Source organism: Miniopterus natalensis, chromosome 19 (genome assembly GCF_054644295.1).
Source record: "Miniopterus natalensis isolate mMinNat1 chromosome 19, mMinNat1.hap1, whole genome shotgun sequence".
Lineage (NCBI taxonomy): Eukaryota > Metazoa > Chordata > Mammalia > Chiroptera > Miniopteridae > Miniopterus > Miniopterus natalensis.
Window position 1 is genome coordinate 2,427,353 of NC_142099.1, and position 124,871 is coordinate 2,552,223.

The window sequence follows — 124,871 nt, forward strand, 5'->3', positions numbered from 1 at the left end:
CCCTGGGGACTCTTCCCAGGCTCAGGGGTGACCTGAAGGATTGCAGAGCACAGTGAGTAAGAAGTGAAAGAACAGAAGGGGGGTGGAGGACCGGAACTTTCTCCCAGGAGACCGATTGGATATTTGTTTCTGACTTTTCTCAGCCAGGCCTTGCTCCTATGACTCCCAATGGTTCTAAAAGTGGCAAACTGTTTTATGAAAAACCGAAGTCACTTTCCAGATAGACAATACAATATTTCATGAACTTCACTTTTAAGGGCACACACTTAAAACATCTTCCCAGTGTTACAGATCTCAGCCTGAATTCAGGTACACTTTCCTGCGCTGCTCTTTTCCTGTTAAGGGGCAAGTTAAAGCAGTCATTAACTGTAGCCATTTGATCAGAGAAGTAATATGCTGAGTTATAATTTCTACCCAAATTCTGCTTTTGGAGGGACGTTTCTCAATAGTTTAGCTGTGCACAGACCAGAAACCTGAAGGGTAAAATCAGAACTGTAGATTCTTCTTGAATGCTTTCCAGTACTCCTGGACTTTCACCTGCTTTTGATTCCGCGGCTATAACCTGCAAAAATGTCACCCGATTCACCGCCACGAAGGCTGTGCAGGTGGTAGCTAGGTAAGCTGCGCTTTCACTGTCCCTCGCAATCCGTGCTAAGGCACTTTGCGCCGTGTCCTGTCGTTTCATACTCACAACCCACTATGTAGGTGCTGGTGTCTCCCCCATTGAACACATGATAAAACTGAGCCGGAGAGAGGCTTGGAAAGTAGCTCAGATCTCACAGAGCTTAAACTCAATCGTAAGTCTAATTTCCAAGGCCGTCACTTCAGTTTTGCCTCAACAGCGTCAGGGCTTCAGACCAATGAAGGTGAAGCCTGAGAGTAAGGGCACTGGTCCTTTTTCTTCTCTGCTAACAATCCTATCGCTCCGTTTTTCAACCCCAACCCAGACTTACGGCTTTACAAACACACACACAGGATAAGCCTTATTTACCATAAATGGAAGGCGAAGGGATCGGGGCGCCCAGGTTGTGTCGCAACATTCCCAAGGCCGCAGCCGGGTGCTAGAAACTCCCAATTATTCTCTAGTTTTATATCCCGAGCTTCCTCTCAGGCTCCCTTTGCTCCAGCCACTTGAGATCACTGATCATATCCCGGACGGGCGTCACCTTCCTATGTGAGGAACCTGTCCAGGATTTAATACGGGCAAGGCACCGCTTACGTTTGGGGAAATCGAGAGCATAGTCATTCCACAGTCTATGGGGACGGCAGTCAAGGTCCGAGACGGCTTTACGGCAGATCTTAGCATGATAAACACCCCCAAAGAGAGGGACAGGAAAATCTCTGTGGGAGCGCAGGAGAGGGAATGACTGAGTCAGACAAAAGATACCATTTGAGGAAAGATTGTTGGTATTAGAGCAGATAATGAATGCTAGTCTTGTTTCTACCACCCGTCAGCTATGTGACTTTGGAAAACCAATTTCCCACTATGGACCTCAGTTTCTTCTCTTTTCTTCCCTCCATTTTATCACATAATCTGTTACAAATGAAATACATTAAATAGGCAAAACCTGGTCAGGTGGGGCCTCTGCTACGTTGGGCTCCATGGAGTCTGATTGAAAACTGGAACGAGCTGACCTCCCAGGTCCCTCCTGGTTCCTGTCTTTGATGCTGGTTTGGAATTCTTAAACCCGTCGGTGATTGGTGAGATGCTTCTGGAAGATGGGTGGGGTAGGCCAAGGTCTTAGCAGCTGTGGGCAGCTGTATCGCGAGCCACAGTGTCTACATATTTTTGGTATTTTTCTTGTAACCGTAATAAGTTTTTATACATATATTTTACTAAAAACTGCTTTAAATTCGTGGCATCGGGCAGGGAATTAATGATCAAACATTCAAACAATTCAAATGACTTTGAATTTCAAATTACTCCGCAGTGCAGGCTTCTGCTGTTCTTGTTTCATCGTTAAACTGAAAATTAATTTAAAAAAGAATTCGAAGTATGTAGTCTATTTTCTTTTATTTGTCTGGATAACATCATGATGACATGAACCGAAAGTGCATATTCTAATGACACATTCTAAGAAATGATAATTTTTTTAAAAAGGCAGTGTATCACAGCTGCCAGGCCTCTGACCATCCTGGGCAACTTTTTCTCGCCCTCTTTGGACAAGAAGATCTTTTCTTGTTTTCTTGCAGCTAAACGATAAAATTAGTTCTCTTATGTTTTTTATTGCTTCTGTTCCCATCTGAATCTCCCATCGGTGCTGTCTTCTGTTATCAGAGCCGGCCACACCAGGCCACCACGGGCCTACATTCAGGTCTGGGACACACTTAGAGAGAGATCTAGACAAATTCGAGAGGAGAATTACCAGGCAGCAAGGGGGCTTGAAGCCACGGAATTGCAGAAAAGACTGAAAAAAAAGTGTGTGTGGGGGTTAATCTGGGAAAGACTGAGGGGAAGAGGTGGCCCGAGGGAGCTGGCTTTGCATTTTTGAGGGGTGGTTACGTTCAGGAGTGACTAAGGGTGTTCAGTACCCTCGAGGGGCAGAATTAGAACCTGGGGTGGAGACACGGTTTGCAGCTCTGCGGGACACACGCAAAGGTGAGGGACTGTCTCTGGGCATCGGAGGCAGGATCCAAAGGCTGTTTGCGGAGTCAGGCCGAATGCTGTCGTTTTCAAGTCTGAGTCACTTCTCCACTGTTAAATTTCTATGTAGAACACTGCCTCCTTTTCGGCAGTTGAGTGACATCTTAAATTCTCTCACCTTTACTTTTGTTTAAAAGTGAATCCCTAACATTTCGTTAAGTTGGGAGATGGGAAAGGAGCTCCTTCCATTGTCTTCCTCCGTAGACTGTGACCTCACGACTTCATTATGAAACTACAACCACTAAGAACTTGGACTTCACGACGATTGAGAGTGAAGTGTTTTGTGATCTCATTGGAACCTTGACGTGTTTGGGGGCTGATTTTTCTTGTAGAATTTTCTGTACCGCTTAGATTCCACAGATTTTGCCTGAGAACTTTGATTATACTGACACATATTTCTCTTTCACGCAAACTTTTAAAACTTACTTCGAGCCTTCGACATAAAGATTGTAACTTCAAAAATTTGATAATATTTATATTGTGAATGTACCAAGGGAAAAATAAACCGTTTCATCTTGAGGGCTTAATCTTAAGGACTTCTGTTTGTTCAGGTCATAATTCACTTCTCATGACCCAAATTTCTAAGCAGGAGAGTTACAGGAATAAAAATATTTTCTGTAAATTCAGTTCAAAAAAATAACAAAAGGGTGTTGGACAAGGAAGCCCGCGGCCTCCGAAAGTGTAGCTTTCAGAGTTCTTTTCATCGTTAGACCATCTCCTTTGAGAAATTTGAAGCTCATGCATTGAATGAGAACTCTGACTTTTCTAACGCGATGTTTCTATTACAAAACTGGGGTGAAAAATTGTCAAGAAATTTGGTTAAGTGAATTTAGAGTCTACGCGAATTTTAAATGAGCAAATTTGGATAAGGATCTCCATCACTGAATTAATGTAGCCTTTTAACCAAAGGGGTGAGTTTCTGGAGGCACTGGGATACCTGGCCCTCCCACCTAACCTCTCAATCAGAATTGCTCCAATAACATGAACTGGCCAACACGGCTGTTGGCATCCCGACGCGGGGAAATAACCTCCAGGCGACGTTTAACCAGCGGCGTGAGCGTGGGCCGCGTGTCTGAGGAACGCGCCCCGGCCCGTGGCCCGCGAGCCCGGGACGCAGCGCAGAGGGGACCCGGCCCCGCGCCTCCTCCTCTCAGGACTTGCACAGTTTACAAAACTCTCTGGGAGACAGTTTCTCCTCCCGCGAGGACCGGGGGGCGGGGGGCGGAGCCCTGCAGCGAGTCTTCCAGCTTTTAGATGGACAGGAGCCGGCCTTGGAGCGCAGGGACTGGCTGCTGGGGAGGTTTCCGTCTCCACCCTCCAGCGCGCATCGATCGCGGGCCGCCCGACTCCCCCGGGCGCTTGGGGGGACGCGCCCACCCTCCCCGAGCCCTTGCCCTCGCCCTCCGTGCGGCCCGCAGAGCTCCCCGGGGCCCGAGTCCGACTCGCCGCCCCCGCGCTCCCTCCGCGCCCGGGGGCCGGCTCCGGCCGCGCGCGCCCCCTGTCGCCCCGGGGGAGGGGACGGCGCCACCTCGCACCCCCAGGCGGGTGCCAATCTCCTTCCTTTCCTGGAGACACCACTCAGAGCGCATGCTCTCCTGATGGCGCGCCCGGAGCGCCATTTTCATATCCAAGACTGTCCTCCCATTACGCACGCCCGCGGGACACCCGGCGCTCAAGTGGCGCAGAACCACTGCGCCTCCGGGGCAGCGCCCGCTCCCCGCGCGCCTCTGCGGAGACGACGGAAGGAGATGCTTCCGAGGGTTTCCCCCGAGGACCCGCGGCCCCCGCCTGTCCCCCCGCTTGTCCCGTCCGGTCCCCTCCCCCCCGGGGGCCTCGCCCCGCCCCCGCCGCCCCGCCCCCCGCGGGACGGGAGCGAGAGGAAGGTGGGCGTTTGTGATGATTTTTGCGCCCGCAGTGGCGGCCTAAATCCGAGTACGCGGGGACCCGGATGGGAACGTTTTCCCCCGTGAGAACAAAGCACGCGCTCGCTCCGGGTGCAGCCTGTGCGCAGGGCGCCGGGACGCCGCCTCCCGAGCTGGGAGGTAGCGCTTCTGTTTTCATGTTGGATCCGGACGGCGAGGCGCCCGCGGGGGGCGGGGGTGGAGGGCGGAGGGGCCAGGGGCGCGGCGCGGCGCGGAGGGCCAGGCCCGGCTGCGGGGGTGCGCGGCCGTGGGTGCGAGCCGAGGAGAACGGGGGTGCGGGGCGCCAGGGGCGCTGCGCCTCCCGCCGCCCGCGCCGCCGCTTCATTCACAAGTTTCAGGTCTGGAGGCAGCACCCGGCCGCTGCGGGCCGAGGGCCCCGCTCCCGCCCCGCAATTGGCGGACGGCAACAAAGCCCTAGCAACCGGCTCCAGGTGACCCGGGGCCGCCTGGCGACGGGCGCGCGCCGCTGTCCCTTTAAGGGGTGGCCGCGGGGCCCGAGGGCGGAGGGCCGAGGGCGGGCGGGAGGACGGTCTGGGGCGGGCCCGGGGCGGGGCGCAGGCGGAGGAAGAGTTGCCGCTGGAAGGAGGCGGCGCGGGAGGAGCCGGGCGGCGCTGCCAGCCCGGGCCCCGGAGTCCTGCCCGCGGCCGCGCGAGGACCACGGGCGCGATCGGGGCCGGACGGCGGCTCCTCCATGACCCCTCTGGGAGCCGGGAGGAGACTCTGCCCGGCTCTGCGCTTCCCAGGCGCGGCGGCGGGGCGGCGGCGGCGGCAGCCGGGTCCCGGTCGGCGCGGCCCCAGCCGGCGGCGTGTGCGCCCCGCGCGGAGCGGGCTCGGCTCCCCCGCGGAATGTCCCCGGGGCGCCCGGCGCGCTGACCCCCGAGCCGCCTCCGCCCTCGGCGCCCGCCGCCTGTCGCGGTCGGACTCGGTGTTCGGGACCGCGCGCCCCCCGGCTCCGGGGCAGGGGGCCAGCCCCCGGGGGCGGGTGTCCTCGGCCGCCCGCGACCCAGCCCTGCCCCGCGCGCATCTCGCCTAAGATGGCAGCGGAGTCCGGGGAACTCCTCGGGGCTTGCGAGTTCATGAAAGGTGAGCGGCAGCCGCCCCGCCCCCCGGCCCCCCCGGCCCCTAACTCCTCGCTGTCGCCCCTGCGCCCCGAGCGCTGCCCCCGCGGCCCCCGCGTTCCGCCGCCGGCGCGCGCGCGCTCGGCCCCCCTCGCCGCGCCGCCTCCCCCAGGACCCCCTGCTTCCGGCTTCTCCGTCTGTCTGGCGTCCCTCGTTCCCTCCATGGCCTCCCCGCCGGTCCTGGGACTTCCCCGGCTCCTGCCCGGCGCCCGGGGGCCCGGGTCCTGCCGCGCGGGGTCCTCTAGGTCGCCTTGATCTTGCTCAGCGGCCTCGGTGCCCAGGACGCCCCGGCCCCGCGGTCACACCCGCCGGCTCCCCCCCTTCCTCCTCTCGAGGTCCCCGCGCCGTAGGGGAAGGCTCGCCTCTCTTCCCCTTCCGCAGCCGCTGCAGATCTCTGAACCCCACTTGCATCTCCAGCCCCACGGGCACCCCAGCTCCCAGGCGCTCCCCCGGCTGCTGTGCGCTCCCGCTGCCTCGGAGCGAGGGCGACGCGGCTCTCTGCCCCCCCCCCCCCCAGCCCCTCGCCCAGGTCCGCCTGGTGCTCGCGGACCGCTGTGCCCCTGGGTCCCTGTCGCTTTCTGGGCGGGATCAGGTTTCCGCCAGAACCCCACGTGCTGAAGGTCTTTAAATAATGGGTAGCGCTTGTTATTCTGATCTTCCGAGTGTGGTCACCCCCTCCACCTCCGCTTCCCCGCTTCTCACACGTTTTCTCCCATCCTTTGGACTTGTCTTTCAGATCGGTTATATTTTGCTACTTTAAGGAACAGACCAAAAAGCACAGTTCATATCCACTATTTCTCCATCGACGAGGAGCTGGTCTATGAAAAGTAAGTTTCTGTTTTGTTTTGTTTTTTTTTTTTTTCAACTATTTAGCCTGCTTGGCTCTTTGATGAAGAAGCGCTGCCTACCTTTAGGGCAGTTTTACTCACTTTTCCCCAGTGGTGCAAGTAACGGTACCAGTTTTTTAAGGCTCGGGTTGCTTGGGGAGAGCGATCCTAACTTATTGATTGATTGATTGATTGATTTTAGAGAGGGAGAGGGAGAGAAACTTGGATTTGTTGTTCCACTTTTTTAAGCAGTGGGTCCTGACTGGGTTTCGAACCTTCAACCTTGACATATCGGGAGGATGCTCTAACCAGCCGAGCTACCAGGCCAGGGCTGAAAGTGAACGTAGCTTGAACCTGTCAACACCGGGGTCCTTTGGCCCTCTCTCTATCCACATGAGTTCTTCTTACCACCACGGCAGACTGCAGTTGCGGAGCAGGACCGAGGAGACAGACGGCCTGTCCTTGTCCTCGCTGGACTCTGTAACGGCTTGTGAGTCTGTCCCTGGTGTTCGCGGATCGGCCAGAGTCCAGGGCAGTGTGTGTGTCCCAGGTGCTCCAGCCGCCCAGGTCGCAAGGCCGCTGTCGGCTCTCAGGATGTTTCTGTTTGTGCAGCTTGCTGTCTGGGAAGGGGACGCGTTGAGCTGGATTCACTTTTTTTTTTTTTTCTGAGAGTAAGAAGATTTTACCTGTATGACAAGTTAGGGAGTTATTTTCCTTGGGTGCTCCAAGCCTCCCAGTATTCTTTTCCTTGCCTCTGAGGAGTGGTACAGGAGTGTGGTTTACTGTCTTTGGTTACTTTGCTTCTCTGGAATTTGGACTTGAGAGTGTAAGGTAAAGAGTGTGGACCTGTTTTCTGCGAAGGACCATAAGTCTGCAGGAAAGAGATATCTTAATCCTCAATAATAAGTGGAGTAAAAACTGAATTAGAGATAAATCTCTACTTAATAAAAGCAACAGATAATAAGGCTGAATTGACTGATCATGTTCTTTTATTGAAAGAACTGGTTGAGCCCCGGCCGGGTAGCTCAGTTGGTTAGAGCATCACCCCGATATGCCAAGATTGCGGGTTTGATCCCTGGTCAGGGCACATGCAAGAATTAACCAATGAATGCGTGGATAAGTGGAACAACAAACCCATGTCTCTCTCTCTCCCCCTTCCTCTCTCTCTAAAATAAATTTAAAAAGTAAAAAGAGAAAGGGCTGCTGTTTTAGAGTCGTCTAGTATATTCCAACTTAAACATTTATTTTTACTTTCTTGTTGTCTTATCTAAACGTGCAATTAGACGATCATCATTAAATGAACCGTAGTCACTCTAGTTAGCTTCCTAGGACTAAACGGGATTCTGGCAGCTCTGCCTAAGGATATGTGGGTACCACCAGGCATCCCAAGAGTGAGTATCCTTGACCTTCAGGAGCATATCTTTTATTTGAGGGAAAACAAACTTTCATTGTCACTTCACATCGTAGGGATTCTTGACACTATGCCTTTGGGACGTGTCTCTTAGAGGTGCAGAGAGCAGGGTGCTTCTTGAGTGGCTGGAGTCAGAGTGGGAATGAAAGAGCTTTTGCTGCTGCTCCTGAGGCTCAGAGTCGCTGCAGCCTGAGTCCCCAGTGTCAGATTACAGCTCTGCTCCTGGACGGAACCAGTGAGAGGTGGCCTGTTCCCTGACCCGCTGTACCTGGATGATGTCACTGCCTGCAGTGCTGATGGAGTGCCACTCTGTTGTTGGGACTGTGATCATAGCTTGAACCTTTGTTGTGTCTGTCTTTTGGTGAGTTCAGGGTTTGGGGACCTCTGGGAGCCTGAGGGTAGGGACTGTGCGTGTGCCATTATGTTTGATTCTGCAGTGACTAACGAGCCAGAGGTGGTTAGATGAACAAGCTCCAGTCATTGAGGTCTGCGTCGCTGTTTTGGGATCGCTAGATCCAGCAGGAAGTTCCATTTAGCCAACTGAATGTGGTGCTCGATGGTGCTCTGATTCTAGTGTTGATAGATGAGGACCATTTTTGGTGTGATTTTTGTGTTTGCAAGGAAAGGACTGACGAGGTGGGAGGGAGCTCTTGGCGGACACACTCTGGGGACCGAGTATGAAGCCGGTTGTGAAGTGGTTCGAAGAATTTCCCCAAATGTTGTCGGATGAGCCGCCTCTCCTGAGGACTCGTTAGCTAACCTGCAGACTTAAATAATTGAAGATTTTCAATTTTCATTTACTCTTTATTAAAGCAGCCTGATATGATGCCGCCAGGAACTTTTGGATGAATAATTCATAGAGGAATGATTTTTTTTATGAAGTTGGGAGCATGGGTGTGAGTCTAAATGTGAACGCAGGACATCTTGGAAATACAGAAGAACTCCACAAATCCTTTCCTAACCTAACCACTTACTTCATCCCCACGAGGCACGGGGATGGAGTGGTTAGGTTAGGAAAGGTGAGAAGAAACCTTTCCGCTTGTTAATTTTTATTTCAAATGGACCATGTGGCCATTTGGTGAATGCTGTCTAAGCATGTGTCCACATACACCTGTTCATGAGCTCACCACTTGCAGATTGCTGTGATAAAAACAGAAGAAGAGATTCAGTTGAATTCGGAGACAAATTTCACCGTGGTGCTAAAAATAAAAATCCTAAGGACAGCTAACGTGCAAAGCCTCGTGCCAGGCGGTGTTGTCTGTGTCTTACACACATGAACTTGGTCAGTCTTCAGAACAGCCCTCGGAGTTAGGTGCTGTTACTGCCACCACTTTACAGATGAGGAGACTGAGGCTAAGCAGAGCCCAAGGTCATTGAGCTGGTGAGTGGCTGAGCTGGGATTCGAGCCACAGGCAGTGGGCCCTGGAGTCCCTGCTCTCAGGCTCCCAGCAAGTTCCCAGTTGTCCTGAGCAGAGGTGGTGGGTGGGGTGGGTGCAGACAGATGCCCCTCCCTGTGTTCCTGGCCCTTCCAACGGGGGCGGCGATGGCTTTGGTTTGAATGGAGGCACTGACTGTGCGCACAGACGTTATGTCCAGGCCGTATCTGGGAACGCATGGAGGTAATTCACATGTTTTTTTTCACAATTCCAATTTTTGTGGTGTGATTTTACTTTTTATTCTGGCAGTGGACTGCCAAAAAAAAAAATTAAAGAGAGAAAATATGTTGAGTTAGTGATCATTATATATTACTAGGACAGATGAAGACAAAAGAAGCCAGTTTTTTATAAGTCCATGAAAGCTGCTCGGCAGGCTGTCCGGTGAAATTTTCTTGCTGTTTCACTGTTATAACTTAAGATGGAATAGTTTCTGCATAGAATTCTCCTAAAAAAAACTCAGACAATTCTTTAGATTTGAAAGATGGTAGGTTTAGACTTGCTTCCCCCTTTCTCCTTCCTTCCATCCTAAGTTTGCAAGAAAACCCAGTACCGTTCAGGGCCACTTTTGCCCACGCTCCGTGTCACCCACCTGAGTTTCGGCGTGCGCCTGTGCACGTGTACCTGCATGTGTGACTGGCAGTACTGCCCGCTGGTCTAGGGGATGAGGGAGTGGAGTGGGCCTATCTGTGCCCACCCACCAGTCGGCGCTTAATTCTGTGACCCGCTGGAGTCAAGTGTGACTACCTGGATCCTGATTTATTTAAGCACTTGCTGCTCTGGCCTCTTTGGCATTCACAGTGGAATCTTCATAAGGACAAATCGTTATCAGTTCTTTCAGTTTACTTGAGATAAACCGGGTGAAAATGCAAATTTTAACAGGCGCTAAGGACTCCGTTAAGAGGGCAAGTCTTAATCTGGAACCCTGACAGAGGCTCAAATAGGCTGCAGGCGCGCCCAGCGGGGAGCTGACCCCCCCCTTGCCAAGTCACCACAGGGCCCAGCCACCACCCGGCGGCTCATTTTGTTTGAAGTAGTTTCCTAAGACATGAGATATTCTCATTCGTAAGTTCATAAACACATCCCAGGGCCAAAAGTCAATGTCTTTTAACCACAGGTTCATACACCTTTGTGATTAAAAAAGAAAGAACCAAACCAAAACAGAAAAAACACCGTGGCGCATTTTTACGGGACATGAAAAAGCGCCACTTAAGGCCTGTAAGAGGCTGCCCACCGCTGTAGGAGGCACTGACATCAGGATGGGACAGATTTGGGTGCAGAGCACTGTGCCAGTGCTTTGGGGACACACGAAGACATCAAGAAGGAAGGAACACAAGCACAGAGCAATAAGTGACAGAAGCTGCCAACGTACGTTTAGGGGCCGAGAAAGGAAGACGAGGTTGTTACTGCGGGGCCGGCGGAGACGGCGCAGCGACGGCGGACGAGCTTTGCAAGCGCGTGGAGGAGCCGAGAGTCTGCTTTATGATCTACGTGCGGACAAGTGCTGCCCGACTTTCTTACGACCGTGTCCCTACACCCGGCACAGTGCCTGGGCACAGAGGGTGCTCGGGAAACGTTAGTCGAGTGAGTGCGTGAGTGAAGAGGGAAGGAGAGAGATCTCAGCGTTTGGAACAGCAGGAGTCTGTTCGGGAGGCAGAATCTGCGTGCGGCGGGGTCTCCAGCCAGGCCGGACGCGTGATTGGGGACTGGCGTGATTGGGGACTGGCGTAGGGGAAGGGTTTGGGTCTCTGTTTTGCTGGTCTGGGAGTGGCAGAGACCCGTCAGAGCTGGGCTTCAGGACAGTGCCCCCCTGGCCGGCAGGTGGGGTGCCTTAGGCTGTAGCAGTGGGAACAGGCCCAGAGGAGGAGGGGCCGGAAAGGATGGGTTGACCAGATGACGGGAGAGGAGCAGGCGGAATTGAGGGTAAATTCAAGGTTTCCTGGCTTAGGTGGTTGGAAGGAAGTGACACCTTCAAGTAGGCCTGGCATGTAAATGAGAAGGAGGGGCTGCCTTTTGTTGCTCTGTTTGATTTTGGGGCTGGGAAGACAAATTAAAAAGAGGGGGTGTCTGTAATGAACGCCAAAGAGGATCTATGTCTTTTGTGATCTTTAAGCAGAAGATAGACAATGCCCTGCCTAGATATTTAGATATCTCCTTGTTTAAAGTCTGGGGAGGTGGGTGGGACAGCTGGTCTCAGTTCCTCTCTGGCTCACGGCTGGGCTTTCTACACTGAAGTGTGGAAGTCATGGTTTCTTTAAAAGCGTATTTTTGAACATTAGTTTTCATTTACTTAAAAAATTGATTTTATTGCCCTAGTTGGTGTGGCTCAGTGATTAGAGCATCGGCCCATGCACGGAAGGGTCATGGGTTCGATTCCTGATCAAGGATGTATACCTGGGTTGCAGGTTTGATTCCCAGCCCAGTGGGTATGTCCATATAGGAAAAAAACCCTAGTATGCTATATATAGGGTTCAGTACTCTCTGCGGTTTCAGGCATCCACTGGGAATCTTGGGATGTGTCCCCTGTGGATTAAGGGGGACGACTGTACTATGAGTTCAGGGTTTTCTGGGTGCTGCTTACTGTAGGTTAGCTTTGGACATTACTGTCAGTGTACCAGCTGCTAATAGCTGCCTCCTCCCCATAACCTGTCTGATGAGCCCAATATACTCTGGGCATAGAAACCAGACATCACGTTTTATTAGCCTTTGGTACAAAATAAGACCAAATAGACCGAGCGAGACTGAGACTCTCCTATAAACACAGCTAAAGGGCACGGGTTTTGCGGCAGCTCTGGAGGAAACAATACGACTTTGTGTTTTTGGCTTATTTGTGATTCTCCCTTACATTCCAGATTGAGATTTCTAAATGGAGGCTCCTCGTAGAACTGATTTCGTATTCTGTATGTTTCTCTTTGTTTTAAGAGGAGTATGGAATTAATATAGCATTTTCATTAATCCTCGTGGTCAATGTATTGATTCTCTGCAGCTGAGTTAATTTGAGATGTTAGAACATTTTTGTTTTTTCTGAAACAAAAAATTGAGCGAGGTCACTTCTAGGCAGCTGTGAACGTGGGCTGGTAAAACTGTGCCTTTCACTCAAGTCGGAAGCTCTGGTCCACATGCCCTACGGCACGTTGCCTCCAGCCCTGGACAAACCAAAGGCAAGGCTTAGGCCGAGTTCAGCTTGGTAACATTCTCAGATAGAACGAAGGGGCTCCTGAGACAAGTGGGGTTGGGGTGGTGTATGGTTGGGGGCAATCTCCTTAGATTGGGGGGTTGCTTCTGGAGCAGGCCACGTCTGGAGCAGGCCACATCTGGAGCAGGCCAGTCAGAAAGGTGCAGGCTGTGGGGGACATTGTGCGGCGGGAGCTTCTGCCCTTTCCCTGCACAGAGGTGACCGATCTCTCTGGGCTCCACAGTCCAGCGGGCGGTGGAAGGACATTCATCCCGTATTCAGATGTTGGATTATTCGTAAGTGCTCTGAACCAAGACAAATTGCTCGGCTGGAGTTGACTAGTAAAAAATGGCAGAAATGGTGCAGAATGAGGCCCCAGAGAGAGAGGTAGGGCCTGTACCACCCTGCGTCTCACAGGCAAGTTTTAGGGTTTTGGTTGTCATTCCCAGAGCTTGGAGAGGTAACGGGATCATCTCTGTGGCTTTGCGTAATCGTTTTCCTTCTCGGAGCCTCAGTTGCTCCACGAGATGCGAGGAGGGTGAGTCAGTCACCAGTGTGTTTTCTACGGACGCCCTGTTATACCCTCTGCGTGGGCCCTTGCCTTGCACCCCCGCCATTGACCAAGGGGTTAACTTACACTGTTTGAGAATGCTTGTGTGGGAGTGAATTTAATCTGACCAGTGCATTCCTGAAGCCCTGTTTTCATTCATCTGCGTTCCAAGGGGGTTGTCATTAGTTGCTCCAAGGAGGGAGGTCACAGAATTACAGACTCTGACGCCCAGAGGTTCCTTGATACCATCTACTCTGCTCTTTGGCTTTTAAGGCCAGATCCATTTTGCAGAAGCAGCTGCTGAAGCCTTCTGCGGCCCTGCTACTTGCCCCGGGTGACAAAGCGTCCAAACCTGTAGAGAATTTTTATGAGAATTTATTTGAGCCAAACTGATGACAGTTGCTGGGAAGCAAGATCTTAAGTGCTGCAGAGAAGGGTGGAAGGTGAGGAAGAATACGTGAGGGCGGGAGAGAGCCGGGCGGGACTGGGTTCAGGAGGGCTAAGGTTCTGTGCTCTCTTGAGCGTGGTTTCACTTATTTCCAAGGTATGTTAACCTAGATGCACAGAGACAATGGACAGGGCTTGCTTAAGGCAAAGATAAACCTTTTACTAAAGAAGTTACAGGCCTGGGGCATGTGTTCTGCCAAGACCTGCCCCAATGAGGGATTTATGGTCAGATCACCCTGTGGGGTTACTTTCCATAACCCCCTTTCCACCCACAATATGATGTACGCGTTATATATGATAATATATAATAGTCTATAATATATACAACGGCCAGAAAGGTAACGTGATACGATATAATATAAATAGCACAGATAATATAGTATAATACCAGGAAAGAGCTTTAGAAGCTGTCTGATCCGGCAGCCTCATTTGATTGATAAGGGTGTGGAGTCCCAGACAGGCTGAGACACCTGTCCAGGGATACTGAGCGATGCAGTTGGGACTGGACGCCGTTGCTTCCAGTGGTCTGTATTTTTCCATCAGATTCTCTGTGATGGATGTGGGGCTGGGGGTCCTTCTTAGACGTGCGAGCGGTGTGTAGTCTCTCTTCCCAAGAGGCCGACGTCAGTGTGACTGTGGTTTATTATACTGTGAGGGCTCCCGCAAAAACCCAGACTGTACTTTGATCTTAGATTAGTGTTTGCTGAGCAATTTCAGCCTTTTTGAAACTTGACTATTCTGAGTTTCAGCCATGTATAGGAGCTTTATCATTTGACCGGAGGGGTATGGGTAATCCTCCAGTGATAGGGAAAGTATTTGGTGGTGCCTGTAGGCCAGAGGCCTGTGCTGATTAATTTCACCCACATTTTATACACACACACACACACACACACACACACACACACACACACCATCTGTGCATTGGGGGCTCTTGCTACTTAGCATTTATTGCAATGGAGTAATATATTCACTTGTCGTCTCACTGGGTGGTGAGCCCCTTGTGGGTAAGGGAACGGCGGTCAGTAAATAACCTGAGTGAATGAGTGAATGAATGGACAGAAACTGTCAGCACGGCGGGTCAAACACTGAAGAGTTGGCATGCCTTATTTTCCATCCTATTTATAAAGCAGTTAAATTTTTTTGGTATTGTCAGCACTCTTGGATTAATATGTTAACTGGCCCCTGAGACCTATATACTTTTATTAACCAATGTCACCCCAATAAATTCAATAAAAAAATATAAATATGTTAACTGGTACTGCCTTGCTCAGAGTCGGTGGTCGTAAATTTTGTTGAATGAATGAGCATTACTTGGAATGTAGCTTGTCTTTTGGCTGAGGAGTTGAAAATGTTCAGATGAAACTTCTGATACGTAAAATAAGGCCCTACAGTGCTTTAAGCAGTGATTCCTTTGGGAGTGGACCCACTTAAATTAGAGTTTGTTCAACAAAACCAATGTGGAGTCAACTAGGTGAGGGACGTTTGTTCGTCCATTCGTGTGGAGGGGAGGTGGAGGGAACTCTGAGATAATAAAGTAATAAATCCACAGCTTTCTTGGTCAAATGAGACCAGAAGTAGAAGTGGAAAAGGAAGGGAACATAGGGTAGCAGCTTATTTGATGTATGAAAATTAAATTAATGTTGATTTGTTGCCCTACTGGGATTGGGGGGTTTCATGCCTGAGTCACCAGGAGAAGCTAAATGTCTTCAGTCTGGAGGGGCCGACTGGAAGGGAAGATGGGTTGAGCGTTAGACATTCTGAGTTCCAGGTGTTGTGGGTGGGTGCCCTCTGTGTCCCCACCTGTTACTGGTGGAAGTGGAGTTTTTGGGGTGCTGTGGGAACAAGAATATCCTGAGGCCCCCACGGGAGAGCGAAGTATCGTGGAAAGCTTTACTTCCGTAGAGTTAAACCCCTGGGTTTCCAAGGTCCCATCTCCCTCCATCCCGCCGTGGAAGAAGTCGCATCTTGTCCTCAGCAGAGCTAGAATTAAAGCCATTTCCCAGAGTCTTCACTCCATTTTAAAGTCCAGTCCGGTCCAGCGTCTGGTTAGCTTCGCTTGTGTTCCCAGCTGCAGTCCACTGCATGTGGGATCTGCATGGCCACAGGCCATGTGGCTTCTAGGGCCACATGGTGGGCTAGCTTGGGTGGTGGCACAAGTGAGTGCAAGGGAGCAGGAGCGAAACCAAAGGAACAAGACGGGGAGAACTCCTTGTTTCGGGTTGTAACGAGGAGCTTAACCAGCTAACACGTCAGGATTGCGTCGGCTTGCAGTGGCTGTGCCCCTCTAGCCAGTTATCTTCTTCCCAGGTTAAACTGATAGGCAGGCACCTTCCCTACGTCACCCCGACTTCATTGTGCACGCGTCCATCCCCTTTGTTTGACCCCTTCCCCTAGGGATCTGCAGGGAAGGGACGGCAGCTCCCTGGGGAGTGTAAAGTTGCAGCTCCCTGGTGAAGCTGCCCAGATGACCATGCCTGGCCTCCCCTTTGCTTGCTTCCTGTTATTAATATTAGCTGATTATGACGATAACACAGGTGGTGGGAGGACCTGTAGATGTGAGGTCGGGCAGGTAGTCGAAGACGGAAAGGACGGTTGCTGGGTGTCAGGCTAGGAGCTGTTTTTCCGCGGGGTTGTGGATGACCTTCAGACTGATGACCGTGTCCTGGAGATGTCAGGGGGTGGGGAGAGGGAGACGAGTCCGTGTGTCACACATGACCAAGAGGTCAATGAGAATGAAACAGGTCACCGGATTTATGACCTTGAGAACAGAGAGCAAGATTTGCGTGGAATAGTTGGAATTGGAACCCAGAGTCCATGAGCTTTATGACTAAGTAGGTGATAAAGAAATAAAACCAGCAAGTGTAGGCCATATACGTGTTGTGTTCCTGGGGTTCTTTCATTGCACTTTTCAGTCCTTTTACTGAAGGTCCCGGCAGGGAGAGGAAAGGGGGTGGAACTCAGCACTGTCCAATTAGTTCCCTGATGAGAGACTGGTTATGTACCTGGAGGGCATTATTAGTAGGGTGAAACCACTAGCTATCTGGATTCCCATGAATCAGTTATGAACTGACCCTATCACTGAAGATAACTGAAAATTTGATTGCAACTTTAAGGAAAATGAGCATAAATGTTACTGAAAATTACATTTTTACTAACTATTTTTTAAAAAAAATCTCAGTTTCTATGCAGATTTTGGACCTCTGAACTTGGCGATGGTGTACAGATACTGCTGTAAACTAAACAAGAAGCTAAAAGTGAGTATTTTGATGTCTCTCTTTTGGTATTAAGGACGTGAACTGTGAGATCTGGCCAGTGGGAGCGCAGTGCACAGCTGTGAGTGAGGTAATTTTGATCTTTGGAAATTTATGTGAGCAGTTCCCGCAGAAGTTGAAATGGATCCTCCTGGGTACCCCACGAAGGACACGTTAGCCTCTTTCATGTTTCAGGATGAATTGACACATGAGCTGAATGAAGTCATTGGAATAGTGACCTAAGAAAGAAAGCACAAAACCTTTCAGGTTGCCGTGAATGAGTCGATCAAATTCCCTCCCGGGATGATTTTTCCGAAGGCCTCAGGTCTGCTCCAGACTTGGAGGGAGGGCTCTGGGTTGCTTGGCTGGAGCTCTGGAGCAGACGCTTTTCTGTCTGATCGAGATTTAAAGTTTTGCGTTTTTCTTGGAGGCCGTCCCTGGAGAGTTAACAGCCAAGTAAGAGTGCTGAGCTAGCAGTCACAGAGCATGGACTTTACCTGTTACCACAGAATCTGGGCCATGCATTTAGTATTCATCTCTATTTTTGACTTTACACTTGGCTTTTTTTTCTCTCTCTTCAACTCTTAAGCATCTGTGAGGAAAAGGGACATCTGAATTCCTAGTTTTGGCCAACTCATTTCGTCGTGTAGAAGGAAATATTTATCTTTTTCTTCCAGTTTTCTAAATGAGGATCATAAATATGTTTCAGTTTGGAAGGTGAAGTGCTACACAGCATTCTTGCATATACTAGGATATTTATATACAGTTAAGATACAGAAGGTTTTTTAAAAATATGTTTTTTATAGGTTTTAGAGAAAGGAAGGGAGAGAGAGAGAGAGAAACATTGATGTGAGAGAGAAACATCGATCGGTTGCCTCAGTACACACCCCAACTGGGGACTGAACCTGTACCTGGAGCACGTGCCCTACCCGGGTATTGAACCGGCGACCTTCTGGTGCACAGGACGATGCTTAACCAACTGAGCCACACTGGCCAGAGCAGCAGTCTCTTACGATAACCACTAAATCAGAATGCTCGAGTAGTTTATTCTTTCTGCTGAGTAAAATGTTCCCCTTGTCCACATTAGTTGCTTAGCGATCACCTTTTGCTTTGATTTTTATTGAACTTAGGCATAAAGGACAATCTATGGTGGAGAATTTCCTGTGAGAGAATATCATATATTTATGAACTCACAGATTTTTGCCATTGAGCTCAAAATGCCAAATGGCCATGGAATGACGCCAAAGAGATTTTTAAAGTCAATATAACATAAGATCTCTTGCAATCGACTTTTTGAGTTCATTCATTCGTAAGGTACTGCCTGACTTGGAAAGATGTGTGTAAATTCCTTTCACTCAGCCTGTCTTCATTTTTCAGAAAAAAAGCTATTGCCTTTAGTTTAGGAAATTAAAATTTTAGTGATCACCAAGGAAGCACATACTATCCTAACAAGGGTTTCCTGTAAAAATATAAAATGGACTTTGAATGGATGCATTAACAAGGGAAGGATGATTCATGTCTTCCTTGGGCCTAGGAATTCCTTGGCTTTCTTGACCAGTCCTGTTAGTATGTGGCTGGAATGAACTGGGTATTAATTATAATGAACAGTTTGGGACCCAGCTACTACCTGGAGCGACCAAAGGGAAAGGAATCATTATTAGGAAAAGAAAATTTCTGCCTGACTCAGTGTGCTGCTCAGAGCAATTACAAGCAGGTGGATTGCCCAGACTTTTTCTGCTGTGTTCTCTCCTGAACAGTGTGGGTAAGTGGATACGGGGGCTTGTTTTGATGTGTTTTCATCGACAGAGGTTTCCTTCAGCAGCATGCAAGTTTAATAGAGCTCAGCCCGTGCCTTGGCTCATTTCCGTGGCCAGGTTACTGTTGGACGCCTGGAATGACGTTGCTAGCTTTAGTGCAGTGAGGGGACTGACGTTTCTAGCTTTAGTGCAGCGAGGGGACTGCGTGGGCTCGCTCACTGCTCACTGACCACGGTCCCCCGCCCGCCCCGCTCCCACCATTGCTGGTGACAGGCGGTCTGGAAGGCTCTTCCCTCGGGGTTACCAGCTCCTTGTTCTTTGTGACCTGGCTCAGGCACCACCTCTTCCAGGAAGCTTCTCCCTGTCCTCTGGGCTCAGGCGCCCCCCTTCTTCCCGCGGCCGTCTGCGCGGATCCCCGGACTCCCGGTTATGGTTGCGACCTGCTTGCGCCTGCCTTTCCCACTGGACCGGGGGCTCCCGGAGGGTCACCCCACCCAGAAACGCCTGCCGACCTTGGCTTAAAGCCCTGTCACCCTTCCCCACAGCCTGCCCTTGGCGCGTTTGCTTCCTCGACCCGCGCCGGGCTCTCAATCCTTTGCCATCTCACTTTTGCCTTCCTCCCTCACTGGAACAGCTCTGACGGCGTCTTTTTATTTTATTTTGTGTTTTTATCGATTTTGGAGAGAGGAAGAGAGATAGAAACATCAGTGATGAGAGAGAGTCATGGATGGGCTGCCTCCTGCATGCCCCCGACCGGGAATCGAGCCCGCAACCCGGGCCTGTGCCCCGACCAGGAATCGAACCGGCGACCCCCTGGTTCATGGATTGACCGACGCTCGGCCACTGAGGCGCGCCGGCCGGGCTCTGAGGACATCTTAAACACCACCTGGTGGCACGTACTTGGTCCCCATGCTCCTTTGCTTCTCTGAAAATTGGGCGTTATTTTAACCAAGAACAACTTATTTGAATTCTCATGGGTGTTCTAGCTCCTTCAGGCACATTTTATTTTTTACTTTGGAAATTTTTATTTCTCCTGATAAACGTTCTCTGACTCCCTCTCCCTTTTCAGTTCATGCCTCCTGTTGATAGGTAATTTTTCACAGCGCGTACTCTTCCAAACCTGTTCCTTGTTTTTCATGTCAGGAGGTATTTTTTCAGGTTGATGATCTGAGGTGGTGATTCATTGCTCTGTGTGTGTGTGTGTGTGTGTGTGTGTGTGTGTGTAGGCATTTTACTCCCAGTGGCCTTCATTTTCATTACGTTGATTAGGAATGGAAAATTCTCCATCTGACATCTGCTTAGATTAAAAAACCAAAATATTGAAACCACCATTACCCACAAAACACCCTGTTTCTTATTTTAAACTATGCATTAAAAAGTGTAAGTGCAAGAGTTACGTGGTAATGAGTTATAGTTTGCCATCTCTGGTCAATAGTTAAAATGAAGGAGATAGTCAGAGGAAGGAAGATTTATTGATGTGAGAACTATTTGTAAAAGTGTGTATATTACTTAATGTAAAATGTCGTCAATGACCGATGGGCTAGACCAGCAAGTATTAACCTGATATTTCAAGGGATTCAAAATTCCTGAAATTATAAGTCAGATTTTGTGTGGATTGACATATTTCTTCGGAGAGGATTCACAGCTCTTCAACAAGTTCTGAGAAGGATCCCCGGCACAGACAAGGTTAACAGCGCCAGGCTAGACTACAAGGGCTTGTAAAAGAGATCCCCGTACTCACAGGACACAAAGGAGTGTTACTTTAAAAAACAGAATACCTTCTTCAGACTTAATCACTTAAGAAAATCTTTGTTCCTGATTCAATCGTCTGAAAGTTTTATAAACATGATATGGTTCAACCAGCTTTTTCTAAAGTAGTCAGTACAGTTTTAACTGTTGATTTCACTTTTCCTTGGAGAAAAAGAAAACTGTAGCCTGGGGGTGGGGTGGGATCTAAGAGTATGACTGAAAAAAAGGGGACATATTCTAGGGCAGTGATTTAAAAAAAAAATACCTGGTCTGATGAATCAACAGTTCAATCAACGGTTCTCTTGAGGACTATTTTTAAAGGGCTGAAAGCATATTGACAGAAACGTAATTTTAAGTGTACAAAGGAGCCCACGGAGCCCTTTCAGGGTAAAGTGAGGAGGGGGCGGGCGCGGTGAAGCGGAGGATTGTATTAGCACAGCCGTCCCTGCGGATGGTGGGGGCTCGGGGAATGTCCCTGTTGCTGGATGAATCGGTGCCGTAATCCGACCTGGGAACCCGGCCCCCCGGCATCCGGAGGTTGTGCACAAGAGCTCTTTTGATATAATGATCAGACCACCCTCTTAGTATAACCACAGAAACATGTTGAGATTTCTTCACGAGGTTATCTTCTGTTTCAGGTTCATGGGCTTTGGGGGAACAAAAGCGAGCTACACCCTGCAGGCAGTTTATGTGGTTTGTAGAGGTGTCAGGGGTTCAAGGCAGTGTTAGTTCACACGGGAGGGAGCTCCCACGGAGTCTGCAAGGCCTGGGACCCTAGTGGCCAGCCACTCAGAAATCCCCAGGCAAGAAGAGCCCCTTTGGTCCGGCTGGTGTGGCTCAGCGGTTGAGCACTGACCCATGAACCAGGAGGTCACACGGTTCGATTCCCAGTCGGGGCACGTGCCCGGGTTTCGAGCTCCATCCCCAACAGGGGGCGCGCAGGAGGCAGCCGATAGATGATGTTTCTCTCTCATCGATGTTTCCATCTCTCTGTCCCTCTCATTTCCTTTCTCTGAAATCAATGAAAAACATTAAAAAAAAAGAAGAACCCCTTTTATGGAGGATCCCCAAGTGCCGTGGAGCGTAGCTTCAGCCTGCTCAGAGGATCCTCACGAGCCAATTTTTCTCTGACATTTTGACTTCGGCGTTAATCAAACGGTTCTGAAACGAAATGGGCCACCCAGAGACGCCTCCTTAAGGAACCCATTTGACCTGTTTCATTGGAGCTATGAGTGAAAACATAAACCATATTTTGTTTTGTGTACAGCCAAAGAAAATTTTCAAGAATATCCCTTTCCTGGGAAAGTTGGAGGTAAACCGTGTAGCGGTCATGGCTGCTCACAGGAGGACCTGCTCATTTGATGGCTTCTGCACTGAGCTGACCGCTATTGCTATGGAGACGCTGATGGCTGTGGCCGTGGCTGGGCTGGCCTAGTCACCTGTCAGAGAATGAGGCCTTGGCCACCGGGTCCCTGGGCTGCAAATCCACTTAATCCGACCACTGTCACCGGCAGAGCTCGCTTGTGTAGGGAGGTGCAGGGGCTGTGTTTTTTTTATTAAAGAGCATATCATCCAGGCTGTGCTAATGTCTTCCTGCAGCTCAACCAGGCTGACTCACAGTGTAATGACACACGACGTGAAGGTGTCACTTTTCAGCATGGCAAACGGCCTTTCCGGGGGCTGCTTAGACGTCGGTTTCTCGAGAAAGGAGCCATGAGCTCCTTTCTTGTGTTTTGGCTTCGAGCTTCATTGTCTCCTCACCTCTTGGTTTTGAACGGCTCAGTGACGGTCTGTAATCTCCTCACCTAAGCATGGCTTGTGCATGTCACCGTTGTCCAAGGGACAGCCCGGGCCATTGTGATTGGGCGGCATGTCGTCGATTTTCTCGCTCCCTCCCAGAGTCGCTGTCGCTTGTTTTTCACCGGGGTGATCCCTCTGGGAGGGGACCTTCTGCGTAGCTTTCCTTTCTGACATAGGAAACGCCTGTCCCGGGCCAGTACCTTCAACTTCATGTATGTTCTGTCATAGCCATTGTAGTACTTCGGTTTACAAGCGCCATTAAGTGTTTACATGCTGTGTCATACATCTGTCATGGTCTACCGAGAGGGCCAAAACTCTGACTCCCAGGTAAGCAACACAGGGCTGGAAATTTCTGTAGGTTTGAGTATGTTAATTGAAAGATAGTCAATACTAAGTTCCACCTTTTATGTACTATTTTTTTTTACCTTAACAGCAATTGTACCTATAATTAAGATCATTCCATTGGCCCTTGCTGGCTGTGAACGCATCCCCAGGTAGCTGTTCTCTTCTGTTGGTGATGAGCCTTGGCCAGTATGCCCCCTTGTTGAGTATCCAATATTCATCAGACTGTGGGCGCTCAGAGGCTAGAGACTGAGGTCCCGCTCCCCTTGTCACCACATTGCTCAGCCTGTGCTTCACACCCACCTGCGGCTCAATCCTTGCTGATGGAACCAACGGGATTTTATCAGCCACAGTGTCCCAGCACCCATGTTCAGCAGACCTGTTTTGGGGGGTGTGAATGCTGTTTAAAATTTTTGCATTCATGGTCAGCATCAGCAATTGATTGATTGATTTTCTAGAGGAGGGGGAGGAGAGAGAGAAGATTGATATGAGAAACATCCATCAGTTGCCTCCTGTACGTGCCCCAACTGGATTGAGCCCGCAATCTAGGTATGTGCCCTCGTCGGGAATCGAACCCACCACCCTTTGGTGTATGGGGTGATGCTCCAATCAATGGGGTGAGCCACCCGGCCAGGGCAACGTGTATGGGGTGAGCCACCCAGCCAGGGCAACGTCGGTGATTTGTAAAAATTTCCATCAAATCCTGGGTGTCTGGCTTCTTCTAAATACTGCAGCGCCCACTTCAGAGCCCGGACTCCTCCTTGGGAGCAGCAGGGTGGAGCTCGGTCTGCTGCGGGTCGGGCAGGCTCGTCCAGTTTGCCACCTGACCAGCAGAGATTCCCGGCCCTGGAGAGCCTCTGGATTTGGAACCTGAGGAATAATGTGAATTTCAGTCGGCTTAGTCACCGACTCATTACAGGAACTTGTTCCTAAGGTGCTATTGTGCAAGGATTTACAGGTTGCAGTAAAGTTTCCTGAGCAATCTGGGGAACTGTGTTTGTTTTTTTATCACATGCTCTTAGGAAGGCACATGGCATGATTTGCAGTTTTTCAGAGAATTTCATGTCTTTTGAGGCTACTCGTCCAGAGGGACAGAGTTTCAGGCTCCCGGTAGAACATTTCCAGGGCCGGGACCAGTCACACGTTCATGCGCCCTTCTCCCAGACGTAGCGCTGGCTGATAATGTCGTGGCGGACCTGAGTGAGAAGCAAAGATATCTTCCCCGAGAGCACGTGGCTCCCTGAAAGCCAGAGGCGATGGGGTAGGTTTGCAGGTGGTCCCCTAAAGGCCTGGTCAGCATCCCAGCCCACAGAGGAGACAGGCCCAACGAGGAGGAAGCCGCTGTCCAGCTTGGAGGCCTGGAGTTCCCTGGGATTAGGGCAGAACCTGAGAAAATATCTGCTGGACTTGTTCATAAACTAGAGAAAGCTTGTCTGCGGACTGGGCCCTTCTTTGCCCTCAGGGTAAAGTTCTTCGTGAAATATCTCCAGGGATGAGACAGCTGTTCCTCCGAAGGTACTTCCGTTACCCGTGGACGGCGTTGCTTCTCCGAGGGTGGTTTGTTATGTAATAAAGTAGATTGTTGTTGTTTTTTTAAAGAGAGGGACGTGTTTAATATTTGAAAGGAGGAAACATTAACCAGCTTGTGTGCATCAACCCACATAAAGCAGCAGCTAGACAGCTGGCAGGATGTTTTGTCAGGCCTGGAAGTTGTCATTCCAGTACGTCTCCTGCTGAACGGTGTTGCTGGTGGAAGCCTGGGGCAGGGTGACCGGGGAGGGAGGCCCGGAGGGAGACCAGGCAATACACGAGATTCCCCCGCTACCATTCACCCGGAGTTAGCGTTTGTTCCCCAAGTAGGGATTGGTCTTTCTCTCTGTGTCTGAGCCGGGAGCAGGTCATTTCTTGACTGTAGTGCTTTTGGGACTTAACAGAGAAAAACACTTGAATTCCAAAAACATCTAAGCGAGGTAAGTGTGAGGAGGTTTAAAACTGTTCCTTAGAATTGGATAGAAAACTCTAAAAAAAGGTCAGTTACTGTAAGGTCAGTGTGGTGACTACGGTTAATAACACCGAATTGTATGTTTGAAAGTTGCTAAGAGAGTAAGTCTAAAAAGTTCTCATCACGGAAAAACATGTTGTAAATGTGTGTGGGGGCAATTGTTAAAAAAAGTCACGTTTCCTCCTAGAGGCAGCTTCCAATGGGAGATATTTTAAAGTAGTTAAAATTTCTAGGTAGATTTTTGTGAAGAATTATAGAATTATTTTTAAATCTGACGTAATTTCTGAAAGCTGCTAAAGTTTAGAAAATTCTGAAGTTCTTAGACTTTTAAGTTGTATTATATTTACTTTAAAAAATCTTATAGGTATACAGTAAAAAGAAGGTTGTTTTCAGAAAACTGTCCTCCAGCTTCATGGTTTTCGTCTGAGAAGCCTCTGTATTTTTATACTTTAAATTTTTAAAAAATATGTTTTTATTGATTTCAGAGAGAGGAAGGGAGAGGGGAGGGAGAGAGATAGAAACATCAGTGATGAGAGAGAGCCGTCGATCGGCTGCCTCCCGCACGCCCCCGACTGGGGATCGAACCCACAACCCGGGCGTGTGTCCTGACCGGGAATCGAACCCTGACCTCCTGGTTCATGGGACTGCGCTCAGCCACTGAGCCACACAATAAGAGAAAACTTAAAAACAAGCAAATGCAAAAAACTTCAGAAACAAACAAAAAGAGACCGTGGATGAAGAGTGAACAGCAGTATGAGTTTGCCCTTCGGTGAGTGGATTTGTAAAATAAATTCAGTTCCACCTTATGCAGCGATAGCGGGAGTTTGTTACGATTCCTGGATTCTCGGTGGGGAAGAGCATCATCCAGACTTCAGGACCGACTGTGGAGGTTTGCTCCCCACCGGTGTTTGGGGGACCGGGAAAGGCCAGCAGTGGGCATCTGGGAGCGGAATTGCTGAGGCCTTGTGTTGGGTCTGACTCGCATTTAGGCGGAAGGCCGTCTCCAGGGGCTGCGATCCAGAGACCCTAGAAGGTGCTTAGGTCTTAAGAACCTTGACCCCCTTTCTGTAAGTCAGACATAAAGTGGCAAAAACACAGAAACAAATAATAAAGCAAAGAAGGGAAATGTCCAGCAGACAGATTTCCGATTGAGAAGCAGGAGGCCCGTGTCCGCACCGTTGACAGTGACCTGCAGTCTCAGTGTATTGGCCTCAGTGTGTTAACCCGACCGAACTGCACTGAGTCAAACGCGCTTGGACCGTCTTTATTTCGTGGGGCATCTTAGCGAGCCTGCCTGGGAGGACTTCGCTCTGAGGCGGGCACTGGCTTCTCGGGGCTCAGCTGCAGAGAGCAGTGCTGGGCTCAGAACAGGCGACGCTTGGTTGTCAAAGAAGCGCCTGCGGGCTGGGGAGGGTTTCTCGGCCCGTTCCCTGTGGCCCCCTGTGAGGGCCAGGGTGTCCCGGGTCCATCTTAGAATAGACTTGTGAGTTGGGCAGGTCTCTTTTCCTTATAGGAGGTAACGGGGTGAAGGACGGTAGGCAGCTGAGCTCCGCACGTCAGGGGGGCTCTAAAAACAGGTATTCGGGGCTCTGCGGTCCACGCGTAAGGCGCCCGGCTGCTTGACCACCAGTGGGAATTTATAGGTAAATATTGCACTTGGGTGTCTACTCTAAAAACCGCTTGTCAGGATGCTTATAACTTTGGAAATACGAGGACATTGAGAGGGCTTTATTGAGCTCACCGTTTTCTGTTTACTGGCGTTCCGATTAAGAATTTGATTTCGCTTTGACAGATCTTTCTGCTGTATGGTTCCCTTCCTGCTCGGCATGTGCGGACGCACCACGTCGCTTTGGGTTTAGTCGAACGCTCGAGCATGTAGCCCATTGCCTGACATACAGCAGGTGCTCAATACCTGTTTGAATCCCTAAATTTAATGTACGGCTGTTGTATTGAGATGTTTGCTCATATAATCCTTTCGATGGTTCATCTTTTTCTATTTACTATTTTCAGGTGATGAAGAGGGGCACTTTAGGGGACATTTTAGCAAGGAAACATTAATGTGGTGCTCTAGTTACTGTAGGCATTTAAACATTTTAAAGAGGAAAGTGGACTAGTGGACACACATCAAGGCAAACTGTATACTGGGAAGAGCTCAGGCAGCCCTTCTGGGCGTGGGCGCGGTGTGTAGGAAATGAAAAAAAATGACTTTACGTGGACGAGCAAGAAATGGTTTCTGCTCATAAAGATGCTAATTAATAACTCAGTTATTTCCGATGGATCAGCCTCCTTTCTTGGAGAGAAACGTATTTGTTCAGATGTCAACTCTCACGTGGTGATCGAGCTGCAGAAGGTCCGAGCTAGGAACCGTCCGCGCCCCCACTTAGGCCCACATGCCAGAGAAATCCACGTGGTTTAAGGCCACCCGCTGTGACCCATCTTGGGAGAGCTGGGAGAGGACGTGTGTCTGGGGTCTCTCAACGTTGTCTCTGTGGTCACGCTAACTCTCTTTCCTCTCTCTTTCTAGTCATACAGTTTATCAAGAAAGAAGATAGTGCATTACACCTGCTTTGACCAACGCAAGCGAGCGAACGCAGCGTTTTTGATAGGCGCCTATGCCGTAAGTACTTCGGTCGCGACGGTTTTCTGGGATGGGATGCGGACGCTGTCGCATGGGACCCGGGTCCCTCTTTCCGTGGCACTGGGGCCATGGTGGAGACTCTCAGCAGCCTGGGGGCTGGTCTGGAGTGGAGAGTGGGGACCTGGTGCTGAGGGACTGTTCCCTCTCGGGCTTTATTTTCTGTAGCTAACGGTAGAATGGAGCCCCAGCGTGTAGCTAGGATGCCACGGTTGTGCAGGTGTTGAAAAAAAAAAAGAATACCCCAGCGGATATTTCCAGGAGAATATCTATGTGTCTATGAAGATTTTAAAGGACTGTTAAAATGTTCCTTTCTGGGGTGATAAAAGGAAATCCTGGATTGTGGGAAGGATGGTAATGGTTTTACCAATCCATTGATTCATCTGTCAAGTAGGCAAACCAATCAGAAATCCTGCATATATCACAACTTTCCCCAAATCATTTTGATTACAAATTTTGTTCTCTGTGAGCACTGAAAGGTAGACGTGAGTTCCACGAGTGCATGCATGCTATGGAGTTTGGATGTGACCGCTTCTAGAATTTTTTATATATGTTGGGCTGGGGCAAAAATCGTGGGAGACCGAAGCCATCAGGGCTGAAATGCATTTGCAACCTAGAATAGCTCTTTAGGGACAAGTGTGACATCCAGTTAGGAGAATGCTGTGTGAAAGGCCGGGGACAGAGGTGTCATTTCCTGTCATCCTTGTGGGGAGGGTTAGGGCCTTCTGAAGACCTTGATGGAGGGAGCCACTGGCTGCTAGACATCCCACCGCCACATGGAACCACAGCCATAGGGGAAAGCCTGGCGGGGTTGTTGGAAAGACCGTTACCTGCTGTAGGTACGGGCTGAGCCCAGTGACAAGGTGACAAGCAGCCGGAGCCCAGGCCTTGTTTCCGAGACGGAGGTGCCAGCTCTGCCCCCTGACCGGGCTGCCGTGAAGCCCTGGGCCGTCTCCTGTGGCACCCCTGTCCCTCACTCTCCGTACACAGCCTGCCGTGGAGCACAGGGAGTGGTGACCGTGAACCAGAGAGTCGCGCTCTCACTCCAGGGCCCTGGGATGCTGGGTGAGCCGTGCTCTCTGTCCATACTTTATGTGGTCTCCTTATCTGTAAAACGAGAGGGCTGGATATAGTGACCTCCAAGTTTCCTCCCAATTCCGAGGAGTCTGGGATTGTTTGCAGCGCCAGCCAGGCGATTGCTGTTATTTTAAGAGCAGACCCGAGGGGAGCAGGCTGCTGGCGGGAGGGTCCGGGCGAGGGTGGGAGCCGTGGGTGCCACCTTGCTCGTGACCCCTCGTCGGAAACCGATCGTGGGTGTGTTTGTTTTATGCCTTTTCTCCACAAACCTCTCATTTCCCCGGTCCTCGCCTTTTTAGTGAATAAATGGACTGGCATCGCGACTTGCTGAATCAAAGGGCACTTGTCTTTTTGATTTCTCTCCTTTTCCTGTTTCCACGCCATACTCGTCCGTGAGCCTGGGCAGCTCTGCCTCCGAAACACACGGCTCCTGTCTCTGTTGCCATCAGCTGGCCCAGGCCACTGCCACTGGTCACCCGGACGACACCACAGCTTCGGATGTTGTGTCCGTTTTACCTTCTTCCCTTTAACCCAGTTGCCACACAGCTGTCAGAGTAATCCTTTAAAAATTAAATTATGTCATTGGCCTGTTTCAGGTGGGTCTAATGACGCTCACTGCTCCTGGCGTAAACTCAGCCTCCTTACCACAGCCATTAAGATCTCCCCCGTCCCACTTGTCCACCTCTGTGATCGCCTCGCTCAGGATGCTCCCACCCGCCCTGGCCCGTGTGGCTCAGTTGGGTGGGCATCGTCCTGGGCACCGAAAGGTCTCTGGTTTGATTTGATTCCTGGTCAGGGCACATGCCTGGGTTTTGGGCTTGATCCCTGGCAGGGGGTGTGCAGGAGGCATAAGTCGAGGTTTTTCTCTCTTTCCTCTCTCTCCCCCCCTTTCCTTCTCTTCAGAAATCAATTAAAAATTTATTATTTTTTAAAAAGGCATTTTTTTTTTTAAAGGATGCTCCTATCACGCTGGCCTTCTGACCATGGAAATCCCAGGCTGGCTCCCGGCAGAAGGCCTTGGTATTTCTGTTCTCTGTCCGGAGCGTTTTCACCTCAGACCTTTGCGTTCTGGTTCCTCCTAGTATTACTTCCTCAGAGAGACTTTCAGGCTTTTCCCTGCTTCCCCACCTCCAGTCAGCCTCTGGCCCTTTACTGCTTTATTTTCTCTACCACACTGTGTTTGCAGTTATTTGATTCATTTATGTATTTATTTGTTTATGGAGGGCAGGGACCTTGTCATTCACTCATTGCCGTGTCGAGGAGGTGATAAAATATTTAACAAGGGGTTAGGCCCAGGCATTGACCGACTGGGAGCTGCCCACAGTGAGTGTTCCTGCGCCTCTGAGTCATAGGGAAGTCCAGGGGAGGGGGTGTCCCAGGAAAGAGATGGGGTGTGGCCAGCACGGGAGGGGTGGGTTGCTGCCGGCTGTGGAACTAGGGAACTATTTCAGTATCTGCACACCAGCTTAGAACGGTGCCCGGCACATAGTGGGTGCTTCATAATCTCTCTTGAATGAGTGAATAATGGAATGACAAAGTAAGAAAGAAGGAAGGAAGGTAACGTCAGAGGAAAACCCTGAAAACGAACTGGGTACAAAGTCTAGTTAACACTCATCACCATAGTTACACTGTTTTCTTCTGATGCGTCCTGACCATTTTAAAGTGCGCGGTGCAGCAGAATTAGGCACGTTCATAATGTGCAGCGACCAGACCTTGCTTCTGACGGTGACATCTCGTGGCAGACGTGCACCTGCAGGGCCCGGGCTGTGCGTGTGGTTTCCTGCTGGGCGGTGAGTTGGAGTCTGTCACAGAAGCTCGGGTGTTTCTGTTCGTTTCGGGCCCCCTTTGTGGGGAAGAGCCTTCTGTTTTGTCTCAGAGCCGTCGTGAGTATCAAGGAGGAAAGTGGAGGACGTCGTGCTCAGTAGGAAATCCACAGGCCCTTCTGGGTGGGGGGCCCCACAGCCAGGGCTGCCCGAGTGGTCGTGGCCAGCCGAGGTCACAGATGGCAGGCACGTCCCCCTCAGGAGCGTCTCTGTGTCCCTAAGCTGTGACATTGTGCTCTTGGAGACGGCAGGCTTTGAAATAAGCCAGTCAGGGAAAGACAAGTACCATGAGATTTCACTTATATGTGGAATCTGATGACCGAGATAAACTAACAAACACAGCGGAGACAGACTCATGGATACAGAGAACAGACTGACAACTATCTGAGGGGAGGGGTTTGGGGACTGGGGGAGAAAGGGGGAGGGATTAAGCAAAGAGTAAAAAGAAAAACTCATAGACACAGACAAGTGATTGCCAGAGGGCAAGGGGATATGTGTGTGGGGGGGGGGTGTAGAAGGGAGTAAAGGGGGGATATATGGTGACGGGAGGAGACTTGACTTGGGGGTGAACACACAATACAATATACAGATGATGGATTATAGAATCGTACCCCTGAAACCTGTATCATTTTATTAACCAGTGCCACCCAATAAATTCAATATGGTGTTTCCCTTCTGGGACGACACTCAGTGCAGTTTCAGAGTTAGGATGCTTGCGTCGTCATAACATCCCAGACACTCTCACAGCAGTTTGAAGAAGATGGTTTTAAAAAATTATAAGCCTGGATTAATCAGGTTCTTGCCACACGCTTAAGGACCACCTTTCAGCCCACAGAGCTGTGATGAAGAGATCAGGAGGTCAAGGGGAGTTTGGGTCAGGCCACGATGACTGGAGGGTGGGAAATACTAAGTTGGAGGAGCAGTTACATTAAGTGCAGCGGCTTCGCTTTAAAAAATTAAGGCCAGAGTTCCTTAGTCTCGCACTCACAGTTCGTCTGTACACTGCAGTGCCGGGCTGCTTCAAATTGCCACCACAGAACTATAGGCTAAACAGGCGTCGTTTAAAATTACAGGTAAATTTACCAAGAGGAACACTGGTTCAGAATAGCCAGGCGTTTGCCTTGACCGTCTGTTAGGATGGTGATGCAGCGGGCGCCGTGCCCGCGGGCGCCGCGTGTGGCCGGGAGGAAGGGAGGGGGCGCGGGCGGCCTGGCGGCTTCCGGCCCGGTTCCTTCCTTTATGGCTTGACAGGCAGGCGCCTCTTTCGTGACAGTGGCTGCAAAGGGGCCAGCGGGCTCTTACCCTTGTCGGCTTGTACTTTTTGGTGGCTTTGAAACAGGTCAGGCTCCCTAAAATCATACAGCAGTTTTGAGGTGAAACTCTGTGAATTGGAAAGTTTTATTGGTCTTCTGCAGATGGGGAGTGCGGGGCTGTCTTCTCTTCAGTCCGGCTGGGGGCTGGGAAAATCGGCCGTTTGCTTTCCATTTGCCGCAGGGCTGCTTCTCGTGTTTGACTGAATACATCTTTTCAGGACTTTTTTTTGGTGGTTCTCTTTTTGGCATCCTGATAACAAGCTTCCTCTGTGCTCTATGGAACTCTGAGATTTACACACACACACACACGCACACACTGCATTCAGTACCATATATTTCAGTGCTGATGCTACATATGTTTAGAGCAGCTTACTCACATATTTTCTGAGTCTTATTAGTGGCCTTGAAAAGACATTTACTGTCCATGTGAAAAAGCGTGTGCCCATTTGCTCTACTGACATACTGACTGGAGGGGAGGTACTCCTCCGCTGGCAGTCGTGAGGTCCGTCCCACGCAGGGATCGGAAGGGGAGGAGATTCCCAGCAGCCACGGGGAAGGGGGGCGACTGTCCGTCTATTACACATATATCGGCTCTGTGTGCAGTACCTCTGTTGGCTGCTTTTAAGTCACGTCCCCCCTTGTTTCAGTTCTGTGTGTGACATCAGTGAACGAAAGTATTTAGGGAACACGGTTACTGCTTTAGAAATGTATAGACATTGCCCAGCCGGCGTGGCTCAGTGGTTGGACATCAGCCCATGAACCAGGAGGTCAGGGTTCGATTCCCAGTCAGGGCACAAGCCCAGGTTTCGAGCTCGATCCCCAGTAGGGGGCGTGCAGGAGGCAGCCGATCAATGACTCTCTCATCATTGATGTTTCTCTCTCTCCCTCTCCCTTCCTCTCTCTGAAATCAATAAAAACATTTAAAAAAAATGTATAGACATTGAAGAATGATTAATTCCACTGCACTCCCCAAGGGCCATTCCGTCACGCGGCTCATAGCGAGCCGTTGGGGCTGACGCAGAATCGCTGCAGCGTCCTCCCTGCCACCCCCGACCCATGCACAGCTCCTGCTCCTGCTCCCTCCAGGCAACGCTCTTTGTAAATACACGAGAACAACCAGTTCCTTGTTTTGTGTTCATTGTCGGTGTCCTGTTCTTGAGTTGACTCAAAGAATAGCCGCCTACACGTTACTAGGAGATTCCAGATCTGAGATTTCATTCCCATGCTGTGTGGCTTCTGTCTTAGAAGTTTGGATAACATCTCACCTACAAACTCCTTCAGTTTGAAAGAGAACAGGACGCTGTTTTTTGTGTTTTTTTGGTCCCTCAGGTACGTGCTCCAGTTACTACAATGAATACAATGGATTGTCTGGTCCACCCCCTGCCCCCGTCCCAGGACACCTTAGGCTGCTGTGAGTGGCCATTGGTCCTGGGGAAGCCAGCTACCCCTTGGTCTCGCTGCTCTCCCCCCGGGCTGGGCTCCAGCCTGCCTAACTCCAGAGAGATTTTGACTTTTCTCTCCGTCTCTGTTCCTCCCAGTTTTTTCTCTCTGGTCACATCAAGACAGTCTTTCTCCTCTGACAATTGTCCTGCCCACAAGGCCTCAGATTTGCAATCAGTTCCAAACATAATGCCAACTATTGGGGAAAGCAATGCATTTTGAAGTGGGTTGAGATAGAAATATCAAGCCAAACATCTGAGATAACTCGGGGTTCACTTTAGAGGTGTTATCAGCATGTTCGTTGATTTCCTCATTTTTTTTCTAAAATTAAATTTATTGGGGCGACACTGGTTAATAAGATCACACAGGTTTCAGGTGTATATATTGCACCCCGTTTACCCTCTCCCATCCTTCCTCAACCCCCTTGAGGTAAGATGATTGAAAAAGAAAACACACGTGCTTAATTACTTTATTTTAGCTTTTGGAGTGTTTTCTGCTACGTTTTATGTTAAATACATGATTTTTATGATAATACGAACCATAGGATCATTTTTGGCCTAGCCTAGGAAAGTAATAACAACTATAAGCTTTTATCTTTGGGAAATTATTTCCAGAGATCTAAATATTAGCCTTTACAAATAAGCTTTTGAGATATAGTCAGTCTGCAAGTTAAGGGCTTTCTCTGGGTGGCCTTAGGTATTAAGAGGACTGGCGCACTGACTCTTGGCCTGTTGCAGTGGCTCTGCCATCTCCAGCCCCACCACGACGAATGAAGTTACTGTCCTTTGCCTTCTGAGTGTGATCAGATTCAGTCCTTGGTTTAAAAGGACAGGCTCTTCTCTCCACCCCCCCCATTTTTCTTTCTTAATCTGAAAGTTTTCATGCAATAAAACTCATACTATAACCGGCAGTGAGCAGCAGAACTCAGCACGAGGAGTTTTTAGCATGAAACCATGACGTTTGAGAGGATGATATTCTGGAGGGAGTCTGTTTTTGTGTTTTATATGGAGCCTACCTTCTGACGATGAGTGGTAGATGGTATACAGAGCTGTGTTTACCTGTACAGGGCTGTGTTTACCTGTGTTTACCTGTGCAGGGCTGTGTTTACCTGTGTTTACCTAGACAGGGCTGTGTTTACCTGTGCATTGTAACACAACAGCCTTAGATTCAGTTTCTGTGAGACCAGGGACTCAGGTTTTCTTGGGACCCAGCATTTCTTCTTGTTCCCTCTATAGGGTCCCTTCAGACTCTGTGCTGAGAACATAGGCTCCTTGTGTCCCTGGTTTGCTTAGGAAAGGGCTGGGCTGGTTCAGGGCGATGCACCCAGCTCAGCAGTGTCTGTGTTGAACACGAGCTCTCTCCAGCCAGGAAAAGCCCAGTGTTACTGAGATATCCCCGGCAAGCCGGTGCATTGGTCCTGGCAGTAGCTGTCAGTTCCAGGCTGATTATGCAAATCCTGGTTCCCATCGACTTAGAAGGGACACATCCGTGGCTAATGTCTGCAGTTCTCCTACATGGCCCATCAGAGAGCTCCCGCCGGCTTCCCTCTAACCATACCCATGAGAGAGGTGGAGAGAGTATTTATTCTAATTCTCCAATACATAGGATAAAGTCCACTGTACATCGAGTCTCAATACAGAAAGAGGTATCACACGAGAGTATATCAGAGCCAACGTCACCTCAACCAAAACCCATCATTTCCAGACCTTGTTTTTTTTTTTTTAATTTTATTTTATTGTTGACAGTATTACAGATGTCCCCCAACTCCCCCCCCCCTTAGCCCCATCCCCCAGCCACTGCCCCTCCCAGGCCTTCACTGCACTATTGTCTGTGTCCATGGGTTATGCACATATGCATGTAAGTTGTCTGTGTCCATGGGTTATGCACATATGCATGTAAGTTGTCTGTGTGCATGGGTTATGCACATATGCATGTAAGTTCTTTGGTTAATTTCTTCCTGTCTCCCTCCCCATCCCCAGAGATATGTCAGTCTGTTCCATGCCTCCATGTCTTTAATAAACTGACGAACAAATAGGTCCAGAGACATGCAGGCCTTGTTTTTGTAGGGAGGCCAGAGGACTGTTATGTTGTTTTTTTAGGGTAGAAACAAGCCCCAGGGACAGATCCCTGGCATCAGGTCCGCCTTAGGCTATAATTAGTGTCGCCTCCTAGGTATTAGGCAGATGCATTGTCTTCCCTGCTGCAGGCCCGGCAGTCTGTGGCTTATAACCGTCTCAAGCCTAAGAACAGGAAGAATGACTGGCCTTGTATGATGTGTTAAAGACTGTTGGAGGCAGGACCCATTCGTTCCTGTTCTGTTGTAATTAATTAGACTGTTTAGAACAAGTGGTTTAAAATAGGCCGAATAAAACGCAGGCTGTTTTCAACATTCAGTTGCATTTCTGGTGTGTCATCGGACTTACCTCTCTGATTCATGATGATTGAACACCGACTATTTTTTAAATTTCCGTAGCAATTAGAACAAAAGTAGAATCAGTCGTGCATTTGAGAAATTGTTGCCTTTTTCCCTTTTTTTTTTAAAAGTTTTAAAGTTGACATTGTTTTCTCAGTCGCCGGTTATAATGGGAGGAAATGATTAAGAAGAAAAGTGTGGCTAAAAATAATAAAATTAAACATTTTGTTTGTGCTTGTGTATGACAATGAAGACTTAAGGCTGGCTCCAGGAAAAGGCGGCCTATCAGTCAAGTGCCCTGACGTTTAAGAAGTCTGAGAACCAAAGTCTTGGGAACCAAGGAAGAGACTTAGAAAGTTTTATGTTTTAAGCCTTTGCCCAGTTTCCCACCTCCCAGTGGTTCTTATAGATGTTCGTTCACCGGCTTCTGTGGTTTATTCTCTGCAGGCAACTGGTCATTGCTTCCCTCCCCGAAAAACAGACCCAGCCTGGTCACCGTGTGCTTTTGTTTATGAGAAGTTCACATGAGGAAACAGGGGCGTAGCATCAGCTCTCTTCTGGTTACACCGACTGTGTTGCAGAGAGATGTGGGCTCCTCCGGGATCTTCTGGGATGTTGACAATGGATTTGATCAAATGGGCCAGTCCCTTGGTTTTGTGGTTGTTGATGCTGAGGCTCCAGAGAGTCGGGTTCACGTCTGTACTTTAATGTGAGAAGGCCGAGCTAAAGGATGGCCCGTGCATTGTGGTTTTGGTCTGTAGCAATCATGGGGATGTTGACAACCTCACGTTGGGATGTTTGTATACACAGCCCGTCGTTAGGGCCAAGGCATCAGAAATGCCAACAGTCGTGGGTCCGGATTCGCATAGACATGGGGTAAAAGGAGGGAAAAAATATTTGGGGACCAAAGTTTATCTCCTTTCTGTGGTCCCTTGCTATAGAAGAGCTATGTGTTAGACACAAGCCTGAGCACTTTGCCTATACCACGAGCTCACTGAATCTCCCCAACCATCAGCCCTAAGAGGCAAGTAGAGTTATCGTCTCCACCGGTACGGAGGCGGGAGCAGAGAATTGACATCATACAGCTCAGTAAGTGAAAGGAAGAGGCGGGACTTGAACCCAGGCACTTGGCTCTGGACCCCAGATGCCACTGACAGACGGTCTGGCCTAAGAACCATGACACATTTTCTCTCAGAAACATGGAACCTGGTACGTTAACGACCCCGGTGTGCGTGCGCTCAGCAACACCCGCATTCATTGGGACACCTGCCGTGTCCCCATCCTCAGGTTGTAGAAGGTCACTGCACTCACCTGCCCCAGGAGTCTTCCTGGAATTTAGACGGCCTCGGCGGGGTTTCACTTTGCACTTATTAATAATTGAGCGCCGGGATAAAAATAAAAACAAAGGCTCATCTTACCGTGGGAGAGCATGGGTCATGCGTGCTCAGTCATGCAGGTAAGAGGAGAGCAGAGTCCGGGGGAGCGTGGTCGGCCGTGTCCACGTGGGCAGTCGCCTCCCTCCTGCGGAAGGATGGCCTGGAGTGAAAGGGAAGCAGTGTCATTGTTCCCGAGGTGATTTTACTCAGCATTTAGAGAGCAACACGGACTTTCCCCAAAGCAGGCAGAGAACCCAGTAGCCCTCCCATGGGTACTGTGCTCACCCTGATAGAAACCTTTCAGCTTTCACCAGGCACCGAATTAGCTCAAGGTGGATCTTCTGTGAAGATCAGGGAGGCCCATGGTACCATCATGGACGTAGAATTGTTCTGCTCCCAGAAGGGAACCCCTCATCCATCCCCCATGGCATCTGCCCTTGAGCCTTGGACACAGCCCTGGGTCTGCCTCTGTCCCTAAACTCTTACCCGTCCTTAAGCCAAAGGCTGAAAAGGAAATTTGGGCAGCTTGGTTGCTGTCTAAAGAGCAACGGTATCCCCATGACGGTTGTCCCTCGAAGAGAAGAGGTGAGATGCGAATGTGGTGGGTCACTTGGTGGTGGGTCACTCTTGGGCGGAGTTCTTTCTGAACGATGCTGTTTGTCTGCCGCAGGTCATCTATTTGAAGAAGACGCCGGAAGAAGCCTACCGCGCCCTCCTCTCTGGCTCCAGCGCCCCCTACCTTCCGTTCAGGTACAGCGGCTGCTGGTGGGACGTGGGCCGCGGCGCTTGCTGGCCGCTCGCTGCTGTGGAGCCGGGTTACCGTGGTCTGTTTTAGGACTGTGACCGTCATGATGTATGGAGTGAAACGAGATGGCGGTTTTTATTATTTCCTTTCTGCAGAGTTGTTTTATGTTGATGTTGATTTTTTTAGAGAGAGGGAAAGAGAGAGAGAAGCACCCACGGGCTGCCTCCTGCACACCCCCTCCTGGGAACTGAGCCCGAAACCCAGGCGCGAGCCCTGGCTGGAGGTCAGACCCGGCGACCTCTCGGTGCCCCGGACGACATACGCTCAGTCCTCTGAGCCACAACGGCTGCGCCCTAACGAAGGGGTTTGTAGGGCTACCGTGAATTTAGATACTGCTGCTCCCCAAGGTCTCCTCACTTAAGGAGCATTTATCTGAGCAGTCTCTGCTGCAAAGCCGTCCTTGTTTTTCCAGAGAGCTCGCAGGTCCTTCGCCTCGAGTTCCCCATCACGTCCTGTCCGTGCCCCAGTCCATGGGCTGCACACGCCGTCAGAGCAGACGAGACCTCGGGTGGTGGCTACTGGTTTGCACGGCTCACTCTCCACCGTGTGGCTGACCCTTCTCTTGGGGGCCGGTCGGGCTCTCATTTGCGTGCCAGGGAAAGGATACCCCGTGTTCGTTCATTCACTGCTTCCTCTGTGCCGGTCACTGTGATGGTCTTGCGGACGCAGAGGTGCCTAGGACAGCAGGGTGCCTGCTCCGGGGACTCAGGGTCCGGCTTGGAGGTGTGCAGCCAGGTGGATAATTATAGCACCTTATTAGAGTTAGGAGGTAAGTGCTACGGGAATGCCCTGCAACCAGGGGTTGGAGGAGATGGAAGGGTGAGCCCCGCGCACGCTTTTCACATTAGGATGGAAACTGAAGAACAGACCCGGTGCTGATTCCAGGTGCTGTGACTTTCCATCTGTACGGCCCAGGTCGTCTTTATAGAGGCAGGTCAGGTAGGACACACAGAACATGACATTTGCAGTGTTGGTGCGTTACTATAACAGAAAGGGTGACCTGGTTGAGTTTTTCTGTTTGGATTTATCTTAATTTTTTTTAAAAAAATTACAGCTTTTTGTTAACGTAGCTAAAAATTATTTCAAGATGACGCAAATTTAAAAAGAGGTGAGGTTGAGGTAGGGGTCCCATCGACATCCAGTGGAATGGAGCTGGTTGGATGTTGGATGTCCTGTTACCAACTGTTAGTTTAGTGGTTGGTTTTTTGGGGGGGCTTGCGATGTGGAGACACTCTTCCTGGGTGGGCCCAGGAGTGCATTTGTGTGTTTGTTTAATTTTAGCTTGGAGAAGGTTCAGAATTCATAGGTCAAGGTTTCCCAAAGTTCTGTTGGTTCCCATGCTTGGAGTTTAAAAGTCTGGGAAGCTTTAAAAAATGTTTATGCCTGGGTTCCAGTCCCAGAGATTCTGATAGAACTGGTCTGGAGGGAAGCCTGGGTGTTGGGTTTTCTAGAAACTTCCTACGTGATTTCAATATGCCGCCAGAGTTGAGAACTATACTGCTCTATACGATCTACTGCAGGGAACTAATAATAATAAAACTCAGCGATCAAGTGTTTTATCTTCCCGGAGAGCAATATGCAAGTTTTCTCTCTGGCAGAAAACCCTCAGCAGACCTCCCGCAGACCGTCCTTTACGGGCCTGTCAGGGAAATGCACCCGCACTTGTGTTAGGGAGGGTTTGTTGTGTTTGGGGGTGACCCCTAGTGACGTCTCCGTTGCCGAGCTGAGTCCTAGTGTGGCTGACTCTCCGTGGGACGCCTCTGGGGCGCTGACTCCGGCCCTCTGGGCAAGTGGGGACTTGCAGGTCTCCAACAAAGGCTCGCAGGGGTCAGCCGCTGGGCACCTGGCATTGGGCTGCCTCCTCCCTTCCAAAGCGAAGTAAACATGTGCCGGTAGATGTTAGATGTCATTATGAAGTCGACCTGTTTATGTAAGTGTGATTTTTGTCAGTTTATTTAGCAATTAACTTTGTACTTCAGAGGGGAAGAAAGTTCTCCTTAGCACGTTTTTCTCTGGAGTATCAAAAATGTAGAAGCCAAATTTATTTTTCTCGGCTCTTGTTCGTGCAGGCCGGCTGCCCCTCTGCTTCTCTGTGTTGATCTTCGGGGTCATGCCCCCATGGATCGTTTTTTTTTTGGTTTGTTTTTTGGTTTGCAGTTTATTATGGTATAAATAACACTGCAGTAAACATCACTGTGCATACATCACTGCTGGTATTTTTTCAAATTGATCTTTACTGCTGAAAGTATTACAGATGTTCTCCCCCATGAGTCTTTCCTAAACCTTTGCATTGGAGGCTTGGCGTGAGGGGGGGAGTCTGCATGGGTTTTGGACAGCGAGCGGAGTGCCAGTTTCCTGACGGTTGAAGATAAGTGCTGACAGGTGGCCTATCTAGTCCAAACTGTTGAGTCCATTCTCAACGGGGACGGGGCGCATTGGCGAACGTGGACCCCCCCGAGAAGCAGACTCTGTCCGATTTCTCTGTATTGAGGTTCTGTTAACAGGGACAACTGTTGGGGTCTCTGGGACCCACTACACACATGGAAGGAGGTGAGCGACTCCTACCCCATCCGTTGCTTCAAAGGTTTGAGCTGTGAACGTTGGCTCAGGCTGCCCGTTTTTTCATTCCTATTTTTATGGTCCCAGATTAGTGTCACCAGACTGTCTGTAGAGGGGCCAGTGCCAACTTTTTTTTTTTGTAGTCTTCATGGTACATTCCCAGGAGCCAGCCCCAGCGGGTGAAGGTGGTTTGGAAGGAGACTGCAGTCGCTGACCAGAATGAAAGTCATCGTTCTGTGGAGGGTGCCTGTTCTGTGAAGCTCTCAACTGTTACGTTTATCTTCCTAGTGAAATTAGTGTGATTAAATGGGCGCCACTCAGGTGTCGACAGAAAGGCCTGCAGCTCAGCCCTTGGTCCGTTTTTCTGTTCTTGCTGGTTCGAGACTGATTCTCTTCTGCTGGCTTCATGGGACCTATTAAACCGTGACTTAGAAATGAGTTTCACGTATCTCCCTTTCTTAGATGAGCAGCGATCAGCGTATAGCCTTTTGCTCGATCTGAGAAGCAGGTATGTGCCCTGACCGGGAATCGAACCCGCAACCCTTCGGTGTACGGGACCACGCTCCAGCCACCGGAGCCACCCGGCCAGGGCTGCAGTTGCATCTTAATTCATGGCTTAGCAACCGTCAGTTCAGGTTACCTTGGATGCGTGTGACATAAAACTCAGTTTTATATTAATTAAATGTTAAAGCTCCTCGAGGTCATTTTCTCCCCGTGGAACCACGCTGGCCCCTCCTCCTGCTGCCCTTGGATGGACTTTGTCGTCGCAGGTGCCCGACAGCCCGGTCCCTTCCCCCTTTGGGCCAGCAGTGGGGGCTGGGCAGCGAGACAGAGCCTCGAGGTCAAGTTTCTCGCCTTGGACACCTTGGAGCACGGCTACTTTAAAGCTCTGGTGCCAGTTCTTGCTTAACTGACCTGAACTTGATACCTTAGTCTTATGTTGCCTCAAGCAGGTCTGCTAAGTTGCTCTAAAAACTTACAGAAAGGATGACGCCCTCAATTTTGGGTGCAGGAGGTTCCCGCCCCTCTAGAGAGAACCTGCCGGTGCGTTAGCAGCTCTCGTGGTGGGAGGTCCTTCAGGAGCTGACTGCCTTCCTTGCATTTTTTTGGGGGTGGCTGGAAGGGAGGGATGGGAGGGTGCCATTTGAACCATGAAAACAGCTGCTGGGTTCTGTTGACCTGCATCCGTTGTCCTTCCCTTACAGTTAAAAACTATGTTTTTATTGATTCAAAATGTTTTCAGAGAGAGGGAGGTAGAAACATCAATGATGAGAGAGTCATTGATCGGCTGCCTCCTGCACCCCCCCGACTGGGGATCGAGCCCACAACCCCGGCATGTGCCCTGACCGGGGATCGAACCGGCGACCTCTGGGTGCAGGGGAGGGTGCCCAACCAGCGGAGCCCCACGGCCAGGCCCCCTTACAGTCTTACAGTTGCGTTCACCACATCTCACGGTGCTTGCTCCTCAGGACGACGCGTGTCTTACTTAGTGGGACTGTTGATCACCCTAATAGTGGTCATCGTGTTTAAGGGCCTCCTGTGCGCTAGGCACTGTCCGAAGGACTTTGTTTCCTAAGTGTAACCCGCCCACGATCCTGTGACTGGGAGCTTCTCTCGGCACCTTCGCTTCACAGGCGAGGAAACCGAGACTCTCAGAGGGAACGCAGCTTGCTCATGGTCCCCGCAGGGCCGGGATCTGAGTGGAGAGTCTGCCCCCGAGCTCAGGCCTCCCATCGGCTTGCTTATGGGCTCTGCCCACTGGCCAAGGCCGTTTCCGAGGTGCCTGGGCCCGGCCGGGGAGCGAGTGGCCAACTGGTAGCCTCTGACGGTCGCGGGCGGCGACCTCGGCGGCTGGGAAGCGGACGGAGCGCGAGTCCAGCTGACGCCGGTGCTTCACCGTTTCACTGCTGACCCTGTTTTTAATGGCGAGCTTTTCTGTGTGTCCGCAGGGATGCTTCCTTTGGAAACTGCACTTACAATCTCACCATCCTCGACTGTTTGCAGGGAATCAGAAAGGTAATTGCAGCCCTCCTTGCTGAGGTCGACACCGCCCTCTGCAAACGTGAAAAGGGGGTGGTGTCCCTGTCCCCGTGCGCTGTCGGGAGGAGGGGGCGGCTGTTGGCGGGAGGCTCGCCGCGCCTCGAACGGCGATTGGTCTGTAAAACAGAGACTAGGGCATGTCACGGAGGCCCCTGGGGTCTCTCCGCAGCTCCTCACAGGTGGAAGGGGTCCCCCTTTCCCACTGAGCTGTGTGTGTTCTGGGCAGACGTCTCCCTTCCGCCTCTGCTGAGCCCGTGACGTCAGCCTCGCTCTCCGGCTGGATCTGGGGTGGGAGCGACGGGCAGTTTCCCAGCCGCTGCCTCCCTCTGCTTTCCAATCGGAGGAGGAACTAGGTGGGGGGTTATTACCTCATTTCTCCAGCTGAGAGCAGCCCCAGAGGTTAGTCGCTGTCGGGGCCGCCGGAGTTGGCGTGAGCAGGGCCGGCTCTGACTCCCGTCCCCACATCGCCGGAGTCCTTTCTAGTGTCACATCAGGGTGCGCGGTCAGCCGGGGCGTGGGGCCCTCAGGTGACACTGAAAGTCAGAGTAGGATGTTTAGTTATTTATACAGGGGTGGGCAAACGTAGGCTCACAGTCGTGAGTCCAAGAAACACGGAGTTTGTTCTTGCACTGTCATTTATTTATTAATTTTTTGGTAGTATTTATTTGTATTACTTTGTCTTCTCCCTATTGTTGTTATTATTACATATCCTTACTGATGATTTACCTTTTAGGGAACGATGGCTGGTAACTTAACCTGCTTTTGCCCACCCGTGTATGAAACGAGGTTAATCTAAAAGATTTGTGAGAACTTTTGGGACATGTTTTAACTATCAATTTGCTAGTACGATGCATTTTGTAGACGTAAATAATTTTACACAAAACTAATGTAAATGACCTCGGGAGACGTTTTGTGGGACACGTTTTCACGTTTTTCTGACGGACTCAGAGTGACACGACTAAGGCTGGAAGCGGACCTCTCCGTGGGCTTCACGAAGCCAAGGTCCCAGGCTCTGTCCTTCCGTCGCTGAGCATCGCTTGCGAGCGGGAATCCCAGGACTGGCAGACGCCTTGGTCAATCCGCGGCGGAAAAACTAACCGGATTCTGCTTTTAGGGGTTACAGCATGGATTTTTCGACTTCGAGACGTTCGACGTGGATGAATACGAACACTATGAGGTGGGTACATTTCCATTCTGTGTAGGATATAATCACGTGTTGATTAAATGGTCCCCTCCCCACTCCCTGCTAACAGGCAGGCGTTGCAGATGGAAAGGCTGGTGAATGAAGTCATCCTGGATTTTTCTATAGCTGTCAGTGCCTTTCCTGCTTTGACCGGGAGCCATCATTTTGGTTACAGAAAATGCTGTATCTCTGTATATTCCACCAAATCTGTATCGACAATTACTTTCCACCATTATAAGAAAAATAATGGTATCGTGTGGTTGTGAAATTGTAAGTTACTTTTAGTTTAAAATTCAGGTTCTGTTGAGAGAAAAACTGGACTTGTGCCTGGTAATATTTTTGACGGCTTGCATCTTGTTGGAAATGTGGCTGAACTGGCTTAGTTCAGAGAGTTGGCTGAACTTCTTTCCAGGCACCAGCACAGGGCGTTTGAATAGGGTCGCCCTGCTCAGCCATGCGGGGTTCAGGCAAAGGCTGCCGGAGGGTGGGGCCGTGAGGGGTGGTAGCCAGTCAAGGCCACGTCTGGGGTAGAAGGCCCCGGGGAAGACTCGGCTTTATGTTCCTGTGACTCACAGATGCCCATTGTGTCAGTTATTGATAAAGGAAGGTGTCTCTTCCCAAGTAAGGTCTCGGTCCTCTGCCCAGGGGCTGTGGCACTGTGCGTTCTTAGCATTTGCACTGATCAGGTGTGTCATCCTGGTCGCTCTGCTCTGAAGGTCGGCTGAGTACTTTCTAGACGATGGTGTCCAGAAGCTTCCTCGAAGAATCTGTCTGAACATTCGCACTTTCCCAACAGCTTTCGCAAGGGATTCTCAGGACACCTGAGAACTGAGAGCAGCTGGCCCTTTGAAATCTAACCATTGGTCAACTCACTTAAAACATGAAAATGGCCCTTTGGCCCCAGGGAAAACCAGTGAAGATTCTGGTTCTCCCCAAAACCGAACCGAATCGAACCAAACGAGGCTTCCTGCTGTTGACCAGAAGGCTCGCCTTGTTGATGTTGCCATCACAGATGATGTTGCTGTACGCGGATGAACTCCGAGCGTGGAGGAGAGTTGTCCCGTCGGGACAGTGCCCTGCTCCTAGATGGGGAGGGAGAGAAATGCAGAGGAACAGCTCCCGGGCAGCATAAGTGTTGCCTCGTCTCGGCGGCCTCCAGGTGACCCATCAGAGCTGGGCCCCCGCGATTTCGAGGAGCTGCCTCAATACCCTTCGGGGAGATTAGGTGGAACTTGAAGTTCACGTAGAACCTACTTCAAAAGCTGAGAAATTACGTTGACTTGTTTCCTGGAGCTCTTGTCTGTCCGCTCTTCTCTCCCACCCCCCAAATTCATTCCTTTATTGAGGAAAAAAATGCGTTCTAGTCCTTTTGTCCGTATGAGCTGCTTCTCAGAACATCAAGCCGTTGTGACTTGGCCCGATCTGTGCTGTAAGGCTGGGTTTTCTTTTTCTCCCTAAGCCAGTTATTTGCAGCACGCACCGCGAGATAGTCGTCTTCGGCCAGGCTTGCCCGCGCTGCCAGTTGAGCTTAATATGTGGGCAGGTTGAGGGAGCCTCCGCTGCAGTGAGAGTCGGGACGGACCAGGTGGCGTAGACGCCACGGCGTGGCCCCTCGCACGCGGCTTGAGAACTACGAGGTTTGTTAGGCTGCCTGCCCCTCAGAAGGTCACCTGAGGTCACCAGCGGGGGTCCTTGTGGCTGACCACCTGAGGCGTGATGGTCCCCGGTTGGCGTCGGGTCAGGCATTCTAGCCAACTGGGGTGTCACCTGGAGGCTGCTTGGTCTGCCCCCTTGTTCACCGATGATGGAATTAGAAAAATGGGAGTTTCTGCCCTAGGCCTGGCGTCGGGCCGCCTCCAGGGCGCAGGAACGGGCTGGCCCTCACCCGCGGGAGGAACAGAGGAGGGGTGTCTCCCAGGTGACCCCACTCTTCAGGGAACTGTCGGAAGCGCTTCCCTGGAGCTGGCCCATAGCGTTGATGACACCACTTAAGGGCCGCACACGTCGAAGGAAGCAGATTCCTTCCCAGTCGCCACAGCTGCTAACAGGAGGGGCCCAGCGTTTCCACAACCGTGACACACTACAGCCAACAACACGTCAGTGTCATGTTGGTTAGATCTATAAAGGGTCGGGGTCTGTCTCGTCCTAGGAAATTCCCCACGGTCTTTTCTTCCCCTTCACGTGTCGTTTGGCCGCTGTCCCTTCTTTTACCTCCAGACTCCTTACCGAGAACCTTCTTGGCGCAGCCAGCGGACTGTGGTCTGGCATTCATCTTTGCGACCGTCCCCAAACCGCTGTTGCTAGTCCAAGACTTGCAGCACCAAAGAGTTGTGCCCGGTCTTCTTCCTGGCACAACCCTGGACACTCTTAATTCTAGAAACTCACTCCCCCCTCACCTCCCACGGTTCCGCCTCCTCCCGTCCCGGGCCACCTTCCCAGCCTCCTTTCCCGTCTTGTCTCTTCCGTGCCCACCTGCGACGCCACTGCTCTCTGGGCCCTGGGTGTCTGGTTAACTACTCCCTCCATACGCGGGGTGGGGGCGTGGGGGTCGCCTGTTTCCAAGTCTCAGCCACCATGTGTGTGCTGATGGCCGCGCATCTTCACGTCTCGAGCCCCGGAGTGGCCCCGGCAGAGGTGCTTGGGATTCCCGCCCCCTGGGGTGGCATCGGCAGGGGCGCCTGTCTGGGCTGGGGCAGCCCCCCCCTGTCCCCGCCCAGCTGTGGCCTGTGGCCTGTGGCCGGCAGAGGTGAGGCAACCCTCCCCTCCTCCCCCCTCCTCCGCACTGACTGTCCAAAGCAAACCCAAACTACGAACCTCGCGCATATTATTAAAAGCCAAATGGCGTGGCAACTTAATTTAAACCAAATAACTGAAGTAGTTACTCTGCTTTAAGTGCCAGTCCTTAGGGCACGTGTGCGCTTATGAAATGCGGCTCTGCTGTCAACACTCGCTCATTGTCTAGAAGTTAGGGAGACACAGAGAAGGCACTTTTCCCCCCAGAAGGTTATTTTATCTTATTCACTTAAATATTTTCGATTGCAGCTTACGTTCAGTGTAATTTGTATTGGTTTCAGGTGTACAGCAGAGTGGTTTAAAAACTGTTACCCATGTTGTCTTAGAAAAGACACCGGCTCCTCCAGGCACCAGTCCTGTAGCTGTCAACCTCAAGGCCCAGCTTCTCTCTCTCCCTGTCAGTTACAACGGTATAAAGGCCGAATGTTTTTCAGCGTTTGGGCTGAAAAATGTATCTGTGGCCCTCACAGCAGCGCCGGGCCCAAGGGCACGGATGTGGTGTTTAGAAGTTGTAAAAATTCAAGCCCAGAGGTGTTTCCATCGCACCGGGAGGGTCAGCTCTTCCCGGTGGGTCTTGTAGACCGAGAATCCTATAGTAGAAGCAGGAACATCTCACTACATCAGTTTTAGGAATTCAGACTTTTATAGTCTTGGTGTTTTCTCATAGTATGAACATCTGTGGTTTTTCCCCAGAGTGCTGGCAGGTGGTAGGCTTTAGACTGAGAGAAGTGAGCTCAGCCTGTAGCCTCATCCTTGCTGAGCTGTTTGTTTACAAAACGCGGTCGGGTTGGAAAGTACCTCCAGTTCCTGTCTGAGCCAGATTTTTCTGAAGTGTGTTTGTATGTTTAGTTAGGAAACCCAAATTGTGTTACCTTAAATATTGCATTATTGATGAATATTGACATTTGTATAATTCACTATGAAAGAAGGCACACTTATTTTGGAAGCTTAAATGAGTAGTCAGTTAACTTTCTTATTTTTTTTTCCACACTTGGATCCAAGACCCAAATCTCTCTGTTTCCTCCATCGCCCTATGCGGGCTACTGATACTATTCATGTTTATCTTTTGGGGTAGGCAGATTTGCAAACATAATCTGTGGGTTCTGCGAGCGGATGTATCCCAGTGAGTCCATTGCCGTGTCCGTATGACTGATTCTGAAGAGTTACTGTTTAACCAAAGGGTGTCTATGATCCAGACAGACAGACGTGGCTCAATATATTCGTCTAGACCTGCTTAGTGGCCAAGGGGACAGAAACAGTGGACACAGAAACCCGTTTGCTTCCGCTGTCCATGAAAGAGTTCGTTTTAGCCTTTTGAGGATCAGCGCATACCCTTATTTTTGAATTTTTAAGTACTGTTTTTCGTTTAACACTTACTAGAGAGGGACATTGGACCGTTAGTTGGAGACTGTTTTATTTAAGCAAGAAAACGTTTATCCTAAGGAGTTGTATATTAGATTCTTTAAAGTTGATGTAGAATCTACGGTTTGAGATTTGACTTGGCGTGTGTGCTCCTAAGACTCGTAGAGTTCTTGGAGACTTTCCTTAGGGCATTGTGGAGATGTCATGTGTATCACGGTGAGATTACTGCAGTTCAGACATCCAGGAGGCGTCGTGTGAAGTTTCGTTTGTAACTGTAGAGAGAGATCTGCATTTGAAACGTGAAAACTGTACCAATAAGTTTGGATTATCATGGGAATGGGCAGTATAAGTAATTAGAGGTCCCGAGGTTTCCTTGTTGGCCTTACTCCAGTTTATGGAACAAATACAGGCTCCTACCGTGGAGTTCAGATGGTATTTGATTCCCCCTGCCAAGGTCTGCCCCGTCTGGTGAGGAGAGGGCCTTCTGCACGGCGGCCCTGGCCCGGTAGGGAGAAGACGCCCTTTCCTGCCCGCAGCACCGGTGCCGTGAGCGACGTGGGGGCCCCCCGCGCTGTGACTGGCGGTGGGGTCGGCATCGCACAAATGTGTCCCGGTCTCCTGCACCATCTCCAGTGCCCCCAGCCCTGCCCCAGTGGTCCGTAGGTTCAGAGGCAAATGGGGAAGGAGAGGAAAGAGGAGAGGGTGGGGCCGTGGGGGGATGCTTGGCCCCTGCCCTGGTCTTCAGGCCTTTCCCAAGGTCCCTTAGCTGGTGTAGACCAAAGGCTGGCACCTGGGGGATCCACGGCAGCCCGCAGGTGTGTTTCGTTTGGTGGTGTAGTATCTAGAGACGTCACTTAACAGGGCAAATTTCAAATGCAGAGAGATTTCGTATGAAAATCCGATCAGGAGGTGGGCCACACTCAAGTCGGCTTTCCTGCGAGAGGGCTCAGCAGCCAGAGCTGAGGAGCCCCGGCCCTTACCTCCCCTGCCTGAGCCTTGGAGCTGTCGGGTTTGCGGCCACAGCAGGGGACTTTGGCTGACTCTAGGTGGTGGTATAACCTTGAGGGTTGGACAAGGGTCTGTCCCTCGCTCCTGCCTCCGGTCAGTCTAGTACTAACAGCGTGAAAGCAGCTTTATCTGTAAAGTTTCCTAAGTCGTACAAGAATTATAAAATATTTTTCTTCTTTTTTTTTCCCCCCCTCACAAAATTCTTGCCAGCGAGTTGAAAATGGTGATTTCAACTGGATCGTTCCGGGAAAATTCTTAGCATTTAGTGGACCACATCCAAAAAGCAAAATTGAAAACGGTAGGTTTTTCTTTACCGCCCAAAAATGTGTTTCAGCTCACTTTTAATTCTTAATTTCCTCAGGTAAGCCTTTCCTTTGGTGATGTCCTCCAAAGGGTGTTCAGAGTTTAAAGGCGGGATATAGGAGTAATCCGAGTGTTCGGTATCATGCTTTAGTAGGTGGGGGCATGGTCGCTGCTTCATAACCAGGGATCGTAGGTCGTCTCCGGAACGATGCTCACTTCCCCTGCCCCAGCCGCCCCAGGGGAACCCGAGAGCAAGCAGGTCAGACCGTAAGAAGATTCCTGAATTCGCCCAGCGGTTCTGGACTGGGGGGCCTGGTCGGTGGAGCGGCTGTTCGCCAGTTTCCTGATGCCAGGGCACCACCTGGCGGCCGGACGGAGAAGGGCGGGGCGAAGGCTCCGGCAGCCGAGCCTGCGGCGCTAAACCCAGTGCCCGGGGCGTGGGTAACACCCACAAACAGCTGTTCCAAGGTCGTAGGGTATTGTTTTTTGTTACCACTCATTTGAAACACGTTAGAGGATTTTTAAGCGACCTGCTTACCAACTCTAGGAAGTGCAGCTCTTAGATGTCCCCTTTTTTGGAGACCCAACAGTTAGGAGCAAGTTGGATCTGACCTGAAATGAGCCCCAAGCCCAGGCCCTGGAATCCAACTCCAGGGTTCACACGCCACCTCCCTCTCTTACCAGGGGTGTGCATGTTCCCTTTTCCAGCATCAGCAATTGGGTCATTGCAAGATTGAGTGAGATAATCCCCCCAAACACTTCGTTTAGTGCCTGGTGCATAGCAAGTGCTCAGTAAACGTTAGATACAGTTATTATCATTATTGTTAATTATTTCAATGTTCTATTGCCATATTCGGTTAACCGTCCAATGACCTTTTCTCAAAAGAACAATAATTTGGGCCAATAAACCAATTAGGAACACAGACTTGGTTTTCCCAAGTTGAAAAGCATTTGCTTTTCTCTAAATGCATGTGTATAAGTCACCGCTTCTACCTAGAAGATGGTAAACAGGCTCTATTACCTGTTTGCTCAAAAGCGGAGATCGTGTATGTGTCTGGGCTGTGGGCCAGTCAGGCCACGCATTTAAACTCTGCCTGCGTCCGCGGGGTGACCTCGGCCAGGTGTACCGTGGGGCCGTGGGGGCAGAAGAACCAACTCAAAAGGCACTGATTGGAATTATGCTGGGGAGTCACAGGCTGGGGGGTTGCGGGGAGGCTGGCGAATGAGGCTTAGGAGACAAACAGGACCCCGGGGAGATGACTGCGGGTGTGGGTGTCCCCGGTCCCGCGCTGGGCTGACCGCAGCTTCTTCTCTACCCCCACCCCCCACCAGGTTACCCTCTCCATGCCCCCGAAGCCTATTTCCCTTACTTCAAGAAGCACAACGTGACGGCCATCGTGAGGCTGAACAAGAAGATCTACGAGGCCAAGCGCTTCACGGACGCGGGCTTCGAGCACTACGACCTGTTCTTCATCGACGGCAGCACACCCAGCGACAACATCGTGCGCAGGTTCCTGAACATCTGCGAGAACACGGAGGGGGCGATCGCCGTGCACTGCAAAGGTGTGTGCAGGCCCGGCTCAGAAAGGGGAGGAGCCCGAGGCCAGCAAGTCCGTCCAACAGAGCCACCTAGTGTCGTAGCAAAAAAAAAAAAAATTCATATATATTTTTTGTTTCAAAAAAGTGGAACACAAACCTATTGAAATAATCCCTTCCTGGAATAGTGTGGCTGAGATGTGGATGACAGGTGGGGGGAGCCTCCCCCAGGTCCCCTCCCTCCCCCCAGGCCCCTCATGAGGGGGAGGGACAGTGTCTACAGGCCCACAGGGCACCTTTAAGTGGGTACACTGGTCAAGAGGCAAGGGGTGGTTGGTTCCCCTTCTCTTTCCCTTCTAGAAGCAGCCATCTCCTCCACCCATCTGATAGTTAATGCTCTATTTCATGACCAGCTGTCCGGGCCCATTGCACCCTCTGCCCCTCCCTTTCCCTGCTGGTCTTTTGCATCGTGGACCAGAGTGTCTTCCCTGCCCATGGCCGGGGGTGGCAGCCTACTGGTCACTAACTAGCTCTTTGCAAGGTCTGCAAGACTTGGTTGTGGACACGAATCTCTGGTCTCCGGGGGTGGGTACTTCAGGGCAGGGGTCCTTCAGATTACAGGAGGCATAAGGTTGCCAGATTTAGCAAAATAAAAATGCAGGCCGCCCCGTTAAATTTCAGTTTCAGATAAACGAGTGCTTTTTCAGTATGTCCCGAACTTGGCGTGGAGCATCCGTGCCGCATTTTCTCCGGCAGCCTTTTCTCAGCTGCTCAGCAAACAGGAAAGAACATATTTATTTGCCCTGAGCCTCAAATGCCACTGTAGACTGTCCAGCACGGTGGAGGTATTTTACTGGGGTCTCTGATTTCAGTGAGAGGAGGAATCCCCTGGCCCGCCGGGGGTGAGCCCCTAGCTCCCCACGCGCAGCTTCTCGGGGCCACTGGGTGGTGCTGTGCCGCGTCTGCCGGGCGTCAGGCTAATTGTCTGGTAGGTGCTGTGCCTGCTGCTGCTGTAACTGCCGATTCCGACGAGCTCCGCGTCGGTTCTGACAGTAATTAGAACACCACTCTGTAGGCCCCTGTTCCTGTGTTTCGATGCGAGTGGGTGGAGGTACCGGCTGAACACGTGAGCGCCATGGGAAGCTGCGCTCTGCCGGGGCGGGGAGATGGAGACCAGCGGCACGTGGCCCGATTTCGATGGGGACCCTGGGGTCATGCTCGTCCTCGTGGACACTCCCCCCTCCCCATTCCTTAGCGGGAAGGGGCCCCTGCGGCGGGTCTCCCTACCTCTGAGGAAGGCGTCCTTCTGTCTCCCGGGGGCCGCTGCTTCCCGTGGGAGCGGGTCACGTGGCGGTGGGGGGTGGGGGTGCGGGCCGGGGGCGGGCGCGCCCCAGGTGTGGCCCATTTGACCTGACTCCGCCAGGCCGGCTCCTTTTGGTAAAGATTGCCCGGGGCCGGGAGCTCGGCCGGGTAGAGCGCAGTCCCGATAGGTCAGGGCCGGGGGTTTGATCTCTTAGGGCTCGTGCAAGAAGCAACCAGGGACGGCGTCAGGAAGTGGGACAACAGATTGATGTTTCTCTCCCTCCTTCTCTGTTGCTCTTTCAAATAAAATAATAATAAAAGATTGCCAAGAAAAAGCCTGCATTTCACAATTTCACATATTTCAAGTATCCGTGGAACCCGAGAGCAGATTCTGCAACAAGCAGCCACCGGTGTTCAGGAGGAGATGCTCACGTGCTCTTTCAAAGTCGGCTTTTGTGTCCTGAAAAATCAGTGTTTTTCCCGGGATGAGTTTGGCCTGATTTCTGAGGCGGTTGGTTTTGTGGGTATCGCGTCACGTATTCTGTCTGTGTGTCCTGTCCCGTATTGACACGTCCAGGGGAGGAGAAATGCGAAGCTTCCATTAGAACCAGCCTCTCTCTCGATAGCCTAACAAACTGTGGAAATCAGCTTTCTCGTGTTCCACGGTCTCGTTACAGGTGTTCTCAGTAGCGCATCCTTGATCTGTGACGTTGGCATTTTAAGGAATACGTACAGAGGGTTCCCCAAAAATGTATACACACTTTGAATAGTTATTAAACCTAATGGGTTAAATCATAAAAGAAACATCAGTTGAGCTATCAGCTTTTAGTAGTGTATACATTTTTGGAGGGACATCCTGTGTTTATTTTATAGTGCAGAGTTGTTCCTTACACCTTTATTTAAAACCAGAGCCTTTTTTTTAGCGTTAAAATAATTTGTTGCAGTTTCGGTACATTTAGTGCATTCTAGTCTCACGTCTCAGCTACAGGACGGCTGTGCAGCTGGTCTGCAGGTGGTTCTCGGTGGTGGTTCTGCGCCTCAGCTGTCATTTTGCTGTGGTCGTGGGAGGCGGCGACCACCGCGTGCCCACTCCGCCGCCTTGACCGACGTCCTAAAGCCGGCAGCTTGGGCACGAGGCCCGTCCTGTGTGGGAAGGCCACCCCCACCTGCGGCGAAATCTCGAGAGCGTTTCGTGTCTCCCACTTGGACACACCCGCACGAGCCTTTTATGAGGATTACCCCTTCGGTTTAATTACGGCTCTGCGGCTTTCCACGGCGGCGTTATCTGCTGTAGGCCCGATCGTTATTGTGACATCTGCCCTAATTAAGTCGGCTTAGTTTTCTGGGAACGAGCGCGGCCTCGAGCATGGCGACTGAGCGACAGGGAGGCGGCAGCGAGGACCTTCTGCGTGGACGAGCTTTGCGGCTGGGCCCGAGCCTCGCGTGAAGCGCTCTGTGGGGACAAACCGGAGGCGCGTTTCTGGGGAAGGTGGGACGTTTTATGACGAGTCGGTGCCTCCAGTTTGCCTTCTGGTTGATAAGAGAGAGGGCGGTGACTTCTCGAAATTTTCTGGCCCAAACCGTCATTTGAAAAACGGCCACACTGGTGTTCCGATGTGCGGCTGTCGAGGCTCTGCAGGGATTTCGGGGAACGCCGGGGCCTGCGAGGGGTCGGCCTTGAACTTGGTGTAGATAGACGCCTTCCCGCCCTCGCCTCGCCGCGCCGGGGAGCCCTTTCGTTCTGGATGCTTTAACAAACCTGTTCAAGTTTCTACAGAAACTCAGCGAGACGCCCCTATTCTGTTCAGTCGTGGTAAGAGCGCAAAGTGCCTTCTTTTTATAGATTAAATTATAGGCTCCTTTTGAAACGCGAAGCAACCTGAGTTTCACAGAAATTTGAACATTTCCTGCACCACCTTTTTGGGGGCAGGGGGTTGTGAGTGTGACAAGCAGCCTGAGAGGGAACTCGGCGGCCCCCTGTCCCCGCCCAGGGAGGGGAGCCTGGGAGGCTGGGGTCCCCACAAAGGCCAGCTGAGGGGCTCCAGACACTGCCTGAGCCCTGGTCCTGCGCCAGGCCGTACTGTGTCCTGTCAGCGTGATCACCTGGGTCTTGTCAGACCTCTGCACAAACAAAGACGAATTTCCCTTAACTCTCATATTAGTAGAAGAGCCCCGAGGAAGCCATAATTAAACTTGAGTTGTCTCAGCAGGTTGGTGTGAGATCGGGGCAAAATGGTGCTTCAGGTGAAAACAGGCCCCCCCACCCCGTCTGATAAAACAGCGTGAACAGAATTTTTAAGCAGGATGTGTTTGCATGTGCGGTGTCATGCATGTCCGGTCTGTCCCCTCTCTCGCAGCTGGTCTGGGCAGGACTGGGACGCTGATCGCCTGCTACGTCATGAAGCACTACAGGTTCACGCACGCGGAGATCATCTCCTGGATCAGAATATGCCGGCCCGGCTCCATCATAGGGCCCCAGCAGCACTTCCTGGAAGAGTAAGTCTGTCGTCCCCACGATCGAGTTCCATCTGGGTTCCTGGTCACCCGTGCCTCAGTTTCCCCGGGCGGTATCAGCCCGTGGTGACGAAATGGCTGCATCATGAGAGAAGTCCGTGCCCCCGATGGAGCCTTGTGGATGGGACGGCTCCGGGCTTCTTGGACCGTTTATCGCCCTTGGATCGGGGAGGCTGGGAAGGAGCCACAGAGCCACTTCTGCCCGCCTGTCCCTGTCTCCTCTGTGTGTGATCTGGCCACAGTCTTATTTGTCCCACTGGCCCTGGCACTCTTCTCTTTGTTTGTGTGCTGACCTGGATCCAAAGCATGATCCGTTCAAACTTTCATCCACTAGAACGGGACCGGGAGTGGGTCCCAAGGGGACTTGCAATTCACAGAGATGTTTTACTTACAGGGCCTATGTCTTTATTATTTTTTAAGGGAAGTTCTCTATTGATAGTTTTTTGTTTTTTTTTAAAGAATAGTTTATTGATTTTTAGAGAGAGAGGAAAGGGAGAGGGAGAGAGAAAAACATCGATGTGAGAGCAAAACGTCCATCGGCTGCCTCCTACCCGCCCCCTGCTGGGGATCGAGCCCAAAACCCCCGGGCACGTGTCCTGACCGGGAATCGACCAGCAACCCGTTGGAGCGCCGGACGACGCCCAACCAACCGAGCCGCACCCGCCAGGGCTGCTGTCTTGATTTTTAAGTTTCCTGCCGAGACGGGGAGAACACACATCAGGTCTCCATCCGGACCCTGCACGGAGCTGTGTCTTTGCAGAGTAGAGCTTCCGTTTGAGTGAAGTTCCCTTTAAGGAAGCAACCGCTTTTTCGGTTAAACTTTTTTATTTCTAAATCCGCGATCAGAAATTTTGCCCTTGTTTTCATCAGCGTCCGTCTGGTCCATTGGGTATTTGTCAGCATCTGAATTAGATGCAGTTTTTGAGTCAGTAGGTTGGGTGGGGCCTGAGAGTCCGTGTTTCTAACAAGCACCCAGGTGAGGCTGGTGGCCCACCATGCACACGATGGGACAAGGCTCTGAGCTCGCTCTTCTCTGTATGTGTCGACCTAATGTGACGTCCAGTGTGGTGCTTAGAGCATTTGGTAAATTTCACAATTGAATTGAGTGACATCGGAAATTAATAGTTTCAACTAGTGCTTTTTATTTCAGGAAATTACCAAAAATAAGATGAAGAAAACCTGTTCAAGAGATGGAAAAATGCTTGGAAATGTCTTAACAGTAATAGCTTGAGTTTTTAATTATAATTGGTCCCTCCTGTTTCCTTTTATAATGTTTTTATTTTTAAATATATGCGTTAGGTCAAGGAAAGTGCGTTCAGTTTTTTAGAATAATCTATTTAAAAGATTTAAGAATTTGCTATTCCTAATACAGCAAAAGTTAAAATCTGAACTATAAGAAACAAAAGAATTTAAAACAATACCTGACAATCTTGTGGTTTATTAGAATTAACCAGCGCATGGCGTAGGTTTGAGTTGGAACTGTGTCTGACTCTCACATTTTTGCGGAAATACTCAATTATTAAAAGATTGGGAATTGCTTCCTGACATTTACTCTTGTATCATTGGATCCACTTGACAGTCCGTTGGCATGGAATCTATGGGCTAAGCAAGAATAAAATCCCAGTATGGCTTCGGGTGTGAAGAATAAAGAATATGGAAGAATTTTCGGCAATGGTGGCATCAGAAATTCATCGTGAAAGACTCATGCCAGTTACTGTAGAAGATGGACTGGTTTTTGTTTCCTGTGGGAAAGGGTTAGAGGTGAAATAATGCGTTAGGTTTAGTTGTGAAGTGTGTGTTTCGGCTTGATGGCAGTGACCCGTGGGGCTCAGATTGAGGGGTGCTACATCTAAATTAGATTCAGCTGGTTGAATCTTCGGGGAATTTCCTAAATCACTTCTTTCCCTTCTAGCTACATTTTCTTGTGTGTTTCAAGAAGTTCTTGAAATTCTATAAATTCTTTCTAACCATCTTCCTATTAAATCTTCCATCTGTACCAAGTACGAGTAACTCTCCTTGAATATCTGACTCCTTCCACCTGCTGAGACGTGGGTACTGCCTTCTGGTCTGTCCTCCCTTGATATTAGATCGTTTCATTAGCCCAATTCTTTAATCCAGGAACTACCTCTGTTTCCACAGCCGCCCGGGGGGGGGGTGCACTAGGAGACATATGGGCAGGTTGGTGGTCAAGCCACACAACAGTAGGTCTAGGGTGAGCTAGAAAGTGGGCCGGCTTCTGTGTGAAATGCCCAGTGGTGGCTTTGGGTGGACACTGGGACAGGGTTGGGTCCAGAGTGGAAGGCTGATGAAGGTAGGGAGTTAGGATGACCTGGAGCTAGGATTAGGCCGGACTCGGGAAGTGGGGGAGAAGAGGTCAGTCAGCTCCACGCAGAAGCAGCTGCACCGTGGACCACGTGTTCTCAGTTCAAAAACCAGAAACATCTGTACCAAGGCCGCCGACTTGACTTTCTTTGTTGATAAGACATCGTACTTCTGAGATGATGGTCATTTACTCTAAAGGTTGTCTTCTCTCCTTTTTACAGAAAACAAGCATCGTTATGGGTCCAAGGGGACATTTTCCGATCCAAACTGAAAAGCAGGCCATCCAGTGACGGGAGTATCAATACAATTCTTTCCAGCTTGGATGACATGTCTATCGGCGGAAGCTTATGTAAAATACAAAACGTGGAGCGATTTGGAGAGGTGAGTTTTCCCCAGGGAGGTGTCCGTGGCCCCCCGAGACGCCCGTCCTGCGTCTAGGCACACGGAACGTCGCCCTGATCCTTCCCCGCGGAGCCGCCCCCTCGAGAGCAGGCGCCCGAGTGGAGAGCTGAGCTCTGTGACTGAAGGTGCTCGGTTACGTAAGGCACAGAGGAGGCTGCTCCCGCTCGGAGAATAGCTGCAAAAAGGAAATTAAAGAGGCAGACTCTTTATTTGAAAATGGAAATAGATGTTGAGAAGAGATTTTAATGGGACAGTTGAAATAATTCACACCAGGAGTGGGTCATTGAAAGCCTCAGGCCTCCGAGGCCCGTTTTTCAGCACGTTTCTCTCCGCTGCCGCTGGGTCCAGCGAGGCTGCTGGGCGGGGGTGACGGTGCACAGGGGCGCCGCAGAGGCCGTTGGTCGGGGTGACGGTGCACAGTCACTGGGGAAGTCACCCGGGCGGTGGTGTGGAAGGAGGCGTCTGTGCAGCAGGGAGCTGGTGATGAGGGTGTGGGCCAGGGGACAGGGGTCTGGGCGGTGGCAGTGAGGAGGGAGAGGAGACGGCCTTGGGGGCTCTGCCAAATCCAAACTTTTGGTCGATCAGAAGCAACTTCTTATGAAAATGACACTGTCGCCTTTCCTCGACTTTCACGTCTCATAGATGCGCATCGGAGAGCTGAAAAGAATTCTAGAGACGACCCTGCTAAAAGCTCCATTCATCTCTCTCTTCCAATCCTTCCACTTCTGTTTTTACTCATTTCTATTTCAAGCTCTCCTTTCCTGTCATTCCCTACGACGGCTCGTCCCTTTGTCCCCAGGTGCTGCGTTTTAGCTAAGGGGTCTTTTTCGAGGCCCACACCGCTGCCTCCCCAGAGTCGCTCACTCCCCGTTTTAGTAACGTGGTCAGCAGTTACTTCATCCAGCCGAAATCTCCGGGCACCACGCCTTGGTTATATTTCGGCTTTCATCTTGTCTGTGTGGACAGCAAGACTGCAGGAATAAAATGCATCTTCGTGCTTTGCTCTGTTGTTTGTTCTCTGTGAGACCGTCATCTGTGAATAGTCACGTGGTCGTGGGACGCTGAGCTGGCGGTCCTGGCCGGCAGGACCCTTCCTGTGACCTTGGCCGTGACCTTGGCCGGTTTTCCTTATTACAGTCAATACTCAGCTTGGGCTGCCTCCTCTAGGAAGCTTTCACTGTCATTTCTGCCTCTGTCCTACCAGCTGTGTGTCTTTTTTCAATTCATGGCTGCAGTGGTGAGGGGTGGGCTTGCCCAGGACACGCCTCTGGAGCCCCAGGTGTACCCCTGCACCCCAACACAGGTGGCAGGGAACAGGAGGTATTTCAGCCCGGGAATGGCCGTCAGAAAGGCCTGGCGCGCGACGAGGGAAGTTCTTTGTGGGTCCCCTCATCGGACGAGAGTTTGAGCTGTAAAGAGAGGGGAGCTGTCGGGCTGGAAGGGACCTTAGCAAACGCGAGCCTTTCGATTTGTGTCAGGCGAGGACACGGGCAGACTGCAGTCGTTACTGGTGCGGGGTGAGTGTGCCGTGGCATCGCTTTTAGATGAGACCCTGCACCTGAGGACGAGAAATCTGATTTTAAATCATAGCTCCGTCGCGAAGCGTTCGGGAGCTCGGGCAATAGTCTTGACTCCGTGAGCAGTTCCTTGTCTCTCGATGAAGGGGCGCAGTTCTCCCCCACTCCCCCCGGGGCGCGAGAACCCAGCGCCAGCTGGCCTGGGGAAAGACCGGGCGGGACTTACGTAGTTTTCAGACGGAAAGACAGACTTATTTCGGCAGGAGATCCACCTTCCCCCTCTAGTAAGCTTTAACTCCTTTTGGGAAGGTCTTGAATGCTTTTACTAGCATTAAAATCATGTGAATAAGTGACTGTAGATATTCTAAGTTGTTTCATTTTTTGTTTGTTTTATAAACAAGTTATGGAATTTGCTCTGATGGGCCCTGGAAGTTGCTGGAAATATATTTGCTCTGTATCTGTGGTCCAGTCTGTGTCTAGGCTAGATTCCAAAGCCTGGTTTTGTCTGCAGGAGAGTCTCTTTGGTGGTGGTTCTCGTTGCAGCTAATAACTCTTTTTAAGTCCTACCACATCCATACCCATGTGTCTTTGATTTGGAATCGGACCAGTACAGTTCATTGGTGAATAGTCGAGCATCTTCTTAAAAAAATTAAAAATACTTTAATTGCAGTTGACGTGCAGTATATTAGCTTCAGGTGTGCAACCTAGTGATTAGACGTTTATGTAACTGATGACATGATCACCCGCCTGACACCATACCTCGTTATTACAGCGCCTTTTTAAAGTTCTTTTTACATTGCATTTTTGGGGTGACATTAGTGAATAAAATTATATTAGTTTCGGGTATACGATTCTACAACACCTCGTCTGTAACAGTGTCATTGACTGTATCCCCTCTGTGTCAACAGTGCTGAATTCCTAGTGTGTTAAAGTGACTTAAGATAATCGATATAAAATATGCCTATGTACAGAGATCACCTGTCATCTAGCAAGAAAGCTACCTAAAGCCAAACCGCTCCTAATGACGTTTCTGTGGAACATGCACTTTTTCCCCAGAACAATTTAGAAGACGATGAAGAATTGGAGATAAAAAGCAGCGTAACCCAGGGAGACAAACTCCGTGCCTTAAAGAGCCAGCGACAGCCGCGCTCCTCTCCGCCCTGTGCATTTAGGTAGAGTGATCTGAAGCATTTAAGTCCATGTTGTGATTCTGTGTGCGGATAGAACGTGTAACCCTCTCTTTTGAATATTACTGTACAAGTACTGGTTCCCCTCTCGTCTTTTTGGTGTATTACTATTTTGTGGTGTTTCTTATTTTAGCACCATGGGGAGGGGGGCGATAAATTTTAGAAGCTTAGTGAAGGCAACTTCTGCATCTCAGGCTTGAAAATCCCGCCTTAAACTGCTGAGCGCTCAGTTGTCCCCGGGACCCTGTTCCACGCTCCTCCCACGGGGGCTTCCTGGGCAGACCTCACAGGGGCACCGAGGCTTGTGTGTGAACCTTGGGCGTGCAGAGCAGCACCGCACACGGCGCCCGGCTGTCCCTCCCTCCCGAGCCTGACCTTCTGCTTTTGAGAACTGAATAAGCAGTTCTTACCGTGCCTGCGATGCTATAAACCGTCTTGATTTTGCCTGAACCTACGCAGCAGAGTCAGTTGACGGGACTTGCCCTCTGATGGCAACATGTAAAACCTGCTGATAGTTCATATTAGATGAAAAAAGGGCTTCAGGATCCACGTAGGTGCAAACATCTGAATATCGTCAATATTCCTGATTGTGATGTTCGGGTAGCAAGTCCACAGAGGGACATGATGGGAAAGGACTACTTTTCTCTGACTTTTTTAAACAAAGTTTCAGAGAGAGGAAGGGAGAGGGGGAGTCATGGATCGGCTGCCTCCTGCCCGCCCCCGACTGGGGATCCAGCCCACAGCCCGGGCCTGTGCCCTGACCGGGAGCCGAACCTGTGACCTCCTGGTCCATGGGTCAGTGCTCAACCTCCGAGCCACACCGGCCGGGTTCTCTGACTTTTGAGTGAGAGACACGCGGCAGGAAGAGTGTTCTGCCAGGTGGGTGTCATTCCCCACACCTGGGCCGCGGGGGTTGGAGAGGCCCCGTCGCTCCCCCGGTGGAGGGAGTTAGCGGGGAGCTGGTGTCTGTCTCCTTACGCAGGTTGTCTGAGTCAGTGGAGGGCTCTCGAGAGTCCTTTATTAATCCTTACCGGAGGATGTTTTTTATTGATTTGAAGAGAGAGAGGAAGAGAGAGAAACAAAAACAACGTGAGAAACATTGATCGGTTGCCTCCCTTATGCACCCCGGCCGGGCATCCCACCCACAGCCTCGGCTTATGTGCTGAGCGGGGATCGAACCCGACACCTTTCGGTGTCCTGGACGATGCTCCTGGACGACACTCCAGCCTCCTGAGCCACCCGGCCAGGGCTCAAGATTAAATTTATTTGCCATTTTTCCCCTTGAAACTCTTAAGAAATGGCTTTATATTAACATTCATTTCAAACATTTACATTTGATTCTTAAGATGTTGTAAGGACAGGGTAAGTTGGAACCTAACTTGGCAAATAAACAGGGAAAATAAATGAGAGAATTTCACCGCACATTTTAGAAGCCCCGCTCCGGTAGGATTTTTCTGGTTTTTTTTCTCCTTTGAGTCTCAGAAATTTTCTCCTGTTTTTGGAGCTGAGTTTTTCTTAACGACGTCGCGGTACAATCGTCCAACGCTTTATACCCTGAGTGGATGCAGTACCGCCTTCTGATTAAAAAGCAATTTGCTACGAATGGAGTTCAGAAGGAAACAAAATGACCGCAGCGGACGTCCTGCCGGCGCCGGGGTTGGTTTTATGAAGCGAACGGATACCGATACTCGTGTGCAAGGGTCTCCCTTTGGCCAAGTTAATACTCTTACTGCTCGGACCCCGAACACAGCGCCTCTGGTCTTGGCCGGGATGTGGGAGCCTGGCGACGCCTGAGCGCTTGTCTCTGATTTTTGTAGGTTGGACAATATTACAGGGCACCCGAGGCCAGTGTCCCAGCCTTTCAGGTACGGTGACCACAGTTCTGTTTCTCGTAGCTCGTAGATAACGCTTCCTTTTACACGCACCCTGGCCCTCAGGCCAAGAATTGAGCTGCACACAGCGTTTCGCTTTCTAGTTTTTAAATGTTACTGATTTCAGGGAGAGGAAGGGAGAAGGGGGGACAGAAACGTAGTCCGGCCGCCTCCTGCTCGCCCCCTACTGGGGATTGAACCAGCAGCCCGGGCATGTGCCCCGACCGGACACCGAACGGTGACCTGGTTCATAGGCCGACACTCAACCACTGAGCCACACTGGCTGGGCCTGTTTCCCTTTTTAAATTCCTTCCTTTCTGTTCCAGTGGGTTTTATTTTTCATGCTCGTGTTCCTGAGCTGCCCCCAGGCTGGGTGGCTGCCACCACCGCCTGTTTCCCTGCACGTGGGGGTCACTGATAAATGACATTGGCTGTCACAGCCCTTTCAGTCTCCTGCTAGATTTTGCCTTCGGTTGATAACATTTCCATTATCCCTCTTTGCTATTTATGCACGCGTTCGTTGCTCTCCCATATGTCCTAGTTGCTTTTCCTTCCCTACCCTCCAGTCGGAGAGGACACACTAGTGTTTTTCTCTGGGGAAATGTCCCCTGCACGCTCCCTGGTCGTGTCCAGCCACCCGTGGGGGGCTTGGCAAGAGCAGGAGAGAGTTTGACCTCAACCGTGGTGCGCTCACCTCTCCTTACGAAGCCCAGGTTTAGGTTGGTTGGCGGGGGCAGTCCTGAGGGGCCCCAACACCCTGGAATTCTTGTCTTAGGGACAGCGCGGGGCTGCCGTTGGGAGGGAGGGCGGTGAAGGACAGTCTCCTTGTGAATGCGCCTTCCTGCCGCAGATGGGAGAGCAGGAGGGTTTGTCCAGGACACGGCGGAGCTGCTGTTGAACTGGGCTGGGGCCCGGCTGTTGGATTTGAGTCCAGTTCCCCTCTTTTTGTTCACTCAGCAAACATTTACAGAACATCTGCTCGGAGTCTGGCCCCTGGGCTGAGGCCTCGCTGCCTCGTGGCTGAGCCGAGTGAACATCTGTGAGGCTCTCAGAAGGGCGCCTGGCACAGGGCCACTGTCCCCTGCCGCGGTCACCGTTGCCGGGACCTGCCGGGACCTCTTTAGTGCTCACCGGTTTAGCTCGTCCTAGTCGACTGCTCACTGTCGAGATGACACAGCTTCCGTCGGGTGACCCTTTGCCCGTTTTCCCCTCACAGACTGGCTACCTCCCCACAAGGGTCGTCGTCATCTCTGAAGATCTCCAAAGTGGCTCTGTCCCCCTCGGCGACGGCCAAGAGGATCAACAGGGGCCCCTTGCCCTCGGGCACCAGTATAAGAAGGTAAATTTTCTCACCCTCGCCCGAGGTCCTGGCGGGAGGTGAGGGGCGTCCGCGGCAGTGAGTTTGGCTGAAGTGGGTCAGAGGAGGGCCCAGGTCAGGGGAGGAACCACGAAAGGCTCTGGGACGCTGGGGCTCCCGCCCGTCGTGAGTGGGGGGACAAGGCCCTGGAGGCCATGGTATGCGGCGTCCCTTTCTGTAGGTCGGCTGACTTGAAAACAGTGGAGTTGTACGTGCTAAGGACACGTTGGGTTGTCGTTTCTCCCAAGGTGGGCAGGGTCCGTGTCGTCAGGCGATCAGATACGTCTGAGTTAATCTTAGGTTTTCACGCTGCGTGTATGTGTCACTTACGTCCTGCCTCAGGACCGGCAGCACCCCGATCTCGGGTCTCGGTGTTTAGGCAGCTTCTTGGGTCTCTGCAGCTTTGGACGGAGGAGTTCACGGGTCTCACTCAAGACCACGTATTGTAATATCGCCCAGCGGGACAAGAAAGCCACTCTGTCCCCTGTGCGTCGGTCAGCACTGTCCCCGTCACATTCCCCCAACGTTGTCATTGTGTTGTGGACACGAGCCCTGGTGTCCAGCGTCGTCTGCTCTCCCCCGCCCTGTGTTTCCCATCCAGCTTCTCCATAAACTCCCGGTTAGCCAGCTCTCTGGGGAACCTGAACGCTGCCACCGACGACCCAGACAACAGAAAGACCTCCCCCTCCAAGGCGGGGTTCGGGGCCACCCCCTTCATCAACCTCCTGAACGGCAGCTCCCAGGCGTCTTCCAGGAATTACCCCGAGCTCAACAACAACCAGCACAGCCGGAACCCCAGCAGCAGCGGGAGCACCCCGAGCAGCCAGCCGGGCCCCCAGGGCGCCAAGACTGAGGAGCTGGCCACCGCCCCCGGCGCCCCCGGCCCCCGGCCCCCCTACGCCGGCCTGACCTCCTCCTCGGCCAGGTTCCTCAGCCGCTCCATCCCCGTAAGTCCGCAGACACCACCTCCTGGCCCTCAGAACCCCGACCACAGCTTCTGTGCCTCGCCCCCCTCGCCCAGGCCGCCACCCAAGAAATTCAACAGCGCCAAGGAGGCCTTCTGACCGCCCCTCCCTCTGCGCGGGGCCTGCCTGGGCCCGTCCCCCGGCCCCCCCTCCAGTAAACGCCCAGTTTCCACCGGGGCTCTTCCTTCTTTCTCTCCTCCCCCCACTGCTTTTTAGCTCTGATCCCCCCCATCACGGAGGCTGTTGACCTCGGTTAGCTCTCGGTTGGGTTTTAAGTCACCCGACGGATCTGCTGTGAAGCCAGGAGCTGGTTCACAGGACAGACAGGCTTGCTGGGCGGCGGTGGCCTCGGGGATCCTGGCCTCCTCCACGCCGCGTATTACGGGCGAACTGTGGAGTCGTGAACAAATCTCGGAACTGGCCATGGGGTCCTTGAAGGTGTCTCCGCTCAGGGAACTGACCCAGAATTAATTTATTGGCCAGTGGAAGGTGAGCATAGGAAGGCTCATGAGGGTCCCTGGGGTGCAGGGGGGGAAGCAGAATATCAGGAAGACGGGTGGGAGGGGCTCTCGTTTCCCCAGCGACAGGACGAAAGCTCCCCAAACACACTGTACCCACGAGCTCTTTATTCGGGTTACCAAGCTCCTTTTTAATCACCGGTGATCCCTGCTGGGGTGAAATCTGTGGGTTCACCCTGCTGTGAGTCACTTTAATCACGTATTTTGACGGCCTCAGAGGGAGCTGAGGGCTCTGGGGACGTGAGTTCTGGTTTTCGAGAACAAGGACAGGGCAGGAAGGAGCTCGCACAGGTCAGGGAACTGCCGGCGACGTCCGCGGCCACACGGACCCCCCGCGGGGCCCAGCACGCCTCTGGGTCACCCTCCGCCCACTGTTCTAACGTTTCCTTCTCGAAACCCAGGGAGGGGCTGGTGGGGAGGCCGCGTGCCTCTCGCCCACTCCGCGGAGTGGCAGCCCCGTGGGTGACAGTTAGTGGGACCCACTTCCTTAGATGGCAGATTAGAAACCACTTTTCTAACAAGATGCAGCGTGCAGGTGCGTGCCCATGCGTGTGCGTGTGCGTGTGCGTGTGCTGCCTGAAGCCGACCACCTCACCCCTACCTCAGGCCTCCTCTGTCCACACAGTCAGTCCTGCTGGCACCTAGAGCTCCCCCGTCTGGTTTCGTTCCCCAGGACGTTTGTAAACATCATTCTAGATGCCTGTGCAGAGCAGGGCCCCGGGCAGCTGCCAGCTCCCCGCCCGTCCTTCGACTGGGATCCCACCACCTTGCGAGCGTCAGTAAATCCCAAGTCCTGGTAACTGCGCGTTACCCCTTTCTTAGACCCGGGTGTAGCTCTTTCCCTCTTTAGAGAAAGCGTCAGACACGGACACACAGACGCACAGACACACAAGCACCTCGCAGGGCTCTCGGCTGGAGGTTGTGAGCAGCCCACGCTCGGCTGGATACCAGGAGCCTGGCTAGCACCCCACTTTTCCTGGGTCCCTGTTTTCCTCTTTCCCTGGGGGGGGCGGTTCTTTAGATAATGGTTGATTTCCTCACCCCCCCCCCCTCCCATGATTATATAACCTAATTTGGGTTTCAGTCCATATTTTCTCATGTTTCTTCCCCTCCTCATCTCTCTTTATGGCCCGAATAATTTTCCAATAATTAAATTTAAAGTCACAGCCTGTGTGGGCGGCAGCTGCTCGGTCCCTCTCCTCCCTCTTAAATTTGTCATTTTCTTGTAAAGAGCATTTCGGAGTAGAGCTCCCAGCACCGCAGCATTTTTCTTTCTCTGACCCCCGAGGAGGCAGCAGCCAGTCTCATATAACCGACTCTCCCTCCTTTATTTTTGCCTTAAAAACCCCTCTTTTTGGAGAGGAGAGGCTCCATGTCCTACCCCTGCTGGCTCGCTGGCAGAAAGTCTAAATTAAGACGGAAATCCCCATTTTTTGAGGCATAAAGTAGGAGGCTGAGTTTTTTTCCTGTCGGTCCGGTGCAGCTTTGCTCACTGGTGTTTCGTGTCTAAATAATATGCTCCTCCTTTCTAATGCTTCTGAGGATGCGACACACGGGACCCCGAAGAACCAGGGATGAATCCCTCAGCGTGTTTCTAATCCTCAGGTGGCCCAGGAAGTCCCAGGCCACCCCCTCCCAGTAGCGTTGGGAAGGACCCAGAAGCTCCCAGGGCTGCGGTGACGGGCGCCCGAGGGAGTCTGATATGAAAGCTGCGCTTTCTCCCTCCTTCTCTGCCGCGGTTCAGCCCCCAGAGAAACGAAGGCGTCCTTGGTCCCTCACTAAGGGCTTCACACAGAAAACGGGAGCAGACGCTACGGCGCCTGGTGGCCGAGGGGCAGCGGGCCCTGCTGTTTTCATTCCTGCGGCCCCCTCGGTGGCCCCGAGGTCGCTGCTGCCCAGCAAGGGGGGCCTCCGTTGGCATCGCCCCACCTGCTGTGAAGCGCCGTTCCCTCCCTGACACCCGGAGGCGTCTGCGTGATTATGGCGTGGGTGGGGGGAAGTGTTTCATCAGGTTGGAATTACTTGCGGTATCTGCCTTGAATATTCGATGTTTTATTTTTGAGACTTACCACTGAGTTGGATGCGTCTGCGCCGTCCTCGCCTGACCCCGCGAGCCCAGGTCGCCCCGGTGCTTCCGTCAGCTCCCCGTCTTCATCTCCGCCTCCGCTCTCCTCCCCCCGCATTTTAATCACCTGTGCGGGGCCTGCGCCGCCTGGTCTTTCAGCCCCTGACCTGGCTCAACAGTTGTTTCTGGGGAAGCATTTTCGACCCCTCCAGGCAGATGCCCTTCCCTCTCCTGGGACCCTGTCCCCATTCCCTCCCCCGCGGCTTTTCCACTTCGCAGAGGCCTCGCTGTTTTCTCAGCTTCCCAAGCCTAGTAGGTGCCTAATAAATGTTGACTGAACTAAAAGTTGGCTAAAATATCGAGGTCTGTGGACATTAAGCAAAGAGAGAAGGTGGGAGCCTGTTTTCCTCGTGGGCCTCTGAAACCCTAAGGAAAAGCAAGATTTCAGCGTTAGCTCTAATATGCAGTCATCCAAGGGTTTAGTTTTCCTACAAATGTGGCTTTACTAAAATAAAATAGGTTTCGTTTGAGAAATGTAAACATAATTTTGGTGCTCAGGTGAACTGAGAACACTCATGTAATCGTTGGCGGAGTTAAGCTGGGCGTCAACAACCTGTCACCTAACAACTGAACTCTGTTGAAAAGCACAGATTAAATTCCCCAGAAAAAAAGAGAATCTATTAAAAGTTATGTAAGGGAGGTGAAAGGATATTTTAGGTATTTTAGATAGCATTTTAGTTAACCCAAATCGGCTTGTCCTTGGGGGTCTCGGAAATGCCTAGAGAACATTAGAAAAACGCCTGCACCTGTTTCTGGCTGATTTTTATCAGGAGCCTTTCGTGTTACTGTTTCCAACAAACCTTCAGCTGTGCCTCCGCCAGGGTCAGGGGAAGTGTTACTGTTTGGGAAAGGCAGATGCTTTCAGGTATCGCCAGACCTGGGGAAGCATCAGTCCGAACACGGGACACGAGGCCGATTCTAAGGCAGCTGCAGATACACGGTTTCCCCCAGCGTTCATTCCCCCCCTTTGCTCATTAAAACTTAAAACACTGGAGTTAAATATAAAATAAGATGCCGTATTGTCAAACATGTGCTTTCCCCCCTTTACTTATATGTGTCATTAAAACAAAACACTTTTTAGGTGTTTTTTGCCTCTTGTTAGAACTCATACCAAGGGTAACGAGCGAACTGTTTTTCTTCCTTAAGGGATTTGGAAAAATGGGGAAATATAGGGGAAAAAACACACCAGTGAGTGTGGCAAAAGCACATGTGATTTTGAGTCAGGATTTTGACCTAGTAGGGGGCTAACATTCCGGTCACAGGATCTTTTGACTCAAGGTATTTGAACGTTGAAGATGCTTCATTCCTTTGCTGGCAAAGACCTTAATCTCGCATCATTCCTTATGATTTTCCGTTTTTGAAAGCCATCTTTTAATTTTATTTATTAACGATCAGTCAGTATTTGTATCTACAATTATTAGATGTTTTTCTCCCCTGATTAGGTAACTAGGCTGTTTAAAAAAGAAACTCCCCCAGAAGAGCTGAATTTTTAAAGTCACTACCTACATCTGCCAAAACAGATTAGTAGTGAATTTCCAGAAAAGAACAAATTGTCTTGATCTCCTTACCTAACACTTTGTTTTATGTCAAATCTAACTGCTTTCAGAGAACAAGATTTCTTATATTTTGACATAAAAATTTTGGGGGCTGCACGTGTAAGGTAATTTTACTCTTATTTTCCAGGTTGAATATTGCTGTATTCTTAATTTTATGGTGTGTGTACCATAAAAATACCATATATTCTTGATAAATTTGATCTGGTTATTAACTCACTATAACCCTATTGACTTTACTGGCCACATGAAATCGAATATTCTATTTAATTAAAATCTCTTGATCGTATAAATAAGGGCCACCTTGTAAAATAATAGTTATGCCTTGGGTCTCACTTCCTTCATTTTCATTGTCATTGCTGGTCCCCCCCCCTTTTTTTTTTTTATTTAAGATGCATTAGGATATACAACTCTGGGATTTCAAAGCTGAACAAAGATAGTTTGAATCGTTTAGTAAATTATTTGCAAAATGGGCAGATTCCTTTTTTACTGACCCCTGTGCTGTCAACAACACGGACGAGCCTCAGAAATGATAAGGTTTATTCATAAAATAATTACTGGGGGAGGAGAAGGGGCATTTGGTAGCCAATCGAGTAAATGTTGTTCTAAGGTGTTTGGTTGGAAGAATTGTGCAAGGGATTTTGGTAATGTTGAAACTGATTTTGTGTTTCTCCTTTCGAATTGCTGATTGCTGCTCAAAAATAACTAGTAGGCATGTTTTCTCTGTCTTTTCTGGGTTTATTTTCACTGTCCGCGCTCCAGTTACATATCCCGACCTGTTCCTTTTATGTGTTAGCATCTCCGGCGATAAGGGAGGAACTGGCGTTTGCCTTTTTTGCAACTTGGGACTGTCTCTCGGGGCTGCTGGACTCTTCGGGGGCCTAAGGTCGGAGTTCAAAGCGCGCAGTGGAAAGGAGTTGCAGGCTGTTTTATTAAGTTCACCCGTCCTCGGGGAATTTATTTAAATGGCTGCTGAGTCTGCTGCTGTAGGAGCGTTCACATTTGTTGGATACGCGCTGTGTTTCATTCAGGAGTGCATATATCCTTAAAGTATGCAAGTAAGCCCTAGTTTGGTTACAGGTGCCATTTAATATTTTTAAGTAAAATTCAACACTATTGCATAAAAGCCTGGAGGCGAGTTTAGTGCTACCTACCAATTTTCAAATAATACTTAACTTTGCATCGCTGTTAATAAGTTAGAAAGCCTCTAACCCTCACCCGGGGACGTGCTTATTGATATTGTCTTAGAGAGAGGAAGGGGGAGAGAGAAACATCGATCGGTTGCCTCCCGAATGCACCCCACCTGGGGACCCAACCCACAACCTAGGTGTGTACCCCGACCGGGAATTGAACCCACAGCCTTTCGGTGTATGGGGAGGACACTCCAACCAGCGGAGCCGCCCCGGCCAGGGCAAGTTAGCGAGCCCTTTAAAACAGACGCTTCTCCTGCAGGCCCTTTCCCGGCCCAGCGCCTCCTTCTTAGCCAGCGCCCTGCGGCGCCCGTTTCCCCAGGTGACTTCACTGACCTCTTGTGCATTAGCCCCGGCCTGCCCCCCGAGGAAGGAGCCTGGTGCGGAGCCGGGCGCTCCGCGGGGTGGGATTTAACCTCACTCTGTGTCTCTCCCCCGCACAGTCCCTGCAATCTGAGTACGTCCATTACTAAGGCCTTGCCACTCGGTGAAAGCTGCTCTTAGGCGCAAATCTTCACCTGGCCGCGCAACGCAGAGGGACGCAGCCGCCGCCGCAAGATACCTCCAGCTCCTCCCGAGCCCGCGCCCGCGCCCGAGCCCGAGCCCGCGCCTGCGGCCGGGCGCTCCGGCCGGGCCCTGCGCCGACACCGCCCTCACCAACGCTGCTCAGGACCGTGGACGCCGCGCTGGGTGCCGCGAAGGGTTCTTTTTAATGTCCCGCGGGGATGCACTTGTTGTTTCGTGTACAGGTACAGTGTTACCTTATGTATGTATTGTGAACGCGAAAAGCCTATTTTCATAAATTTATAAATATATACGATTATGGAAAAGCTAGACTATATTTTGACTTAGATTTTCTTGCTCTTTGCTACCAAAAATAATTTGTATTTTGAACTTGTTTCGTATGGTTTTTACTACGATGAGTAGGCGACTCCTCTCCGCGAAGCAGCGGCAGGGGGCGAGCTTTTAGAATGACTTCTGTGTCCCGCGGGGCGGTGCATCCTTTCGGGGAAGCCGGGCCGCCGTCGGGGGCTCCTCCGGGTTTATCTCGAGTAGAATCCTCCTCTCTGGCTTCATTTAGGCCCTGCTTTTCTTTTGCTTTGTTGCTGAGCCGGTTAGCTTTGCACCCTTGGGGGCTTCAGCAAAATCTAGCGCCCGGCGGGAGGTCAGGATTCACCGGTGGTTCCCGGAAAGCACGGCTTTCCTCCGGGAGAGGACTCGACATGCCCAGTGCTTCTCTTCCCGGCTCCCCGAGAGCTCCGAGCCCTTAGGATAGTCTGCGTTCCGCACGAGGCCGCGCTCGCCCGTCGTCGCACACGGCCGGGCACCAGGTTTAGACCCACGACGAGACCTGGAAAGGCTGCTGCGAGGCAGCTCTGCGCTTGAGGGATTCGGGTCCCGCGGCCCCCCGGCCTGTCGGGGAGCTGGGCGGGCGCGGGGCCTCGGGACCCACAGCCCTGCGCCAGGGGCGGGCTTCCGCTCGGCCTCCGGGGCCCTCGGGGCTTCGCTTCTATGGGGCGTTGGGAGCCTTCGGTCCCGACTCCCTGTGTTGCTTGCTGGGTTCCTGTGAAGTGTTTTCCTCTCTCTCACCGAGTTATTTATAATGTATTTATTAGGACGGGAACCTCGAGACCGTTACGAACGCTCAGCAAAGCATCTTGCTATATTTTACTTTTTTAAACAGGCATTTGAATGAATGTGTGGCTCAGGTGGGTTAGCTTAACCTTCAAGCAGGACAGCACCAAATAATTGCACTAAGTTGATAAAACAAAAATGAATTGTATGTTTTTAGGGATCACAAATTGTGGAATTTAATTGTACACACCTTTTCTAAAGCCGAAATAGTGACATATTTTATTATGAGTTTATTGTAAAAATAAAAATTGGTGAATCATATAGGCCGATAGTATTTTTTTAAAATGATCAGTGAAAAGTGATTCAGAGGATGTCTGAATGGGGAAAGGGAACCACGTTGATGTTTGAGTTCTGTGAACACTAATTTGTGTGCAGCTATTAAAATGATTGTAAAGTTGACTACTGTACATTTTCCATACTTGTGTGTATACTTGGTGTATACTTGTCATATGTATCTACATGTGTATCTTAAGATTATTTGTACACATGTGCATATATAGACAAACCAAGAAGAGTCTGTACATAATATAGAGAGTATATAGCAAAGGAATTCTACTGCAATAAAAATTGTTTGACATGTATTTTGTTATGAATAGTTTACCTTCTGAAAGATATTTTGTTCTATTTTAAAGTGTATAAGAATACACTGCTAATAATAAACGTTTTCTGCAATTCACATTTTCCCTGGCTTTTCTAATTTGGATTTTGAGTCACTAATGCGCTGAAATCTCTTTATGATTTTATGTTTGATCCAATCCAGTCTGGTTGGTTCTTTCCATCGAGTTTCTCGAGGTCTCCATCCTGGATTTTCAGTTTGTCTTTTATTGACTGTCCAGGCCACGGTCACTTCCTAAAAATACAGGACAAGGACCACTAAGACATCTGACTGAATGTCACAGACATCAGATAATGTTGGTTTCTTGCTGTTTTTCTCTCCGTACTTTTCTGTTCTAATAATAAAACACTGATGGTGGTCAGTGTTTTGGGTTCTGCTTGGTCATTTATGACGGTGAATGATACACAAGAAAGAAATCAGCTTGGGAGGAAGAAACATTGGAGCTATTTTACGTATTCAACTGGATCTCTCTGGGTTGTGATGTCTCTGAGGCTCTTCCCTCCTCTTTTGTCTCTTAAATTTTTTCAGGACCCCTGGGAAAAGCTGTGGGCGGGAAGGTCGCCTCACTCCTTGAGCTGGGAACCTACCACTCAGCTGTCCTTGCTCACTGCCTGGGACAGCCGGGGACCGAGGTTGTCATCAGACCACATCTTAGAGGAGATTCCCTGTGAATTCACGAACCTGTCTAGAAGGGCAGAACGTCTTTTTTGACAGATTTAGTTCTTACTGGGGGGAAAAAAAAAAAAAAAAATGAACTAGTATCAACAAATTTCCCACCTACGGGCCACTGAGTTTCCTTGGTTACCCTTAGATGTCAACACACCTGGAGAGGTGAGGCAACACATATATTCAGCTGGATTCAAACAGCAGGAACATGAACTGGCCAACAGTAAGCTCCACAGATGTATTTTCAAAAGTGTTCTCTCTCGTATGTTTCCTCGGTGACGTACGAAACCATCGATATAGTAAAAGTCTCTTTTCAAGTCAATGGTTGGCCCATACACTGAGCAGGCCTCTGGTGTTTCGTGTCAGAGAAGAACGTGCTCTTTCCCCAAGTGCCCTCATGACGCTGGGAGAGCCTTGCGGTCCCTGCAGCACTCGGCAGAGCAAGAACTGGCTCTTGATGGCCTGTCTCCCCAGAGATAGATTAGGGAGATTTCCAACTACAGCAAGATGCAATTTACAGTACGGGAGAAAAGTCCTTTATTTACAGGTGGGTTGCGTCGGGGCTGAGGCACCCGTCAGCAGGAAAGTGGAAAATAATGGTATTAAGTTATTTTGAGCTGAATTGAAATGTTAATATATTCCCACCCCGTTCCTTCTCTATGGATTGAATTATGATAATCATATCAAGGAGAAAATAGCTTTTCTAGAGAATTTTAAAGTTTTTTTTTTGGTGAGTGCAAGTAGAAACTTATACTGAAAGTCTACTTTTCATGCAAAACCCAGTGATTGGAGCTGGTTGTGAAGTGACAAACAAACATAAGCTGACTGACCTTCCCACTCGCCACGTCCCGCTTTAACCAAAGCCACTGGGACCGCGGAGAGTTGCATCACTGCTTTCTCCCCTCGGGTCCAGAGCAAGCTGACCAATGGTTTTTAAAAAGCTGGACAACAAACAGGACAAGGTAGTGAACGTAGGAATGGTCCCACTGCAATGTTTGCACTTACGGTCAACTTCAGGTTGAGGGGTAACAGTTTATCAGATGTATCTTGTTTTTGCTTTTATTTTGATTATAGTTTGCATTCAGCACTTGTTTGTATTAGCTTCAGGTGTATGGGCCGCGGATACACATTCATGTAGGTTACAAAGTACCCCTCGCATAACCCCAGCACCCACCTGGCCGCACACAGTTGTTACAGTATCGAGTGCACTCCCTATGCTGTACCTTACATGCCCGCGACTAGTTTGTATCTACCAGTTAGTACTTTTTAATCCCTTCACCCCTATGCCCCCCTTTTTTATGGGGGGCCGGTCCCGTGAGCTCCCTCCGCCTTGCGTGACCCAGGATCCCAGCTCCCTGGAGGACAGCAGGTGCTCTGCATAAACCTCGCCGTTTGCTTGGGCCCCGCGCAGCTGAGCCAAATTGTCATTGGGGGAGCTTGGTATCAGCGAGGAGCTTTCGCCAGGCGAGTTCCCCGGGGCCTTTCCAAGGCCACCCGTCTTTGTTGTTTTTTTGGTACACTCTGGATCTCAGCCAACTGATTTTGTAGGAACTAAAACCCATTGAAATGAACGTGCAGTTTTACCTTAGGAAGCGGGCCCAGAGCCCCGGCTTTGAGAGGAGGGAGGAGGAGCGATCAGGAGGCGGGAGCGCCACCGTCCGGGTCTCGTGCTCCCCACGGGCCGGAGCGCCGGTTTCTCTCGTTTAAACGGATCAGCTCAGAAGCGGAGCAGCTTCCCTTCCTCTACACTCCGCTGGTCATAGTAGATGTGCCGCCGCCCGAATCTCCAATATCCCAACCCTTTCAGGGCAAACAGGAGGAAAACTCAGTCGTCTTTGCTTTAACACATGACCTCGTCTTACCACGTTGCTCCTAACAGTTCACCCATTATTCAGCGAGTGGAAAAAATAATATAGGTTAATACTGTTTTTAGAAATGGCAATTTCAAAAATACACAAGGAAAAAGTACTGAAAAATGAAAACTAACAAGTAACAACTGTGACAAAAACAAAGGCACCGCTGAGGCTTTGAAAGGATACACTGAAAAAACTAAGTATACCCACTATTAAAACAAAATACATACTGGAAAGTGATACACTGCTTAAAATAAGGTAGGAGGCGAATCAAAAGAATAAAATACAATGAAATAATACCAGTTAGGAATGGAAGATTTAAAGCAATGAGTCAGGATAATCTAAAATAGAGAACAGAAAAAAGTAAAACACAAAAAAATAAGTTTAAAACGAGCAACAGGGCTGCCCATGCAAAGGAGGTCACAGAAGTCACAGCCTCCACAGAGGTCACGGCCCCCCGTCTGGCTGGACCCCAAGGTCGAGCTGCTCTGGATCAGCCTGGGAGAGTCGGATCCCCAGGCAGCAGGTTTCTCAGGAAAAGACCTGTGAGCAAGGCCCTGGTCAGCTCGAATTATCTCAGATTTCCAGCCCCGCGTCTGCCAACCTGCAAATGCTGTGAGCCTGGGGGAATGTTAGGAATACGCTTTTTTTTTTTTTTTGAATGATTTCTGTGAGCTGGACAATGTGCTAAGTGCCCTGGATCTTTAAGTAAAACCTGTTAGCCACCTTACTCTATAGCCCTGCCCTCAGATGTGGAGAAGCGAAGGGCCTTGGCCAAGGTCACACGGCTGGTGAGTGGGACAGCCCAGATTTAAGCACAGAGCCAAGGCCATAGCCAGTTTCCTCACCTTTTTGCTGTGTTTCACGTAGCCAATTATCGTCTGTTAAATATGGCCTGGTTGCTGTGGAAGTATACCCACCCAAATAAAACCCCAGAGCCTGGCCAGGGTAGGGTGGCTCAGCGTCAGTCCTTGCACTGAAGGGTCACGGGTTCAATTCCCGGTCAAGGGCATGTACCTGGGTTGCAGGTTGGACTCCCAGCCCTGGTCCGGTCACATGCAGGAGGCAACCAATTGATGTTTCTCTCTCTCTCTCTCTCAAAAAAAAAAAAAAAAAGGCAATGGGATAAATATCCTCAGGTGAGGGTTAACGCACAATAATAATAATTTAAAAAATAAAATACAGAAACGCCTCAAGCAAGACACTGCTCAGCATTCGAAAGCTTTGGGTTGGCGCACACGTTGCCAGGCCTAGAAAAAGTTGGGTCAAATGGTTTCGTTGCTTTGAAAATAGAGCACGTTTGAGGCAGGGAGGCTCAGGGACATGTCTATACATGTGAATAATCTCTTGCTGATTCTCGGCTAGCGTGTAAAATCTTTAAAGAGCCAAGAATCCGTACACCGGGACTTGGGAAAAAAATTAAATTCTTGAAATTAAAAAAAAACCCTGTTGCCTGGCCGGGCGTGGCTCAGCGGTTGAGCGTCGGCCTAGGATCCAGGAGATCGGGGTTCGATTCCCGGTCAGGGCACAGGCCTGGGTTGCGGGCTCCATCCCCAGCCAGGAGCCTGCAGGAGGCAGCCGATCCATGACTCTCTTATCATTGATGTTTCTGTCTCTCTCTCTCTCTCTGAAATCGATAAAGATATATTTTAAAAAATTAAAAAAACCTGTTATGTGGTATTGACAAGATGTGTCGGCCAAAAGGCAGAGAGTTCAGGTTTGGAGTTTCCATAGCAACCTGCCCGATTGGTTTTATTGGGCTCAGACTCTGGGCATGAATATACCCGACTTACCATTAAGAATCTGCTTGAGTAAAATATTCTATTAGAAGCAAATTTTACTTTTAGCCCATAGGTTGCTTTTATTTGTGAAAGCATCACAGTTCTTACAAAAATCAGAGCTGTGTGAGGTTCAGCCTGTCCTTCCCCGGAAACCCGCTCACCTGGAGCAGCCGTGGTGGCGGATGGGCGTCCAGATGTTCTTTCTGAGGCACGTTCTCTACTTACACGAAGACTCGTCTGAACATCTGAAAGGCTGTGTCTTTTGTTCTTGCACAAAAGTGCTCAGTGTTCCCAGCGGCGGGCTGGCCGGGTGAAAACAGGCCCCTCCCCTCCTGGGAGGCACGTGGAAGCTGCTCACGTGTCCCACGGGCCCCCGGACCGTCAGTCCTTCCAGGGCTCGGCCTACTTCCCACCCGACAGAAGTCTCTTCGACTCTGAGTTTGGTGAAGTGTCACTGTCCTCCCCGCTCAGCGGTGACATCCTTAACTGCAGTCTCGTGCCTTTATGCTGTGCCCCAGGTCCCTGGACTCGGGCACGGGTTGGCCCCTTTATGTTTCACTTCACTTTTATTTATTTTTTCCCACTTTCTCTGAGTATTCCAGAAATTAAGTGCTGCGCAGGTTTCGTCTTTTGGGGAAGGCCCTTAGCCGTGAGGTCTGGAGGCCTGAGTGGAGCCTGGTCCCGGCCGGCGTGTGGCTGGGGCAGGACAGCGAGGGAGCCTCAGCAGAGGGGACCTGGGGAAGCCCTCAGGCTGCTGCCGGGGGGGGGGGGGGCGGGCTGGCCTACGAGGAATGGGCACAGCGAGAGAGGAATCCAACAGGTGTGCGGACCCACGGAGATTGGAAGGTGGATGGTGGATTGATACTCACCCAACAAAGTCTGGGAGGGTGCTGAGGGCCTACAGGCAGGAAGTTAAAACCGTCAAGTTCACGGTCTTCTGAGGAACACAGGCTCGAAACAATGACCGTCCAGCCGGTGACTCAATTTCCCTGGGAAACGAGATAAACCTGAGGCAGGAGTGTGGTCAGAGCGTCTTCCCGCAGGGGCGGCCTGTGCTGACAGGTTCGAAGGCAGCAGGAATCGGGGGGTAAATACCAGTGTCCTTGGTGATTAAAACCCTCATGTGTTCGCCTGGCCAGGAGTCAGGAGACTCCGCCTTCAGACAGGGGAGCCGTGGGTGGTCTCCGCCCCAGCGGGATCCCTACTTGCTGAACTTCAGGGTGGACCCAAGAGGCAAAGAACATCATGGTTTTCTGACCACCCGCGGTTGTCCTGCCCGAGGAGGTCGGCGCAAGGCAGCAGCTCCGGTTTCTCTTATTGGGTCCCCAGTGATTCTCATTCAGTCTTCAAGTTACACGGTTTCTCCCATTTCCCCCCGTTTGTGAGCCTGTCACCTCAGCTGAACGCTAATTAAGGATGATAATTGTGGCCAAGTCCCTAAGGGTGTACGATCTTTTTTCCCCATCAGTAACATGTGAAAAAACACACACACGTGCACACGTGCACGCGAACACGTGCGAGTGCACGCACACACGTGCCCACCCACGCATGCACCCATGCGCGCACACATGCACCCACACACACATGAATGCACACACACAAAGCCCTCTTTTAAAGTGATTTCATCTCATTGAAATGACTGAAAATACCTCCTAAACACTTAAAAAAATGAAGCTATCTCCATCAAGTTCCTATATCAGACAGAAATATTTTTAAAGCAGATTAAAAAAACAAACAAACCTATATTAAACCACTTACTGGAAGAAAAAAAGTCCCTTCTGGACAGAGACCAAGCCAAAGCAATTTGAGTTCAAATTGCTTTTCCTGGAAAAGTTGAAAATGTAGTTCAGAAAAGAAATGCCTTGGCAACCTCGCAGATCAACACTCAGGAGGGAAGGAGGTCACCCTCCACTCGTGACTCTCAAGCACGAGTGTAGAAAACTGTCAAAATGCAGGTTCCTGGGCCCAGACAGTAGCCCTGCAGGCCAGGTGGTTTCAGAGGCAGGCGATAGGAAGATTACAGTTCAATTAACTCCAGAAAGACAAATGTAGAGGTTTTTTAACTTCATCAGGCTGGAACAAGGACGTGTGGTCATGCCCTTTTGTTATGAAGGGGACGTCAGTGGGGCCACCTGTATTGGGTGTCACGGGACAACCTAGTTCGAGGCACAGGTCCGTCACTATGTGTGTGACGTTGGGTAAATCAGCGACAGTCTTTGGGTTTCAATGTTTTTTCTGCAAAATAAGTAGCTCGGGCGCCCCCTGGTTGAGAACCACAGTCTTGGTGTGCTCCCGGGCGGGCACGGCCTGGTGAGCTGCGGTCACCGAGGGGAGGCTGGGGACCCTCAGGTGTGACGGGGCAGGAGCGGAGCCGGCGCCCTCATTACTGGATCTCACCCGCTCCAGGTGAAGGGCTTCGGGACGGAACAGACTACAGGTGGTTTCCAGCTCCCTGCTTCTCGGAAGTCATTTCTTTTCAAAGGTTATTTATTGATTTTAGAGAGAGGAAGGGAGAGAAACGCTGATTTGCTGTTCCACTTATTCATGAATTCATCGGTTGAGTCTTGCATGTGCCCTGCCTGGGGATCGAACCCACGATCCTGACCTATTGGGACGATGCTCTGCCCAGCTGAGCTTCCCAGCCAGGGCCTGAAGCCAGTCCGAAAGCTCTCGGCGAGCCTGCTTGGGCCGCACGCCCCGCACGCGCCCGCACCACTCCAAGCCTGGCCCTGGACGGCCCCAAGCCGCTGCTCCCTCGAGAAGCTCTTCTGGTTGTCTTCCCTCCGGCAGACCAAGAGCTGCGGGAGCGGGGCTGGGGCGTGGAAGGGCTGCAGACAGTCGCGGGCTGTGCTCAGGGTCTGCTCTGCGGCTGGGCCGCAGGCCCAGGGGACGCGCGGTTGACGGGTCACAGCTGCCACGTTCCCTCTGGTTTCCCGGAGCGTGGGAGGCAGTTGTGGCACCACGTGGTGGTGGATGGTGAAACCCTGTCCTGGGGGAGTCGGAATTGGCTCCCGTCAGGGCGGGTGTGGAACTGTATCGAGGGGGGTTTGCCAACAAAAGCTCTGTTTAAAAATAATCTAGTGTCACGAAGCCTGAGCGCGTGGTCACGTGAAGCTTCTAGACCACGTTAGAAAAATCAGTAATCACTGTGCTCTGTGGGATGACTGTCGCGGGCTGTACCTGAGTATTCACAATGTGCCAGGCACTCTGACCGAAAGGAGAGCCTTGCCCTGGGCTAGCCCGGCCACGTGGGAGGGGGAACCACGCCCAGAAGGCTGGCACCGTAGGGGTATGCTCAGGTGTTCCGGGGGCCCACGGGTGGGGCGGCCCCTCTCGGGGCTCAAGAAAGGAAGGCTCCCTGCAGGAGGTGACGGCTGAGCTCAGATCTGGAAGATGAAGACTTAGCCGGCAAAGTGGGGGCGGGCGGGGGGTGGAGGGGCAGCCAAGGAATGAGCTGCAGGCACTGACCAAGCGGAGGTGCCCGGATGGGAAGGAGGGGAGAGGCGGGCACGGGCAAGAACGGCAAGTCCACGGAGGGGCTGGGGCGGAGGTGGAGGAGGGAGGGGCGGGCAGGGGAGGCTGTGAGCAGAGGTCCCCTGGACTGTTCTGAGACTTCTGCAGACCTCAGCTCCTTCGGAGTCCCGGCACACAAGCCAAACATCAAACATGTTACAATGTATCCTGATCCCGCCTTGGAGTAACTTCCATAACAGTGAATTGAGTTGCGGTTGATTTTGAAGTTTCTACTTTATTTTTTCCAACACCATCTACCCCCTGTGCCCTCTACCCCCCCCCCATCACCACTGTTGTCCATGCCCACGGATTCTCTTTTTTGCTCATCCCCCCACCCCAGTTTCCTTTTTGCATCTCAGAACCAGTCATTTTTTTCGGTAACATTTTCAAGGGGTCTTGAAGAGCTGACGTGCTCCAGGCACTGTGCTTATAGGGCCCGCGTGATAACAACCTTGCTTTAAACTTTCAGGTTTAAACCCACATAAACCTGGTGCCCCCCCCCCCCGCCCCGCTCCCACTGCCCAATGCCCTCTCTCCCCTTTCTCCTGCCCTTCCTGAGTTTGAGCCGGGCACGTGGGCACTCGGCTAGACTGGCCTCAGCTCCTCTTGCAGCCAGGAGCAGCCGTGTGACAGAAGTCGTGGCCCTCGAGGCGAGGACAGAAGTGATACGTGAAGATTTCAGGTCATATTCTTGCTACAGAGCTCACTCCCCGACCCGCTCATTCTTTGCCCGTCTCCATGAGCCGGGGTGTGGATGTGGCAGGGGTGACGCTGTGTCAGCCTCATAGACAAGGGCGTCGGAGTCACCTGGAGGGCTCGTGAAAACACAGGGCGTTGGGCCCCACGGTCAGAAATTCTGACTCAGTGGGCCCAAAATGTTTCTAACACGTTTCCAAGTGATGCTGAGTGGAAACTTCTTATTTGACAGGGTGACCGTGGCCCAGGCCAGGCGGGTTGGTGGATGCCCAGCTTAGAGCCCAGGTGTCCTGACACCCTGCCCTGTGTTTTCCCATAAAGCCAGGCCAACAGAGCCATAGTTACATTTTCAAATAAATGATTCTCCCAGAGAAAAATGATTTATTGGGGGGGTGACTTTTATGCAAAATTTCCCACATGGGACGGGTCATCCAATGCAGGTGCAGGAGTCAGCGTCAGACTGCAGGCCTCGGGGGTGAACCGCGGGACAAAAGGTTCTGAGGGGGCATCGTGGGTGCCCGCTCTGTGGAGTATTGGGGTCCCTTGCTTCCCCCGACTCCCACGTCTCACCTTCTGACTGGTGCACTTTCACCCTCTAAGTGTTTTGTTGCTGACACAAGGGCCAGACTCTGAAGGGAGCTTGGCCATGAGAAACAAGAATAAAAATCCTGATTTAAATGGCGGCTTGGGGATTTTCTGTGGATGCTCACCCCGTCCCAACGAGCCGACGAAAACATAAATTTCCATTAGAATATAAGGTAATTCTCCTGATCCTGGGTCGGGGGGTATATTCCCCCTGGGAAACCCTGACCCCGCAATGCGTGGGTCCTGGATGAAGGACCTGGGGGGCGATATACTGACTTTTATTCCAGCACTGATGGGATGGATGAACCAGGGTGAAAAGCGGGGTGACTGGGAGGAAGAGAGAAACTTGTTCATTACAGGACTTTCCGGGCAGGATATTTTTATTCCGTTCACAGTCAGAAGCTGGTGAATAATTCATGCCCCGCGCGAAGCCTGCCTTCTCCCCGGTGACGCGCGGCTGAGCAGGGGGCGCTCCCCGGGGGTCCGCCCCGCCAGCGCCCCTGTTGCTCCTGAGCGCAGGGTGGGGGCCCCGTCCCAGCTCAGCTTCTGCGCCGCCCCGAGGCCGCAGCTGCGGCTCTGGCTCCGGCTCCGGCTCCGGCTCCGGCACCGCTCCCCGGGCGTCCGCCCCGTTGGTCCCGGGACGCAGGTGCTGCCCCCGGGGCGGCGCTCCCGGCGTCTCCTGCTCCGCAGCCGCCCGCGAAGGACCAGCCCCAAAGCCGGGCCCCTCGCTCCTTCCCCCGCTGGGGTCTCCTCGCTCCTGCAGACCCGGGGCTCACCTGGCGGCGCCGCCCGGTGCGCGTGAGTGAGGGTGTTTGGGGGACACGGGGGGCCGTTCGGGGCGCTGCTCCGTCCCCGGGCTTCCCTGGCGCCTGCAGCTCGCGGAGGCATCTCCCGGGCGCGCGGGCGACGTCCCCGAGCAGGTACCTGTCAGCTGCCACCCCCGTCCCCCCGGAGCCGCCCCGCCCGCAGCCCGCGCTCCTGCCCCAGCCTTTTGTGCGGGTGACAGAGCTGAGCGACGTCTTTGCGCTCCGGGCGGGCGCCGGGATGGGCCGCGGCGCGGGGGGCCCAGGGTAGCCCCAGGGGAGCCCCAGGGCGGCCCGGGTGCGAGCGCCGCCAGGATGACCAACTCGTCCGCCGCCGCCACGCCCGCCGCCGGGGGGTCGCCGCTGCCGCTCTGCGAGGACGAGGAGCCGTGGGCGGGCCGGCGCATCCCCGTGTCCCTCCTCTACTCCGGCCTGGCCATCGGGGGCACGCTGGCCAACGGCATGGTCATCTACCTCGTGTCCTCCTTCCGCAAGCTGCAGACCACCAGCAACGCCTTCATCGTCAACGGCTGCGCGGCCGACCTCAGCGTCTGCGCGCTCTGGATGCCGCAGGAGGCGGTGCTGGGGCTGCTGCCCGCGGGCGCGGCGGGGCCCCCCGGCGGCTGGGACGGCGCGGGCGGCCGCTACCGCCTGCTGCGGGGCGCGCTGCTGGGCCTGGGCCTCACCGTGTCCCTGCTGTCCCACTGCCTCGTGGCGCTGAACCGCTACCTGCTGATCACGCGCGCGCCCGCCACCTACCAGGCGCTGTTCCGGCGGCGCCGCACGGCCGGCATGCTGGCGCTGTCCTGGGCGCTGGCGCTGGCGCTCGTGCTGCTGCTGCCGCCCTGGGCGCCGCGCCCCGCGCCCGGGGCCCCGCGCCTGCACTACCCCGCGCTGCTGGCGGCCGCGGCGCTGCTGGCGCAGACGGCGCTGCTGCTGCACTGCTACGTGGGCATCGTGCGCCGCGTGCGCGTCAGCGTGAAGCGGGTCAGCGTCCTCAACTTCCACCTGCTGCACCAGCTGCCCGGCTGCGCGGCCGCCGCCGCCGCCTTCCCCGCCGCCCCGCGCGCGCCCGGCCCCGGCCCCGGCCCCGGCGCCCCCGCGCCCGCGCTGCAGCCCCGGCGCGCGCAGCGGCGGCTCAGCGGCCTGTCGGTGCTGCTGCTCTGCTGCGTCTTCCTGCTGGCCACGCAGCCGCTCGCCTGGGTCAGCCTGGCCAGCGGCCTGGCGCTGCCCGTGCCCTGGGGCGTGCAGGCGGCCAGCTGGCTGCTGTGCTGCGCGCTGTCCGCGCTCAACCCGCTGCTCTACACCTGGCGCAACGAGGAGTTCCGCCGCTCCGTGCGCTCCGTCCTGCCCGGCGTCGGGGACGCGGCCGCCGCCGCCGCCGCCGCCACCGCCGTGCCCGCCGTGTCCCAGGCGCAGCTGGGCACCCGCGCCGCCGGCCAGCACTGGTGACCCCGCCGCGCCCAGGGCGGCCGAGCCCCGGCCCGCGCCCCCGGCGCCCGGCGCCTCCCGCCCTTGGAAGGGGTCCCCCGACCACAGGCGGCCGCGCTGAGCCCGGGAAATCGGTGCGAGGATTTCGCCTTCCACCCCGTCAAGGGGGGGGGGAGCGCAAACCAAGGTCTCCCCCTAAACGGGGTCATTTTGGGCAGCCACCTGGCTTTCGCCCCTTGTTTCTGTGGTTTTAGAGAAATCCCAAAGTCAAAACGCCGGGCGCTTCGAGAACTTGCAAACTGACGTTTCAGAAGAGCCAGTTACTTTGTTTCCAGTTTTGGAGAAATAGCCGGGGCGGCTGTTACCCTTCGCCGGGGCGACTGTTACCCTTCGCTGGGGCGACTGTTACCCTTCGCCACCCATCGTCTGGTGACAGAGAGGACGCGCCGGCTGCGCAGGAGCCGGAGGAGGTGTGGGCGCTTCCCAGGTGCTTAGAAAGCACCTTTGTACCTGCGTCTGAAGGACTGACCCGCAGGTGTGCCCCCCCCCTTAGGCGCTGCCTGAAGACCTCCAGCCCTTTATTCTTAAAGGGTTTTTATAAAACAAAATCATTCCTGAATGACAGAATCTTAGCCAGCGAGAAACCACCACCACCCAGATACATCATTTTACAGTCCTCTCTGCACTTCTAAGACTGATGAATGGCACCAAGTGTTAAAGTTTTCATTGTGCAGTCTGCGCTCTGGGCCAGCGGTGCAATGCCCACGGCGCAGGAGGCCCACCTGGCCCGGGTACCAGTTTCCCCTTTCCGTCGCATGCACACCTGTGGCAACCCTCTCATTCTGCGACCCGTTTACCTGCCATACGGGTGCGACTGCAGCTTTGAACTCTGTACTATAAACGGTTGCTAAGGAGAGCAAGTTCTTCTGTTTCGTCTTCTCCATTTAAAAATATCTCAGTGCGCCTGATGTGACTGAGCCCCAGCAGTACCTTGACTGGCAGCTCACATCGGCTGCTGCTGCATGCTCCTGGATGCTAGCGCTGACCGGGCACGCGGCCTGCTGACGCGATGCCCCCGGGACTAGGACGTTTTGCTTCTTCTGGAGGCCAGGGGAAGCGGCCTTCAGTTATTTGAAAAGAGACACAGAGACGCCCCTGGCTTCCCAGAGCCCTTCTTGCCTTGACGCAGTTGATGGGAAAACGCCCAGCTGGGGCTCGACCTTGCACACGGAGCCGCAGTCAAGGTGGGTCGGCAACAAGGTTCGCAAAGCCGCCTGTGCTCTCTTGGGGGTTGGAGGAGCCGCGCGTCAGGAGGCAGCTGTTTCTCGTGAAGTCCGTGTGCTTCACCAGGACATGAACGTTAAAATCATGTCTGTTAAAGGTGGTGTAACTGCAGCTACACACGCAGTGGACCGGTTCAAGCGGGGACGTTCTGAAATGTGCGACCGGAGGCCTGTCATTTTCACCTTGGGTTTTATTAAACTTACTGAGGAATACTGGAGATGCGCAGTCGTGCGAAATCACTGGATAGCATGGGAACGAGGAGCTGACCGTGAACTCTCAGCCGCCCGGCTGCTCGCTCCGTCCAGTCTGGGGCCGGGCGGCCTTGATGAACTAACCGGGTAACTGTTTTGTCTCCCTCTGGACACTGTGAGCCAGGAGAGTAGGACGCGTGTGCGTTTGGATTATGGGAGTTGCAGGGAACTTGGACGTGTCTTTAGTAAAACAAAGCAAAGCAAACATGTCTGACACCAGTAATAGGTCAGCAGCCGTTTTATTAACCTGCCCCCCTTAGTGCATGTGCCATTTCTCTCTTACTACGGTTCCACCTGTTCCCATTTTCCTCCCTTCAAACAATTAAAGTGAAGACGACGATTGCTCTGAGTTGTCCTCGGTCTCTGGTCTTCTCGCGTCCTGGTCACGGTGACAGGCGACACCGTGCTCCCAGGCGCCTGGGGTGAAAGCACGCTCTTCCTTCTGGCTTTATTTACTTTTGGTTTCCAAAATTACTTCCACTTTAGGTAATAAAATAGGGTCCATGTGCCAGCATTCCAAAGACACAGGTGTGACTTCCTTGCTGCAGGCATGATGCGTTTGGGGAACAGATTGCAACAACTACAGGACCGAGGATTTTCCTTTGGGGGGGCGGTGGGGCCCTTTTCTAAATCCCTTTAAAAAAGGTCTTTTTTGTTTTGTTTTGTTAATTCTCACCGAAGGATATTTTCCATTGATTTTTAGAGAGAGTGAAAGGGAGGAAGGGAGGGAGGGAGAGATCAATGTGAGAGAGACACATCCATTGGTTGCCTCCCACATGCACCCCGACCTGGGCCAGGAATCGAACCCGAGACCCATTATGGTCCTCGGGCCGATGCTCTAACCACTGAGCAAAACCGGCCAGGGCAAAGTCCTCTTTTAATGAGGCCTTTCTTCTTGTTTCTCACTGTGGATGCTGCAAACGATTTCTCCCGCTATTTCTGTAAAATATCTGCCACACGTATAAACGTAGCCTTTCATGCACCTCGCGTCTCACAAAGTTTCTAACACTGAGAACCATTTCCCGCCGGCCCCGGTGCCGGGGGGAAGACCCCCTCTAGGTTATATTTACCAGTAATGAACTCCGCAGGACCGATTCCCTTTCAATTTCCACCCAGCGATGGTGTCTGAAAACGCCTTTCTGGGCAGGGGCTGGGAGTGTTGGAGTCACCGCGTCACCAGCGCAGGTTAGTCGAGGCTGCGCTCTCACGCCAAGGCAGCCGCGAGCTGTCCACCCAGGGCTGCGCGCTCCCAGCTGCGGCCCCGGCTGCCCATTTGGGGACCTGCCGCGAGAGCCCTTGGTCTTTGACCTTTCCAGCCCCCAGCTGGTTCTGTGCGGAGTGGACGTGGCCAAGCTTACGTGGCTGCGGGGGGACGAGCTGACCGGTGAAGCCAAGGCCACTGACCCCAGAGCCCCGGCTTGTAAACACTGCGCCCAACTGCAGGGGAGGGGGAGAACCTGTGAGGCGAGCTTCTCGAAGCAAAATTGGGCTCTGTGGGTGGGAGGTGGGTTTCAGCTTCATATGAGAAAGAACTTTGTCTCAATTATAGGTGCTTGAAATAGGATGAGCTGTCTCAGGAGCTGTGACTCTCCTAACATGGGGAATCAAGTCGGGTGTGGAGGCTGAGCCCAGGACAGGACGTCTCCGTTAGGTGGAGAGTTTTATCAGAGCGACACTGAGATGCTTCAGAGAGGATTTCTAGGGTTACTCAATATTTCTTCTGCTTGGAGGTGACAAAATCTCCTTGTTCTGGGCTCATATATAACAATGCAAATGATTCATCAGAAAAAAAACATGTTTGGCAAAAACCTTACCCACCCAGCCAATAGAGAAGTCAGCCTCGGGGACCAGGGGTGTCCCTCCTTGGGCACAGGGACATAGATATGCCACCTTCTTGGTGACTTGGCCCCATTTCTGCTGCTCTGTCTCATTTTTGGCCCCACCTCATTCCCAAGCATTCTAATGGACTTCGGGCTTAAAGAACGACGTGGTCCTTAGAATTTCCCAGGCTATGCCCTGGCTGGCGTGGCTCCGTTGGCGGGGCGTCATCTGGTGCATTAGGAGGTTGCCAGTTCAATTCCCAGTCAGGGCACATGCCCAGGTTTCCGGTTCCGCCCCGATAGGGGTGTGTACAGGAGGCAACCCATCGATGCTTCTCTCTCCTTCCCCCTTCTTCTCTCTCTAAAATCAATAAAAGCATATATATATATATATTTTTAAATTAAAAAAAAAATATTACATATCTTTATTGATTTCAGAGAGAGGAAAGGAGAGGGAGAGAGAGAGATAGAAACATCAATGATGAGAGAGTCATTGATCGGCTGCAGCCCGCAACCCGGGCATGTGCCCTGACCGGGAATCGAACCCTGATCACCTGGATCCTAGGTCGACACTTAACAGCTGAGCCACGCCGGGCCGGGCTAAAAGCATATTTTTAAAAAATGTCTCAGGCTAAATATTAGGACCTTACATACTAACTTATTCACGTACTAACTCTTACAAGCACGACGCTTTTGAAAAGTTTGGTGGGAGCTGAGCAGACTCCAGAGGACACTGTTTGGGTGGGAGACAGGCTCTGGGCGGCTTCCACGTAAAAGCCGCCTTAGGTGAAAATCTCCGGATGAGTTTTCCTCGTGAGACAGAGCCCCAGGCAGGTCTAATAATGACAGAACACAGAGACGGTCTGGCTTCTAGTGTTTCGACACAGCGAGAGGGATGGAAACACCGCGTTACCCATAGGAGAGCTTAGCGTCGCGCTAGTTGGGGTTTGCTAGAGACCAACGACAGGACTAACATCGCCAGACACAGTACGTCCCAATTTCCTTGAACTAAGATTTTGAAACTCCTCAGTTCCCCGGCACTGGGAATGATGCCACCGGCTTTCCCAGCGTCCCAGGAGTGACTCCGACTTCCTAAGTCATCTTCATCGTCACGGCCAGCATCAGCCCAAGCATCATGCGAAAGTTACCCACCCTGCACCCCAGAGACCAAGGCAAAGGGAGACTGGAAGTAAACTGCATTTACAAAATAAATAAAAAATATGCCAACTAAGCTTATAAAATATTCACCAACAGCTCAACGCAGAGCGTGGGGCTGGGCATATGTCAGCTCTGGCTGCTTAGGAAACTACCCCGCGGCAGTGGCTTAAAGCAACACTCATCCGTTAGCTCCCGGGGCTGTGCGTCAGCAGGCTGGACGGGCCCTGTGGACGGCTCTGCAGGTCTCAGCTGAACCCCGATCCGCAGTCAGCCGGTGCCCACGCTCCGCACACCTGCCTGGCATCTGGCCGGCCTTGGGCGGGATCGGCAGCTGGGTGGCGGGGCCGGCCCGGCCCGGGCGTGTTCAGGGGGCGATGGTCTCAGAGCCCAGCTTTGAAGGACCCCAGCATCTGCGGGATGCTATATAAACCACATTCGCTTGGGAGAGGCCTTTAGCTCATTTTTATAGGACACGACTATATTTACAAATATAGTGAAAAAAAAACCCTGTAATTACACGGCGTCGGGTTCTTATTAATGAATACTGTGGAACATCCTGTCCCTGACTAAACGGTCACATTGCCACTCTGTTCTCTCTGGACTGAGTCCCCACCCAGGCTGGTGTCTGTGGTATCGTCACAGAAACGGCAACAAGCAGCCCCCAGAGGCTCTCGAACCTCCGAGTGGGGGGGGGGGATGAAAGGACAATGCTTTGTCTCAAAGGCCCCGTCGTACTTCGCAGGAGAAACCTGTGTCTCTTCCCTCGGAAAGATGTCAGAACAAGGGGACTCATTTGCAGAGATGAAAATCCGACAGCAGAGAGGAGTGTAATTGCTGCAGCTAAAAATAGACCCGCCTTGCGCACTCACCTCGTGGGGGTTGTCAGAGGCAGTCTGGGCTCCACCTGCGAAGAGGCGACATTGGAACCCGCAGCCCGGCCCCGGACGCCGTTAGTCTGAAGTGCTTTGCTTCTAAGGGGGTCGCGTTTTCCAGGTTCTCCTTGACACTCTCCCAGAGGTGAGGGGACGCATAGCTATTACATGCTGGGTTCCTGCCGCCGTCAGCAAGACGACCACCTCCCTGCGTGAACCAGGCGGTTGGAGTCCCGGCCTTCTGGGGACTCGGGTCCAGTGGGGGCGAGGAACCTGAAGGAATGACACACAGTTCTTTCGTCACAGCTGGGGTCCGTGACACAGACGCGGGGAGCGCTGTGAGCATTTATAAACGGGAAAGCGAGACGAGTGCGGGCGTCAGGACAGGCCTTTCCAAGGAAGGGGCGTTTCAGGGACCCTAACGCGAGTCCTCGGTAACAGGCGGCGCTGGGGGGCTGAGGAGGGCCGGCGGGTCCAGGTGCCGTCCTGGCGACAGGGTCTGCACACTCAGGGCAACTCCGCCCTCAGCCTGGACCTGCGGGCCGCCGCGGTGCAATTACGAACCCGACAGCACCGGCCGGTGGGCGGCTTCCTCTGGGTGCACCGCGCCCGACCGGCTTCTGTCTTGGACTTTCTTATGGGGGAATTTCTGATCCCTACGACCTGCCTGTCGGTCCAGGGGTTACACTCAGAGGTGACCTGTAGAAATATGTTTTATCTCCCGAAACACACGACTGATGTTTGGGGCGGCTCTGCCCCGGCCTGGGCGCCCGCCGGGGTGTGAAGGACTGCGTCTGTAACGCCACGTGTTGGTCTGAGATTCCAACGTGCACGGAAAACTGTGGAAGCAGAAGGGTACAGGGTCCTCTCGGTGTGGCTGAACGGCAGAATCAAGCGGTGAGTGAAGCGGGACCCTCAAAGGTACAGAGGCCTCACCCCCCCCCCCGGGCCCGCTCCTCACTGCCTCGCGCCACATCCGCCCGCCCGTGTTTGCCTCTGGTTAGCAGGAGAAAAAAGATGCTAAAGACAAGTGGGGCCTAATTAAGGTTTTGCCTCTTAAGTAAATCAGGGGTTTGAAGCGAAGAGAAAATCCTGTGAAGAAAGATGGGGGGTGGAGGTTGGTGGGGGGTGGGGGGGAGGGCTGCTGACATCTGTGGTTCTCGGGACCCCTGACTCTGAGACAAGACGGGGGAGGGGAGGCTGGGCCTCATGTTTGTTTGGACGGAGAGGCCCCGGGGACTCCTGTGGAAAACAGCCTGTCCCCGACTCTCGGGCTAGACTGCTGAGAGTGCAGAGTTCAGCCTCTGAAACAACATCTCTCTGGACAAGTCTCCCGCCACTGGGCGAAGGGCCTCGCGCGCTGGAATGAGACTAAAGGTGGCCGTGGGGTTTTGAACCTGAGCCAGTAGAAAGGGCTTGCTGGTTCCAGGGAGTTGCTTTTATAGTTTTTTTTATTTTCATTGTTTAGGAGAAAAATGGGCAGTTTTAATAAGTTGACCAAATTCTTAGCCGATTTCTCAGTTATTGCCACTTGTGGACAATGTCTGGCAAAACAGAGAACGGATGAAAACTCATGATTGCAGGGGGCTCTGGACGTAACCCACTGTTCCTATAATTCTGCATAGAAATATATCAATTAGGGTCACTGAAATGTTATTCTAATCTGGGGAATCCTGCGCAAGTTATTGACATTTCTGAGTCAGTGTCCTCTGTAAATTGGGACTGAAGGAGGTTCGATGTGAGAAGTAACAAGATCTGGAAGTAAGACGCCTGGCACACGGGAGGCACTCAGCGAATGCTGGTGTCCCTCCCCCCCCATCTCATTTATCCGAGGACCTCTCAGTCCTTTCTCTCTGTAAAGACGGTAAGTGAGAGCACACGTCTGCTGTGGAACACCATTCGGGCGACCTAGGAGCAATCTAGGGCTCACGTAGGAAATGCCACCGATTCCTTTAAAAAGGAGAGCCCCCTGCCTGGCACGGCACCCGGGGGCTAATCCCAGTTCTCGCTCTGACTTACTGCAGCCCCAAGGCCCAGAACTGATGGCCCTCGGCCCCTGCCACCCCCTCTCTGCAGTCCTTGAGGCTCCAAATGAGAAGTATTTTTGTGGTGGTTTGGTTGGCTTTCGTGTTGACTTTTCTCCTATTGCTGCTGTTTAGGCTCCAGCGACGCGTCTCTCTGGACAACTTGGAGCCTCTCCAGGAACGCTAACCTTCTCCGAAGGGGGTTGTTCCGAAGAGGGGAAATGCTTGCTTTTCAAAATACCTCCTTGGGGAGACCATCAGCCGCCTGTTTTGCACAGTCAGGGAAATTTCACCCTCAGATAAGGGATTTGAGAATAGCTGGCTGTGATTTCCTATTAGACTGACAAGGACAAACGCGGGGGACATCATCGCCCCCTTACCCAGGGGCCAAGGTCTCTTTGTTTGTACTGCTGGTGGCTTTTCCTGCCTTCCTGACCCACCCGCCCCAGGGTCCCGCCTGCTCTGAGCCTGGAAGGAATGGCAGCCACTGGAGGTGCACCTGGAACAACCCTCCGGGAATCCGCACACCGGGTGGCTTTTCTCTTGTTCGCTAACCTGCCAGTTCATCCATCTGAGTAGAATTTTCTATTGTTCAGGAACATTTGTTACATAACATCATTGTTTTTCTAACCACAAGTCATGGGGGGGATGCCGACTTCCTTTGTTTTCCTCTTTGAACACGCCTTGTGGAAGCAGGGTTTCTAAAGAATTAAGCACTTTGATGAATGGTATTTTTTACCCCCCACTCAGGCCACTGAAACTCATTTACTGTGGAAACATTTGACATTAAAGGTGAATGATTTATCAGTTTTGCTCTCCCCTTAGGATCTGTGAAAGATCAAAGAAGGATAATGAAGAGGCTGTAAAGAAGTGGACAACCAATGGGTCCAACTTAAGTGCCAACCAGAGACCAAGTTCACCAGCACCCAACTAGGAAGGGCCCTCTCTCTGACAAATGGACCCTCCTGAGGGCTGTGGGTTGGTGTAGTTGGGTGTGGGTTGGTCTAGTTTGAGCGTGGGTTGGTCTAGTTTGAGTGTGGGTTGGTGTAGTTGAGTGTGGGTTGGTGTAGTTGGGTGTGGGTTGGTCTAGTTTGAGTGTGGGTTGGTGTAGTTGGGTGTGGGTTGGTGTAGTTGGGTGTGGGTTGGTCTAGTTTGAGTGTGGGTTGGTGTAGTTGGGTGTGGGTTGGTCTAGTTTGAGTGTGGGTTGGTGTAGTTTGAGTGTGGGTTGGTGTAGTTGGGTGTGGGTTGGTGTAGTTGGGTGTGGGTTGGTCTAGTTGGGTGTGGGTTGGTGTAGTTGGGTGTGGGTTGGTCTAGTTTGAGCGTGGGTTGGTCTAGTTTGAGTGTGGGTTGGTGTAGTTGGGTGTGGGTTGGTGTAGTTGGGTGTGGGTTGGTCTAGTTTGAGTGTGGGTTGGTGTAGTTGGGTGTGGGTTGGTCTAGTTTGAGTGTGGGTTGGTGTAGTTGGGTGTGGGTTGGTGTAGTTGGCTATGGGTTGGTGTAGTTGGCTGTGGGTTGGCCTAAAGATGCCAGTCACCTGGTGTGTCTGTCTGGTCCACCACATCTCCATTAGTCAAATGGTAGCATCACGTGGCAGCGATTTTCAACCTTCTTCATCTCATGGCATAATCATAAAGTAATTACAGAAATTCTGTGGCACACCAAAAATATGTTTTTTGCTGATCTGACAAAAATAAGTACAATTTTGATTCATTTACACTGGACAGCTATTGTGCTGGCTGTTCTCATTTTTTAAAAATTTGACCATCTAAGGGAGAAGAGGTCAGTGCCCCTGACTAAATAGTCAGATGTTGCATGTTTTAAAAATTCTTGCAGCACATGGTTGAAAATCGCTGTCATGTGGTGTTTAGATGTTCATAGGAGTTTTGTCCCTGGCATGTCCCTAATACATCCTCGGGAAGGATGGTGACATAAACGCTGTAAAGAGAGAGTGTCACAACTTCATTATCAATGACGTATCATATATGAAGAGGCCATTTGCTTATGCCCTGAGGCATGTGAGGGAGATTCATACTCGTTTATGAAATCAAATGTCAGCCAGAACACCATTTTGCAACAGCAGTGACTCAGTGCAGTGAACCAGCCCCGGCAAAAGTGCGAAAGAGCCCGTGCTTGGTGCCTCCCGGCACTTCTCCCTCCCCTCTCCTCCACTTGGACAGGCCCGCTCTTCCCTCACCACCCCACGCCCGTCTCTCTCCCCCCTTCCGCACAAGTCTCCGGGATCCAGAAATGATCCCAAACATATTCCCTCCGTGGGGCAGCAATGACTCAATCTGCCCTTTCACTCATGGGACTTTGGATGTCATAAAAAAGAAGGAATGAAGACTTAAACGCAGACTTTCAGGCATCTGGGGGCTGGGTGGGGGGGTCGGTGAGGGGTTCCCAGAATCAAGCGGCTGAGTGGAGCGAACTCACCCCTGCCATGTGATGTCTCAGCAGCATCAGACGTGGCGACGACTTTCTTTATAAAACCCTCTCCTGTCTCGGATTTCCTGCCATCAGGCTCTATGGCGTCGCCCATCTCACGGTCCCAGGCACCCCAGAGCCTTTGGTGGGCCTGCCTCAACCTCCCCGCAGAGATCCTCGGTCTCAGGCCCTCTCTCTCTCTGCATTCTCCCCCTAGGGCAGCGATTTTCAACCCAGGCGCCACAGGGATTTTTAAAACATGCGACACCTGGCTATTTAGTCAGGGGCACTGACCTCTCTTCCCTCAGACGTCAAAAAAAAAAAAAAAAAGGCAACAGCCAGCACAGCAATAGCGTCCCGTGTGAGTCCATAAATATACAGCCTCACAACAGAGCTGCATTTAGTGGTCACGTTGCCTATTAAGGCTGCATCTGATTGGCTAATTCTTAGAACCAGAAACCCTTATACATAAGCATAGGCACCTGATTTTTTAAAAAAATCACTGCGGAGCAAAAAGGGTAGGTAATTACTATTATTGTTGTTTTGTAAAATCAAAATTATACCTATTTTTTGGTCAGATTGGCAAGAAATATACCATATCTTTTGGCGTGCTGCAGAATTTTAGTAAATAGTCTATGTGCCACGAGATGAAAGGGGCTGAAAATCGCTGCCCTAGGGAGTCCACGTTCACGGCCTTAACAACTCCCTTTGCGGAGACGGCTTGTCAGTTGTCAGGCCCAGGCCCTGGCCGCGGGGCTCATCCGGAGTGGCCTCCTCTTCGTCCGATGGCCTTAAACTCTTCAGATTGTACGTCAAGTCATTCTCAATAAGAATTGTTTCGGATATTAGCCCTTTCTGAGATATTTGGCTTGCAAGTATTTTTTTTCATTCCATAGGCTGCCTTTTAATTTTGTTGATTGTTTTCTTTGCTGTGCAGCAGCTTTTTAGTTTAATGTAATCCCACCTATTATTCTTTTCATTGCCTGAACTTTTGGTTTCAAGTCCAAAAAAAATCATTGCCAAGATCAGCGTCAAGGAGTTTCCCCCTAGGCTTTCTCCTAGGAGGTCTACCATTTCAGGTCTTACTTTTAAACTTTGCCCGACTTTGCATTCATAGGGGAGGCGGGGCTGGCATGGGGACGGCCGGGCAGGGTGCTGGGCCTGAACTGGAGGATCTTGCCTGGCGCCCGGGTCCGCCTCTGTGGTCACGGTCTCGGCACAAACACAAAGGGAGATCCTGCCGCTTCGGCCGGTCCTGCCTCGTAAACCAGCGCGTTGTTGAATCCAGTCTGGTTTCCTCGGGCATCGAGAATGTCCAGTGAAGGACGAGTATCCCTCAGGAGGGAAGCTAGGTGGCACTCCAGCCCTGCCCAGTGCCCAGGCTCTGAAGCACGGTGGACGCACACGGGACTCAGTGCAGCCGTGATGGCCCCGCAGCCCGCCTGCGACGGCGGATCTGCCCGTCGTGGGCTTTTATGTCCCGAATGGCTGCTCTGCGGCCCAGCGCTGGCGGGCCGAGCCGCCCGAGCTCCGCTCTGAGGGCCACCGTCTGCGTTCAGATGCGGCCACGTAGTCTGCTGCTGAAGTTCTTTAGAAACCTGGGAGTAAACCTGGAGGGACCAAAGACGTGCCGCTATTTCCTCCTGAGCTTCGGTAAAGAAAAAAATACCCTTTGGTTCCTTAGTTAGAATTCGAGGTCCCAGGGCGAGCGATGAAGCTGCCTTCTGCCCTCAGCGCGGAGCGAGGACCCCCCGGGCTGACAGCTAAAGGCGTCCGCGCCGGCCGCTGTCCCGAGGCCTTCCCGGCGGCGGCCCCGGAGCCGGGCGCCGTGACCATGCTCTGGCCTGCTGCAACGGCGGGTGCAGCCTTCACAGCGGGCCGAAGGGGCCAGACGTGCCGAGAACACACCACGTGGGTGAAGAACTCCTTTCAGACCCGCCTTGAAGAAGGCGCCCGAAGGATCTGCTTCTCCCTGAAGTGCCCGTTTCCCAGGGCAGAGAGCTGCTGGCAGACTCGGGGCACCTTGCTCCTTGACGCCCAGGTTAGACGCGGTGCTAACGAGGCTGGCGCTCACCGCCCTCTCAGCAGCTCGGTTGAAAAGCACATCCCGCTCTATTGGCTGGGGGGCGGGCGGAGATTCCTCCTGTTATTCTAAAAACTGCATAACTGTGCATTTTATTGAAGCCAAAGTTAAGGCGCCCTCCCTTCCTCTGCAGGCCAAAGGTAGCCACCCCGGGAGTCGCCAGGACTGTGACCGCATTGCCCTCCTGAGGCGTCCCCGTGGTCCCAGGGATGCCGAATGTCCACCAGACCCGTCTCCTCTGGAAGCAGGGGCCATGCCAGCCCCTTGGTGATTGGGGCTGTGACAGTTTCTTCATCCAGCGTGACCCTGGCTTCCTGTCCTGAGGGGGGGACATTATGTTCCCTCTGAGGCTGGCAGAGGCCCACAGGCTGTCAGTCAGCCTGGGAGTTGCTCGTGCCCTTGGAGCCCGTTTTGGTACTTATTTCCTACATAAAGGCCACGGGTCTGGGACCCTCGGGAAACGTTCAGCCTCTGCAGGGTGTCCCGGGCACCGGTGTCATGAGGGAGCCCCGAAACCCAGGGTCCATGCCCAGCTTCACTCACCTGCCACTGGCTCTGGGACTACGGGACACTCGCTCACTCTCCTGGGGCCTCAGTTTCCTCAACGTTAAATCAGGAAGGTTAGATAAAATGTCACAACAGTATAAACATTAAAAATCACAGCTGACGTTTATCGCCGAGAGCCTTGGATGGTGTCTGTCGTTAGTACTCACGAGCCCTGGGGGCAGGCTGCTATCACCCCATTTCACAGAGGGGCTGACCGAGCCCGGAGGACTCGCTCCCTCCCTTGTATACGTCGCGTCTCCCTCCAGTGAGTGCTGGAGACGGTGCTGCCGGCCAGCTCATTCTCCAAGTGCCGTCCCCAGACCAGCAGCGTCAACACCACCTGGGAATGCGCTAGAAATGCAGATTCTTGGGCCCTGTAACGCAATCTCTGGAGCAGGCCCAGGAATCTGTTTTAAAAAGCTCTCTGTTTTAAAAGTTTTCAGTTCCTTGGACACTGCCCAGTGGCTGCGTGGTTATGTGCTTGTCTCCTTCCTCCCGACAGTGCCCCCTGCGTCCATCCCTCCTGCAGCTGGCAGCTGACCCGAGGGGGCCTGTGTCGGGGCAAGGAGCAGTCAAGGGCAAGTGAAGAGCACATTCCTCTGTCCTGAGCACCGCCCTTCCTCGGCTCTCACACTATCAGAGTCGAAGCCTGGTCAAGTTCTGCCGCCAGAAACGCTCCGTTCCAGAATTCAAAAAATGTGTGAGCCCTCGGACATTCGCTTGGATAGGACCTATGCCTGTTAGATGCCTAAACTTCCCCTCATTCCCACTGAAAGGCCTCTGATAGGCCTTATCAGTCCAGATTATGGGGTTTTAGTTTGTGAATTAACCAGAGAAGACAAGCTCTGTTTCAGACCCCTGATGCTAACAGATGCTGTGACTACGATTCCATGTACATCCAGATTGTCATATAAACCTTGACGGGCCTTTCAAAACTCTTCTAGGAGAAAAAGCAAATGAGAGTTTTGTGTTCTCCCTGTGGCCTCCAGCTGATCCCGGTTACCCTCGGATACCGCGTGGTCAGTGCGTTTTCTGAGTCTGAGTCCTCCCACGCGCCGCTGACAGAAGCCGCAGGAACGGCGGTGAGTGTTGGACTTGCAGGGAGTTGAGGGAGACGTGACAGGAAAAGCACGGAAATGCCGGCAGGAAAGAGGAAGAGTGTGTTCACGTATATCTTCCCTAAAAGAGCTTTTAAAAGGCCCTATTAGGAAAATTCAGAAAGCAGATAACAAAGTGCAAGAGGAAGGAGAATCACCCACATTCTCACCATCAGCACAGCAGCCTTGTGGTGTGAGCCACTGGCTAGTGCTGACCACTGTTAGCTTTTGAATATATATCTTTCTGGTTTTTTTGTGTGTTTGTTTTTTTGCAAATAGACATTTATACTATAGACCTATATTTTACCAGAAAGTGAGACCTTCCCCGGCACACCGTCTGCAAGGGCAGCCGGTTGTGGTCCTAGCTCCATGCGGCGTGTACAGATGCGGACCGCTGTCTGGGGCGTCCCCGCCTGCCGGGAGGGGCGGAGAGCAGCCACTGACGTAGTTCAGGTGGTGCGGGCCCCCACGTCCTGTCTGCCTGGGACACATCCAGGGTCGCCTGCCCAGGACAGGGGGAAATCACTGGGTGGACAGGATATGCTTTTTAGAGTCGGTCACTTCACAACCACATAAAGCGTCTCACTCGAAGCCTCGAAGCCGCAGGACCCCTCATCCGACGGCCTGTGGCGGGCTGGGTTTCTGTGTTCTACGTTTACAAGTCCCATGCAGTTGTGCTTAGGAAAATCCAACTCTGAGACATGTTTTCTGTGATTAATGGCTCTCTGCCCTTACCAATACAGATATTCCAAAAAATAAAGTTTGACTTCATCTCTTGGGCTGTTTTTTCTTTCAGGGAAATTCTGCCCCAGGGAAAGCAAGCACTTCAGGGGGATTCCAAGGATCAAATTCAGGCCAGCTGACCATGTCCTAACTGTTCTGCTATTGGGAATACTTAGGGACACAAGCTTTACTGTAAGTCTGAAAGGACCTAGGCTTAGGCCCTATCTACACATAAACAGGCTTGGGGGGGAGGGAGATAGCTGAACCAGTGAAACGACCAGTGATGGGCTAGTTGCCGGCTGGGCACACCTTTCCTGCATTTTTTCAAGCTGATTTTTATGGGAAGCTAAAGCCAGATACTTTTTTTGGGTGGTGGATTTTTTCTTTCAAAGAGAAAGGCTTTATAAGCACGGAAAGTTTGGCCGAGAGAGGTTTACTCTAAAGACTTGCCAACTCAGGAGAAGAGTAACATGCCCGAGTCTGATAAGAGGGGGGCCAGTCCTTTGTTCTGCTGAAGGGGCGGAGCCCCAGGACGTCCGTGCTGCCCCCATGCGGAAAAGTCGCCTGGCCTGCCCCCCATCAGGATACTCAAGCAGGAGCAGAGCTGGAATGGGCTTGGGGGAGTAAGAACAGAATTTTGAAAGTGCACTGACTTGTCCTTGGGTGGTCAGAAAGTACTTGTGCAACGTTAAGAATAAGTGAGCCCTGGCTGGTGTGGCTCAGGTGGTTGGAGCACCCGGGGCACCGAAAGGTTGGCGGTTCAATTCCCAGATCAGCGTTCTCTCTCACATCAATGTGTACTCCCCCGGCCCGGCTAAAAAAAAGAATAAATGATGATTTTCTCTTCATCAACCAGAATTCCTCCCACCTCCCCCAGGTGGATGCCTGTAAGACAATAGTTGTCCGTCTGTCAATCATCTTCGCTTTCTGCCAACCTGAGTCACTATCACTGCAAGTCTCTTGGTTCCCTTCTTTATAAAGGCCGGCTGGGATTCGGTATCACCCGTGAAGGCTGGATAAAGACTATAAATTATACATTGAAAATGTAACAGGCAATCCAGTTTAGAGGCTGGGCCTTAGACAGGAATCAAGGAAACGGAGCCACACCTTTACCCCAGATGCCACCCAAAGTCCAGACAATCCCCCAAGAAGAAGCCCAACTGGTTATTAGAGACCTGTGAGTGAAGACAGGTATTCAAGAGAACAAAGTGTTTTTAAAATCTAAGTTAGGAGCGACCAGGGCCTGGGGAGGAGGGTCTGGAGCCTGGGGAGGAGGATCTGGGGCCTGGGGAGGAGGATCTGGAGCCTGGGGAGGAGGATCTGGAGCCTGGGGAGGAGGGTCTGGGGCCTGGGGAGGAGGATCTGGGGCCTGGGGAGGAGGGACCCAGGCCTGGGTAGGAGGGTCTGGGGCCTGGGGAGGAGGATCTGGGGCCTGGGGAGGAGGGACCCAGGCCTGGGGAGGAGGGTCTGGGGCCTGGGGAGGAGAGACAGGGGCCTGGGGAGGAGGGTCTGGAGCCTGGGGAGGAGGGTCTGGGGCCTGTGGAGGGTCTGGGGCCTGGGGAGGAGGGTCTGGGGCCTGGGGAGGAGGGTCTGGGGCCTATGGAGGGTCTGGGGCCCGGGGAGGAGGGTCCGGGGCCCGGGAAGGAGGGTCCGGGGCCTGGGGAGGGTCTGGGGCCTGGGGAGGAGGGTCTGGGGCCTGGGGAGGAGGGTCTGGAGCCTGGGGAGGAGGGACCCAGGCCTGGGGAGGAGGGTCTGGGGCCTGGGGAGGAGGATCTGGGGCCTGGGGAGGAGGGACCCAGGCCTGGGGAGGAGGATCTGGGGCCTGGGGAGGAGGGTCTGGGGCCTGTGGAGGGTCTGGGGCCTGGGGAGGAGGGTCTGGGGCCTATGGAGGGTCTGGGGCCTGGGGAGGAGGGTCTGGGGCCTATGGAGGGTCTGGGGCCCGGGGAGGAGGGTCCGGGGCCCGGGAAGGAGGGTCCGGGGCCTGGGGAGGGTCTGGGGCCTGGGGAGGAGGGTCTGGGGCCTATGGAGGGTCTGGGGCCTGGGGAGGGTCTGGGGCCTGGGGAGGAGGGTCTGGGGCCTGTGGAGGGTCTGGGGAGGAGGGTCCGGGGCCCGGGGAGGAGGGTCCGGGGCCTGGGGAGGAGGGTCTGGGGCCTGTGGAGGGTCTGGGGAGGAGGGTCTGGGGCCCGGGGAGGAGGGTCCGAGCCCAAACCTCCTCCTTCCTACTCCGGCCGGTTACGGGCCCTCGGGCGCCGCAGAGGCCCCCGGGGAGCCGCGGGTATTAACAGCACCCCCTCCGGGGGCCGTGGCGAGGGGGTGAGAGGCGGGGCGCTGCGCGGGGCCCCCCGCGTTCCCTGCCACGCGCCAGCGGCCCCGGTGGACAGAGCCCGAGCTCGGCGCGTGCTCACCGCCCCTTCCCAGGGACGTGGAACAAACTCGGGTGCAGTTTCCACGGAGGCGCGGGAGGAGCGCGCAGATGGGGGGCAACGCGAGCGCCTCGGGACAGTCGGGGCGACGGGCCGGCAGCAGGTGATGCAGGGGGCGCAGGGGACGCGGGCGCGGCTGCGGGGACGCTGCCAGTGACACCCCCACTCCCCGGCCTCAGGACAAGCGACAGGCTTCCATCGCCCCACGCCCCCGCCTACACGGAGGATCCTGGTGCGATGCAGGACTGACGGAGGCGCCCGAACTCCGCCAGCATTTCCCACCCGAGACATCGCCTCGCAAGCCGCCGGGGAGCCCGCGTGTCAGATACACAGTCGGCCCATCCTAACCTGGGTGCATCTCAAGGAAGCCGCGGGTGTCGGTGTCCTGCCGGGTAAACGCCCAGCTGCAACCAGCTGCAAGTCAACGCTGGCCTAGTTTGTTTTGTTTTCACGTAAAATTTAAGCCCTGCGTTTACTTTTGCCGAGTCTCCGGGCTCCCCACCAGCTCAGAGGAAACCGCTGGGCTCGGCTTCCCCAGACCAGCCCTGCGGGCTCTAGACTGCGGGCCATGGGCGCACCGGGCTGTCCCCGTCAGTAACTCGTCGTGTTCACAGTATCTCTGCCGGTGCAACTGTTTCACGTTCGGGGCTACAATAAACAAAACTGCTACACACAGTCCTCGGTGAGTCTTTTGTGAACACACGTTTTCATTTCTTTTGGACACATACCTAGGAGCAGAATTGCTGGGTAGGTGTCCGGCTGAAAACAGTGGTCTTTTAGAAAATGGGCCAAATAAGTTCTCTCTTTGTTTACAATTTTTCAATATCAGGCCCAGAAAGCTCAGGCTCTGTCTCCTCTCCCTCCCTGGCTCAATCTCAGGCTCCTTACCCCACCCCATCTCTCCAGTCCTCCTGCCCCCTCTGTTCCCTGCACAAGACCAGTGGGGGCCGACCACTCACATCCTTGCCGTTACTCCAGCCAAGAACTTTATTCCCTCAACCCATTGCCTGGCTCATTCCGGCTTATCCTCTTTAGAGAACACTGAGGATCAGAGAGGTTCAGTTACGTGAGCAACGTCACACAGCTGGCAGAGCTCATATGCAGATTCATGGAAATAGGCAATCTGACCCCAGACCCCTTGCCCTAACCATCTTCAACCATAAACCACCCTTCAATGGTACGGCTCCCTGATGGCTTCTTGCCCTTCTCTCTCCCTACCATTCACTGTTTCACTATGGCCCGTCTTATTTTTTTCTTTGCTTTTCCTGTTCCCTGAAACTATTCCCACTAAGGTCACCCACGACCACCGATTTGTCAGATCTGCTGGTGGTTTTTGGGCCCCACATGACTTTGCCTCTCTGCAGTGTCTGACACCGCTGACAGTTTCCATGTCTTGCAAGCTGCATTCGGCTTACACAGCAGATTCCTGGGTGGATGTCTCTGTCTTGTCACCCAGGAAATAGCCAAGACTCGGCTACCACTCAGAGAGGACAGTGTCCCGGGAGCAAAACGGGTTGCTCCCAGCTCAGGGCCCTCGAAAGCCCAATCTGTGTTACTAGGGTTGGGAAGGAGAAAGACTAGCCTTCCTGAGGCCTGAGACTGTGTCCCCGAGGAGAGGGGACTAGTTCAGGTGTGTTTATGAACAGATGTGACACTGGTGAACATGAGTCTGCAGGTTTCAGAGGAAGGGAGCAGGCGTGTCCTTTGCACCGGGACATGGTGTCGCTGGTCCCTGCTCTTGGGACTCTCCTCTTGGTGGCTATGGGCACTGGTATTTGGCATTGTGAGGCCAGAGTGGGGTCCTGCTGCTTAGAAATGTGTATTCTCTGTAGACGAGCATCATCTCGGGGTGACCATGGTTCCCTTTGCCACCTGTGGGGACCCTCAGTCCAACAACTGCGCCCTCGGAGAGAACTGTTGCAACAGAGCCTCCCGGGAGGGGGACCCCAGGGCCCCTTCAGCAGCTGGAGCACTTCCTGTCTTCACAGCAACGGTGGGGGCTCCTGTGGGACCTCAGAGGGGGAATTTATAAGGAGCTCATAGGATGCAGAAATCTCTGCAGCCTGGGGGAGAGTCCCACCATAAAAACAGAACTGTGACATAATTTATGACAAGAGCTTTGTTTAAATATGTGGGACTGTGTCCACTCAGTGTCTCAACAAGTATTTATTGAGCAACAACTGTGCTTTGGGGCCACGGTGGGTGGGGGGCAGGGCAGGAACCCCTTGTTTAGACTCATGTCAGCGACACCCAGGACAGTGCCTTGTCTATCACATGGGTCACACGCTGTATGTGACGCTGCTTCTCTTGGCCTGGCCAGGGTTCACACGTGGGTCACATGTGGGACCAGACGGCGGGTCTTCTCACTGTGTTTGAAGCCAGCTGACCCTTCATGGACTCGAGGCTCCTGATTTTGGCTCCTCAACCCACCAGGTCAGCTCACTTAAATCCGAGGGGCAGCGGCCTTTTGGACCCCCAACATCCTATTTAATGAGGATCTTCGGGATTGGGCTCTTAAAGTTGCAGCTGAAGGAATGCTGGCTAAAAACAACAAACCCCCCGTGGGATAAACACTGCCGCTCCCTTGAGAATTCTGGGAGTTACGGCCTGGCAGCCGGCCTTTCCTTACTGTTTATCTTTTGTTTAGCACGAGGCGTTTCTCAAGCTTCCAGTGTTTACAGAACGCAGCCCGGGTTCTGGGAAATGCAGCGAGCTGAGCTCCGGTGTGCCAGTCGGACAGGTTTCAGTGGGAATGCATAAACGACCCGCCCACGCAGCGTGACCACTGTAAACGGGGGAGACAACGGCTACGGCACAGCTCTGCTCTCGCAGCGCCAGACACACTCCTGCCCGGAGCCGGGCCAGGCACTGCCTTCTGTCACAGGGGAGAGAAGCAGAGCTCGGGGACGCTGTCAGGGCATGGTGGGATTGACGGCAGGCTCCCTGCAGCCCCCGTGCTTGTACATGTGGGCCCCGCCTCCTCGCACCCGGCCCCGTCTGTCTCCCTCAACCTCACGCCTTGAATGCCGACTGTGATTTAATCCTGGGGCGCTGTGGCCATCTGTGTGGGCGCACACCCATGCACCCCGAGAAGGCGGAGGGCTCAGCTCTCACACTGACCTTGGCCGCTGCCCTCTTGGCACCAAGCAAATCATCCGTCTTCCTGTCCTTTGGTTCCTCCTCTGTAAACCGGGGGTCGGTGAGCTGCACAGCACGTGGCTGTATTAGGTGCAAAAATGCTGACAGGGGAGGGAAGGAAGGACCCGAGGCTCTTGTCATTTCATCACGATGGTGAGATGGTGACGGTCACCCTGGCAGTTAGGAGGTCGGCAGAGGGAAGAGCAGTTGTTTGGGGCAGGCTCGAGGTCAGCGCTGGGTGGGTGCAGGAACTTGAGGGAGCTGGGGCAAGACAGGACAGCCAGCTTCCAGGCTGGGAGCCTCTGGGGCCCTTTTCCAGAATGAGCCAGGGAATAACTGTCAGCACTTAGGGAAATTTAAAACTGCGGTTGTTATGGGCCAGGGGAAGTTTCTGAGGGACGCTGAGAGATCTCAGATCTTGTCCACGAACCTCAGAGTAGAGGACGTTTCTCCCCAGGACGACTGACAGTTTTTTTTCCCACCTGGATGTGCCTGCGTTTTGTGTGTGTGACGTTTCACAGCTTATTGCGAAACATATCAGACGGGGGGTGAAAGCAGCGTTTAAATAAAAGCCAAGGAAAGTTAATAAAATAAATTCGAGATAGAAACTGAGGTGGGCTGAGGAGGAGTCCTGGGAGGAAGACAACCCACGCAGTAAGCCCGGGGCAGTGTCCGGGGACTTCACAGCCACAGAGCAGCCTCGGAGCAGCCATTCCACAGGTGTGAGGGCCGAGGCCCGGGGCGCGCGGCCGGGGCCAGCTCAGGTGTGGGCTGTGCAGAGCCGGAGGTTAAACCCCTCCTCAGACTCAGCACCCTGGGCATCCTCAGGTCACCTGTACAGAATGGCCTCGCCCTGGGCAGCCAGCAGCCGCCTTCGCTACCTGGAGACGCTATTCTAGTTCGGGGCACTTGGATCCAGGCGCGAGTGGGCGCCTATCGTCAGGCGCCCCGGGGTAGCCACGGGCTGGCGTTTCACAGGAGCCGCCTGCCCGGCTTGCTTAGGAGAACTGTGGGAGTGGGGTGGGGATCCTCAGCCCCACTGCCACTTGGAGAAACGTCCGGTGACAGCAGGCTCCCCGCTCTCCGGCGGAGGCCCATCTTTTTTAACGTGCGTGGTGTCCTGGACGCGGAGTTTCAGACAGGAAGGGACCTGGGAGAGAGCGTGGGCTCCATGCCCAGCCTCGGTGAGGAGGCACCTGGGGCTGAGTCCATTTCTGGCCCTCCCGCCCGCCTCCCACGCTCCACATGGTCCTTTCTGCCACACCAGGGGCGTGATGAAGCTATTCAACCAGTTCCTGAGTTTGTTATTGATGAACCCAGAGAAAGGGCATTTATCATCTGAATCACTCTAGGAGCATGTGTCAGACGAGGGAGGGAAAGTTCTTCCTAAAACTGTCCTAGGCTACGGGAGGTGCCTCTTCCTGCCTTCTCTGGAAATGTGAAGGCCCAGCTGACCCCTGGACTGAGTTCTCCCAGCCCCGGTGGCCTCAGAAGTACCAGCCCGAAGGTTCTGCTCCACGGTTCTCGCAGAGAATCGATCTGAAAATAGGAAGGTGCTGGCTGCTGACTGAGCTAAACCGGCTGCCTGCCTGCCAAAGCCAGCAGATCATATGAGAAGCCACATGACTAACAAGAAGCCACCGGACGCCAGTGCCGACGAGTAAGATCCCACCAGCTCAAAGCAAATTCGCCCACTCACGAGTCCCTGAGCCCCTTCATCTGTCCCCTGGAACACTGCGCTTGCCCGATGCGCCACCTTAACGCAGGTGGGCCAGCTTTACTGACCACCACTCGCTGCCCACCCATCTCCCTGGTCAGCACACCCTAAGTCAGCCGGGGGCCGGGCGTGGGCAAGAGACAAGTGATTCCACAGCTGAGAGTCAGGGCTGCGGCTGTGGTTGGAGATGGAGACCTGGGGTCCCCCTAGGGTGAGGGGTTGAAGCCATGGGCGCGGGTGAGACATCAAAGGGGAAGAGTGGCTGACGGGGGCTCCCGCCTGCCTGTGGGAGCAGCGCCGGGGGAGAGGAGAGGCAGGGAGAGCAGAGCGGTGAGCGCGGACGGCCGGGCCATGTAGGCGCAGAGCCGGGCAGCGGGCTCAGGAGAGGAGGGCACCCGGGTGGGACGGAAACAGCCTCAGCGCAGAACGGAGCTGCTCTTTTGAGATCCTTGCTCCTGACACCGAGAGGCTGAATGGTGGAGGGGCCGTCGGGGGGCCGTCTAAGTGCGGTGAGCGGGTGGGCCGCCGAGAAGGGCGGGAAGGGGCTCTGCCCTGAGAGAAGCTGTCCCTGGGAAGGGGCGATCCCAAGGTGGATCTTCCCAGGCAGACAAGAAGAAACAGGTTCATTTCTGGAAGTTAAAAAAGAACGATGTGCTACTGAAAAAGCAGATGAGTTATTTTTAAGACCATGCATGTAGAACCAGTCAAGAGGAGCTGAAGGAACCTTGCGAGTGACGATGTCGTATCTATTTCTATATACTCAGTGTCCCGCACGGGGTCTGCCACATGGTCACACGCAGGAAACGGCTCCTGGAGGACAGGGCTAGGCTTTAGACCGGTCCTTTTAGGAAATGGTTTTGTGCCCTGGAGCTCATAAAACGGTCCCCGTGTCCTTTCAGCGGGTGGAGGGCACGCCTGGCCTTTTTCCAGGGCGCAGGAGAGAATGTTTCCTCTGCCACTGTGAGGCGGCCGGTATCCCCTCAAAGCGGGCAGGACATCTGGGCCCACAGAGCTCCGGGGAGGAGGCGATCTAGATTCCAGACATATTTTTAATTTTTTAGATAATGGCTTTATTGAGATATAATTCACGTACAATGAAATCGTGTCTAACTGTGCCCATGGGAGAGTGCGATCCGGGGCGTTTAGAGGCGGACAGGACGGGGCTCGGTAACGGAGCTGGCTCGGAGCGTGAAGGGCAGAGAGGCGTCGGGATGCCGCCTGGATTAGGGAGCAGGCAGCCGGGTGGACGCGGTGGCATCCGCTGAGAGCCGGCGGGAGCAGCACCCACACCGCTGGGCCGGGAGGCGAGCCGCAGGCACGCGGAGAAGTGCCCAGGGTGTGTCGATGCCTCGTATAGTTTTGGCTGCTCTTTTTCTTACATCTCTTCCCTATTTTCGGACACAGAGAGCAAATCAAAGGCCCGGCGACTGAAATCAGAGAGTTTGCTGCGTCAGAGACTTTAAAGGGGACACGGGGTTGCCGTTCAGAAGCCACGCTGTGAGCCTAGGAAGCTTGATAGCATTTCTACTCTGTAGGGGCTGGAATGGCCCCTTAGTTCTGGCAGAAGATGAATTTCTCCTGGAAGCCTGACAGCAAGTGCTCACACACAATGTTTTCTCTAGGAAGCCGGAGGGCAAACGATCCTGTTGCATTTTTAGTGGCTGTAGGATGGCTTCCGTTAGGGTCCTCCTGTGGAAGAAGAGTAGGAACATGCACCAGACGACGGACCCTTGCTGCCCAGTGAATCACTGGTATGTGAAATTTGGTGATCTCCACCGGGATTCCCCACCATCAATCTGCAAGCCTGACTCTGTGCTGTGCCAATAGCCTTTGTGAGTTGTGTGTGTTTCTATAGTAAACTCACAAACACACCTGAAGATTTATAGAGACATACACACATAAGACTCAGGTTTAACAGCGATAATTCGCATCTGTTACTAAAATTACGGATCAAACAGCTAGAGAATGGCTGAGCTGTGTGTGGAAAGGGAAACCCGGGGCTACCGTGTTCTCCCCGGGGATACTTGGTTTGGATTCTTGCTTTATCAGGAACCTTGGGGACTCGCCTGTCCCAGTATCTATCTCTGTGTAACCAATCACACCAGTACTTAGTGGCTTAAGCCAATAATTTATTGTTCTCTCTTCTAATTTGCTGGGTTGAGTTAGCTCGTCTGGGCAGACTTTGCTTGGGGTCCCTCCTGCTGTGTCAGTCACAGAGCTGCTGAGGTGGGAGCCACATGAAGGCTCAACTGGGCTGAGTGTCCAAGACGCCTTCTTAGTCACATCTGTGCCCCTTCGAGCAGTCTTCCTTTCTAGCAAAGTAGCTCCGACTTCTGACACGGCAGCTCAGGGCACCAGGCGGCAGGAAGTGGAAACTCCAGTGCTCACTGAGGCCAAGCCTAACCCTGACGCCATGCCCTCTCCACCACGGTTTATGGTTGAAGCAGTCAGGGGTCAGCCCGGACTCCAGGTGGCAGAGGGACGGCCTGCACCCTCCGATGGAGGTGTGGCATGCACGGTGTAGAAGGCGGGAAAGAACTAATGATGTGGGAGGTCATCCTGGTCATGACGTTTGGTCAGTGTGACCCGTTTGGTTCACAGAGGTGTAGTAGGCGTGGGCAACCCTATGTGCCTCGGTCTATTATGTCCACGGCAGCTGCTCCAGGGTGGGTTACGCAGGACAGGAAAACCAGAAGGGGTGTACCAGCTGGAGTGGAACACGTCCAGAACTGACCAGGAGCTGAAGTGATATGTGGGAGGGATCAGCAAGCATTAGTAGGCATAAAATCGGGAGCCCGACAAGAGTACTGCCAAGGCACTGCTGGAAAGGTGGGAAAAGCAGAGGGCCCAAGCAGGACAAGAGCCAACGTGAGGACGGAGCAGCTACCCAAGAGCAATCCCACCCCCAAGGGTAGCGGCTAGAGAGCAGCACAGAAGCAGATCAGTAAATTATTAATACGCTGCTTTAAATACTTAATGAGACGGGGGGGCAAAGCTAAAGTGCAAGCAGCACCGAGGGAGAAAATACATTCATGGGTTGAACCAATAATCACTCAAGACAGAAAAGTCTTTTAAACCCAGTCATCCCGAAAGAAATCTCCCTCCGACTGGACAAGGGCCTGTAAAACCCATGACACCCTCAGGCTGAGGAATTCCCTACTCTTGATGTCAAGGGGTGCTTCACGTCCCTCCTGCAATCGCAAGTTTTCAGTTCGCCATGTAAAAAGTTTGCAGAGTGTGTGGCACATGGCGCTCAATGAATGTTGGTTCCTCCCTTTCCTTGCTTTCCGTGGCAAGGTGTGCAAAAGACCACTTAGCAAGCAGCCACTCCCGGCCCCGCCTCCTGGAAGTGGAGCTGACCTGGCTCGGTCATCAACATGTTGGCTACTCTCAATTTGTTGGCGTCTCTCATGTAGCCACACACGACTGAGCAATCTGGATAAAAATGACAGTCGTCATAGCTCTCTGAACTGTGCAGGTAGATTCCAGCGTACGAACAAAGCCTGCCTAGGTCTGGGGGTGGGGTGGGTGGAGGAGGCCCATGGGGGGAAAAGGGGACATCTGTAATACTTTCAACAACAGAGATAAAGAGCCTGCTCTGATTCAAGTTCCTTTGAAACAAAGTTCAGTTAGACCAATGGGGTGAAGGCCACCAGAAGGAAGACGTTTGTGGGCCACACTCTAGAGTAAGGACTTGGGAGAACTATTTTCAGCAGAGGTCTAACATTGACTCCCTCATTTATTGAAAAAATCTAAATAAAGGCTTACATATGAAAGAGAAATGAACACTTTTATGAGAATCCAGGCTCCGACATCCGGTATTAGCAGAAACGCTCAGCAGCACGCCCTGATGCACACAGCCAGTGAGGAATGCCGTAATTCAGGCGAGGGGCGGCCAAAGCAGGCTTAATTTCCAGACCTGCCCAGTTAATCAAAAAGCCTGGAACTATTCCCAGGATGCTTTTTTTGAAGTCTAGACAAAACCCCAAGATAACCTTTGTGCAACTGATCCAACGCCAATGGGATGTGAGAAGACAGTTGGAGATCTGGGGTATCAAAGGGTCTCGCAGAAAATAAAGTCACTTGCACGAGGAGACCAGGACAGAGAGGGGAACACAAATCATTTGTGCATGGTGATTTGGGGGAGAGCAGGGGAGGGCAGGGAAGCATTCACGGGAAAGAAAAAACAGATCTACCATGTGGAGGAAGTTGATCGGACTTCAGCTTCCCCAGAGGACAAGCATAATTTAATTATTACCGTGGACTTGGCACCGGATTTATTCCCAGCACAAAGGCTTTAACTCAAACCTAGGAAAAACCCTAGGAGAGAGAAGGGACATTTTATTTGGAGGTGGGTGCTGTGGCTGAAGTCATAAGTAAAAATATTTTCATTCTCACTGATGACTTCCAAGTGGAAGTCCCAAAGCCCACGGTGGCCGCTGGGAAAGACAGAGCTGGAGGAGAGCGCCCTATGCTACCTGGAGAAGGTGGGCCGCAGTGATTACCTGGGTCCTTAGGTGGCTCTGTGTTGTATCAACGGTCTTCTAGTTGAGTCTGATTAGAGCATTCTTGTGTTTCCAAGAATTTTTTATTTTTTTATAAGAGAACATTTATTTGGTAAATCACAGAGATAGAAAAAGTAATTCCTAGAAGAAATGGGCTTAGGAAACAAGTTGTAGAGGCAAAGGAAGGGCCCTATGAGCTTGGGACTGAGGAAGCCAATGGTCAAGGCCTGGGGGCGGGGGAAAGGCAAAGGCTCAGGCTGCTCCGGGGAGGGAGGGCGCTGGGTCCTCGGTCCTACTGGTTTTCTCTCAGGGGAGGCCCCAGGGGAAGATCTCTTTATAATACTCGGCAGTTTCCAGGTGTGTCCTTTCAGGGCTGTGGCCTTCACTGATCGGTCGGTTCCAGGGCCATCATTCAATGCAGCTGGTCCTGAGGTCAGCTGTGGCTGGTTTTGCTGCTTTTCTGGGCCTGGAGCTTTCCAAGAACTTCTAGTGACCACAATATCTGGAACTTCGGCACTTCTGAGAGGCTCCAATAAATCACATAAGTAATTCTCATTGGCCCATGTGCATTATATTAGTGATGTAGTTCAAGGTCGCTTTGACTTGACCCACCAGCTCCTGGAGACTTGACCTATTCAAGTTGGCCAACTGCAGCTGTAAATACTCTCTCAGAAGGTCCAGTAACACAAGTGATGTCAATCAAAGGCCACTTTTCTCTCCCTTCCCACCACTTTCTTCAACCATCTCAAGATTCCAAAGCCACCTCTGTACTCCAACAATCCCACTTGTAGGTCTATACCCATGGGAAACATGTCCACCTCAGGTGTACCAGAATGTTCACAGTAGATTTACTCCTAATCACCTAAGAACCCAAATGTCTGTCGGCAGTGGAGTTTTACAAAACAGTGACAGAAAGCAAGCTACTGTCCTAGGCGAGGACATGGGTGAACCTCACAGGGGCTGAGCACAAATGAGTCCAGGAAACCGGTTCTTGGCTGCTGTTCTGAAACCCTGATAGAAGGTAGCCATGGAGAAACTGCAACTGAAAACAAAACACTGATGGAAAGCTGGAGGGTCTACCAGAAGCTCAGGGAGCCAATGCTTCAGGGGAGAAGTCCCAGCCCCTGGGGCAGGATGGAAACCCAGGAGGAGTGTGGGGTTGGGGTGTGGCTGTCGACAATTTAGGGAGCCCTCTTCATTGCTGCTTCCTGAAAATGGAGTCTCCCACCAGCTATTTATGAGATTCATGGGTACATTTCTCAGTCAGCTTTATTTCTAAGCTTCTAGAGAACTTGTGAATATTAATATGGCGCCGGGCCCCAAAGCCGTGAATGTTACCATGTAGAATTTGGCAAGCACTTACGTCAGTGTTTAGAATTAACGTGTTCAGTATCTGCCTGTGTTGAACACCCACTAAGCATCAGGCCCTGTGACATGAATTGGGTGTACAAGCAGCCTCTAACCCTGGGATCTCACAGAACTGCCCCGAGCCCAGGTTTCTTCCTTAGAGACAGTAACCGCCTTACACGATAGTTGTTAGGCTCAAATGACAATATGCATTTCAACCTTTTTTTTTTACATTGTGTGGCAAATAGCAAGCCCTCATTTTATATGTAGTCAAGATGCAGACAGAGACTTCTGTAGGACGGGGCTGTAGGGGCACCCCTATGTTCACTGCAGTATTATTTGTTTACAAAAGCCAAGGTCTGGAGGCAGCCCAAGTGCCCACCAGTAGAAGAGTGGATAAAAAAGCTGTGGTACATTTACACCATGGAATACTACGCAGACATAAAAAGGAATGAAAGCCTACCAGCTGTGACGTCACGGATGGGCCTGGAGGGTTTTACGCTAAGTGAAATAAGTCAGAAAAAGACAGATACCATATGATGTCCCATATATAAGGCATCTAAAGATCAAAATAAACAAACAAGATTGGAACAGCCTCCTGCTCACTCTTTAGGTCTGAGCACCCAGCTCCTCGGGGAGGCCTTTCCCGAGGTTCTGCCGTCACGGCAGCTCCAGCCTGTGACGCAGGGCTGCCGGCTGGACTCAGGACGGGGCGCCCCGCCCGCCTCCGTTCTCGCCTCGGCGGCTTATCAAACCTGCCCTGAGGGTTTGTCTGCTTCCTCTCCCAGGGCTGCTCTTTCTTATCTTATCCACCGATTCTTACTCAGGCTCCAGAATTTAGCCAAGAGTCACCATTTCTGACGAACAACACTCAGGATTTACGGGTTCCTCGCAGGAACGCCCTTCCTAACTTGGGCACCTATTACTCATCCTGCGAAGCTCAGGCCCTCAGCCCCATCGCCGTGGCCCCCCGCGCCCCAATTCCTCAAAGCCAAGCGAGGGACTGTGCTTCTCAGACGCGTCACGGGCTCTCACCTGCCACCTGCCTTTGGGGCAGAGCCTTGTTTCTGGTTCCTACACAGCACATGGCACCTGTACTTGTTGAATTATTGAGTGAAGAAATGTAACAGCACGACTTCTCTGGCTTTGCCACGTAGGGCCTCCTAGGTGCCTTCAAAGGCAATCTCCCTGGGCATTAGCCCCTCCAGGGCCGCTGCGTCTCTCTGTTTCACCAAAACACAAATCCTGCTTGAGAAATGCCAGGGCTCCAACAAGAACAGGTGGATGTGTGGGGTCCCAGCCCTAAGCAGCTAAAATCTGTTGTTTTATCCCTTTGAAATATAGGGATACACACACACTTTGAATAATTATAAAGGCAGTGATAATCGGTGTCCTGCAATGAAGACTTTGGGCAGCATGAAGGTCACTGAAGGGCTTTGGGGTGATTATAAAACTCTTAAGAAAGCCTAGTCGCTAGATCTAGAGTCAGGGGACCTAGCTTCTACTTCCTTTCTGGGTTTAGGTTTCTTCATTTGTAAATAAAATAGAATAAAAAATATAAAATAGAAGTTGGTATCTGCTTGCTTTCAAGGACCCCCTTGGCTACAAGCTTTATGAGTCCATGATCCAGGAAGGAAATATTTTAAGTAAATTGAATTTAAAAAGTTAATTCTCTTATCTGATCTCACCGTCTCTTCTGTAAATAGCTGTGGGGACACTGGGAAATATTGTTATATCTTTTTTTCTGTTACTAGTCCTTTCTGTGAATTGAGACATTTACAGGTAATAAGCCAAAGATAAAAAAGTCCCCAAAGGAAACATACTTCAAGAGAAAATTTCAATGTCCATTGTTTCTCTTGATTTCTTTTTGGCAAAGATGCCTTAATTCTAGCTGCCCTTGCATATCTTGAATCTAACCCAATGGGAGAGGAGATTCCACCCTTATTTATAGCTCCCCTGCTGACAGCTCCCATCTGGGTGGGACCCCGGGCTCCCCGGAGCCAGTGTTGGCCCCTGAGCTTCTGTGGTGTGGCCGTCCCAGGGGCTCCGTGGACCCTGACTGCACCGGGACCCCTGTGGATGCCACTGTCTTTCCTGGCAACAGGCTGCCACTGGGTTTCTTTACTATATAGCTTGTTTCCTTTCAGTTCAAATTCTAACATCGATGATCCTACCGAGAGAAACCAGGTACTACTGGTTGGCAAGTATCCTTCCAAGTCAGATTGACATCTCAAACCAGAGGTGAGAGGTCAGAAGGGGCTTCTACCCCAAAGAAAATCAGAATAATAACACTAATAATCATGATGTGCCGACTCTCTGCCAAGTCTTGTCCCATTTACCCCCACACAGCACTATGAGACGGGCACTATGATATGCTGCCTTATGAAGGCGGGGATTGGGGCTCAGATAAGTTAGTCACCAGGCGTGAGAACGACTGAGGGAGTGCAGTGGAGCCAATCTCTCGGTTCTGCCTGGACTACTTTTTGTTCGCAGAGGTTTTCCACACTAATACACATTCAACCAACGACAGCTATAGTTACTGTTCATGTGGGGGTTGGCGAATGGCCCCAGGTCCTGAATCTTAAGGAAGGGTAATGACAGGACCACCTTCTTCCACCCGACAAGAGAAGCCCAATCTAGGGGGTGCCATCATAGCAGTTCCACATACATAACTCCACATCAACAGGCCTCCTATTTCAAAGCCACCATATTTTCTAGGGCTTTCCATGAAGCTTGTTGGATAGCGAAGATGAGAGGGTTCTGGAAACGCGGCCCCGTGGTGGCAGCTTTTGTCACAGTGCAACACTCCACACCAATGGATCGTGATCGGCACAGACGCCCACACGCACACACACTCCAGCTGGAGAGCCAGCAGACGGACACGCACATATAGATATACAGGGGTAGCTCTAGGGAGATGCAGGTTCCCTGACATTAGCGTTCACTGCAGCGTCCTGGCCGTCAATTCCTACAGCATCGGGCATCGCTTACTAACTAAATGGCTTGGAGTAATTCATGACCCACGTCCAGGTAACTGCCACCAATTCAACATTTTAATGCCCTATATTAAAATCCATGTATTTCATCAAACTGGCTACACTTCTATTTTTAAAAATATTTTTATTGATTTTTAGAGAGAGACAAAGAGAGAGGGAGAGAGAGAGAGCAACACTGATGAGAATCATCAGTCGGCTGCCTCCTGCATGTCCCCTACCAGGGACTGAGCCTGCAACCCGGGCATGTGCCCTGACCTGGAGTTGGACCAACAACCTTCTGGTTCCTGGGACGATGCCCGACCAGTTGAGCCACACTGGCCAGGGCAAACTGGCTACTCTTCCAGATAGTGGGTCGGGTCACTCCTTCCAGTAGCAATACTCATCAGGTGATAGGGTCATTTTCTAGGAACCCTCAATACATTCATGCTGTATTAATTCAGAGCCAACACTACATTTTAACATTCTCCAAATTTTAATATTTTAACATCTCTGAAATCAAGATGTCTTATAATCAACATCTTATGACTATTTTTCTCTCCTTAAAAGCTGCTATTAAAGTGCTGATGTGTCTTTCCATCAGAGGCAACTTAGAATCAAGAAACTGTGGTGTTTGTAAAAAATGTGATAGGTACGTTTATAATCTTAACATATTAAGAACTCACACAAAATGATAATAAAACCAGTAAGACCTTGAACGGTAAACGGGCAAAGGACATGAACTTTTCATTCACATAAGAAAAATGTAACTAGTTGCAAATATTAGCAATTAGCAATCTCACTACTACTCAAATAAATGCAAATTAAAACAAAAAGGAAACTACATTTTTTTCAGATTAGCAGGAAATAATTTTTAAAAAATCCAGTGCTAATTAGAATGAAATAGAATGGGCACTGTCATCAAGGTTGATGGGTAAATTGGTATAAATTTCTAGAAAGCAATTTGGCTGAATATATATAAATTATTTATATCTTCACACCCTTTTATTTTTCCATGAATGTGTTACAAGAGAACAATCAGAACTAGGCTGAAAATTTATTCACAAAGACAGTAAGTAGGAAAACATCAAGACTCTAAATTTACGTACTCTAACTACATAACCACAGTTATGTAAGGAATTCAGAAAAAAATTATAAGATACACCACGATGTTAATGAGTAATTTTATTTCTGCTCCTTTATGCTTGCATATATTTTACAAATAAATGTGTGTTATTTGAACAGCCAGAAAAAATGTTAAAAGCCGACAGGAAAGAAAACCACCATAGGATTTCTGTTTGTTCCCAAGAGAAGAGATGGCAACCTGGTTACCACTAAGTCTGCCCTGGGTGTTAGCGAGGGCTTTCCTATACTTGTGTTCAAGTTTTCTTAGATTTAAGTCTTAAAAGTCTTGATCCTTGAATCTTTAATTTTGGGGCAAGTTATTTTGAAGCTTGTTATTATTATTACTATTTAATTCTTTCAAAAAACAAAAACTGGCACACCGTTGGTTAAACTTAGCCTGTGAAGCATCATCTTCCTGGCTGAGGAAGTTTTCAATGTCCTCGATAAAGATGGTATTAGTCAGCTTATTATTATCTCTTATAAATAATAGTCGGATACAGTTCCCGTCATGTAAATATTTATTTATCCAAAACTCCAACAGAGACTGTGCCGCTAATGAGCGGTTGCGTAATGAGAGCACTGCAGGAGTTCCTCGTAACGGGACGCCGGCGCCCGGTGCCACGCTGCCTCGGCGTGGGGCTGGGTCCCCTGGGCGTCCTGGGCTGTCCCCCTGCCTCTTGGCCTCACTTCCATCTTGCCACCTTCCTGCCCTTACACATTCTTTAAGCAACAACAACGGAGTGCAGCTTGCCTGACGTCTGTCTTCGACGTCAGTGCAAGTCGGCGCCGTTTGTACACCGCCTCTCCTGTGCTCAGGGGCTTCCTCCTGGCATTTGCCGCCCCGCGCCCGCGTGCTGTGGTCCTCCAGTAGCTATGCCGACAGAGAGGGCGTCATTCAAGCCCTCGAGTCCTGCGGGCTAGTTAGGGGAGTAGGGCCTGGGGGAGGTTGGTTTAAGGTGAAGCGGATCACCCATTCTTTTCTCCAACAGTTATCAACTGCGTGTCAGCCTGGCGAAGGGCATAACCCTGCCCACGGTCCAAGGAGTCCTAAAACGTGGTCCTAACACTCTCGGACCCTCAGTCACTGCGGGGATAGAAACTCCTTCCCATGCAGAAAAGCAATGGGAGAAGCAACGGCGACCACGCCCGGGCAGAAATGCGGGACTGTGCTGGCTGAACCTGCCGTCGCCGCTCGGTGGCTGCCTCGTCGTCTTCGATCTTGGCTCCGTAAAAAAAAGTTCTTAGCTGCCGACTTTGTGCCAGGCGCACGGTTCTTGCCAGATGACCGCGCGGCTCACATTCCCTTCTGCCCAATAACTGTCCTTAGGGATGCGACAAAGGACAGGCAGGGTAAGAAAATCAAAACGGCCGGGCCGGGATGAGTGGAGGGCGGGGGCGTGAGGGGAGAACACAGACTGTGGTGTCAGGACCTGGGGGCGGCCTCACGAGCGCATTTCTTGCCACTGCTGCATATTTCACTTGGACATCCTGTCACTTCCTCTGTACTCTTTGCGAGAGAAGTATTTGTGAGGAAGGTTAAACTCGTGGAGAAGTTGTTTGTGCGGCACGTTCCCTGGCAGGAGGTTCACCTCTGGTCCTGTGAAAGGTGTTCAATTGCAGCACATGATTCAGCCTCCTCAGGCTAGAAGGTGTCGCACGTGCCCGAATTAAAGGGGAGGGGGAACCCCTGGGGGAAGGGGCATCGCAGGGACCCAGTGCTGCGTCCACTTCTTTCCTCCAGGCCTCGCCCCCGCTTTCTGGCCACCAGGTCATGTGGACGCTGCCCTCCCACCTACTCTGCCACGACTGGTTTAAGCAGAGGTAGCCCAGGGGAGGTGCAGGCAAGCCAGCTGGGCGCCCGGGAGCTGGCCTACAGGGTGCTCGCTGAAAGCCCGTTGGAGATCCCCTTGAGACCAATGTCCTCTCAGGAGGAGACGCATCGGTGGGAGCAGGGCTGAGACCTCCCAGGACTCCAGCAACAGCAGGTGGTCACGAGGCCGCCTTAGGGAGCAGGTGGGCTCTCGGGGCGCAGGGCTCTGCTGAGTGGCGATGAGCACCCAGCCCCTTCGCTAAACAAATCGCGAGCAAATAGGTAGAAACCATGATTGTAGGGGACGCAAATAATTGGCCTCCTTGGGTTCCCAATGTGTCTCAGCCTGGTCCCGAGTTCAGGAGAGTCCCGTCTTCTTGCTGTTTCAGGGCTATGACGTTAAATTCCGAGAGAGCAGGGCGGGAAAGAGCTGAGACGGAGCAGGCCACGGTGTCGCTGGCCCAGGTCGTGAGCAGGAGAATGATGCTGGGGGGACATGCGCCTCGTATGCCCATTGTTCCTCCCCCATGATCCTCGCGTAGGCTGTTCCTCCTTCCAGAATCCCTGAAGAATAGCTCCCCATCTTGCAGGTTTCAGCTCGAGGGTTCTCCTTTCTATGAAGTCTTTCCCGACAAGCCCCTCACCCCCGTTATCTGTCCTTCCTGCCTATCTTCTCTCCCTCTCCAAGCTCAGACTTTTCCAGCATTCAGTCAGGGCCCCATGGCAGTGTGAGTAGTTCCCAAAACGTTGGTGTTTTAAACGGAGCTGTGTGTCTGGTTAATGAGGCCGTCTGACGGCTGCTGCACGGTGCTCCACGCCCTGTGCACGCAGACACTGTTGGTCACTGTCGCCTCCGGGAGCCCTGGAGCGCGGCTGGCGGAGGATGGGGACAGGCCTGTCCCGTGAGCTAGACACAAACGTTTGGAGGTCTCCTCTGGGCCGACGAATGAATGCCCGTTTATCTTTCCCTCTTCCTGAACCCCCTCTTCACCGGGGTACAATCAATCTTCCTTTTGTTAGGGCACATAAATTAAATGGAGCCCTGCGAGTTCACCTTGTAATTGGAGTGAAGGTAGAGGAAAATCACTCTTGTTCAGGAAACCTCTCTGCCATTCAAGATGTGACCCAAGGGCCCAGCTAACCTGAACGTGGCTGGTCTGAGGTCTGTGGCCAGACTAGTTATTTTTAGACATTTTTTTGGTCGGCCCATGTGAAGTGCCTCAGCAGTCTCAGGCATCAGGCCTGGGTCCGCCAACTCGTGTGACTGACCGAAGCAGAAGGCAACCAGTGATGCAATTTCGAGATGCCCGAGTTTCACGCCACTAAACATGCATTATGAAACGATGGTTCTATTGAGGATTTATGACCAAAGAAGACAGCTATGGATAAAGTCTCTGCAGGTGGTTGTCATTTTGGGGTCCAGCGCCCGCTCTGGCTGCTCAGCCACACCCCCTGGTGACTGAACAAACAACCAGGCAGCTCACGCACAGGCGGGGTCCCCTGACCCACTCCTGAAAAGAGGCTTGCTTTCCTCTCTGAGGTTTTCTTTGCTTGTTTGTTGTTTTGGTGGAAGTGGACAGACACTGAGATAACATGGCCAAAAGATTTTTTTTAAAAAACTATTTTTTAAAAGAGAAGCTTGAGGTTTACAATATAATTGAGGGGAAGGTACAGAGATTTCCTATAGTCCCCAACACCTACATGTGCACAGACTCCCCCAAACGGTGCTTTATTTCCACGAGGAAGTCCTCTGGACCTCACAGAATAGATTCTTCCATTGACAACATCTCCTTCACCTCATCTAATATGGGCAAGTTCATCGTCATCATTTACTAAACACTATAACCAAGGGCATGGGAAAGACACGTGGGTGTCTGTACCCTCTCCCTCCCCCATTCACACCCCTGGGAGACAGCGCTAATGAATCACAGCACACCCCGGGAAGGCAGCCTTGATGGATCACAGAACTCTGCCTCTGAGCCTTGCAATCCTGAGTACAGAGCTCTGTGACGACCACCGGTAGACTGTAGCTGACCAGCAAGCTAAAGCCTTTGTGTTACCTGTGGTCCTTGATGTGCCAAACACTGAGTTCACGGAGGTGGACAGGGTACAGTTCCAGGCCACGGCGCACTCGTGGTGAAACAAAGTGAGCAGCCCTCACCCCACCCCACCCTATTGCCCTTCCCTCTGGAGAAATCCATAATGTGAATAACTTCCTTTTATGGCTAAAGGGGAAAAAGCTAAGAGCATTGTAATTCTCAAGTCTTACCCTCTGCTGAAAGGCCTAAGACTGAACTGTGCTATTTAATCATAAAATCTCATGATTCCTGTGGCGCTTCCCTCACTCTGGTTTAATTACTCCTGGCCTCACACGGCAGAGCTGCAGGCTTTGGTGGGAAAAGATTAGGCTTCCTCTTTGTGGCTGCTGAGCCAGCCCACCTGCCCCTAATGGGATCTGGTTATTTTTCCTCACTGGTGAGCTGGCCACATTTCCTTCCTCAAAATCCTCCGCTGGTACATGGTGCGACCAGGAGCGGACAGCGGGCAGGTGAGGAGGGCACTGCCCACTCCTGTCCCCTGCAGCCCTGGGCCTCAGCTTGGACGCCATGGGTTGGGGGGGTCCCCAGTTTCTCTCCCGGAGCTGCCTGCACGAGGTGCCGGAGTTTCTCCTCTGAACAAAGTGCCCCAGAACCACAGCTTCTGGTTTCTGCTCTGAGGTGTAAATGACTGGAAACGGCCTTGCAGCTGGAGCAAGGAGGAAGCAGGAGAAAGCTGGCCAGTGATGAGAAGGGGAAGTGGGGCTTTTCCAGCCAGCGGGTTCTGAGCATGGGGTGGGGGAGGGCGGCCGTCAACGGCCCCCTCACCCTTCTGAGTCTTGCCTTTCGCCAGCACTAAGAGGTGGCGGCTGGCAGATGCTCTGGGCATCCTCCAAACAGTCCACCCCCGAGCCTTGTCTCCACGGCACACAGCTTGCTCTTCCAGGTCTAGAAGAGCCGCAGGTTTCTGGAGACTCTTGATAAACCAGAGAACAAAGCCTGGGTGGGGGGTCCACCGGCTTCCCCCGCTAAGAAAGGCCACTGCTCTGGCTCAGCATCTGGTTTCATTTTGGGCTTTCTGAGTGAACTCCACGTGGAGGAGAGGAAAAGACCCCGACATGTTTGCTCTGAAAGATAGTTTCACAGGGGCTGGTGACAGCGTCAGGGTGCACCGTGCCCTGCTTGGTTCCCACGGGCCGAGGACTCGGGGACCAGCTGCCTCGCTGCAGTTGTCTCATTTCTCTCCTGCTGAGGTGTAAGGAAAGCTGACCGCCTCCCCGATGACTTCCTCAGGCCCTCCACACCTCTTTAAGGACTAAGGGGCCATTTCCTCTTCTAGTTCTAACTCACTTCAGAGTGTCTGTTCCCCATTTGGTTAGAGCGTCTGTTATGTTTATTGTCCCTGGTGAATACTGTGTGGTATTTTAACGCTGCGGTTGGGAAGATATGAGTTCCACAGAGTCTCTGTAATTTTCTAATGGGATGACCCAGGTCAAGGGCCATGACCTCTGACTCACGGCGCCATGGTCTTTGTAGTGGGGACCTGGATACCTAACTCCTCAGGTGGGGAAAACGTTGTATTTGGTGAACACACGTGATAGTATTATTAAACCAACATGGTCTAGTTCTTAAAGCAGCACAGCCAAAGAGTGAGCACGTTGCTGTTACAATGATAAGCAGGCCAACAGTAACAACATTCATAGGAAATCCTGTTTCACCAAATGGCCCACGCATTTTCATCTTTGGGCTTACCAAAGAAGTGAGGAACTCATTCTGATTTCCTCATGAATTCCTTCTTTGACCCATTAGGCTACACAGAAGTGTGTTCTTTAGTTTCCAATCACTTGGGGAGTTTTCCAGAGATCTTGCTTTCATTGATTTCTAAGTTAATTATCTAACTCAATGACAATGCTCACGAGCTTCAAAAGTTCCTGGTTACCCTGTTCCGACTTTCTGGGTGTTAAAACCACCTCTGTGCTGTTTCACATCCACTCTCTCGATTGATGCTCCACCCTCGTTGTCTCCACAAACTGAAACATCACTGTCTTCTACGGGGCCTTCTCCCAGTTCTCAGATCAGCATCTGGGCCCCATCTGCTTCCCCGTCACATGGGGGGGGGTGACATCAGGCTGGGCGGGGGGGGGGAAGCTAGTGACCCACGCATTTGCTATCACGTCAGCTGTTAGCACATTCAATATATAGATTTTGGATTTTCTTGTAAGAAATTACTAAAGTAACATAAAGAAAATGATTAATGATAAAGAAATGAGTGAGTTTGTTATATATGGCCTAGGCTTTCCAGATTACTTTGGAATAGATTTCTTCCTTTCTGACGAGTCTCGCTGAAGGGAAAGGGACGATTGAGATTATGCCTGAATCACAGAGTCTGTAAAGAGCTGCATGTTTCTGGCCCGGGCACCAGAGTGGAACTGTATCCAAGGAAAGCTGCTTTTCTCAGCTGTCCCAGAAGACAACAAGAAAAGGCTATCCCATGGCCGACACTTGCTCTCATTACTCTGGAATATCACTCATCCACCCAATTCTTCCTTTGGGTCAATAAATTGCAGCAGCACTTCCTTAGAAATTAAAAGGAAAAATTCCTTCCTGTGCCTTCAGTTCCTAATCCTGGCTCGTGATCGGTTAGAGCACCTGGCAGCTCCCAGCCAGGCCAGCACAGTTCCCTGTGTCTCTGAGATGAATCTTCCAGTGCCCGGTAACACGCAGCCACGTGGAAGAAACCCAGGCGAACGACACAGGCTGGCTGTTACTTTTATTTGGACATAATAATGGAAGTTAAACTCCCACAAATGACTAAAATTAAATTCAACCACTTAACACAGAAATAACGCAGCCTTGAAATGATTTTCTGAGCAACTGACAATTCACTATCTGGATCTTACAGAGGGATCCTAAATCAAGGGGAAAGAGAGGGAGAGAGAGGGAGAGAGAGGGAGGGGGAGAGCACAGGTGTTAATACTTGTTAATACTCTTATTTGTTACTGCTCTTATTGTAAACTAGTTTTGGAAGGTACCTTCTAAGATAAACCTCTTGAGGGCAGGCAGAACACTCTGCTCCTTCATTGCCTTACACTATCTGGGAGGCTGAGGGACAAAAGTTGAGCAAAGACCAAGAAGAGTGTGTTGAATGCTCCGCAAGCTGCACTGAGAAGTTGCCAGGTGGAAGGGGACAGGTGCAGTGACTGATCTTCCTGACGAAACGACAGTGTCTTGACAACGGCTATGAAAGCCTGGTGACCCCTAACATCTCACGGAACAAAGGAGCCCGTGAATCAAGGTGAAGATGTTACGGGGGGGAACATGAGAGACACAAAGGAAAGATGACAAGGTGACAAGTTAAACACAGTCCCCAGCAGAAGGAGCGTCGGCGGCCTCCTCCGCAGCACACCTGCAAACACCTGCCCTTTGTTAACGCACAAAAGGGAGCCGCTCACTGTTCCTTCTCCACTTGCTCGGGTGGTGGGGCAACCAGAGGACCAGCCGCGGGAGGGTGCCTGGCGGGAGGGAGTTTACCGGGCGACTCTGGCCGACGCGCGCAGCGAGCTGTGTGCTACCTTAGTGGGTCTTTTATGTGTTACCCCCAATCTTACTTATTCAGGCCTTTCAGCTCTACCTCCTTTCTCCTTTCTCTCCCCACTCACAAAATTGCAAAGTCCTTACTAGATGAACACACACGTTCCCTGAGAGATCCGTGAGTGTTTGCGTGAGAATGGCAGGGAGACCATCTTGACCCAAAAACTTCTACATTGAGCCAGCTTCTGAAGAGAGGAGACGGTGATCGGCCGCCTGTGACATTCTCTCTTTAATTACGTGAGATCTCATTGAAATTTTCAATCTGTGGGCACGGATCTCTGAGGATCTTGAGTATTTATGATCTGGATGCTCCCAAATGGTTCCTCCATTTGTTTCAGCCTTAAATTCCCCCATACAGGGGAGAGAGCCTTCCTTTTAAGCATTTCTTTCTGCCTAGAAATAACAAGTAGCGTTAGAGTGAGTGAGACCTGGGATAGGCACACGCTAGAGAGATGTGTTTTCCCATGGCGTCCAATGGAAGAACCGCCACAGTGGGTGAGGGGAGGCCCAGAGGAAGGGGCATCCTTAGTGGGGAGCCGAAGGGAAGAGGGGGTTTGCATGGGAGGTGACAGTGATCTTCTAAACAAAGGTCACATCTCTAATTTTTGTCCTCTTTCTGGACGTCAGATGCAGACGACTGAGTCAAGGACGCCCTCGGTTTGTGGCCTGTTATCGTCGCTGCTCAAAGCAAGACCCCGCTTTTGTTTTTAGTTTCCCACCCCCACGCCCTCCGACAGCCTCTCCGGGGGAGCCATTCCTGCATTTCCAGCGTGTGTCTTTCTGCGTGCACGCGGTCTTTCAGAATGCAGAGTTTGTGGACTTGGAATTTACACAAACAGCATCCTGTTTTGTGTTACTATCTGTTTTACAGTTTTCTTTTACCCGGGACCATGGACTCAAGATCCACACGTTGCCATGTACACGTGTAACCCCTTGCTTCCAGCCACCGCACAGAGTCAGCATTTTCCCTGCGATCCATTCACTTGATAAAAACCCGGTGGTAGACGAACGGTATTTTGCGATTTGCTTGGTCACTATGCACGCGTGGCTTTGCTTGTTTTCATGTCGTTCCGCACGGGACCCCTCTATTCCTGGACGCTGTCCCACGGCTGCCCCAGTGGCCACCCTGCCATGCCTCTCTTATCAGCTGGAGGTTCTCAGTCCCCAGGGAAGCCCGATACGGCCATTCCAGACATTCTTACACGACACTTCTCTTTTACAGGGCCTTGAACTTTGACGCTAGATCAAAGAATTCTTTTACAGGGAAGACCGTGTTCTGTAATTCACAGTGGAAACTTCCCCCATCAGGACCAATGGCTGATTCTGAACTTGGGGAGAGGGCGGAAGTGACTTCTCTTAGAGGCTCCTGGGATGCAGGTGTGTGTTTGGTGGGGCATTTTAAATACTATGAGTCTTTACCTAAGAGATTCTGCTCCCCTCCCTCCACTGGTGTTTAACCCAGCCACCTACCACCAAACCCTATGACTTTTAGGACAGTTTCCTCCATGACTTTTGGACAACCAGCTCCTATAAACAATGACAGGTCACAGTCACTTGAGCAAACATCTTACAGGGCCCGTAAAGAAGCACTAGGAACCTGGGTTGAGTAACGGGCCAGATTAGAATTTCAGAAGAAAAATTCTCTTAGGTTCTCTCAATTGCATGACATTTTAATTTTTAAAATGTAACTGAGGGCCCTGGCCAGGTAGCTCAGTTAGTTAGAGCAACCTCCTGATACACCAACTTTGTGGGTTCAGTCCCTGGTCAGGGCACATACAAGAATCAAACAATGAACGCATAAACAAGCAAAACAGCAAACTGACGTTTCTCTCTTTCTCCCCCTCTCCCTCCCGCTAAAAAAAGTCAATAATAAAAGCAGCGTAGTGCACTAGTCCCCTGGAAAAGCGGTGAGCTCACTTCAGGCCCCAGGCCTAGGCTATGACTGTGCTCCCTGAAAGCAGCCGTGTCCTTGGGAGCACGATGGCTCCTCTAGGCTTCAGCTGGACTAGGCAGTGCCAAGCCTTGTCTACTTCGTCAGTTACTGAGCCATTAAACGTAGAGGAAACAGCAAACTACAGTGGGAATTTCAAATGATGCCTCTGATGATCCTTTCTCTAATTTTTTCTTGAATCGGAACATAAAATACTGTTTTCTTTCATCTTGAAACTTTTTTCCATGATTTAATCTTCTCAAGAACAAAGCTGTGGACACATATGGAGCTGTGTGCTCAGGAGCAGGCTAGGCCGGGAGACTGTGCCCTTGGTCCCTCTGTCGGATGGTGAGGAAGGAAAGGGACTTCCCTGGGAAGGGAAGAGTGGTTCCGCCCCGTAGCAGCATCAGAATCACACAGACTGCGTGGCTCCACCCCCAGAGTTGCCCATTCAGTAGATCTGGGGTGTGGTCTGGACAATCTGTATTTGTAACAAGTTCCTAAGCGATGTGGGAGCTGCTGGTCTAGGGAGTGCGCTTGGAGAACCACTGTCTAGAACAGTGGTCAGTCTCTCCGTGGATCCCATGACCTTCTGTTTCAGAGTCCAGAAGATTCTGCTCTCCACTGACAATCACCAGACGCACACACACGCACACATGCACACGTGCGCACACGCTCACACACAGGCATGCACATGCACCAGGAACATAGAACCTAGAGAATGGGGTAAATACACACAGCCACTCAGTTTCCCTTTTCTTTCTCTCTTCTCGGCTCAACCTGAAGAAAGTCTATTTCTCATACTTGGCCTGAAAGAACTGGTGCCTTTTGGGCGGTAGACCATCAGTTTTCAGCAGAATCCAATAGGGAAAGATCACAAACCAGAGTTCAGATGTAGTCTCCCTTCCCCTTCCTCTCCCTCTGGACTGGCTGGTATTTAACCGAATGTTTTCTGTTTACCATGAAATGCGTTATTAATGTGCATGATCTCCAGTAACCCTGAGACAATCCTAGTAGAAGGGTATTTATTCTTTTTACCCCCATTTTATAGATGAGGAAACCAAGATGGAGAGAGGCAAAGCCTCTTGCCTGAAGACGTTAAAAAAAGAAGAGCTCCGCCTCCAACCACACACCGCAGGAGCACCAAGCCCACCGTCCTCACTGTTTACGCTGGTGAACTGGCCTGTCCCCAGGGCCGACGTGGGACGAGTAAGGCGGCAGGCGTAGTGCCACAGAGAAAGGACGTGTTGTGACTGTGAGGTGTTGATTCGGGGGAGGGAGAGAGGTGCACGGGTTTGTTGCTCCACTTACTGATGCATCATTGTTTGCTTCTTGCATGCGCCCTGACCAGGGATCGAACCCTCAACCTTGGCGTATTGGGGTGACCCTCTAACCCACCCAGCTACTTGGCCAGGGCTCCTGTTTGAAACACATTGGAGGCCCCTCTCCTTTTCTGCACTAGATCAAGTGCCACATGCCGTAAACTTACCATTGCCTGCCTC

General features: G+C 52.0%; 2 protein-coding genes across 5 annotated transcripts; both read left to right on the forward strand.

The window, feature by feature from the left end:
• Positions 1-4,508: 4,508 nt before the first annotated feature.
• On the forward strand, positions 4,509-69,486 carry CDC14A (cell division cycle 14A). 4 transcript variants are annotated; one of them, XM_087827955.1, is made up of 16 exons: positions 4,509-4,686; positions 6,421-6,511; positions 16,706-16,781; positions 26,953-27,045; positions 37,176-37,255; positions 41,819-41,885; positions 43,024-43,086; positions 48,466-48,553; positions 49,891-50,121; positions 53,754-53,892; positions 56,454-56,613; positions 59,208-59,323; positions 61,156-61,203; positions 62,426-62,548; positions 63,168-63,513; positions 69,361-69,486. In XM_087827955.1, the coding sequence occupies exons 1-16, from the start codon at positions 4,593-4,595 to the stop codon at positions 69,388-69,390; spliced, it is 1,845 nt and encodes a 614-aa protein (XP_087684081.1). In that variant the 5' UTR covers positions 4,509-4,592; the 3' UTR covers positions 69,391-69,486. The 4 variants fall into 4 exon arrangements, with proteins under 4 accessions (XP_087684081.1, XP_087684079.1, XP_087684080.1 ...); XM_087827956.1 differs by lacking the exon at positions 4,509-4,686 and adding an exon at positions 5,542-5,649; XM_087827953.1 differs by lacking the exon at positions 69,361-69,486 and having other exon boundaries at positions 63,168-63,630.
• An 11,894-nt stretch (positions 69,487-81,380) lies between these two features.
• GPR88 (G protein-coupled receptor 88) lies at positions 81,381-82,517 on the forward strand. The gene has a single exon (XM_087827855.1). It carries the CDS (start codon positions 81,381-81,383, stop codon positions 82,515-82,517), a length of 1,137 nt encoding a protein of 378 aa, XP_087683981.1.
• Positions 82,518-124,871: the final 42,354 nt, after the last annotated feature.

Bases quoted from the DNA above. Each gene is read 5' to 3' on its own strand.
- CDC14A (XM_087827953.1), top strand. From the start codon at position 4,593: ATGGGAACGTTTTCCCCCGTGAGAACAAAGCACGCGCTCGCTCCGGGT. The intron at 27,046-37,175 runs GTAAGTACTTCG...TGTCTGCCGCAG, and splicing joins TTTTGATAGGCGCCTATGCC to GTCATCTATTTGAAGAAGAC. The intron at 48,554-49,890 runs GTAGGTTTTTCT...ACCCCCCACCAG, and splicing joins AAAAAGCAAAATTGAAAACG to GTTACCCTCTCCATGCCCCC.
- GPR88 (XM_087827855.1), top strand. From the start codon at position 81,381: ATGACCAACTCGTCCGCCGCCGCCACGCCCGCCGCCGGGGGGTCGCCG.